Source organism: Perissodus microlepis, chromosome 1, assembly GCF_051167445.1.
Source record: "Perissodus microlepis isolate ML-2025 ecotype Zambia chromosome 1, ASM5116744v1, whole genome shotgun sequence".
Classification (NCBI taxonomy): Eukaryota; Metazoa; Chordata; class Actinopteri; order Cichliformes; family Cichlidae; genus Perissodus; species Perissodus microlepis.
Genome location: NC_140461.1, coordinates 40,297,369 through 40,407,768, shown reverse-complemented (window position 1 = coordinate 40,407,768; position 110,400 = coordinate 40,297,369). Strand labels below are relative to the sequence as shown.

Below are 110,400 nucleotides of genomic sequence, written 5' to 3'. Positions count from 1 at the left end.
GGCGGGATTTGCTTCTAAAAGGTCTGCAACGCAGTAAGTGCTGGGAGTAGTGGTGCTACAGTCACTGTAGCAGGAGACGCGTCCCTGGAGACGATTACACTTTGTCAGATTGAAATAAGCACGTTTCAGTGACAATGGCAACTACAGCCGCTTCAGGTGAGGCTGTGAAGTAAAAACAGTAAGAAGTGTCAGCTGTCTAGATGCTGTAAATACAGTTGGGTCCAGAAATATTTAGACGGACATTTTTCTAATTTGGGTTCTGTACATGATGAATTTTAAATTGAGCTAAAGCATTTCTTTGTAACCCAATCCCTTCGTTTTAGGTGCTCAAAAGTAATCGGACAAATTATATGACAGAAAATTGAAATTTCTAATACTTGGTAGAAAACCCTTGAAGTTTTTAATTCATGGACATCAGCAGATGCTGGGTGTCCTCTTTTGTCCTCTGCCAGGCCTTTACTGCAGTTCCAGTTGCTGTTCTTTTGTGGGTCTTTCTGTCTGAAGTTTCCTTTCAACAAGTGAAGATCAGGCAATCGACGCCTCAGAATTCTGTCACGTTATCAATAAACACCAGTGTCCCAGTGCCACTCACTACCATGCATGCCCAAGCCATCACACTGCCTGAACTGTGTTTGAAGGGGCTGTGGCATGCTCTGGATCATGAGGTTTTCCACGTTTTTCCAGAGCTGTGCTCGTTTTTTGTTTTTATTTAGATGATTTTCAATCTGGCTTTTCTATTCCTGAGGCTTATGAGTGGCTTGCACCTGCAGTCTTCTCTTTATGGTACACTTGGATATTGTTATTCCTCCTGGAGAGTTTTGTTCACTTGGTTGGTTGTTGTCAAGGGGTTTCTCTTGACCATGGAAATGATCATCTACCACTGCTGTCTTCTGTGGATGTCCAGGTATTTTTGCATTGCTGAGTTCACCAGTTCTTTCTTTCTGTTATGTTGGTTTCAAGGAACACCAATTATTAGACCCTGGGCATGTTTCCTCATTTAAAAGTGTCAGAAACACTGGCATTGATTATTTTACTATTTTCTTTTATAGTTTTGATTTTTTTTTTTTGTTTTCTGTAGTGATGCAGATGACATGTGACATCACTTCTGTTCTGGGTCAATCTGACCCGCAACATAACAGATGGCTTGTTTCACCTGCATGGAGATCTACTTTGACCTCTTGTTGCCTGTTCACAGCAAAATTTGTCACATGAAAGCACCACACCTCAAATCAGCTCCAGCTCTTATGACATTGATGACAGAACACACACTGAAAGAAAACACTGAAAGCTGAGACTCAAAACATTATGTCTGTTATATAACTATAATTATATAACTATATTTGGAGTGTTTCAGTAAAGAGGTTAACCCCCGTGTCTAAACATATATATGGACCTAACTACATAAACCATGGCATTTAAAAAGGAGTTGTACGTTAGGTTTTGTTCTTCATAATGGAATTGCACAGAACTGGTCAAGGACGGCCACACAAGTTTGCTAGCAAAGACCCGTCTGACATGTTGTGTTCCTTGTCCCAGGTGAGGTGCACATCCAGACAGAAGAGGGTGGAAATATGACTTTAAAATGTATTTTATTCATCCATTTCACAAAATGCATCATCAACCACACTTGGTTCTTTCTAAATATTAAACTGTAGAGTTAATTTTTATTCTGTTTTCAGAACATGGCAAACAAAACTTTTCTAAACTATTAACTTTATCATACACGTCTGAAAATCTGAACTCATCGTTCTAAAAAGCATCTGTGTGAACCTCAGCACTCTGCAAGCCACCACCTCAGAATAAAACAAAACGTGGATTTAAATTCTTTTTTAAAAGCAGCAGCTCAGAGGAATAAAACAGATAAAAGAATTTGTGCAAATTCCACAGGAAGGGTTCATCCACAGCCACTGGACTTCAACAACATCAGAGCTGATATTTAGACCTGCCTGTGGACAGCTCCACACATGTGAATCAGAACAACACATTCCTGCAACATTTATTTCATGGCAAAAAGATTAGTGTCATCATACACACTGGGCAGAAATGCCGAGGGGTGCGTGGCAATGTTAGGTCACAGTGTTAGTAGCAGAAGGTGCCAAAATCGCCCATGCCGTTGCGCTTGAACTGGTTTCCTTGAAAGGACACAAAGATTTGGTGGTCTTTCAGATCCTCAACAGCTTGGCTGGACATCTCCACGTTCCTGGTTAGCTGACGGCTAAACTGCCACTTCCTGCCTGTAGACGCAGCCGTATCACCGTCTGAGCTGTTCTTAGCAGACCCAGCCAAAAGAGGTAGCGAGGGGCTGCTGGTGGACGTGGTGTTGACAGGTGGTGTTGAAAATGAGGTGGAGATCAAATGATGGTCTAAAGATCCTCCCTGCTTTGCCTCTTGTGTGTGTGCATCAGGGTGCTCTGCGAGGAAAAGGGCAGCTGATTATCGATTGTGCACTGGGCTATCAAAGCTGCCTCACATTACCACCTTACCCACCTTCACTTCTGCTCACAGGGATGCTGGGCTCTTCCCCACTGTTGGGTTTCACCAGAATCACCCCATAGCCTTCATTGTTGTGGATCACATTGTTCTCCATGGTGATGGAAGGCATTGCATCCATCTGATCAGCAAAGTCCTACACGCACACGCATACGCTGGGCATCACACCTGCAGCCTGTTTGTTGCAATGCAGCAGTGCTAACCACTGCATCACTGCCACTCAAAGCACAAGCACTACTGTGTCCACAATGGAGGTAAAAGGCCTACTAACAATACAGCATCAGTGATAACAGCTTTACAAAGTCAGGACGATGGAGTTGGCAGAAATATGAATATTGGCAAGATGAATCTCATCTCACCTTGATGAGGATCCCATCCTTACAATGATGGATGCCGTTACCAACAAGACTGCAAACGCTGCCGGGGTAAATCTCCACACCTGCCCCCTGCACACAGACAAGGAGCAGCGTAACCAGTCAGCTGATCAGAGAACCGTCACACACACACACACACACAACAAGAACACTGGGACATAGGGTTGTTTTGTTTTACACAAAGCTTTACTGATCTTGTGTCAGGTCATTAGCTGGCAGGTCAGCATAATTTCCAGTGTAACACATACTTCACACTAGGGCTGCCACAAACGATTATTTTGATAGTCGACTAGTCACCGATTATTTTTGCGATTAGTCGACTAATCAGATCATCATCCACTGGACGTAAAACGTACAGTTTATTGCACCAGCGGCATCTGCTCTTATATAACTATCATTAGCTTACAGCTTTAAGTGTTTAAGGTGCTAACTAAAAATAAAGGCAAGATGATAGTTTATTAAATTTTAATGAAATTTGCAGATTGTTTCGGTGAAGTTTAATAAACTCCTTGCTATCTAAAATATAACAGGACACCGGAGTAAATTCTCGAGCATCTCACACTTCTGATAATCAGCTGTCTGCTCGATGTTTATTCAGCTGTGTAAAAACTATAACTTTAATCTCAGCCAAACCGATTTACTCAGGAACAAATAAAATACTGAAAAAAGCCAAACAATAACATTTTTAAGTTATCTAAGTGACTTATATATATTTAACCTGAGTAGTGAAAGACGGCGGTGGGTTTGAAAACGATTTGCCGGGAGTCCGGTGTTCTCACGGCTCTAGTGACCCTTGAACCCCGGCTAGCTATCGAGCTAGTGGGTAACAGACGTCTCCGAAAACGTCGGAGCGCTTTTGAAAATATGTGGTGTCTTGATAAACTGAGCAGATATTTGAGGTTTACACAGCTACATTCTCGCCTGAAAATATGTTAAACGTTTATTTTGTGACCCAGAAAGAATAATAAGAGTAATATTAAAACTAACTAGCTGCCGCCATTGTTGGAAACTGAGCTGGGCCGCGCTATGAATTCTGGGACACAGCTTCTTCTTCTTCGGGGTTTGACGGCAGCTGGCATCCTTGTACATGCAGTGCTGCCATCTTCTGTTTCAGCCCGTTATTACACTCTTAAATCCTACTACTTATTCCTGCGTCTTTTGGGATCTTACAAAGCTTCAAACGACGCGTCGACTATTAAATCAGTCGTCGACGATTTTGATAGTCGACTAATCGTGGCAGCCCTACTTCACAGCATGGAGGAAATGGCCATATTTTTTGTTTCCAGAAAACCATGTGATGGGTGGAGTTCAGGTCTCACCTTGGAGCCATACAGGTCGCACATGTTCATGGTGAGACGGGCAGATGTTCTCACGATGACTCCAGTGGTGTCACACTGTAGCACACAGTTCTCCATATTCAGAGTCCCCTGACGCACACCTGGCAGTCAAACCGGAACAAGAAGAAAGGCATCATTACTACACACCTCAACACAACACCATGCACCTAAGATAAACACAACCTCTGAGTGTTTTCTGCTGTTGTCCCTCCAGTCCAACTGACCACACGACCTAAAACAGACCTGGGCATTTTACACGGGCCACATACGGTGTGTTGTAAGCACAAATTAACAAGTGTTTATGCTGTGCATGCAATACAACTGTGTTGCTTTTATTTTGAAAACCCTCAACGTATTATCTGCTTCTGTCTGCACAGCGTCAGGTGATGCCAGCTACCCCTGGCCCCCTAAAAATGTCGGTCATGTTTGACTTTGACTACTTTTCCCAGGCTCCGGATGAGAGCTGCGGTGTACGTGACACTGCCCAGCTACTCGTCTTTTTACGTGGGATCACTGCAGACTTCAAAATCACGGAGGAGCTGGCAGCCATGCAGTCAATGAAAGGGACAGGGAGTGATTTCTTCACAAAGTTAAATGCATGCTTGGAGAAGCTGGGCGTGAAATGGGACAAAGCGATAGGTGTGAGAACAGATGGTTGACCAAGTCTGACAGCTAAAAATGTTGGACTTCATCAGAGCAGAGCACTGAATCACAGACAGTTTGTTGCACTTTTGGAGGAAAACGTAAGCTACCACACAGCTGTCAGGTGGCTCGGCGTGGGAAAACTGCAAAGCAAGGGCCTTTTTGTGCGTGCAACGTACAGTGCAGTGAGGGCTTTAGAGAAAGTTGCAGCTGTGGGACAATATTCTCACTCACGTGCCAACACTGAAGGAAGCCACACCATCAGCTGATCACCTCCAAAGGTACTCATCCATGTTGGAAGCATTGCATGGTGAGTTTTCAAGGCAATTTCAAGACTTCAACACAGCCAAGAGTGAAATGCACACAGTTTCTTCTCCCTAGTCTGACACACTACTGGCAGAGCAGTTTCGGTCAGTCCCACTGCTCGAGTTTCACTCTCCACTCAAAGACTTTCCACACAAGCCCAGAGGATTCTACTCCACTTAGGATCTACCTATGTATGTGAACACACATCCTCAGTGATGAAGTTCAACAAGCCCAGATACAGATCCTCTATCACTGATGATCACCTCTTAGCTGTACTTTGAATAGCCACCTTAGACATTCAGACAGATTTCAACACACTTGTTCAAGCCGAAGACAGACTGGATTTTTCCTCACTAAACTGAAGACATCAAAAGTTGCTTATTTTTAAACACCTTTACAGTATTTGTGAAAATTAACAAGCTAAAAGGAACATTAAACAGTAATGATAGTTTTTGTTTTAAGTTGTTACTTTTATAGGATTATTTTCTTCTTCGTCCTACACCACAATTCAAAAATATACATAAATATCTACAAAATATTCTTATACTTCTGATTACCAGTAGCAGCTTTTATACATATATACACACACACGTGTGTGTGTGTGTATATATATATACACACATATATATATATATACACATATACACTAGAGGTGGGAATCACCATACATCCCACGATACGATATTATCACAATACTTAACGCACGATACGATATTATTGCAATTTTTAAAAATATTTTGCGATATTCAGATTCTGTACATAAAGGTAAACTTTATCAATATTCATTTTATCTAATATCAAAGTCTCACACTCAGTCTTTCTCTCATTTCAGTTTTATTGTTGACAAACTGAACGGTTTGTATTACAGTCTAGTCCAACTTAACTGAATGCAACCATCTGGTACAATTATAGCTATTCTGAACTATGCAATTTATGAAAACTATGCAGCCCCTTCAGCAACTGAAGAATTTGAAAGTAAATTAAAACAAAATATAATTTTACATTAAATAAAAAAGTTTTAAACTTAATTAAAATAAAACATGTCTTAAATTAAAATAAGTAAACTGTCATGTTTATTGCTGCCAAAAAAAAGTTAAACACATTTGGACAGTGAAGGAATGTCAGGATTCTTGCTCAGAAAAAGGATCAACATGCTCTGAAGTCAGAGCACAAAAACCTTTTTTGTAACAAAATATCGATTTCTGCTGTCCCTGTATCGATACATTATTAGCAAACAAAATATCACGATACTACACAGTATCGATTTTTTCCCCCACCCCTAATATACACACACACACACACACACACACATAAATACGTGTGTGTGTGTGTATGTGTGTGTGTATATGTGTGTGTGTATATGTGTGTGTGTGTGTGTATGTGTGTGTGTGTGTGTGTGTGTGTGTGTATGTGTGTGTGTGTGTGTGTGTGTGTGTGTATATACACACACATATACGTATATATACACATACACACACACAGCAGTATGGAACGCTGCACTGAGGTCTAGCAGGACAAGCACAGAGATGAGTCCACTGTCAGAGGCCATAAGAAGATAATTTGTAACCTTCACTAAAGCTGTTTCTGTGCTGTGATGAGCTCTGAAACCTGACTGAAACTCTTCAAATAAACCATTCCTCTGCAGATGATCTGTTAGCTGTTTGACAACTACTCTTTCAAGGATGTTTGATATAAAGGAAGGTTGGAGATTGGCCTATAATTAGCTAAGACCGCCGGGTCAGGTGATGGCTTGAGTGAAGTAACGGTTTAACTACTGCCAGCCTGAAGGCCTGTGGTACAGACTTTTTGTCAGCCTGGCTACAGTGCTAGAGAGAAACCTAGGGCTGCTTATATTTTCTTCAATTGGTGATGAAAATCAGTAAGATGTTCTAGCTTTAAGGAGAGCTTTTTTTATAACGCAGCAAACTGGCTTTCCGGGCTAAATGATGATCTTCTAAATTAGCGAGATATCATTTCCTCACAATTATCTGTTTAAGGTGTGCGTTTGAAAGTTATACAGAATACTGTTCTTCTGATCTGACACTTTGTTCAGGAAAGCTACAACACCCAAAATGAAATAATCAGCCTACGTCTGCACTTGTCTTAGTGTTTGCAGCTGGGTTTTTAAAGAGTAAAGGTTAGCTCCACAGCGTCCCTGCCTGTTTGAATATGACGCAATGCGTTAGTGTGATGGCAGCTCAGAGCGCGTAATACTCACACAGAATGCCTTCAATGGCATCATGCTGGATGAACTTGATGTTGGAGAGTCTGACATCACCGCCTGTAGACTCCACAAATGAGTCACCTTTGCTTTTCTTCTCAATCACCACTTCATCAGGAAACCCAAAGCCTGACACACACACACGCACACACGCACACACACACAGTTAAAGAAGCCCCTGAAACCACACAAAGGGGCTCTGCATTTCACACACTTTCCATTAAATGGTGGCTGCATGTAACTGTAACCATGATCACAGGAGATCTCAGCTGAGTTAGCAAACAGACCGTCGCATTCAGGATGAAGAAAATGTGACAGATGGAAATGTGTGCGATCTAGCCTCAAACGTGTCAGCAGGTGCAGGCATTTACACCCGGCTCCACGTCAGCAGCTTCATAGCTGATTGTGTTTCACAGTGACATGTCCATCTCGTCTCCCTGAATGTGGACATATGGTGTTGCTATAGCAATAATAATGTTTGTATTAATGTACGAGTGCTATCACAGGTGATATGATATCACAGCACCAGTGTATGTGCTGTCTTTTTTTTTTATATATATATCAACCTGCAAACGTTTGGGCTCAGCTGCAGCTGAGGAGCTCTGCTGATGGTGTCAATGTTCGAGGGGTCCTGAAGTGTAGCTGCACGTGACCATCACAGATCAGTCTACCTGTACATACAACTATGAAGTGCACTGTGAAGCTCCCAGGTTATAACTTATAACCAACGTTTGCTTAAAACATAGTGGCCCCTTCATTTCAACCATGGCGAGCTTGCATGCATTTCTTAATTTGATGGACACACAAACAGGGCTCTTCAAGAGGAACGGAAGATCATGCATAAAACATCTGAATTAATTCAGCATCAGCTTGACATCTTTGGTTTCCATGTATTAGCATCACTTCTACGCAAGCATGGCGTGGGTGTCCTACCTTCTATGGTGATGGAGTCTGGTATGAAGATGGAGCTGCTGACACTGTACATTCCTGGGAGAACAATCACCAAGTCGCCCTGACAGCACGAATCCACAGCTGATACCGGCTCTCTGTGGAACTACGTACATGACACAGGCTTTAGACAGACAGTCACCATTAGCAGCTTACAGTCGCCTCACTATGGTTACAAGACAACAACATTAAAATTTGGTGTGTAATAGAGCATGAATGCTGTCAGTGCGAGGGGTTAAGGTGAAGGTTTGGGTGGCTGTAGCTCAGGGGTTTGAGCATGTCATCTGCTAACTGGAAGGTTGGTGGTTCAATCCCCGTCTGCTCCAGTCTGCATGCCAAATACCTTTAAGCAAGGTACTAACCCCAAGTTGTTCTCTGATGCATCAATCGGAGTGTGAACGTTAAAAACAAGGAAAAAAAGGATAGAAAGAAGCGCCTGTGGGTGTGAGGCATGTTGTAAAAAGCGCTTTGAGAGTTCAGGTAGAGTAGAAAAGAAGAAGAAACAATCCAGTCCAAACTCCAAATGTATGCGTCTCGATTAGCCGATTCGCTGACGTGATCTTTGGACACGCAGCTATGCTTCTGTGGAACTGACCTGAATTTCAGTGTCTTCAGATGAGCATAGAGGAATGAGTCTGGCACTAAGCAGGGACTGCAGCTGGACGGTGCTGCAGGACGCTGTAACCACATGAACCACCTTTGCGCCTGATGCTCGACGTCCTCTGCTCTGCACACACTGCTGCCTCGTATTTCCTTTATAGGCCAGCACGTATCTACATGAGAGGAGGGGTGTAGAAAACTGGGCGTGAGAAGGAACAATGAAGGACATGCACAGTAGGAGTGGGTTTTAATAATCGATTAAAATCGATCCTGGCTTGGATAACGTGAAATCGTTTCATTAAAATCCTGAATCGATTTTTTATATAAATGTATTTTGCCCAAAATGCCAGAATCTCAGGTTAAACCTCAAAATTTCAACAACCACCAAACAGCTAAAACAGTAAATGAGAGCAGGAACACGGATTCTGCACAGAGACGTAAACACAAAGCGCCGACCTGCCGACGGATCAGAATCAGTGAGATGTTGCCTTTCTCACGGTCGGGGCTGAAAGCCGACAGCTCGCTGATTCTGATGTTTCGGCGGCTCCGCGCTTTGTGTTTACGTCCTTTTTGCGCTGATTCTGAAGCTGTTAGTTTATCTCTCTCCAAACAATATTGACTGAACCAGCAGCAAAAGAAGATCCAAACTGCGCTTCACATAAACATCATCATGAACTCACTCTGACTTTTGCTGTTTTGCTTCCACCAGGATAAAATCACACTTCATGCACAGCTCTCTCTCTCTCTCTCTCTCTCTCTCTCTCTGTCTAAAAATCTGTTTTCTGCATTATTCGCTTGCTTGTTACGCACAGGTCTATGGTTGTTTACAGGCTGTCGGACGCTGTTTTTTTCCTTTTACTTACTTCTGAAAAGAAAACCTCATTTCTGCCGTTCAATACTGAACAAATGTAAACTATTTAAAATTATACAAAATGCAAAACGCTCAGCCGTGTCTCTAATAAAACCGCTGTAACGTCAGAGGTAACGTTCATATGTTGATTAATGGTTTTCTTTCGTTTTTGATGTACTGCAGAATATTTTTATAAAATCCAGAACAGGAAAATCTCCTTCATGTGTTTCTGTGTTTTATCTTCAGCTACTTTGACACAAAGGCCTCTGCTGTGACGCTCACACCTTTGATAAAGTCTTGCGAGTATCAGCTTCCTTTTTATAGATACAAAAATATGTAAATGTACTGATCTGAATTATAATATTTCTGAGGCAAAATTTCCCAGATTCAAATCGAACTGCATCGAATCGTGGATCGAATCGATTCTAGAAATCAGTGACGATGCCCAGCCCTGATGCACACTACCTCAGCAGGGGGTTCTCAATGATGCGCAGCTTGCGTTTGAAGGTCTCCAGCTGGTCACAGAGCTTCAGGCCCTCTACCATGGACACGTTGTCGAGCTCCGAGTCCGAGTCGGCACTGAGGCCACTGCGCAACGCGGAGAACTGCTGGAAGCACTTGGAACACTTCTCCAGTAAGGACTGGTACTCTGCCACCAGGCCTGCTGGGACTCTGTCCTCCAACATGTCGTAGTAGCTACGATAAGACATGTTTTAGTCAGGGCTACGGGCACAAACCAACACTTCTTAATATAGGATCATCCTAGCGTGCTCACAGTCGTATCCGGGGTTCCACACAGCGGACAAAGTAGTCAAAGTCATCATCCTCCTCTTCCTCATCCCACTCCCTCCAGATGTGCTTATAGAAAAACCTGCAGATGAAAGGAAAGGATGTCACATATACGTCAGGGCAAAACAACAACATGTAATCTCCCTGTGGCCTCCAAGTCCTACCTTACATGCTCAAGGGCAAGGGCAGTCTGATCAATGTCCCCAGACTCCTCGTAGACCACCTGCAGCTCCTGCAGGGGCACTTTGTGCTGAGTGGCCTCCAGAAGAGACGTCATGGCCTCTTCATGGAGCTCACAGCCTCTGGTATCACACTGCAGAGGCAGCACCAGCCTCACACGTGCCTTCAGGTCCTTCACTTCCACATCTCGCACCTGAAACCACCAACAGCCACAACCCAAGGATTACAAACCAACGTCCTCCAAGCTCTACATTAGCACGCACGTTTGTTTGTTGCACCTTTGATTATGTGCATTTTCACATTCTGTAAAGGCAGCAGACACTGTGCAGCCCCCTCAGGCTCTAGTTTCTTTGGTCCTTTTCCAGTGAGCTACAGTCACTGATGGCATCAACAGCGTTACAGTGCACTATAGTTGTGACATAGTGTAAATAACACTATAGCACTGTGGGTGGTGTTTCCATGGAAATCTGAGCACTTTAAGAAAAACTAAAGAAATTTTAAAAAGGTAGAGAAAGTAATGTTTTTAGTAAAAAAAGATTGCTGCACTCATAAATATACATTGATTAGTGTGCAATAACATTTCCTAACAAATTGATGTGTTCTTAAAAACATTTATGATTAAGAGTTCATAGGAGCAATGTGGATGGTGCTATGTTGGCCCGTCACCTTGAATACAGCGGTCAGGTTGGACGTCTGTATGTCACTGGAGACTAGCCAGATACGTACTACGCCATATACATCATTTTTAATTTAAAGATGACAAATGCCTAACTCTCAACCTACATGACTTCACCACTGGCCTCTGTCTTCTGCCCCTCCTCCTCCTCACCTCATGCCTTGTCTCCTGAACTGAAGTCAGGGCTCCAACACAGAAAACATGCATAAACATGTGTCTGTGAAGGTTCTCAGTCATCCAGGTCATCGTAGTCTAAGGAGCTTGGAAAGAAAAGCATCTGGACTTCTTTAAGTTGCTTGAAGACGTTTCACCTCTCATCCGAGAAGCTTCTTCAGTTCTAAGGTCAAATGGTGGGGAGTTCCAGATTTAAACCCTGTGGGAGTTTCCCCCCAAAAAGGGACAAAGGACCCACCCTGAGTGGGTGTGAGGGCCATCTCACCTCAGGAAATCATATGATAGGGTGGGGCCAGGTTTCACAATGAGCTCACCTGAAACCCTGGCTGGTTGTGACCCACACCTGTTTTCACACCTTGGCTCATGTGATTAGAGGATCATCAGGGGGTCCTTTGTCCCTCTGTGGGGGGAAACTCCCACTGGGTTTAAATCTGGGACTCTCCACCATTTGACCTTAGAACTAAAGAAGCTTCTCGGATGAGAGGTGAAACGTCTTCAAGCAACTTAAAGAAGTCCAGACGCTTTTCTTTACAAGCTCCTTAGACAATGTATGAACATGCTTGTTTATTCCTGAAATTGTCACAGCAGATTACACATCTGGCCCTTCTGTCTCAGGACAGCTGACTACAAGCCAGATAAAGACCAGCTGGTCATAAGCTAACATCATGCCAGCATGTCAGGCTCTAGTGCCCTACAAATCACACTTTCCCTCTGATAAACACGTAGATCACATTCTTAAACAGTATAAAAGTTTTTTCACTAAATGTCAGAGTCTGGCAACGTTGGATCCACTTTAAGCAAAGTTTCTCCTAACTAGGGCTGCCACGATTAGTCGACTAGTCACGATTACGTCGACTATCAAAATCGTCGATGACTAATTTAATAGTCGACGCGTCGTTTGAAGCTTTGTAAGATCCCAAAACACGCAGGAATAAGTAGTAGGATTTAAGAGTGTAATAACGGACTGAAACAGAAGATGGCAGCACTGCATGTACAAGGATGCCAGCTGCCGTTAAACCCCAAAGAAGAAGACTGTGTCCCAGAATTCATAGTGCAGCCCAGCTCAGTTTCCAACAATAGCAGCAGCTAGTTAGTTTTAATGTTACTCTTATTATTCTTTCTGGGTCACAAAATAAACGTTTAACATATTTTCAAAAGCGCTTCGACGTTTTCGGAGACGTCTGTTACCCACTAGCTCGATAGCTAGCCGGGGTTCAAGGCTCACTAGAGCCCGTGAGAACACCGGACTCCCGGCAAATCGTTTTCAAACCCACCGCCGTCTTTCGCTACTCAGGTTAAACATGATATATAAGTTACTTAGATAACTTAAAATGTTATTGTTTGGCTTTTTTTTTCTTCAGTATTTTATTTGTTCCTGAGTAAATCGGTTTGGCTGAGATTAAAGTTATAGTTTTTACACAGCTGAATAAACATCAAGCAGACAGCTGATTATCAGAAGTCTGAGATGCTCGAGAATTTACTCCGGTGTCCTGTTATATTTTAGATAGCAAGGAGCAGACGGCTGAGTTTATTAAACTCCATCGAAACAATCTGCAAACGTCATTCAAATTTAATAAACTATCATCTTGTCTTTATTTTTAGTTAGCACATACCGTAAACACTTAAAGCTGTAAGCTAATGATAGTTATATAAGAGCAGATGCTGCTGGTGCAATAAGCTGTACGTTTTACGTTCAATGGATGATGATCTGATTAGTCGACTAATCGCAAAAATAATCGGTGACTAGTCGACTATCAAAATAATCGTTTGTGGCAGCCCTACTCCTAACAGAGACTGCACAAAAATAAAACAGGTAGGGCTGGGCCATATTATACCGTTCACGGTAATACCGGTATAATGTTAGGCAACGATAGGAAAATGAAATATCGCGATAGAATATGAGTAAAACGCGCATGCGCAGTGCCTTTGTTTTCATACGCACATGGCCGATTGTTGAGTGAAACAGATGAACCAGAATTGGTTTGTAAAAATGGTGCAACTTCAGTGATGTGGAACTGGTTTGGTGTTTGTCCGTCAGATACACGACAAAGCACATTTTTTTGCAGAACATGCAAGCAGCCGTCGTTATTGTCGTATTTGTCGGACTAAGATGCTCTTAAATCTGGGAGTAATCTGGGTCCTAAACTCCGTATGATTCAGGTCAAACGAACACTGCAGCATCACTGAGAGTTAAAAACTGTCTCAATTCTTTCATCTTTAATAAAACGATCAGCATTGCTGCTTTACCAGGTGTAACTATGAAGTTTAACTTCCAGGCATCCATGAAAACAAAATTTATTACATTTAACGGAGTTAGAAGTTAGCAGGAAGCTAGCGGAAGTTAGCTCGCTAGTTTCGCTAGTTACCTAAGCATGATATAGCATGTTCTGACTGAGATTTCTGAAAAAATTCAAACGTCCAGCTCTGCTATCACGTCCAACATAAATGAAGACAGGAAACTAAACAGCAGTGACGTTTGTAGGGTTACTGAAGTTGGGCTAGCTGGTATATAATGATGTGCTACCTGATCGCTAGCGACACAGCTATGTTAGCATAACATAAACAGTGAAGCTGGAGGATGAACACTAACACTTTTCCACTTATAAAAGTTAACGTTAAGGTTCCTGATAGTTAGAGACAAATGCAATCGCATGGCAGGATGCTGTAAACGGACCAAACGTCAGTCAGGAGAACAACTGAGATAATCCATCCACAATACAAGGTTAGTCATTAATATACTGCAACAACATGGGAACAGAGCAGCTGCCAGAGAATTCAACATTAATGAATCAATGGTACAGAAGTGGAGGAAGCAAGAAGAATGAGTTTAATAAAGTTTGATTTATCTGACTGCTTTGTTTCGCTTAATGTGCCTTATAATCCCGTGAACCTTATGGTCCGAAAAATACGTACTGCACACTGCAGTTTAATGTTGCAAAGCACCTCTTTTTAACTTCAGTGGATATTATACATGGTTATGCTCAGGATATGTCAGCCCATTTCTACTGGAAATGCCTTTTGGTTAAACTTTAAGCAAGGAATTTGCATTTGCACTGTTACATTTTTATAAAGCTTTAATGTACATAAAAACCAGCTTCTTGTTTAAGTGAAAATAAATGGAAGGTTGTCTTTTTGCGCTAGTAATGTTGTGGAGTTGTATTTTGTCTCGCATCAATTATATCGTCAGTTATATCGTTATCGCAAATTTTCAAATATATATCGTGATAAATATTTTTGGCCATATCGCCCTGCTCTAAAAACAGGCAAGACTTAGTGACAGAAAAGTTCAGAATATCCTCAACATCTCTGTCATGAGCCAAAAGTGAGCTTCAATGACTGATCCACGCATCTCGACTCCTTCCACACTTACACTTCCCTCCAGAGTAAATGATGTGGACAACAGACATTTTGACAGCTGAGGTAAACAGCGCACTGACAGCCTAGAGCCACTACAGCTGAACGGCAGCCAGCATCGTTTGTAGGCATTTAAATTGCTGTAAAGGACTCGCTGGCCTACATTCTGTCATGAATGACATCAAGTCAGTGTGAGCCACAAACATCATTCCTGTCACAAGTTAAAGATGCAATCGGTGTTTGATAAAGCTGACAAAGCTGAGATGGTTTTTGTTTGCACTTTTGAACAAACTAATATTGCAAACTGCTGCACCCAGCTAAACATGATGCAGAGTGGAGTACATAGCTACAGCCATCACCCTGCAGACTCCGCTTTCACACGTGTCATCAGAGAGGGATGGGAAGCAGTCCTTACAACGTCGTTATGACTAGACTGTGTGATCACAGGTTAATGAAAGCATTACGTTACCTCCACCAGAACATCAAAGATATCAGTAGACCAAAGAGCCAACCAGTCACATGGCTCCACCGTCTTCTCCAGGTAGTCTGCTGTGAAGTCCTTCACCTCTGAAGGCTTACAGTCTCCTACACACACAAGGACTGAGATCAGCAGTCTAATTTCTCAGAGTTATGATTATTAATATTAGCAGACGTTGGTTACCGAGCATGTAGTCCTGGTAGGCCTTGAACCTCTCGTAGAACAACAGGTGGCTGGTCTGGAACGTGTCAGGAAGACTTGAACTTCCTCCTGAAGGTGGCTCACGTCTCTGCAGCCCAGTCCCCGACGCTTCAGTGTTATAGTAGTATGTTCCACTGTCGTCATCACTGCCATCTTCATCTTTCTTCTCCTCCTCGTTTTTAAATAAGGCTGTTAAAGACGGAAACACCATGGAGGAAAATCTTCGTTCACATGGACTATTTTACTGGTCAAAAGCAATAAGACTGACGGACTGTGTTTAAATTAACCTCATAAATGTCAAAAATGAAATATTCAGCGTTTATTTCCTGGTTTGTTGGGAGGGACTCCTGAAAAGCAAGTCTACCACACATCTGTTTGACCGTTACCACCAGTCACCTAACAGCTGGAGCGTATACTAGCATGTGGTACATTTGCACAGAGGGCTGAAAGAGCCATTCAAAATGTAAGCATAGCTCAAGTGCCACAGTAGTGTTGAAGGTTCAGCCTACAGCACGATGTGTGTACGTTTATCTGCATCACTGCTGCAGAACCGTCTGCGTAGACGCGTCGCGTGAGCGAAACATGAAAGCTAACAGTGTTAACGTGACAGGCCTGCTACAAACACATATGCGCTGTCATTAGCACACATGGGTCAGTTAAGCAGTACTAGAGCAGTCAAATGCACGGCAGGAAACCTAGAAGCTGGTTCCTGTTTTAAAAGATTACAACGCGGACGATCACTGCTGCTGACCTCACCTCGACTTATATCCGCCCCGCCGGAGCCTTTATCGGCCGGGCCGTTGTCCGTGTCTCCGTTACCAAAGTCCAGATTAACCACGACCACGTCTGACGCGTCGTTCCCCGGACACGCAGCATCCCGCGAATCCTGCTCCATGGAGAACTTGTAAAATCTTTTCTTCTACACGTTTAGGCTGAAAGCCACGAACGTCTCTTCGGAAAACAGTCACAAAACTAGCAGCAGCCACCCTGTTTTCAAAATATCCCGGTTTGGAGTGTCTCAACCAATCACAACAGGGCAGCTGCGGGATGGTCCGCCCCCGAGTGCAGACGTGTGGAGTAGCGTCCGCCCTGATGATTCTTATAATTATAATATTATTATTATTATGGCCCGAGCACCGAGAGTGCGAAGGCCCTATTGTATCTGCTCCGTTTCTTCTTCTTATTATTATTCAGGCAAAACAAGGGCCTTTTTGAGGGCCTAAACATGCTCAAAAACTCATGAAATTTTGCACACATGCCAGGTCTGGTGAAAAATTTTGTATTTTAATGGTTTTATATATGAGCACTGGGAAATGGCTCTAGAGCGCCACCTATGCCTTGTTAAGTGCAGCCCTACGACCACATCGTTTGAGCTACATGTATGAAATCTGGCACACATGTGTACCATGCCAAGACGAACAAAAAAGTCTTTGGGCCCATTGACACAAACCCAACAGGAAGTCCGCCATTTAGACGTGAAGGTGACATTTTGGCTCTAATTTTGCCATTTCCATGCCTCGAACTTTTGCGAACTCCTCCTTGGGATTTGGTATAAGCTTCATCTTTGGTCAGTGCCAACTACACACCTGGGCCATGTTAAATTGCGGAGCTTTTGAGTTTTCGCGATACAGTGAGGCCGTGGCGCCGCGGCGAATTTCGATGACTCGCCATGAAAATCGTATTGCCTCTCATTCTGTCATACATTGTCCGATCTGGACCAAAGAGCACACTGCCATATTTGACATCAAGGACAGCGCCACCTAGTGGGAACAGGAAATGTCATGTTTTACACTTTGGGGTACAGTATTGTGATGGGTGACATCTGCAGCCTCAAATTTCTCCAGGAAAGCCTTAAGGAGTTGGTCTTGGGTTACAGTGAAAACTGTGACTTTTCACGAAAGGGTGTGACCCCAGCAGCATGGCGAACTTTCATGTCTCGCCATGAAGAAACAAATTAGTATAACTCAATGAAATCTTATAGGAGGCTTATAGGAGATATCAAGATGTACAAAAAAGTCTCTTGGAGCAATATCCCAAATCCAACAGGAAGTCAGCCATTTTAAAATTAATGTGTAATTTTGGCGACATTTTCCCCTCTTTTCAAGCACCGTACTTTGACGAACTCCTCCAAGGGATTTCGTCAGATTGATGCGATCTCCAGTGCGTGGAATCTAAAGACCTTTGTGATGTTAAATTGCGAAGCTTTTTACATTCAGGGAAACGGGGTGGTCATGGCGGCACGTGGAGTTTCAATCACTCGCCAAAAAGCAGTAATCTGCTGTCACTCAAAAACACAATGTTCAATCTCTCCCAAAGGTCGCAGGCGTGATGAGACTCGAGCTCGGAAATGTTTGTTATGCCATTTGTCAGTAATGGTTAGAGCGCCACCTAGTGGGACGACTATAATCATGGTTGAATAAGATGAATTGTTAGCTGGTGGTTAAATGCATGAATTCCATCAATGTGACATCAGATCGGACGTGCTGGTTGTAGGTGTTGGGCGTAGCTCGATGTGCCAGGGTGCGAGGGCCCTCATAACGCTGCTTGCAGCTTTAATTATTATTATAATTATTATAATTATTATTATTTTTAAATTATTATTATTATTATTATTACTTCAATAACACTTAATTTTATTAACAGACATTAATACGTATACAGTCAAACCAAGAACTAATGAAAACTCGTGAACAGAGCGAGGAGCTCATGGTTACAATATCGCCCTCACACTCCGTTCCCTCATACATGTTAGTTCTCTGTCTTTTTTGTACTTTGTAGAAAACGAACAGTGTTTTGAGTATATTCTGAACGTTTCTGTAGATTGTAGTTGTTGTTGTATTTTTTCTAGAATTTGTTGTCTCTGGATCAGCCAAAACACACATCTTCCTTATGTAACAGTGTTTATGTGGTATTATTCCACTTGCCACAAATGTCAGTGTAATGGTGAAACAGCACAAAACCGGGGGGATTTTCGAGACTAATGAAAATGTCCGGATTTTCCCACAGAGGACTCATATGTGTGACTTCATCCCTGCGCAGCTGCTTTGTGGTTGTTCTGCGCTCACAGACGGGACAGACTGCGTGCATCAGCCTATTGGTGTTTAAAAAATGCCAAAGCACAACTGCAGCTTTTCAGACGAACTGCAAAAAAAATTCCCTCGTACCGTCGTATTTTTCTAATACAGACGAGGCCTTATTTCTGTACCATTATTTAATTCCATTTTGTAATTTCATATTTAAATTAACATATTTAAACTAAGGCATCATTTAAATATGTTAAACATTTCATTAAGCAAACAGTATCATTAAAGTTCTTCATGACTGGGTCACGTGTCCTCTTTTTTGGAAAATATGGTGATACAGACTGTATGTTGCAATTATTTGTTTTAATGAAGAGGACACTGATGTCATTATAGGGTCCAGACAGTGAGCGGGGGTTGGGTTGATCATTTGTCCATTTTTTAAGAGTGAAGAGGGAATGACATCTATAACTGATTCTGCGAATGCCACATTTTTAAAAAATAAATTCAGAGTAATTCAGCAATGCTCAACTATCTGTGTCAGAGTCCCTTGATTAAATTGATTAAAAAAGAACTGAACACTGCGTTTTTAATATACACTGGAGCGGACTTCTTCGGCTTCTTATTGGCGGTTAGCAAGAAACGTTTTGGTGCAGTACCTCCACCAACTGGAATGAAGTGTGAATGGTATACTAACTTTCTACATATATATCTAGGACTGACCTCACACCCTATTGTTTGCCAGTGGTGGTTTCAGTCATTGTGCAAATGTGCTGTTTATACGGTTATAGGGAAACCTGCAGTCAGCTGAGACTGAAGAAGTGAGTGATGAAACGTTTTTCCCACTGAAAATGCTCCATCCAGATACACAGAATCAACCCTTTGGGATTTCCTTTCCTGCATGATTGAGTATACATCAAGACATGTATTTATAATATATATAATAATAAAATTATAAACTATATTCTCTCTATTAACTTAAGTACCTCAACAAAAAAGAACATTCTGAACTAGAAACTTTGTCCAAAACGTCTTTATGTCCAGCTGCAATTTGTTGTTTTGTAAATTATGTAACAGTTCTCTCATATTTCGTAAAGAACAATAATGTTATACTGCCTCTTCTTGAAAACAAAAGTTCATTTTCCTGCAACATGGATTGCAGGCTTCTTTATATGGATTCTTTTGATGAATCCATCTAAACTTGAAGATACCCATAATAGCCATTATCTAAATATGCTTGTACTGTACATGGATCTGAGATGTTCTCTTTGTTTTTTCGTTTGTCAGACTGAATAATATCAGTATCAATTCCAGGTAATAGACATTGATGTATTGGTGATTGAAGAACTGTTTGACTGATTTGAGATAGAATAGAATGGAATAGAATAACGTTATTATCTGCATCAATGGAAAATTGTCAAGCCATAAACAAATCAATCAAATCACTTCATATGAACCCGCATTCACATTTAGAACAACAACAATAAAAACACATTACAGCGTCTCATTATTCAGTATACCGATTGCGCTTGTCACAAATGATTCCTCATGCACCTTTTTGCTGGCGTCCTGTAATGTCATCCCGAGGGCATCGAAGTCAAAACAAAGAGGGTCCTCACAGTCAGGAACAATAAACCCTCAAAGCAGCCTGGTGATACAGCTTATCCAACGAAGCTTGTTGTCGACCAGTAATGTTTCCAGTGGTTCTGACAGTCCTATTCAGTTTGTTCTTGATGGGTACAATCAGGTTCCCATTCCAGACTGAAACATTGAACGCAAGAATGTTTTCAATTAAGCTGACATAAAATGTTGTGGCTAACTCGAAAGCATTGTAACATTCTAATAAGAAACAATGTCTGATTAGCTTTCTTGCTAATTGAGTGAGCATTTCAGCATTAACCATAAAATTGAACTTGTCACAGACACACTTCCACAGACAGAACAGAAAGTTAAAGAACTATTATCAGGCCTGTGTATTTGGGACAAGCTCTTATCTTTTGCAAAGATAAATCAACAAATGAGGTTATTATCCCCCCCCCCACACACACACACACATACATGCACACGTTAAATACTTGCTGAAGTAAAATGTATTTCCTCATTGCATTGAAGGCTGAAGTCAAATCAACAACATTGCACCTCCTGTGCCCTTTGTGACTTTTCCCACTGATCCACTATTGAAGAGGTGAGCTATTTATTAACCACTTGCTCCATACATTAAGCACAGGGGTCAGGGCCACTGGACGAAACTCACTAAGGGCTTTGGAACCTGGCCTGTTGAGAAGTGGCTTAATTATTTCTTAATTACACTAGTCTTCCATATTCTAGGAACTATACAAGTATTTAATAAAAACCGTAACAGTTTGGTCAAGATCCTAAGTTCCCCTTCAACTGTGCTTAACAAGCTTTCAAAATGCTTTATATGGCTTAATCATAGACAAACATTTGCCAACCATTTCCTCAGACAGATGAATTGTAGTGCTCTGGGCTACATCAGCCATCACAGTCCATTGTCCTTTCTTTAAAATCTGCAGTATCAAAACGAGTATAAATTTATTGAAATTATTGGCAAAGGACAGACAGTCAACTGGACAGTGGTACATTTGTAATCTTGTCTACTGTGCAGCCAAAATGACTTGATTGCATCCTTTTTCCTTTCCCCAACGCAGTTTTAAAATCTCTTGACATGGATGATCCTCATTATGGGTATTTACATTAAACCAGTATGTAGAACATATTCTCAGCTGAAGTGGTTTTTCTTGGTGTTGGAGTTGTTCTTATGGCACCTATAAATAATCTTAATGCTTGATACTGAATATTTTATAGTTTTTTGAGTAATGAAACTTGTGCTGAACCAAATGCTATACTGCCATAATCAAATACTGACCTTATTAAACTACTCTCTCCCAACCAGACACCTCATAACATTTAAAACTCTTTTACATTTATAAATCATTTTTGGAATATGTACTTTCCAGGTAAATTTTCCATACAACCATATTCCCAAAAACGTAAATTGTTTTAACCTTTTCAAGTCATGAGTGTAAATTTGCAGGTTTAGATTTCCAGAAACGTTTTTCCTTGTTAAAACATGTGCTTTTGTTTTATCCAGATTCAAAGGACCAACCCTCTATCTTATTAAATTCTTCTTTTATCTTTTTAAAAGCAAACGTTACATTTTACCCCTCTTCCAGATTATGCCATCATCAGAAAAGCCCAATCCATTCTCCAAATGTTCAAACTTATCAGTAATAATGATAGATAAGAATGTGGACTCTCTATACTTTCCTGGGAGAAACCATTCTCAAAAAACAAAACAAATCCCTGAAACACTTTGTGCTGTTCTTACTTGTATTCACCGATCATGTAAAACAAAACAAAACATTGAACTATTAATTCCTATCTCCTTTAATTTTATTAAAAACATTCCACGATATATCATAAGCTTTCTCCGTGTGAAAAAGGGAGCCACCGCGCTCTCCTTCCAAACATAAAACGGTGCATAGTATTTGTTAGGATCCTTCCTGGGCGAAACGCGCTGTGATCCTTTTGCAGCCACAGTTTGTGGCCGCTGGGGGCAGCAGCTTCTGAGACGCAAGCGTAGAGGAAGTCAATGTTTACGCGTCGTTGTGAACTACCGGGTCGGTGTTAGCGCCAGCAGTCAGGTAAACCACTGACAGGGTGAAATGTTCTTTGAGAATGATCCCCGGCAGTTCTCTTACCGCTGCTCTGCAGCGCAACAGCACTTAGCATTAGCGTGCTAGCTGGCCGGAGAGGAGCCGGGACTGCGCAGAATCAGTAACCCGGGAGATCCGAACAGCGTTGTGCCAGAAAGTAATTTTCGATGTTTCTTTGTGTTTCCAACGTACAGTACATTTACTTCTATTGTTAGATAGGCTGTGGAGAACAGGGTTCGCAAAAAGGTTATATAAAGTAAATCAGAGCTATTCCGGTATATTCGTTACAGTTTCTGTTGTCCTCTTGGCCGCATCTCTCTTTAAAAAGATTTTTTATGTTAGTGCCACTCTTTACCCGAATAAGTGAAGGATGTATAGCAGTCACTTTGTCAGCCACTGATTGCAATGTTTAACTTGAGTATTGAAGGCGAGAAGGACATGTCCTGGTCAAACATGACTCCGTGATTACTGCAGGCCAAGGAAATGCCCTCCAGAGGGAGAATCTGGTTTGATATTTCCAAGATGTTTAGGGCCGAGGACAATAATCTCAGTTTGATCTGAACTTAGAAGCAGAAAGTTACAGGTCATCCAGTTCTTTGAGACATTCCTGTTTTTAAACTAATCGACGGGTGGTGTCTCTGTTCAGTGACAGATAGAGCTGGGAATGATGCTAATGATGGCAGTATGAAGCAAGCCTATATAATGTAAACAGAAGCACTTGCATGAAATGTGTGTTATTGGTTGAATGAGGCTTGCAGCAGAAAGCGCTTTGAGTGCTCACTTAAGTATAAAGGTCAGTGTATTATTTTGGCCTACGCTCACTTTACAGTATTAGTGGCACGACTTAAATATTGTTATTAATAATTATCGCCATGTCGAGGGTGTTGCATGCTGAATTTGACATCACATCCTGTGTCACGTGCTTCAGTCGGTCGTGCACCTCTCACCCCCTCTTTTGTAGTGCGCTGTGGCTGCCACAGCTGGATTTCAGGCACAAGTGTACAATCGTAGGTTTTTTACCACCGTTGTAATGATGTATTCCAGTACAGAAGCTCAGAGACATTGAAACAGTTTGAAAACCTGGAGAGTTTGTGGAAAACACAAAGTATTGGCATCCAGTTTTGACTTCTCGTCCAGAATCTGTATATCCTTATTGTCATTGTAACAGGAGTCCCTGCAGTGTCAAGAGAACAAGTTTCAATGTAATTACAAAACAATAGCATGAAATGTTTTTTTGATTTTGCAATGTTCTTCCAGGAACAACAGTTGAACCATGTTGGCCTTATGATGGTTATTTATAGCACAGCTCTGTTCCTTTCTCCCTCATCAGGTTCTCGTCAGAGTGTTGGTGTCAAGATGTGTGATCAGAAGCGTGTCAGACAGCACGGTGATATGATAAACAGTGACGATGGAGACCAGCTGTCAGCCAGTGATGAATCTGAGCCTGAACAACAACCCAGCAGAGCTCCATTTGACCCAGACCTAGACCACAGTGATGATGATGATGATGATGTGTGTGCACCAGCAACTATTCCCATATCTCAGAGTTCATTCAGTCTGAGTGGAGGGACCTCAGCCTTCTCTGACCGCAGCCACAGTATCTTTGACTGCCTAGACAGTATTGGCAGGCAGACTTTCTCCTCTCTAAATCAGAACACTGTTGCAGACGAATCCTCACTTCACAGTCAAAACACAAGCCATCCGTCATCCATCTGTCCCACACCACCAAAGAAGAGATTAGTCCCAGACTACCTAGTGCATCCTGAGCGCTGGACACATTACAGTCTGGAGGATGTGAATGAGAGCAGTGATCAGGAAAATAGCAGGGTGGCTTATCAGTTCCTGTCCAGCCTGGGGCAAGAGGCAAGAGGCAGTTCCCCCTGTGACCTCCAGCACAAGATGATCTTCAGACCCAAGCAACTGCCGAAGGAACAACCTAATGATCAGCTTTCTCTTGTGAGTGCAAAGGAGACAGGGATGCATCTCAGTCACCTACTGGAGGAGGAGGAGGACGAAGAGGCAGAAGGAAGGAAAACAGAAGAACATCTAGACAAAACTGAGAAAGGACAAAAAGATGAAGAGAAGGACACGAGTGGAGCTATGGGTCAAGGAGAGGAAAAGAAAGAGGTGCAAAAAGAAAAGAAGGTAGAAGAGTCCAGGTACCAGTTCAGCTCCTTCAGGAACATGATGACTAAAAACTACAGGAAGCGTCCCGGCTGTGAGGACAACTGATGACAGCAGTGACGTCCTCACCGTCAGCAGGGTGGATCTCAATGTTTCATCGTACGGTCATGTACTCCACATGCCTTATCACCTGTGTTTGTTCTGTTTCACCCAGCAGCGATGTTCCAGAGTGCTTCACTTCATACTTCAAGTTTCCTTATTGTAGAATTTTAGTTCCTGTTGTATTTGGTGTTGTGAGATAAAGTGTTGAATTCAAAGGTTTTTGAGAAAATAAGAAATGGAAAGTTTTCCCAATGATAGTAATTACTATCATTAAAAACAAATAAACACACCTTCATCACCAGTTTCACCAACACATTAATGAATGAGACAGGCAGTACACAAAACGTAAAGAGATGTTAAGTAAAATTAAGGGTTTGTTATTTGCTACATCTTCCAATTTGAATAACCTCTTTGGGTTTAACTGTCATTGTTTTAATTGAAGAAATGGATCCAAATGACTCCTTTTGGAAACAAATGTTTGGATAAGTCAATTTTAACCATTGATTTAACACTGTTGCCATCTTCTGGAATAAAACTGTTGTAAAGTTGTAAATTACTCGTCTAAAATTGTGTGGCTCCTCCGGCTGCTGAAACAGCTCTGACCCAGTGAGACCCGACTCCACCAGACTTCTGAGAGTCCCCTGTGTTACAGATCCTGTAAATCCTGATATTTTATAGGCAGGGCCCTCGTGGATCAGACTCATTCTTCCTGCAGACTAGACTGAACTGCGATCTGGGGATTTTGAAGGTCAAGTTAATACTTTGCACTTAGTCATATTCTGTTACCATCGGGCATTCTCCTGCCTCGATGGGGTGCATGTGGGCTGCAGGTAGTTCAACATCGAGCATGAATATCGTGACACGAGAACTTTATGGGTTGATTTTTTCTTATAGGCGCTGTTCTAGCATATCCTCTCCTAGTCAGCAATGTATAGTTCTCAGTGAAGAGGAAAAAACCACGACCAGGTGACCAAACCAGCTTTTTCCATTGGCCCATGGCCCAGTTCTGAGATTCACTGCAGGTAAATCCCTGCTTCCAACACATTCACATAAAGAATTGTTTACCTTTGCCCTTTGACAGGTGCCCTAGTAAAAGACAGTCCGTGTTTAATAGTACATTTATTTCATTTTTTAGTGCCTCCAGTTTTGTGACTGATGGTTGTATTTCTATTTCTAATACAAAACCAACAAATGTAGGGATCTGAGCCATGACCAGCTGTGATAAGAACAAGTCCATTACAATTCATAAAGAAAATGCATTTGTGGGTTGTGCCCATGAAACACAGCCAAACAGCTTATTCTGTTATTGAATCTTCTTTTGAGCTTCTGGTACTCCAGGTGATGAGAGTCACAGGCCTAATTGGAGCCTAATCAGCAGCACTTTTGGGTATGGACTACTGCAGCGGTGTCTTCTCCAAGCATGCTATGTTTGACTGATATGGACGGGCTTGCACCAAAAGAGCACGTCAGCAACATGTCCACTGGAACCTGAACATGTGGGGGACAGTTATTCTCAACGATGAGTCCAGATTCTGCCTACTTCACATGTTCTGCTTCATTAATGAATTCTCCAATAAGATAAGATAACCTTTATTAGTCCCACACGTTGGAAATTTGTTTCCCAAGCTATGCATTAGTAGAAAGAGATTGAAATCCTCCAACTAGCCTCCTCCACATCACAGCTCAGAGAGGTTAAAAGGTCTTAATATCCAGCCTTATGTGAGTAAAAATGCTTTTCTCTATTTCCTAATAATAAAGCATTTTTGGTCAAATATAAATCAGAATACGAGTTTGATTAATATATAAATAAGAAACGTAGTTTGAGTAGTAGAAATAACTGTTCTAATGTCTGAGTTTGGTGGTGTGTGTGTGTGTTGCAAACCCATACACATAATCCTGAATCTGATTAAGTTTTGTAATTTTTTTTAACACAGAACTATAATTATTGGGTTTTGCTGAAAGTTGATTCATTTTGAGTGCAAATAAAAAAATAAATATGTTTAAGTTAACTGTGGGACGACAGCTCTCTGTCCTGGTCGTTGTGTCCTTGGGCAAGACACTTCACCTCCCGCCTACAGGTGTGGCAGCTTCTGTCAGTCTGCCCCAGCTGTGGCTACAACTGCAGCTGCCTCCACCAGTGTGTGAATGTGAGAGTGAATGAATAGTGGAATTGTAAAGCACTTTGAGGGTCTTGAAAATCGCTATATAAATGCAATCCAGTATTATGAACCAGTATAATGTAGTATAATAGTGTAGTATAATTGTGATAATGATAGTGACAGGCCTCACTGAGAGCCTGACCTTGGTGTATCCAGGTGTGTGTGTGTGTAGAGCTGGACTGGAGCCACTAACCTCCAAATGTCTGACTTTTAAAATGACTTAATGCAAGAAGTTGCATAAAATAAATACAAATAAATGGTAATTGACAAACACATTCAGTAAAAGGACTAGATGTTACAGTCCCTGACAATGCATTGCTTTTAACTGAGAAAATCTTGGGGGATGGCTGTTATGAGGAAAAGCAGCCCAGAAACTTTACCAGCGGCACACATCGTTGTGTGCCTCAACCTTCGGTCTTTTACCCAGGCTAATCTGCCATTTTTCCTTGGTTAGGTTTAGGGATTAGAGATCTGATCTAAATTATTACAATTTGGGACACATCATCAGTTGTGGACCTTGGATTCATCAGGTGTTTCGGCCATTATCACTAGACACCCTCATCCAAGGAGGCCCTGCCAGGGTTGATCAGGCCCTGGAGTGTTTCAGTGGTTTATGTTAAAATTGTTATTTCTCTTCTTCTTTCTCCTGTTTAGTTTTCTACAGTTTATTCTGTCTATTCACTGCAACTGAGAAATACCTACCTCTTTAACATTTATGGAGCCTCATTTCTTCAAAGGGACAGAAAAGGTGACAGAGAGAAGTAAGACAAGTAAGTAAGATAAGATAAGAGAGAGCAGAGAGGAGAGTCGGAAGGGGGGCGCCCCATCTGGATTCCCACACCTCCCCGCCGGATCGGGCTGTGCGCTCTACCTCCCCACTGCCTCCCAGAAAAGAAGAGCGGAACATTTTTCCTTCTTCCTTTTAGTTTCAGTACCATGAGGTTAACTGCACAGCCCCCAGGAGGCCCTGAGACAGCTGTAGCAGTCAACCAGAAAACTTCTAATGTTATGTTTTACCCTTTGACGCCCCCTGCTGAGGCAGGCCCACCACGGGTCCATCAATCCTTGGTGTATCGCGGTTAGCTGACTGCCTTAGCTGCCCAAGTGATGTCAGCCCGTTTTAGCCATAGCCAGTGACTGGTCCTCTCAGCAGTGTTATTCTCTTATAGCCTGCCGTTGTGCCTGTCCTTTGATCCCAATCTCTCTGAGCAGTTTTGCTGTTGTACTGCCAACAAAGCCCCTGCACCCCACTTCCACTGGGCGCACCTTGATCTTCCAGCCTCTGTCCTCTGCCTCAGCTGCCAAGTTGGCGTACCGGAGCTTCTTACGCTCAAATGCCTCCTCAATTGCTTCCTCCCATGGTACCGTCAGCTCAATGACATATGCAAGTTTTGAGGAGTCAGACCAAAGGACGAGGTCTGGTCGCAGAGTAGTTGTTACGATCTCTGTGGGAAAAATTAGCCTCTGATCCAAGTCCGCTTGCATTTGCCAATCCCTGGCAACCTTCAGCGGGCCCAGGTCCAGAGTTGAGGGGCAAGTCATCGGCTTGTCTCCAGAGTTTTAAAAGGGAGAAGTAAGAATTCCTCTGTATTTGAATTAAATAGGATTATTTTACAATAAATGTTCATGTGAAAATGTGCCAAAGACAAATCTAATTGAAGTAGAATTAGAACATAAACTGAACGAAACATGAAGTGAATTATATCCATAAATGGGACGCGAAAGTGAATTCTGTTTTTAACAGAGAAAATGTAAAGAAGTGATTTTAAAGTTTCAATGTTTAAACTTTGTACTAAATCATGTAAGTCAGATAAACAGAGAGAGAGATGGATGGACACTGGTTAATGTGCTATCCAGTGACAGAAGGGGACAAAAGGTGAGCAAGTACAAAAGTGGGCTGTAAAAGAGATTTGGGGTTCTTCCTTTTTGTCTTCTGCAAGATGAAAATTTATTGCAATAATGGATGATTTGATGATTTGTGAGTAAGACTCACAGGGTAAAGGATATGGGCTTTTTTTCTCTTTAATCAGAGCTGAAATCAACTTCCTATATAGGGGATTTTGTGGTCCTACCGATGCTAGCTACCATTTTTAGTAAACAATGTGCTCTTCACAAGTTTACAGCCTTTAAACTCATAATTAAAATGCTGAGTACTGCCCCTGATCTCTGCGCAGCTTTGTAGAGGCACCCAGAGTCTCCAGAAACTCAAGGACCTCATCCAGGGGCCCTGCCACCAAGGAGTTGTTTAACTCTATCTACACACACACACACACACACACACACACACACACACACACACACACACGCACATATATATATGTATATATATACAAAGCTGTGTAAACCAACCATAAATAACCAAATCTTATATACATAAAATACAGAAATGAATGAGGTGGAATGAATACTACAGAATGTGCATAAGGTGCAGTTGCAGTCTGGCCGTGGGAGCAGTGTGACAGGTCAACTGTTTAGGAGGGAGATGGCGAGGGGAAAGAAACTGTTCCTGTGTCGGGTGGTCCTGGTCTGCAGGCTTCTGTACCGTCTGCCAGAGGGCAGCAGGTCAAAAAGTCTGTGTCCAGGGTGTGAGGGGTCTGTGATGATTTTCCCTGCCCGTTTCCTGGTTCTTGAGAGGTACAGGTCCTGGATGGAGAGCAGGGGGACATCGATGATCTTTTCTGCTGCCTGTGCAGTCTGCTCCTGGCTGCAGTCTGCTCCTGGCTGCAGTCTGCAGCTGCCTGTGCAGTCTGCTCCTGGCTGCAGTCTGCAGCTGCCTGTGCAGTCTGCTCCTGGCTGCAGTCTGCTCCTGGCTGCCGTCTGCAGCTGCCTGTGCAGTCTGCTCCTGGCTGCAGTCTGCTCCTGGCTGCAGTCTGCTCCTGGCTGCAGTCTGCAGCTGCCTGTGCAGTCTGCTCCTGGCTGCAGTCTGCTCCTGGCTGCAGTCTGCTCCTGGCTGCAGTCTGCAGCTGCCTGTGCAGTCTGCTCCTGGCTGCAGTCTGCTCCTGGCTGCAGTCTGCAGCTGCCTGTGCAGTCTGCTCCTGGCTGCAGTCTGCAGCTGCCTGTGCAGTCTGCAGCTGCCTGTGCAGTCTGCTCCTGGCTGCAGTCTGCTCCTGGCTGCAGTCTGCAGCTGCCTGTGCAGTCTGCTCCTGGCTGCAGTCTGCTCCTGGCTGCAGTCTGCAGCTGCCTGTGCAGTCTGCTCCTGGCTGCAGTCTGCAGCTGCCTGTGCAGTCTGCTCCTGGCTGCAGTCTGCTCCTGGCTGCAGTCTGCTCCTGGCTGCAGCCACTAAACAGGGCAGGACTGCAGGACACTGCAGTCATTGAGTCAGGACAGTCTCAATGACTGCAGTGTAGAACTGGATCAGCAGCTCCTGTGGAAGACTGTAGTCTTCCACAGTTTAAAGGCTGTAGGTTGCAGCCATTGCGCTAAAACTAACAATGTAACGGGTCTCGGTGCTGGTTCTTACACTTTGAGCTGCTTCAAGCTTTATTATTAAAAGCATTTTTGTTCACTAATCCATGAGCTAGCAGGAAAGGGAAACGTAGTGAGGAAATGGATTCACAAAGCAGGAACTCCAGCAACACTTGAGGGAAGATGAACGACTTTAATAATCGACCAACCCATTTCGGCTTGTGGCCTTCATCAGGGTCATAGTAAAACATTGTAGAAAATTGCTTAAATACAAGACAGGAAACAGAAAAAAATTCAAATTAACCAATCAAAACTTCATAGATAGATCAGCTGACATATTGGTTAACTGGTTAAGTCACGTCCAAGTAAATACTGGACTAGATCATTAATGATGAGGACTGGGGGGAGGAGACATAACCCCCACCTGTCTGAAAATAACACATGCATGAAATACATTAGAAGGATACTATAAATATATATAAAAAAAGAATGAAATCGCCATTTTAAATGTCAGAAATAAAAGTCAGATTTACTTATTTCTCTTTCAAATTGTGTTTGAAAATGATTTTGAAAATCTGTTTTTTTATTTGGAATTTAAAAACAATGTTGCGTGGAGATCAGGGGCAGTACCCCTGGATTGGCAGACCAGGGTGGTGGTCCCCATCTTTAAGAAGGGGGACCGGAGGGTGTGTGTTAACTACTACAGGGGAATCACACTCCTCAGCCTCCTGCTGGAGAGGAGGGTCCGTCCGTTAGTCGAACCTCAGATACAGGAGGAACAAAGCGGTTTTTGTCCTGGTGGTGGAACACTGGATCTGCTCTTCATCCTCTCAAGGATACTTGAGGGTGCATGGGAGTTTGCCCACCAGTCTACATGTGTTTTGTGGCCTTGGAGAAGGCATTTGACTTTGTCCCTCGGGGGGTCCTGTGGGGGGTGCTCCGGGAGTATGGGGTGTTTGGCCCATTGCTACGGGCCATTCAGTCCTTATACAACCGTTGCAAGAGCTTGGTCTGTATAGCCGGCAATAAGTCAGACTCGTTCCTGGTGGGTGATGGGCTCCGCCAGGGCTGCCCTTTGTCACCGATTCTGTTGATAGTTTTTATGGACAGGATTTCTAGGCGCAGCCAAGTGGTGGAGGCTTTCACTTGGGTGGTCTCAGGATCTCATCTCTGCTTTATGCAGGTGATGTGGTTCTGTTAGCCTCATCGGGTGATGGCCTCCAGCTCGCCTTCAAAAGGTTTGCAGCTGAGTGTGAAGCGGTGGGAATGAGAATCAGCACCTCCATAATCTGAGGCCATGGTCCTCCAAGGGTGGAGTGCCCATTCTGGGTCAGGGACGAGCTCCTGCCCCGAGTGGAGGAGTTTAAGTATCTTGGGGTCTTGTCCACGAGTGATGGGAGAAGGGAGCCGGAGATCGACAGCGGTGCAGTGATGCAGACGCTGTACCGGTCCGTCGTGGTGAAGAGAGAGCTGAGTGTAAAAGCAAAGCTCTCAATTTACCGTTTGATCTACGCATTTTTTGTGAAATCTATTTTCAGTTTAAAGTATTTATTAATGAATTAATGATTCATTTTGAAATATTGGTTTATAAATAGTGTGTTTATTTTGAATTAAATGTTAAATAATAAATTACTTTTCTAATGTTTAAATAAAATAATTCCAAAATGAATTCTTAATTGAATTTACTAATGCATATATTATCACAATTTATTATTCAAACACAAAATTCTTTATTTTCATGCATGTGGCTCTTCTGGTCCTCCATAGTTTCCATACCGATGGGCAACAGCTTTGGTAGAGGCAGTGCCACAGTGTGTGGGAGCATCTCGCTCACTGGAGACTTTAATCTAATAAACAACCCACAAGTGCACTTTCAAATGTGGGACTTAAGGAGAAATAAACTTGTTTCCAGTGGTATAGGATAGCAACGTTACAATAAGGAAATAAGAAGCCAAACGCAAATCTCTTTCTTTTTGTGCTAAGTTTGGTTTACTGAACTCGGGGATAAAGACGAGATGACATGGACACTTTTCTGCATGCCACAATATGTTGGTTAGAATTTGTGCCTGAGATGTTGCATTGTTCTGCATTAAGCTGCACAGGCGACAAACAGGTGCTTTTTGTATTGAATCAGTGTAACAGTGATAGGGATGGGTATTGATAAGATTTTCACGATTCCGATTCCAGTTTCGATTCTGTTTAACGATTCGATTCTCTTATCGATTCTCTTATCGATTCTTTTTTAAAAAGGAGAACATTAAGGTCGATTAGCTTAGAACTTTGTTTTATATCTTCTCTTTGAACAAGATAGAAATTTAGGAGTAACATGGCCTTACAAACCCAACAGTGAGATCTTAAGAGATCCAGCCTGCGGCTCTTCAATGGGGTGTCACAGGGTCCCCAGGAAAAAAAAATAGTAAATGTAAAATAATAAAATAAATATTCTTCTGTAGCAATAACAAAGTATAACATAAATTATTCTGTAGCAATTACACAAGAATATCCAGTAATGTCCCTGCCTACAATTAAACACATTCACTTACCGAAAATCGGGGCTCTGCTGTGGCAAATAGGTGCAAGCCTTTGACCACAAACTGAGTCACTGCTCGGTGACATTCGTCTATCCTGGCCTGAAAGGAGACGCTACCGGTAAACTGCAGCGAGAACTGCCAGCATCTGAGCCAGACTCTGTCTCTCTCATCATGGTCACCTAAGCGCACAGTAATGGCAGGTTTGTAATAAGGCAGATCGCGCTAACATAATATGCACTGTTAGCTGATTATTTACCTGCCGCATTAATGGGAGAGGACGTGCAAACGTTACCGCTGCTGCTGGGCTGAGATTCACGAGTCCGGAGCGAATTAAAAACACGACATTCATTTCAGGTCATCGCGTGTTTTGTGAGCAAATGCTTTTGCATGTTCGTAGTGTTTCCTCCCTTAAATGAAGTATCTACTTTGCAAGTATTGCAAGTTGCCCTGTTGTCATCCGTTCTCGTAAAGTATAACCAAACTTTTGAGCGTTTGAGCCGCTTAGGCGCCGTGTTTCCTGCCAGGTAAATGACACTCCGCAACGTGGTGACGTCATTCGGGGCGACTGGAATCGATAAGGGAATCGTTTGCAAAAATGGCAAACAATTCCAAGGAATTGAAACAGTGGGAACCGGTTCTCAATAAGAACCGGTTTTCGATACCCATCCCTAAACAGTGAGCTATTTCCCGCATGTTGTGTGTGTAAAAGTGTGAAAGTTCTGCATCAAAAATAGAGCTCACATTTCAGTGTGAATAAGAAGCTGTGACATTAAACTCAGCCTTCATTTTGAGAATAGCTAACACACCTTACATAACACACCTTTAAGTTTAACTACATCCTGCACAGCTGGATACCATGATTACAAAGTGTGCACACTCCCTGTTACAGTTCTTCCTACATATCTCAGTGTTTAACAGCCTGTGTTTGCATACAGACTGTATCAGTGATGCTGTAATGGTTCTGTACTTGACCTGCTGGCTTTATAGCTGGAGTTTTGCATGGCAACTTTAGGGATGACGACAGTTTTGTTATCTTCTGCAAATTAGAAATGTGTTGTTAAACATGAAAAAGACAGAGGCCTTTCACAGTGTGCTGCTGTGCAGGAACAGTGTTCCTGCTGTTTGTGTCATGGTTACAGGCTCATGGCAAAGTTTAAATGTGATTCTGTTTCTTAAAACAAGGAAGGCTGCTTTCTAGTAACTCTGACGATGTTTAAGGTGTGTTCAGGTTGTCTTTTCAAGAAGTAGCTTGGCTTGCTGAAGAAAACTCATGGACAGGAACATGGCATGTAAACAGACCAGCTCCAAGTTTCACTCTGCCGAGGCTTCATCAGACAGGCTGGAGTCACAGTTACAGATTCCCCAACTGAAACCATGAATCATTGCATTTTATTTTGATTCTGTGAAAATACACCCACGCAGTTTGGGCTGCATGTAGTCGAGAAGCAGACACCTTCACAAAGGACACAAGAGGAAGTCTTTTTGTTATTTTAAATGATCAGATATAAATAAGCTGTGCTGTGAATTTCAAAGTGAGGAAACAAAATAAAAGACTGAGGGTTTCTCTGAAGAATATTCTCAATGTCGCTCTAGCTGAGCCCTTCTGTTGCAGCTGCTATTGCTTACATGGTTGAGGAGGTGACCTACAGACCAGTCATTATGTTAGTTTGGGACTTTGGTGAATTTGTGTGGCCAGTTTAGAGCACAACAGAATTAATTACAGTGAGTATAAATTTGATAAGTTAACACGCAAATATATAGATGTATAGCACTGTGTCATATATCATTATTTATCGGAAAAACCGATAAATATGACATTTAAAACCAAAGTTAAAGCATTAACACGAGCAGAAGCCTGTTTACAGTTTAAATGAGTGTAGTGTGGCGTACACTGGTTAAGGTCTCTGAGTTTGCCAAACACAGATCAGAGAACAGGTACTGTTTTTCTCAGGATTTGAATGATCCAGTGAACTACACTTCCCGGGGAACCTGAACGCAACAGTCTTGTTTTGAAATGTGACGTCAGCACTACAGGTAAAAAGGCACACCTGTACCGCCACACGGACAAACACGGAGCTAAAATATGCGGAAGTGAAGCGCTACCAGCTGGTTTAGAAAGAGTTTCCATCAAAGTTTGTGCGGCAGTGATGGAGAGACACTGCTGAGCTGCTGGGTGGAGAAGTGTAGAGAGACGGAACCCACATCTGCTCTGAAGCACCTTTCAGCATGTTCTTCAAGAAGGTCGAGGTAAATGGAGCGCCTGTGTTTTCATCCTCTGACAGAGATGGGCGTCACAGCAACCACTCGGGCTTTTTACTGGAAACTGACCTGGATAGAAATGCAGCTGAATGAAATCATGTCCACGAAGAAAATACTGCTTTATTATTGATTTGTAGAAAAGTTTTTAGCTACTCTCAGATTATTTCAACAGTCTGAAATCCTGTCCTTTTGTCGTGAGGCTCGATTCTTAGTTTAGTGTGAAAAATGCCAGGCGAGTCTGTACTGACTTGACATGTAGTACCGGGCGTGACTAAAAACACGGTGTTTGTATTTAAGAAGCAGGATGTTCAAAGGTTGCACCTAAAGAAAGTAACCCAATAGCTGGTAAATCAGTTTCAGGTTAGGATGGGCACTGCGTCACACCCATGCCAAAGGTTGCCACTGACAGATAGTAACTGTGTGAATGCTGTGAGCCACTTAACACTGATACGAGCTTCACGAGCAGCAGAAACAAAGGAGCACCGGGCAGGTCTGGGCCTGCATGCAGCCACAGGCCGGACAGAGTCTGACACTGTGCTCATGTTACTAAACTTTACAAATGTACGAATGTTTATTAGAAATGTGTCACTGACATCCTGCTTCCGCTCATAACAAACGGTGACTATAATAAACGTGTGTTATTGCTGCTCTGCTTGGATGATTTGGTGAAACTAAATTTACATCAGTAATGATGTCAGCTGGACTCTGGACTCTCTGACTTGATTAATGAAAATGAAACTGGTTGTAATTGTCAGGTCAATGACAAGCAGGCTATCGGTCCAGACCAACCTGCTGTGATGCTCTCCCTCTACAATAAATACACACTGGTCTTAGTACTCTTCGTTTTTTAAGTAAGTACATGAAAGATATTAGAAGAGGAAAGGGCGTTAATAATAAACCTTTTCAACATTAAATGTGGAACTTCATTTGGAGCTCTTAAAGACTTTGTGAAGCACATTGTACCTTTAGGTATATATTTGGTAATGCCAGCTACAAACTGTAGAAGCTGAACAGAAACAGGTTGGTGTTGAATGTTGAATACAATTGTGATTAAAATGGTTTGTGTGTGTTAACATGAAGAAGGTGCAGTTAGCAGCAGATGATCCGTCTCAAACATGGACAGGTGCAGAGTTGCATGTTTTACAGATGAACAATGACGTATATTTCCAAAATTGTGGAAATGAAAAACATTCATATTTCAGAGTCACAGTGTTTTAGCTAAAGAAAGAAAATCCTCCAGGCAGAATAATAAGATTTAGTCATGAGTAAGTATGTTACAACTCATTAGATATGTGGTTACGGCCTCCCTGTTTCATAGTGTGAAGATGCATAACACATTACAAAGGTGTTCCAGGTACCGAGCCAGTTACTGCTTCATAGTAGCACTATTGTAACAGCTACCAGAAGAGCACCGCGTGACAAACGATGTTGTACTTTATGAGTTCAACTCTCACTTCAAAATGTATGAATTCTAGTTTCAAAAGTTTGAAAGAGGCCTTTTGCTTTAATTTGTCTCCAATATATTGGAAATGTGTGTAATATGATATCATGTGGTGGAGTATATTTCAGTACTGACTGTGTATGTGTGTTTGTGTGCAAGGAAAATATCGAGCTGTGGGGCAGCAAGAAGGATGACGCTGAGCCTTTACTTCCTTCGCTGGTAAGAATCTGCTGTCGCTCTCTAAAACTTTCCTACATTAACAAGATAACAGCAGACAAACGTCGTCTGTAACATGCAGACATAAAATATACAAAGCTGTGTGACATCAGACGTGGAAACATTCAGGTTTATCTCCTGCTTATGTTCAGGATAAAACTCTGAAACGGCTTGTGTCTCTTGTCTCATTTGCATGCTCTATCTCGGTGCAATGTTCCCATTTCTCTCCCTCTCTGTTTGTGTGTGTCTATATATGTGTGTATATATATCTACACATACACATATATATATTTTTGTCTTTGAACAGCCCACCCACAGAACATTTGACTATGTGCTGGTCGCCAATAAAGTGGACAATGAGCAAAAGACTTTGAGACAGGAAGCCTTTATAGCACAGCTGAAAAAGAAAAACATACATATCACTGTGAGTTTCTCCAAAAATCTCAGATGTAACAAAGCACGAACAGCTGAATGAATAAGTGATGATAATGTGTGCGCGCATGCATGTGTATATGTGTGTGTTTTAGAGGATTACCCATGACAACAAAGACTTTTTTGGCATACGTGCTCCCAGTGAGATGTTTGAAGTCTACCAGTACCTGCTGAAAGTTTCTGACTCCTGCAACTGTTGTGGAGATGAGAAAGGAGCCGTCACCCAGGCAACCAGGTGACAAACTTCTCCTGCAGGAGGAGATGTTGGTGCTTTCTACTCTCTCTCTCTCTCTCTCTCTCTCTCTCTCTCTCTCCCCCCCCCCCCCCCCCCCCCCATTATTGTTTTAAGCGCCTAAAATTAAAGCCGAGCCTTTTTCCATCAGAGTCCCATCAGGTTGGATGGGGAGCAACGATGCAAAGCCATTTTCAGATCTCTCCAAAGATGTTCAGTTTATAATTAATTATACAGTACCAAATCATGGTTCCTAATATTGTGAGAGAAACATACAATAACATAATGTTCAATCAGATTTACCTTACTGTACCTGACTGAACATTGTTCAGGGTCTATGGACTGGAGGCAGACAGACAACCATGGAGAGAAGACCGACACAAAGATGAGACTAAGAACACCGCAAGGAAATACAAAGATGTACTGTTAAACCATCAATAACTAACTAAGATGAAATGCACAAATGATAAAATAAGAAAGCAGTACCAGGGGTCAGAATAATAAGAAAACCCAAATGCAGAGAAATACAAAACACTGTTAACCAATAAATAACATAATCCTTCTCAAACCCAAAAGAACTCTGGATTAACAACCCAGCCACCTAGCAGGCGTTTGCATTTGATCATTATGGGGTGTTGTATGTAGGACTGTGAGGTGGAATAAGGCTGTAATGGCAAAATGTGAAACAAGTGGCATGCAAATACTTTCTGAATGCACGCTAGTGTGAGAGCTCTTTGTGGACTGTTACACAATGCAAGAATGAAACAGTTCAATAAAACTCCTCGTGGAAGGTCTTCTTTCATTTGTGCTAATCTGAGGGTCAGGTTTCACATCGAAATGCAGAAATGCCTGAGTGTGAGTCTGGCCTGCAGCCCGTGTGTTTTCCCCTGCTACCTCTTCCCCTCTGTCCGGGCTGTTCTTCACTACACAACCGTCAAATAAAGACAAAAAGGCCCAAAAATAAATCCTAAAAACGCCACGCATCCACACTGTGTTCATTTGAGCCTTTTATCTTTTCTCCAGGATCCGAATTGTTCATTTCATCCTTCATCACACGTACATCAACACAGGAGGTGAGAGAATCTGTAAATCTTTAGCTAACATGGAAGTACTGTATGTATGTTAATGTGCAACTCTTTTTTTCATGTAAACATGTTTTCTTGTGTCAGAAAACCTGGAAGAGCTGCTAATGAAGGATGTGTTTGAAACGATGTTCTGTCTTCATGAAGTGAGTAAGACTAACCTGCTGCTCTTTACTCGCCATGTTCTTGGACAACGTGCAAAGCAACTCAAACTACAGCCTCACTAGGAAATCAGATTCAGTTCTGAAGTACAGTAAAGAAACAAAGTATGAATACAAGGACTGAATACTGGCTAAGAATTTGAGCATTAATAGCACTGTAGATTTTATTAAATGACTAATTGTGTAATAGAAATACAAGTACTGTCTTCACGTTTACGGCTCTTCAAAGTGTGTTTCGTCTTGATAAATGCCAAACATACTTGATTCTGTGAGCACGAAACTCAATCAGTTCATAAAAATACAAAAAAGATGAAAGATCCTTATTAAATATTTACATATGTACAGAAACTCTTGTCTGAGAACAATTTAGCATTTGAAACTGTGAGAAAAGACATTAGCTTTCAATCTGTGTTTTGAATTGGCCATAAAACTTTCTTTGTATTACATATTACAGAAATCCTGATGTTTCCTTGTCCCCCTCCCCTCCCCGTGTCTTTCAGAGAAAGGAGCAGAAAGAGCTGAGGAAAAAATGGGCTCGATGGACAGCTCTGTTTAGGAGACAGCCGGTCAATGACATCAAGTCAGTCTATCCCTGCAACTGTTTTTGATGGTTTCTCTCTCTAACAGCTTCATGATCCCAAAAGTTGATTCTGTTCATCTGGACGTCGCGTTTCAGTGGGAGAAACATCTCGTCACTCGTCCAAGTGACGTCCATCATTAATGTGCAGATCGTCTTTGATCAGTGACAATCTGCACATTAATGATGAAGAGACTTAACAGATCATTGTTCATTCAGTGATGCTAGTTTCAGTCATTGTACAAATGTACTATTTATAAGGGACAGCCTACTCTAACCAGCAATTAAGAAAGTTAAATTCAAATTGTATTTGTCACATACACAGTACAACATGTAGTGAACATGTAGTGAGATGCTTGTGTCCGAGCTGCGGACAGGCTGCAGACGTGGTGCGCCATTCCAGGGCTCAGTTTTAGCACGGGGGGACCAGCCAGGACCCTCACTGGATACAGGGTGGGACTGGAACTCGCAACTCTCACTCCAAAGGAGTGCAGTCTTACCACTACACTATCCAGTTGCACTGAATGTGCACTCTAGTGTGAGACAGCCCAGTTGGTTTTGTAGTTAGTGAGCCGTGTGCATGGTGGCTGGTTGCTCCTGCTTTGCAGTGTACTGACCATGCCTGGGTTTTGTTGTTCTCCCTCTTTTAAAGGTAATGGCGGCTTGCTCGTCTCTTTTAGTTTAATTAGTAATAGAAACATTAATTTAAAATAAAAAAAACCCTTTTGAACATGGAGATTTGTTTCTTTGCCATTTACCAATTTTACTGCTTTGTCTCCTTTTTTCAACCCGACACTTGTTACTGTTGCACATCTGCTGGACCTTTTAGCAGAACGTAACAACTTCTCTTGGCTTTATAAAGCAATGACAGATTTTACGCTGGATTTCTTCAGAGAAGGAAAACTGTCAGGTTTTCAGAAAGGGAAACTTATGACCTGGTTCATTATTTTAAAGGGTAAAGTGCATGGTTATATCGTGTACCAACATGTGTTTGTTTGGTTTCTCCTTGCAGGTCGTACTTCGGGGAGAAGGTGGCTCTGTACTACCTCTGGCTTGCCTGGTACACTAAACTGCTGGTACCAGCTGCTATTCTGGGTGTTATAGTGTTTCTCTATGGCCTCGCCTTTTTCAACACCAACCCTCTTATGTAATAACATCACGTGCTATATTGTTTTTATACTAAACGATGAATCTCAGACAATCTTAAAGATAAAAATTTAAAATGCATGGCTGAGCCATACCAGTATTATAATGTCTAATACTGTATCATGTATAATACTTTTGGTCCCCAGTAAGGAAGTGTGTGAGTCCAACATCACTATGTGTCCTCGCTGTGAAAAGAGGTGTGACACATGGCAACTGTCAGACAGCTGCACCTATGCTAAGGTGACCTTAATTCTTCTGTTAATCTTGTTTTCATTTGTTGTCTCAGGTGTATGCATAAACAGTTCAAATAATTTAACATTCAAAAATACACCTGCCAGCTGTAAAGTGACCTCCCGACAGTATTTCTTCTTTTTGGCTGCAAAAACCCTTTAAAGTCCCCCCCCCCCCCTTTCCAATGATACAGAGCTAAGTGAAGAGCTAACAGTCCTGCTCTTGATGTGATTGTTATTATTTTGCTCTTCATCACACACGTGTTGTGTCTGCACAGGTCACACATTTGTTTGACAATGAAGGCACTGTGGCTTTTGCAATGTTCATGGCAATCTGGGGTGAGTGTTTGAGCATCTGTGATGTGTAATTAAATTGGATCTGATGTCTGATTCTTTTGTACTTCTGGGTGAATTAAAATGTGTCATTTTAGCCACTCTGTTCTTGGAGCTGTGGAAGAGACACAGAGCTAAACATGTTTCTAAATGGAAGGTCTATGACTGGTGTGAAGAGGAGGTAAGACCTTTAGCTGTGTCTACATACAATAAAATGTTATATAGTGTCGTTTGGGGTCTGCTCTCATATAATGACTGACTTGGCTTAACCATGAACATTCATTCACTGATCTCAAAATGCACACATGAATACACAGTTCAAGACTTTCATGTGTGCATAAAGAACTCTGATCAGCTGATAATCATCACCCGTCTGCAGTGATAAGACATTTAATTTGTCACATAAAGTTATTTCTGTCATCTTCAACCTTTAGTGCTCTTGTTAAAACCCTTATATTAACACAAATTTCTACTTTATATGTTTAATGTGTGAATATCAGTGTGTGCGTATCTCATCAGGAGGAACTGATCATGGAACTAGTGAATGATCCAAACTGCAAAGCTAAACAGTTCAGACACTCCTATCTACGGAGTACCCTGGTCCTCATCCTGGTCACACTCATGGTAAGAGACCTGGACCATGCATCACACATCTAAACCTCTAAATATGTAAAACTGAACACGTGCTGTGGATGGAGTTTGGGATGGGGCCTGTGTGGAGCATCCCTTGGTGTGATTTTCTCAGAAACTCTAGGACACATCGCTGACTAAAACCAGCTCACAACCACTTTAAAGTCCTGAAACAAGAACTGTAAGACTATATAACTCTCAGGTGCAGAATCTGGATTGATCTTGAAGAACAAGAACCTGATTTATGGAAAATAAAAATCAGACTTTTAAAATAAAAAAACCCAATGAAATTGTGGCCCACCGAATAAAAGTAATCTGTTGATGTGATTGTTTTGCAGTTGATGCTGATTATTGGCCTCGCTCATGCTCTGGTGGTATTTCGAGTTGTCGCTGCCCCCTTGATGTCTGAGAGTAAATGGGAGTTTTTGAAAGACAACGCCAACCTTGTATCTGTTTTTCTTGGAGCTGTGCTGCACTACATCACCATTCAGATCATGACCCGCGTATGTATACCTGGATCTTCATCACTCAGTGTTGGCAGAATGAACAGGAAGAGCATGTTCCATTTAAACAGCTTAAAATACTATCCAGGGTACCAGGGGACCCCTTTGATTGGTCATTGTTGCACACTGCAACATCTCCCAGCATGTTAAGTTTAAAAGCCAACCTGCGCACCCTGCTTAAACAGAGCCAAAAACATGCTGTGCAGTTTGAACAAGTTTCCTCTGTAAATCTTGCCGTGGGCTGCAGCCAGCTGAAGCTGGGGAGCACACAGTGGTCTCACTTTATGTTTGCTGTCTACTATAGCAGCACTCTAGTCTGGGCTGCTGTGGCTCAGGCTGCTGTGGCTCAGGAGTCCTCGTTTCCAAATGGCCTTTGGCAAGACACTGTCAGTGATATTTAGAAAGCACTTAATCTTTAATTTTAATTTTGTCATTGTCAGAGAACAATGAAATTGCGTTTGGAGCTTCCGTACAACCCATAAATACAATAATAAAGAAAATAATAAATACCCCTTAAAACCCAAGTGTAAATATTTAACCCAGTGTGACTCCAGTGCAACAAGACAATCCTTAGCAACAACATGAGAACATGACAAGTAATGTTCATAAGAAATTATAAATATTATAAATATGGTTATTGTCCGTGAGAGGGGGGCAGAGAGTTCAGAAGCCTCAGCCTGTGGATACAGGCTGTTGGCCAATCTGGATGTTCTGGCCTGTATAGACCTGTACCTTCTCCCTGAGGGCAGCAGGTGGAAAAGGTGGCGCGCAGGGTGATGTTGGTCCCGCAGGATACTATGCACCCTCCTCAGACAGCGAGTGGGGAAGATATTACTAATCTCTGGCAGACTTGTTCCAATAATTCTGCCAGCTTCTTTCACCACCCGCTGGAGTGCTTGCTGATCGGCCTTGGTGCAGCTGGGGAACCACACTAGAAATCCATACGTCAGAACACTGCTGATGGCACAGTTGTAGAAGTTCAACATCAGAGATCTGGGAATGTGTGCGCTCCGCAGTCTCCTCAGGTAGTAGAGGCGCTGTTGGGCCTTCCGTGCAACTGAGGTGATATGGTTGCCCCAGGACAGGTCCTCGGTCACAGTTACCCCCAAGAATTTAAAACTACTCGCCCTCTCCACCGCCTCACTGCCAATGAAGAGAGGCAGATGGTTGTTATGACCCTTCCTCCGGAAATCTACAATGATCTCCTTGGTCTTTTTGGTGTTTAAGACCAAGTTATTGTCGTGGCACCATGACTCTAGTTGTTGCACCTCTGTCCTGTAGTTTGTCTCATCGTTGTTGGATATAAGTCCGAGCACTGTAGTGTCATCGGCAAACTTAACAATGAGATTGGACGCGCAGGAGGAAATACAGTCATGGGTGAAGAGAGTGTATAGCAGAGGGCTCAGGACACACCCCTGAGGGGCACCGGTGTTGACCACAAGGGTGGAAGAGGTGTTCTTACCCACTCTGACACTCTGTCTACGGTTAGTGAGGAAGTCCACAATCCAGTTGCACAGAGAGGAGTTAAGTCCCAGTTGGTGGAGTTTGGGACGGAGTTTGTATGGCCGGATGGTATTAAAAGCCGAGCTGTAGTCTACAAAGAGGAGCCGTGCATAGGTGTTCCTGTTGCATACGTGTTCCTGTATATAGGCATAGGAAATGCATTGTATATATTTGTACGTACATTTTCACTTAGAGCACAAGTGAACAGTCGGCCTCAGCCTCTCTCTCTCATTTCTACTCTGACAGACTGCATCTTTTGCCCTGTAATGAGTCTGGGGACCAACTGATGGTGAACCTCTAAAACAGAGAGGCTGTCGTTCTCAAAAGCATGCAAAGAAAACCAAAGGATAGTGTATTTGAAACTTGTTTGGCCAAACTTGCTATCAAACCTGCTCCACATTGTCTGGCAACAGACATACAGGAGATTTGCTCTCCTTATTGTCTGTGTAGGTTTGGAAAGAAAGTTGCTTCTTTAAGTTGCGTTCTCTCCAAGCTCATTGGACTTCCCTCCTGATTTTTAACTTCACCATTACCCATGAAGTTGCATTTCAGTTGGATTTTGAAATCTCCCGACTATTACGTAGGCGTTTGGACTGGGCCAATGAGGTCTTACGGTCTCTGCTGTCTTGACACTTCATCCTTGACTTCTTTTGTTTTCCTGCAGTCCTGGCAGCCAGTAAAACTGAGTAAAATAATTTTGTTGTGCCAGAGCGTCTCACAGCTATGGGAGCATTCAACCTGCCCCTGAAACTGATCTAACAGGTCAATATACAAGATGTGATCAAAACATCTGATGTAATTTGTCTGGACCAAAAACCTCACCCTCTGGGTCAAGCTGATTCAGTTCAAGGGTCATCACTAGTCATCTGTTTGTCACTGTATAATCATACCTACATATTACTTTCTTTTCGACCAAACCAACATAATCCTCGTTTAGCATGCCAGTGCCAGCCTTTATAAGCACTGCTCTATCCATATTCAGTCGAGGATTCAACCAACGTGATGCCTATAATTAACTTCTGTGTCTTTAACTCCACCTGCAGGTCAACAGATGGGTCTCCCTGAAGTTGTGTGATATTGGTGAGAAGCAATTTATTTCACTGCAAACAATAACGATATTAATATATTCACAGTTGAGCCAGACTATTTGGACCAATCAGAAAAAGGGGAAACACAGATCTTGTGATTCTGCTCCTGACGGCCTTCTGGCAGGAAAAGCAAAACGTGTCAGTAAATGCTGATGTTTACTGACAGGAAAGGGAAGCTTTGGGTGCTCTTAAAGAGTGGTGCTGGTCTAAGTGGGGACTGATCATTGGGCTGGCTGATGGTGTAGGGGGAGGTTTTGGTGTGATCAGCTAAAGCTCCAAAGCATAAACTGAAAGCTTTAAAGCACCTGTTGTCTTGGTGCCAGCAACCACAGCACAGTCTGTGGCAATGATAAGCAGGCCATTATATTTTAGCTCATTCATGTGTACAAGAACGAATTTTGACATGTTTTCCTGAGAAAACGAAATATAAGACATTTTGTTTGTCTGTGCATGCCGTTGTATTCAGAGAAGCTGAACTCACTTGCTGCTACCGAGAGGAGCTTCACAGTCAAGATGTTCACCTTCCAGTTCTTCACCCTCTTCTCCTCTCTCTTTTATGTGGCCTTTTTTCTGGGCAGGTACTCTGTCTTATTATTATTATTATTATTATTATTTATTTATTTTAAACATTAAGAGTTGCAAGATGACAGACAAAGTAGAGCTTAAATGATTGGCTGACTAATGATCTTGGGTTTTGACAGCAAACCAAGTTAGATTTTTACTTTTTATTATTCATGTTTTAGTGTTTAATATATTTATTATTTTCCACAATGAAATACAAAAATACAAAGCATCAAATAAAAGTAAAAGAGGGGAAAAAATAAAAATAAAAACCCACCCTAACAAACAACACCCCTGTTCGCTGTCAAGTAATCAAAAGTTTAAAAGGAAACACTTACAATCAGTGCAAAATAACACCAGCCAAGGTATACAGAATAAGACGAAAGAAAAAATAAGCAAACAAATATAATTAAAAATAGATAAATAAATAAAGGTCATTCCTGAACCTGTGTAGATGGTTGGTCAAAAAATATCAAGAAGGGTTTCCAGACTTTGTTAAATTTATTTACAGAGCCTCTCAAAACGAACCTAATTTTCTCCAAATTAAGGTGAAATAATACATCCTTAACCCAATGCGAAACTGTGGGCGGGGCTGCGTCCTTCCACTTCAAAAGTATTAGACGTCTTGCCAATAGTGTAGAGACGGCAATAATTCTTTGACCACCTGCTGGTAGTGCCAGACCATCGGAATTGACCCCAAATAAAAATAAAAGGGGATTGAGTGACACTCTTGTCCCAAATATGCATGACAAAGCCCCACAGACATCCGTCCAGAACTTTTGGGACAGGACCAAAACATATGGATCAAGGTGGCCTCTGCCAATTTACATCTTTCGCACGTTGGGTCAATCTGGGGATACATCTTTGCCAATTTTGATTTGCTAAGATGAACCCTGTGCACTATTTTAAACTGCAGAAGGCAATGTCTTGCACACATGGAGGACGAGTGAATATTACTTAAAACATTGCCCCAGTCTGCTTCAGTAATACAGATTCCAAGATCCTCTTCCCAGGATTGCTTAATTGCAAACATAGAACAAGAACCCAGGTGCAAAATCAGAACAAGTATTTGTGATACGGCCTTTTTCTTAGCCGGGTTAAAACACATAATGTCATCCATTACATCATTAGGGGGTTTATTTGGGAACCCTGGGATAGAGCCTGAAAGAAAGTGTCGTATTTGTAGGTACCTAAAAAAGTGAGAAGGGGGTAAGTTGTATTTATTAGTCAGCTGTTCAAATGATTATTTATGTTTTAGTCATTGTTATGTATAGAAATATCCAACCTGTCATTGTTCAGACTCCTCAAATGCATTTGTAAAATATATAAAATATATATAAAGAAATATTAAATATATAAAAAATGAACATCTTGGAAACTCGGAAGGTAAAATAAAATTCTCTAATGCAAACGGTCAGCTAGAAAATGGTCAGCGGATGAACTCTTTTATTGTAAGATCTTCCTCACAGAGTGACACAGAACATAGTGTAGAGCACGTTACTGTACACTTACCATACTGTCATTACTCTGATATGATACTGAGAGCATTATAACCGTAGCAGATGTTCCCCCAGCTGACTGCTTATGTGACGTTATTTCGTCACAGGATAAACGGCCATCCAGGAAACTATGTGCGTCTCGCTGGGTATCGACTGGAAGAGGTATGGAGATAATCAAACATCCGTATATATTTTTTTAGTGCTAACACTCATCACTGTCGTGTGTTCTAGTGTCATCCCAGCGGCTGTCTGACAGACCTCTTTATCCAGATGGCTGTAATCATGCTGCTCAAACAGACTCTCAACAACATCGTTGAGTTCACAGTACCGTAAGTGTGATGTTTTCATTACAGTTCTCCTTTAAGGAAATGGCTCAGCAGCTACAGGACCTCATCGAAAATGGTGTTATCAATGTGTTGTACTTCTGCATGTGTATGGTTTCCAGCTGGTGCAAACGACTTGTGAATGAAAAAGCTGCAAAGAAGCTGGAGAGGAAATGCGGTCACTGTTACAGGAAGGCTTGTCGACAGGAAAATGGATGTATTGAACCATGTGACATTTGCAAACATCGTGACTGGCTGCGTAACTACCACCTGGCCAGCAGTGATGCCTTCAGCCTGTTCAATGAATTTTTGGAAATGGGTGGGTGCTCTTAGTCTCCTGACCACATCTTCAAAAAACAACTCACTGATTACAGGGTCAATTGTTTCTCACACAAATAGCACCCGAGTGAGACGTGCCTGACATGTTTGTGCAAAGGTTAAATGTTGGAGGACAGTCATGAGCAGATGCAGTTTAGAGACAAACTGAATCAGTTGCAGCTTTTGCTCCAGTGGACATCACTGGGCACCAGCATGTCCTTCATATCTTTCCTAAACAGAGGGGATCATCTGATCGCCAGGGTTCTGGCACCAGGGAGCTTTTTCAGATCTCTACCTTAACCTCCTGAGACCCAAACTCTTCCACAGCAGCATTTTTAATTTCTCTTTGATATTTGGGCATATTGGGGCCCGATGAATGTAAAAACAAAGAATTACCAGATTTTTTTTTTTCCACCTTATTTTTGTTTTTATGAAAAATCAGAGCCACATCTGAGGATATTCGTTTAAAATTTTGATAGAACAGTAGCAGCATAATGTCCTCGTAGGTGGATATCAGGCCCCTGTAGAGCAAAATTGAGTATTTTGGTCTAAATAACCCAAAAAGTGATGTCCACATATGTGGACGCAGGTCCTAGGAGGTTAAATCATAAAGTGCCCTGAGTTGACTGTTGAACTGGTGAAAATAATTTTTCTACACAAGGTTTTCATCTTTCATCATGAAACAAATATGAATGCTTTCTGACTTCAAATCTATGAAATTCTTATCTCTGTGTTGTCCAGTGATCCAGTTTAGTTTCACCACCATATTCGTGGCAGCATTTCCCCTCGCACCCCTTCTAGCACTCATCAACAACATCTTTGAGATCCGTCTGGATGCTATCAAAATGGTCCGCCTGGAGCAACGGCTGGTACCCAAGAAGACTAATGACATCGGTGAGCTGTGTGGCATTTTGTATGGAGTTAGGTGCTTAAGGGTTTATACCATGACACGGTACAGCACTACAGTGAAGTGCAGACTTTAATGTTTCAAGGATTCAACAGAACTACTGCATTAACTATTAGAGACTTACAGCCAGTTTTATATACAGTCCCCAATTTTCAGATTTTCGTTTTTGCTTGTTATAAGTGCAGCTGTGCCTGTAACAAGCTTGTCTGGTTAGAATCCAATAAAGCCACACTCTGTCATTTTAAGAGACTTACCAGCAAAATGGCCTCAGTTTCCAAATACTCATAAACTGATCTATAATTCAAAGTTTCAGTATTCATGTTTTTTTTATAGCAATAAGATATCAAGAGCTGGATTAAACTCACTGATGTCCATTATAAGTCAGCACAAAACATTCACTGTGGTGTGAAAATGTTATATAATGTGTGTTTAATATGTCTGCAGGTGTGTGGACAAAGCTGTTGGAGGCCATCGGTGTGCTGGCAGTGATCGCTAATGGCCTGGTTATTGGAATCACATCGGACTTTATTCCTCGACTTGTCTATCGTTACCATTATGGCCCGTGCGCTAAGGGAAAGCTCGGTTACACAGAGTCAGTCAGATTTCAGCTGGTAGAGAAACGTGTGAAGATGTGAGATGACTGGTTTCTGTGTCGTCTCATGTGTTTCGTGCTCTTGTTGCAGCTGCATGGAGGGCTACATTAATGACACTCTGTCAACAGCGTATATGAATAATTCAAACTTCGATGCATTCATAAATCCCTGGGAAAGGCATAACTTCAGCGTCACAGAGTGCAGGTGAGAATACAACTTTATTTATATAGCACATTTAAAACCAAAGCGCTTCACACAAGGTTAAAACATAACAGATATATTATGTTTTAACATAAGCAGAATTACTCTGCTTGGTGTAAATATACGAGTCATTCACAGATGTGATTAACAGGACTGTGTCACATGTGCAGCTACAGAGACTACAGGAATGAAAACGACTACTCGCTGAAGTCTCAGTTCTGGATGGTCTTGGCTGTGCGCTTTGCCTTTATCATCCTCTTTGAGGTTTGTTCATCACACGTGGCTCAGACTGGGTTGTTTTTAACATTGAAATATCCACCTGAATATTTTCTTGTGTTTCTCCAGCATGTTTTAGTGATGTGTAAGTTTATAGCAGCCTGGTTCGTCCCAGATAATCCCACGCAAGTGAAAAATGAACGTCTGCAAGACAAACTGACTCGTCTGAAACACGAGCTACGGTAAGAGTAAAGTTATGTTTTACAACTATACTATCAGAATGCCTCTTAAATATTTCCACATGTTATAGGGATATACAAACACTTGAGATGAAGTTTTCCTGCTAACAATATAAAATGTTCCTTAAAAACACCTTTACTATGGTGTAACTAGTTGAAGGGGAATGTCTCAGTGTACAACCTGAAAAAAGAGACAGTTTATTATGAAGTTTATTAAACCTAAGTAAAACATGCCACAATAAATATTTTTAAATGTACACCATTTACATACGATCTAGGTTTGAGAGGTAGAATCACAGCTAAATGTGCAAAGTCAAGTCAATTCAATTTTATTTATACAGCACCAAATCACAACAAGAGTCACCTCCTTTATATTGTAAAGTAGACCATACAATGATGCATACGAAGAAAAACAACAATCACATGACCCCCTATGAGCAAGCACTTTGGCGACAGTGGGAAGGAAAAACTCCCTTTTAACAGGAAGAAACCTCCAGCAGAACCAGGCTCAGGGAGGGGCGGGGCCATCTGCTGTGATTGGTTGGGGTGAGAGAAGGAAGACAGGATAAAGACATGCTGTGGAAGAGAGACAGAGGTTAATAACAGATATGATGCAGTGCAGAGAGGTCTGTTAACACATAGTGAGTGAGAAAGGTGACTGAAGAAGAAGCACTCAGTGCGTCATGGGAATCCCCAGCAGCCTACACCTATTCCAGCATAACTAAAGGAGGATTCAGGGTCACTTGATGCAGCCCTAACTATATGCTTTAAACTTGAAACTTTATTTTTTGCTAATCTTAAATGTAGCGTAGTAGTAGTAGTAGTCAAGAGGAGAGAGCAAACATTTTGAACTGAGATGGAATCAGGAACTGGAAGTGCTGGTTTGAGTATTCCCTGACTTCCAACAGTCAGTGTGAATCCATAGAAGTGTCTTGTACTTTGGCTATTCTGACATATTTCAGCATGTGAGCATGTTACATTCTGTGGACTTTCTTCTGATCTTATTCTATAAATCGTGTTTGTGTGCTTTGTTTTCCAGTGAAAAGAAACTGAGCAAATCAACAGATGTCTGACTTCCCCACTCTGACCTCAGGTCTGTGCCCACTGGCACATGTTGCCTTGGTGAAATATGAAATGGAAAGATGGATATGGCTGCTGCACTACATTTCAGCTGCAGCATTCTTAGATTCATGCATCAGGGTGTTAACAGACTACACATGAGGTCTTGTGATGTTCTGATATTAAAGCATATATTTTTGCCATTTAGAGTTATTAATACCTTGGTGTTGCAGGTCGTGGTTGGACACAGTTTAACTGTTCATCTAGCAAGAGTTCAAAGTTTGTCTTAATTAGCCTTTGAACATTTTAGTCAGATAACTGGCTGTTCCTGCAAACAGGGCTAACTGTGTGTTCATGCATAGATAACAAGTGTCCCACTTCCAGCTTCTATACACTCTAATCTGCATATCAGACACTGTGTGCGCTAACATCAAGATTAAATGTGTATATTTATTAAAGCATTAGACAAATACTAGATACATTTTCCATTAAGCAGTCGTGAGAAAAGAACTCATTTTAAATAATGTTTCTTTACAGCCTTTAGATAAGGTCATCCCCGGTGACTGTATGATTGGCTTGCTGAATGCCGATGCGTCATGTGATCCTTAAGTGTTTTATCAGGTTTGATTCGAGGTTAAACTCTGAGTAAAGAAGCTGTTGGAGATGAATCCTACAAATGTGAGTGGTTAGAAACAGGAATTCATTTTGGTTCTTAAAAATTTGCTTTTTACTGGCAGCGTTGCAATGTTTGAATGTTTTACTTTGAAATGTTTTAAAATGTAACTGTTGTTCATAATTCCAGTGTCACAGTATAACATGTATAGTTATTTGGATTGAGCCAGAATCATAAGGGAGCTTAGCTTAAGCGCCAGCACTGTGTAAGTAAGTAGTTCTCTCCTTTAGCAGCAATAAACTATTAACACATGCGCACTGGCTCATGAATGTCAATGCTTCAGGGTGCACAGAATCTGTACTCATCCTCAGTATGCACATTCATGTTTTCTTTTGGATAAGTCAGCAGCGTCTCTTCAAAGTTCCAATTCCAGCATTTTATTATTGCTACATTATTTTGAATATACACTTGTATCTATATAGGATTATTTCAGATAATTGTTTTCTTAGTAATGTGTGTAGAAACACATAAACATTATTTTGTCTGCACGTCATTCATATCCTGAATGTTTGTTTCCAAACCTTCTGTAATGCTGTGCACAGGCAAAATGACAAAACTGTGTCACTGGCCACATACTTACGGACCTGAGACTTTATTCCATCTCATCTGTGGAACAGGATGACACATAACCAGTTTCAATGGAAGTTGACATGCAGTAGAAGAAGGACGTAGTTGGAAGAAGCCATCATGACATCTTGTAGATTTCACAGGTTTTCTGTAGTCTCTGCATGATAGTTTACTCTAGTACATAATACTGGTACTACTTGCTTACGAAAAGTGAAAAAGCAAAGATTCCGTATAGGCAATCTAATCCTACAATTCTCAATCATAACATGCAAACATGTTATTGTTAGAGCTTTGAAGTGCATTGTTTCTCCATCTTTTAAGGCAGCGGTCTCCAACCTTTTTTACGCCACGGACCGGTTTATGCCCGACAATATTTTCACGGACCGGCCTTTAAGGTGTCGCAGATAAATACAAGAAATAAAACTAGTACCGGTACCGAAAAAAAGAAGATTTATTCATAACACGTGTGAAAAGACCCAGGAAAACCGAGCTAACGATAACAAAATAACGCTGAAAACCGATAAAAACCCTGAAAACCATACATTTCTCACCTGAGCCTCAACTCTCGCGGCCCGGTACCAAAGGACTCACGGACCGGTACCGGTCCGAGGCCCGGGGGTTGGGGACCGCTGTTTTAAGGGACATAATGAAACAAAAGTAATGTTGTTTTAAATGTAACCGGATACAAATCCTTGGCATTGTATGAAAATGCTTGAAGTCAGGAAGTTCCCTAAATGCTGGGTTTTCATTTGTTTTTCTGCTGTTTGTTAATCTCAGTCCTCTGTTTTGTTTTCGTGAAAATTCAGTTTTATCTATATAGCGCCAAATCACAACAACAGTAACCTTAAGGCGCTTTATATTGTAAGGTAGACGCTACAATAATAATACATACAGAGAAAAACCCAACAATCACATGACCCCCTATGAGCACTTTGACAGTGGGAAGGAAAAACTCCCTTTTAACAGGAAGAAACCTCCTGCAGAACCAGGCTCAGGGAGGGGCGGGGCCATCTGCCGCGACCAGTTAGGGTGAGAAAAGGAGGACAGGATAAAAGACAGCTGTGGAAGAGAGACAGAGGTTAATAAAAGCATCATTAACTGGGTTATGGTCACCTGATTAACTCTGACTGGCTGAAGAAACCCTATGGACGCTGTTGTGGTGTGATTAATAGCTCTGCACTGTGCTGTCCACTTGATTTTGGTGTTTGAATCAATCTCCTCAATTTGTTACAAAATCTTTTTGTTTCTATATTTTTATTTAATCCTTGAATAAAAGCTGCCTGTTTCATTTCAAATCTACTCTCCTACTGTACACACAACACTCCTAAAATGAAACATTTGGACCTTAAGAGCTCTCCCTTAGCCAATTCAGTTCAATCTAACTGCTTTGTTTCAGTATTTTCTCAAAGTAACCCACGTATACAGCAACTGTTTGTAATCCATATTAAGAAATGCCTTTGGACACTTATTAGGCCACTTAGGTTTAGGTGTTATCTAAAGTCACTCGACCTAGTGCCAAAATAAGATTTAAAGAACATTTTCCCACTGGAAGTTCTACTTCTACAACCATCTTTGCTATTCTACCAAATACAGATATAAGCAACTGCGCTGCAAGCAAAGGTTTGACATATGAAATGGGATCAGCAGTTATAACCAAAAGTTAGAAAAGATAAACAAGCACATTTGAGTCCCAACTACATGTCAAATGTTTGGGTTGACTGTCTTTAATACATTTTTATAAAGTAATCAAACAGATTCATGCTTCACTGTGGACATCAAAAGCCATTCCACCAATAGCAATCAAAAACAACAGAAGGAATCAAAGTTGGACAGATTTGAAAAGCAACATTAGTGCTACGTCTCTGCCTCAGAAACATCCACCTTCCTCCAGGAGAGCTGAACACTGGGGTGAGCTGACTGCAGTTTTTAGTCCATCCACATTGTAGGCATTGTGAAACTCATGTGAAGCATGGCTACAGAAGATTCCTAACATTATATAAAATATGGTGAGCACTGTGCAAAGCACTAATTACTGACAGTTTGCTTTAAATCTCGTGTATGCAAATGTAGTCTTTTCATGGTCATTCCAGTAAAGATCATTTCATAACAGTCCATTTATTTTGAATACGATAACATATACGCTCTTCCTCTCTTTGATTTCATGGAAAAGTCTTCTGATCCATGGTTGTTACAACTGATATTCCAACACAAATCCTTCTCGCCATGACGAGATAAGACTTTGCAGTTTCATGAACTGTGTCTCGTAATCCAAGTGAAATACAGCCAGGTTCAGCTCCAGAGAGGTCTCTGGTCTCTTTGGTCATCCGTTTTCTTAGTTACTCTGGAGTTGATTCACAAGATAAGTCTCTGTGCCAGGATCTTGCGGTTGATCTCAGCCAATGCCACAGAAAACACAAAGGCCTTCTCATCAGAGAGACTCGCGTATATGTCCACCTCCTTCTCCTGTTTGTCTGTGAACACACACACACACACACACACACACACACACGGCAATAAGTACTTAACAACACTGGCTATAGTTTCAGGTATCTGCAGTCTCAGACTCATAGTACCGTAACAGTATCTGCAAATTCTAGAGCAATCTGTACTGTAAGGCCATATTCAGTATACACCTGTTACTTCAGAAATTGTTCGTAAATAAATACATTGCTTGTGTTTGAAAACCAAATTGTCTTTTGCAAATGGAGCATGTGCACATAATAAAAGGCCCACATACAGATTCAAAAGCATTTTGCTCTAAAGACAACTGTGCTGGCAGATTTCTTTTTCCATTAATCACATATTTAATCACATCACATTAGTTATAGTAATATCACTTTACTATAATAAGAGCTCTCCTGTCACTAGTTTACATGCATGTGGAACGTTAACACAGTGAGGCCGTTGTAATGAGAGACGTTAAACAGATAGTGAGACTCCTTCTGCTTATCAGGGATGTACATCTTTAGGTGACGGCCAAGCAGAAAACGAGGTCAGAGGCCCTTGTTCGTACAAAGGAAGCTGAGCTCAGCAACACGGCCACTGGAGCCGTGGGAGGCTTTCCTCTACGTGGTCTGGTTGAAAACTCCAAGTGTGTGGAAGATGGTCGTGTGATAGAAAGAGATGCTGACAGGGATAAGAGTTTTTTTATTTGTAGTTTATTTTTTGTTTTGGATGGACCACTGGGAGGGAAACCTCAGGAATACGACGCCTGATTTCAGGACTGTTGTGGGAAGGACTCTGTCCTTAGTTTATGGTGTTTAACACTGTTGGACCAGAAAGAAAAGGCCGGACGGTGAACGCGCTTGTCCACAAAGCTGAGCCCAGCAGTGAGGCCGTAGGAGGATCCCCTCGGGTGGTCCGGGGAAATCCAGGTTTTGATTGTATGATTTTTTTTCTTTCAGAAATATGGGAAAGAACACATGCAGTATGAAGTGTGTTGAAGCTGTAGAAGAGGAATGCAGTGAAGAGAAGTGTGTGTGCAACAGAGAGTGATGGATAGAAGAATAAGAGGCAAAGTGTTATTGAGCAGTGATGAAAACGATATTAAATATATGTGTGTTGGTACAGGTGGCTGCAGAACTGGATCAGCGTCCTCCACAAGCTCAGCGGCCGGAGCAAAATGATAGATTAACATAACTGGAACCACACCAGCCGTGTTTTGGCTGAATATTTCACAGCTTCACCTTCAGGTAGATCTTACACTGAAGAACAAGCTTCGAGGACGATCAATCTCTCCCTGAAGACAAAATGCAGTTCGAGAGCAACGGCGTCGACTTCAAGAGTCAACAAGGTGAACAGACAGCAGCACTGCCCTAAACCCTGAAGGGTTCAGCAGCATGTAGCAGTATGTACGAATGCCATCATGGATGCAAGCAGGCGCTCCTGATCACAAGCTGAGAGGTTCACCAGCGACATCACTGTGTGTGAACGGACTTGAGAAGACTGAGTTTCACATTTGCCATACTGGGAGCTGAAATGGCAAAGACGGAGACTGAAAAGAGTGAAAGACAAAAGGCAAAGCTGAAGAGGAACGGCCCACTGGGCCTCTGACACGCCACAACCGTGGACTGCTGCAGAGGTGGGAGAGACACAGCAGCTGTGAGAAGTGGAGAGAAGAGAGCAGGGAGGAAAAATGAAGGCTGTTGTTGACAATGTGAGAGCACATGAAGATTGGGTTGGGAAACTGTGGCCGGCTGCTTGTGGGGGCAGAGAAACAGTCCGTAGGATCGCAACAACGGTAAAAATAAAACGCACACAAACGCACATAAAGAGAGAAATGTGAAGGAAAGGCAGCTTTGAGGACATGCCCTGCTGAATCTGCAGCTCCACTGCACACAGCCTGCCTGCTAACGCACACATGCAATGAAGATCAGCTTGTTATCTCTCATCAGTGTTAAAATAGTGTAAATTTAACAGACACTTGTTATCATTGCTGAGTGTATCCACATATATATAGTAAATTGTGAGATGCTTTCTGCTTGATTGGCGCAGCACAAGTAATTTACTGTATGAGGCAAATTCTCTTTTGTTGAACATGCATCTCTGCTGTCCTGTCAGCTTAGTGGGTTATGAGCTGATATGCAAATTAGTTGATTGTTACGAGATCAGGGAAAGACGCTGGATTATAAAACAAGTGAATAAGATGTAGAAGGGTTGAGTTTCCTGTTTCTGATGTGTGGGTGAAGCTTGCACCCAGATACACACCTCTGAATACATAAGAACAAACTTGTTTTGTGAAATACATGACGACATGTTACACGTTTACTTTTGGAGGAAACAAAAGGAGAAAAGCTAAATGAAATGATTGGGTCTGTGAAAATGAAAAATGAGTGACAAAGCACAGACCTGGGGAAGAAATACACGTTCCAGTGATAAAACATTGATATGAAGTGTTTAGGAAGCGTTTAATGGTGAACATTAGTGTTGTGTGAACTGTGCAGCTGCTAATAAAAAAGGGGGGAAGTTTCTCTGTATTTAGCAGGTGGATCTATGCTGGTTGGCCCCAGACTTTCCAGCATTGTGTGATATTCTGGAGCACTTGTGGGCAACCAGTAAATATGATGTGGGGAACATGAACAGAGGTAGTGACTCTTAAGTCTGATTTCAGACCATGTAAGCATCAGTTATTAATTAAAGCCAGAAGCAGTGACTGCAGCTCTGCATGGCAGGTTCTCACCCCTACAGCCTGTTGTTTCGCCTGAAAGCAAAACTGTTCCTGTGATTCTTCTGGCAGATTTTGGGGTTTTGTTTTAGTACCAGGCTGATTCTGCCAGTTAGGTTTGGGTTGTTTTGTCTGTGAAGGTTCTCAGTCATCCAGGTCATCGTAGTCTAAGGAGCTTGGAAAGAAAAGCGTCTGGACTTCTTTAAGTTGCTTGAAGACGTTTCACCTCTCATCCGAGAAGCTTCTTCAGTTCTAAGGTCAAATGGTGGAGAGTCCCAGATATAAACCTAGTGGGAGTATCCCCCCACAGAGGGACAAAGGACCCCTGATGATCCTCTAATCGCCTGAGCCAAGGTGTGAAAGTGGGTGTGGGTCCCAATCAGCCAGGGTTTCAGGTGAGCTCATTGTGAAACCTGGCCCCACCTTATCATGTGATTTCCTGAGGTCGGATGGCCCAGGATGTGAGTGGGCGTTAAGACGTCTGGGAAGGATCTCAGAACTGGATTATAGATGGCAGACAGTTGGTGTCGTAAGCCCCGCCTCTGTTCAAAGATGGTCGCTCACAGTGGACGTAAATGGACTTAGAAAAAAACCTGCCAGGTATCATCCACCTGGGATATTTTGTGTGTTGATGATTTAATAATCAGCTTTCTTTAAGCAGGCTGCAAGATTGGAAGTAAAAGCGCTATAAAATATTTACGGAGAGCAAATACAAGGTGAGCTTCTCCAGATTGGTTTAGGAGAAGTACATCTACCTAGGACGCTGAATGCATGTGATTGGTATGAATGCATGTGAATGGACTGTGGCTGGACTGGTGATGTGGACTAAGTGTGACTGACTTGAAATTGAGAACTGTAGCTGTTTTAGGATTAGTCACTTCTAATGCCTAATCCACCCCAAACAGTGAAAAAGGGTGGATGCATGTGTTTTTGTTTGCTTGTTTTTGCAGGAGCAGGAGGATGACAGACACCAGAGGAGGGGGGACTGTAGGTTCACATGAGTGTGTGTGAGGCCTTGCAGTCTTAACCCTTTACCTGCTTTTCTGTGTTACTGATTTTGTGTGAAGGAAACTGTGTTTTACTGGCTGCTTGTTGGTTACAGTAACACACTGTATTGTTGGAAAATGTTAAATGTTACAGAGGGAAATTGTGTATTTAATGTGAAACACATACTGTGTTAAGATCAGTATCCCTCCTTTCACAGAAAAGGAGGGTTGACCGCATGATTTACAGCAGCACCTCTGGAATCTGTTGATCCAGGCCCGACCTGCGAGGACACTGGCTAATGTTTTTCCTCTCAGGGTTTTGGCTTCACACAGGAGGACATGAGTGAAATGAAGCAGGTTTTCCAGTGATTGCAGAACATCTTAGTGTGGGGCTCATTATTCCTTTTAAGGTGTTGAGCCCATAGTCTTTAAAACAAGTGAGTGACATTACTTAAGACAAGTCACTGGTTACAGTAGTTTTGATTAAACACATGGGATGATCCATGGTAACAGTAGTGTTTTTAATGATCTGGGGAAATAAACTGCGCATGGCACACGCGCATGTGTCTGTGGTGTGGGATGCCTTATTACTCTTATAACCTACAGCTGTTTGCAAGTGTGAAGTTTGTATTTACTCACTGATTTTGGTTTCTAGGTAATCGTGGTGTGGATGCAGGCTCCAGGCAGAGCCAAGAGTTAGACCCACTAAACATGACATTAATGCTGATTTTATTCTCTAACACAGGGTTACAGGGCTGGAGCGAAATTACTCCAGAGGAGAAGCCCTGATGTTGCCTGAGAAATGACCTAACTACCCTTTTCTTTTGTGATTCTCCTAGTTCTGATGAGTTGACTCATGGGAGAGACCATGTGTCAAAAAGGGGGATTCCAGAATTAACATGAAATGATGTTTTCTATGTTTTCCATGATTTTTACTGTGATTTGTGGGGCTAACAGGTTATGTACAGGTATTAAACCTAAACAGGTGGTACACCCATGTTCAGATGAGGTTTTGATAACCTATAAGTGAAGTTCACTAAACTGAAAGGAAAATGTGGATTGATGTTGGTTGATATGTTTTCTAAATGGTTAGAAGTTTTTCCTTCTAGTGAGGAGATAGAGGTGCAGCAGCCAGAGTACTGCTGGAAGAAATCATCCCAAGGGTGGAATCTCCTGAGAAGTCTTCAGAGACCCAGCGAGAAGTAGGGACCAATCCTGGCATGGCTGACAGCCCAGGCAGTGGTTGAGGTCAAAGGTCGTGCGGTTTGGGGCCCTACTAGTCATCATGAGAAGCTCCCAGAACCACAACAATAGCCATAAAGCTGCGTTGGAACGAGAGAGTGAGGGGTGAAAAGAGCGCCCTCCTCCAACAAGAGCATGCCAAGCTCCAACTCAGCGACTGCAGAGCAGACTCGGTGCCACCCAACAGGGATCAGCGAATGAATGCAGATGACACCTGATTAAACAGTCAGGCAGTTTTACCTGAAAAAATTCCGTGTTTTTGGGTTAAGGTGGTCGTTGGTGTGACGTTTCTAATCATTTTACAAATGATATGCATTTACATGACTCTCTGAACATCACAAACTCTGTTAGAGTCCTGAGCATGAGTGAAAGTGACTGGAGTAGTTGTAGCATGCAGGTTTTACAGCAACTTGTGCTCATTTTGTAGGGAAGCTAGACTGATTTTCTCTCATGTCAGTTCCTGATGCGTAAGTGCATTAGGTCCTCATTGTCTGAGGAAACATAAAAATAACAGCAGTTGTGGTTTCTTTTGACATGTGTACAGAACTTCGAAAGATTGTGTGACACCGTAAAGATAGGATTTGGGTTCATCACATTTCATTGAGGGATTTTGATCGGCCTCAAACATGCTGGAAGCACCTAAAGAAGGAGGTTGTTCTTCCAGAGTTAAATGTGATTGTTTTAGTTTCCCCAATCACTGATGTGGGGTCAGTAAAGATGTTTTACACCTTTTAAATGGGCTGATGGCCCTACACCAGTGAAGAGTGCAGTACACTGCATAGATAGAGTGGCAAGATCTACTGTGGCTTGCAAAAGTATTCAGCCCCCTTGAACTTTCCCACATTTTGTCACATTATAGCCACAAACATGGATCAATGTTATTGGAATTCCACGTGAAAGACCAACACAAATCAGACATGATCCCAAACATTTTTACAAATAAATAATGTGGAATGTTCTTTGTCTGTGTCTCTGTATGTCAGATGTAAGGCCACAACTCACAGATGGCCCTGGGGTTTCACTGGGATGCTCTCTCCACATTGCAATGTGTTTATTAAACCCACTTCAAATCAAGCTCACTGGGTGTGTTGCAGGTTATTGTTAAATTTTCCACAACACAACTCAAAGGCAATTTATTTCATTCTGCTTTTGCAGATTTGCATAGTCAACCCAGAATCAGTGCAAGATGTGCAAACAAGTCCTTGCTAATACACAGTAACATCCACCCCTCCTTACTTTATATTTTCTTTCTGATCATGATATTTCTTTGTCTGTTAAGCTGCTTAACATGGACATAAATCATTTGAATATAAAAAGTGGTGTGCAGTGCTGTGTCTGCATATCAGACAACTTAACAAAGGACCAGTTTGAAACTGTATCTTTACTTACTTATAAGAAGCCTGGAGAGCTTCCACTTCCTGAAGACTACTTAAAGAAATGACAGAAAACTGCCTCAGAGTGTTCAGGATGTGCTGAACAATAAAGGTGCTCACACCAAATATTCAGTTGTAAATACCATCGTAAGTATGTATTTCCATGTATGTTTATTTCAGGAAAGTGTTGCAAATTATAAAAAGATGAGGGTTTTTTAATTATTGTGTAATTTAAGTTTGTGGCAATGCTGGTTTTCCTGTCACGGGCAGACTGAGCTCTAGAAGGCAATATCAAAGCGCCAGGTAGTCTAGATCTAACCTCGCCGTTTCCCCCATTTTCATTGGATGCATTTGTAATTTAATAGATATTATTCCATAGTTTGTATAGCCACTTTATTTAGTGAGTTCCTGCTCATTTCTTTTGTCCTCCTGTCTATTTGTACTGTGACAACACAACAAAGGCAAAACTAAAAAAAAGGTCCCTAAAATGAGCAAACAAAAAAAACATCAGTGCCACAAAATGCATCTGTGAATATGACTTATTTTACCTTTCTCCTCTTCCTGTTTCTTCAGCCCCACTGTTTTTGGTCTGCCTCGTCCTCTTCGTATGGGATCTGATTGGCTGTTAGCCCGGGGTCTCCTCCTGTTCTCCATGTCATTGGTTAGAGGGCACTCAATTCTCTCTCTGCGAATGCGCTCAGTCCTCCTCCGCCTAAAGTCCAGCTTGTCTAAAGCAAGGATTACAAATACCACATGCTGTTTAGCCATCTGTTCAGGGGGGTGTTGTTCAGACTTCCACCCAAATCCTTGTTACCAAAAGCAGCTTTGTTTTTTTGTTGTTTTCTCTCTTTTGTTTTTTGAGCAAGGCAGGGCTCGCAAAATCGCTAGCCCGACGTCCCGGGGCTAGCGATTTTTCCAGTCGGGCTACCAAAATCTATCTCTGCCCTGCCCGTCGGGCTATCGTAGGAAGGGAAAATATATGTCAATGCTTTTGCATTCTTTCGGAAATTTCGTTTGAATTTGCTTGTTTTTTTTGCTTTCACTTTGCAATCGCACGAACTGTGTATAGAGAGCGACAGCACTGATTGGTGAGTGACGATAATTTGCGCACCAATTCCTCTGACATCGTCTTATCAATCGTTAGCTTACTATGCAAACATGACAAGTGGAATCTCCCGCAGCTTAAACATGTGAGAGGTTGATCGCGCAGAGAATCGCTGAGCGTTATGTGAGTGCCTGTGTAAAAGCAGCAGGATATATATTTTAGTTCTGCTGAGTCAAATAAAACAGGTCAGCGTGAAGAAGTGACAGCCAAAGAAAAGCTTACCACAAAACGGAAAGGTTATGACAAATCAGACTATAAGGCAAAAAAGAAAGTGCAGCTTTATGGTTTCATGGACAAAAGAATTTCTGTGGCTGCAATATGACGAGCTAAATAATAACCAGGGCTGCACATAAGTGGTCCGCAGGTGCGCATTCGCTGTCAAAATAAAAAACGCGCACAAGATAAGAAGTTGCAACGCGTGTTTGCGTACATAAGATTTTCTGGAGGAGGACAGACATTTGTTTAGAACTCTTAAAGATGTCGAAGAAGCTCCTTTAAGCAATTACTTTGGTTTTCCTCCACCTCCAAAGAAATGTCAGAAGGAGTCCGAACCACAAAAGAAGCGCGTATTCTCGGAAAAGTGGTTGCAGGAGGTGAGCTGGCTTCAAACAAATGATGAACGCACAGAGATGTGGTGCAGAATGTGCCGTGAAAATCCCACTCTAGCGGACAAAAACACTGCCGTTTATATGGACGCAAACGCGCGTTGCAACTTCTTATCTTGTGCGCGTCTTTTATTTTGACAGCAAATGCGCACATGCGGACCACTTATGTGCACCCGTGTAAATAACATGATGTTCTGCCGGGTGTGTTGTTGGTTTTCCCTCGATTTCTGAGTCGACAAGCGCCTTTGTTACTGGGACCAGTCATTTTAAGAAAGACCCCATTAGAACCCATGAGAAATGCAAGAAATGCATTATTGCTCAGTCTGCAATATCTTTCCCAGAACAAACACCAATTGCAAATAACATACTAAAAATAAACCTGAAAAATCTGTTTAGAACAGCTACTATGTTGCAAAGAGTGAACTACCACTGGCACAATTTAGCAGTCTTTGCAAACTTCAAACAGCAAATGGCCTCGATCTTGGTTTCACTTGCCTCTTTCCTGTGACTTCAGTGGAAATTTCAAATTCAGGATCTGACACAGACTGATTCATGTCCTACACAGTTCTTACAATTTTTTGATTAATGTTTTGTTTCCTTTACAATATTATACTTTAATATATAATATTGTAAAGGAAACAAAACAGGAAACAAAACATCAATCAAAAAATTGCTCTCTTTTTTATTCGGGCTACTTAAATTTATTTTGGGCTACCAAAAACTGAAGAGTCCCTGCCCGAAGGGCTACCAGGGATTTTGAAATTTTGCGAGCCCTGCAAGGTCTCCAATTTTTAACATTTCATTCATGTTTTCACAATCACACGGTTTCTGTGTATGGGCAGTATAAGGGGCTAAAATATTTTGTATTTCTGGGCTTCCAAGGTCTTTCCCACAAACCAGGAGGCCAATCAGATAGTAGACAGAAAGTTAAAAATGTATGCAATGCCTTCTGATGATGCTGCCTAAGAGAAGCATGTATAATGTAAACAGAATTGGTCCTAGCACTGAACCCTGTGGAACTCCATAATTAACCTCAGTGTGTGAAGAGGACTCTCCATTTACATTTAATGTAATTTGCATACTCTGATTGCTATAATAAAATATTATGGTCGACAGTATCGAACGCTGCACTGAGGTCTAGCAGGACAAGCACAGAGATGAGTCCACTGTCAGAGGCCATAAGAAGATCATTTGTAACCTTCACTAAAGCTGTTTCTGTGCTGTGATGAGCTCTGAAACCTGACTGAAACTCTTCAAATAAACCATTCCTCTGCAGATGAACAGAGCAGTCATCTGCATCTACTGTTTAACAACTACTCTTTCAAGAATTTTTAGCTAAGACCACTGGGTCAAGAGATGACTTTTTAAGTAACAGTTTAACTCCCTTAAACTGTTACATATATATATATACATATATACATACACATATACATATATATACATATATATACACATATATGTACATATACATATATATACATATACATACATATATATGTGTGTGTGTGTGTGTGTGTGTGTGTGTGTATATATATATATGTGTGTGTGTGTGTGTGTGTGTGTGTGTGTGTATATATATATATGTGTGTGTGTGTGTGTGTGTGTGTGTGTGTGTGTGTGTGTGTATATATATATATGTGTGTGTGTGTGTGTGTGTGTGTGTGTGTGTGTGTGTGTGTGTGTGTATATATATATATATATACACATACATACACACACACACACACACACACACACACACACACACACACACTCGGACTTTCTGACCACGTCATGATCCACCTGATCCCCGCTTACAGACAGAGGCTGAAGCTCTCCAAACCTGTCGTGAGGACTAAAAAACTGTGGAGCAACGAGGCTGTGGAGGAGCTTCGCACGTGTTTGGAGTCTACAGACTGGGACGCAATGAAGGCTGCTTCTAACAGCTTGGACGAGTTTACGGACACTGTCACCTCCTATATCCACTTCTGTGAGGACAGCATTGTGCCATCACGCACCAGGGTGAGTTATAACAATGACAAACCCTGATTTACTCCTAAACTCAAAAAGCTGTGGCTGGAAAAGAGAAAGGCGTTCAGAAGCGGAGACAGGGACTGCTACAGAGAGGCCAAGTACAGGTTCACTAAAGAAGTTTTAGGAATATCACCAACTACAAGCCTAAAACCCCCCACTCCACTGATGACTTGCTCTTGGCCAACACCCTTAACGACTTTTACTGCCGTTTTGACGAGCCATCAGGCAGCCTTCACACCTCCAACGGCCCCAACAATAGAGACACTTTGGACACTCATTCCCCCACCTCTCCCCCCTCCATAGAGCCATCACCACCATCAAACACTTCACCTACAACACCCCCCTCCTCACCCCACACCAAGGAGGATTTCACACCACCTCCTCCCACCACAACTCTTCATATTCATGAAGCAGGTGTGAGGAAGCAGTTTAAGAGTCTGAATGCTCGGAAAGCTCCCGGCCCAGACGGTGTGTCTCCTGCCACCCTCAGACACTGTGCACACGAGCTGGCCCCAGTGTTTTCTGGCATTTTCAACTCCTCACTGCAGGCTTGTCATGTGCCTGCCTGCTTCAAGTCCTCCACCATAATCCCTGTCCCCAAGAAACCAAGGATCACTGGACTAAATGACTACAGACCTGTGGCTCTGACATCTGTGGTCATGAAGTCATTTGAGCGCCTGGTTCTCTCCTACCTCAAGACCCTCACGGCCCCCCTCCTGGACCCCCTGCAGTTTGCATACAGAGCCAACAGGTCTGTAGATGATGCTATCAACATGGCTCTGCACTTCATCCTGCAGCATCTGGACTCCCCAGGAACCTACACCAGGATCCTGTTTGTGGACTTCAGCTCTGCCTTCAACACCATCCTTCCAGACCATCTCCAAGGCAAGCTTTCCCAGATGAATGTGCCTGATCCCATCTGCCGGTGGATCACCGACTTCCTGACGTGAGGCTGGGAAAGAACGTCTCGGACTCCCGGACCATCAGCACCGGCTCCCCTCAGGGCTGTGTTCTTTCTCCTCTGCTCTTCTCCCTGTACACCAACTGCTGCACCTCCACCCACCAGCCTGTCAAGCTAATCAAGTTTGCAGATGACTCCACCGTTATTGGACTCATCTCGGACGGGGACGAGTCTGCCTACAGGAGGGAGGTTGAACGTCTGGTGTCCTGGTGCAGCCACAACAACCTGGTGCTGAATGCCCAGAAGACAGTGGAGATTATTGTGGACTTCAGGAAGCACACAGCCCCACTCCCCCCATCTGACTGACACCCTCATCACCTCTGTGGACTCATTCCGCTTCCTGGGTACCACCATCACCCAGGACCTGAAGTGGGAGCCCACCATCACCTCCGTCATTAAGAAAGCCCAGCAGAGGATGTACTTCCTGAGGCAGCTGAAGAAATTCAACCTGCCAACACGGACGATGATGCAATTCTACACCGCAATCATCGAGTCCATCCTCACCTCCTCCATCACCGTGTGGTACGCTGGAGCCACTATCAGGGACAAACAGAGACTGCAGCGTGTTGTGCGCTCTGCTGAGAAGGTGATTGGCTGCAGACTCCCATCTCTGCAGGACCTGGACACCTCCAGGACACTGGGGCGTGCAGCTCGGATCTCAGCTGACCCTTCTCACCCTGGACACAGTCTGTTTGACCTGCTCCCCTCAGGCAGGAGGCTCCGGTCCATTCGCACCAGAACCTCTCGCCATAAGAACAGTTTCTTCCCCTCTGCTGTTGGACTCATGAACAATAACCATATGACTGTTCCCACCACTAACACATGACCCTACGCTGTGTTCACTGCATCATTCCATGTTTGCACTGATCACCACCTGCACTCATGTATATATCTGTCTACTTAGCACTTTTAATTCTTATTCTTATGTCTATTTAAGCGTTATATGACAGTACGTTTGCACTAAGTACCGCAGCAATTTCCTAATGTTGTAAACCTGCTCAACATTTGGCAATAAAACCCTTTCTGATTCTGATATATATATGTACAAATGCAGTTTGGGTCAGACTGGTCTTTAAATCAAAGAGCAGCGAAAATCCAGCACCATGCAAATCATGTCACTTTATTTTTTCACATTTTTCTTTAACCTACAGCACTACTTGTTCTTTAGCTTCTTTGTGCAATCCAAAAACATGCATGTTGGAATAACTGGTGGTTCCAAATTGGCTGTAGGTTTTTATCTTTGGTTTACACACATTCTCAAAACTTTTGGAAACAGGCGGTAATAACACTCGAAATTAAACAATAGTGTTCTAACAGCAGAGGCACTTCAACTCACCAACTCCCAACTTACCTGCTATGGCTGGGGAAGAGCGCTCATTTAACTTTGCATTAAGGAGTTTCCTGCTAATAAACACATAACCACATGGGCAGGACTTGCACGCCACTGGAATCTAGAAAGAGTGAGAAATAAGAAACATTACTGTTAAAACATCACCACATCATTTCCACAAGGTGGATTCCTGTTTTAGCTGCACAAAGCCTGCAGCAGACAATCTGACACACTCTCAGAATTCTCCATGTCTGACACATATCTCAAGGATCAACGCTAACACAGGGCAGATTCATTCCAAATAAATGACATGATAAACTTCAATGGAGTGAATTAAGATATCCACTAAATCATGCCATTTTTAGCACTAAATGGATCATAACCATTGCGCACTATGACTCATTACTTGCAGAAGACTTTAGCCAAAGGTTTGATTGTATTTTCTACATCTGCAAGCCCACTAGGGTCCACTTAAGTTTCACTGATGTCAATGTTTTTCACTGGACAGTGTAGATCTCACTTAGCATGTTAAAGGTTCATGAGTTAGAAACAGACTGAACAAGTATGACTTGTTTGGAAGGGTTACCAAAAGATAAGACTCTTCTCTCTCAAAGGAATACGGCACGACAGCTTAGGCGCATGAATAGATGTGAATGATGCAAGTTGTATGTTTGAGTGCTCAGTGGATAAAGGCTATATTTTATTGTGTAAGAACCAGTCCAGTATAAACATTTTATACAGCAGCAGCTATACTGATTTATCAATATTTTTAGCCATGAACTGGTTTGTGCTCTACAAACAAGTGTAGACGTCCCCCTGACCAATGTGTACGAACAAAGCACTGATTTTTAAGGAATTTAAACAAGTCTTTAAAATGAATACTAATAATAATAATAATGATAATCATCAAATGACAAACTACTACTACAACAATAATAAAAATAAATTATTATATTACTATTATATAAATGGATGGATGGATTATTGTTATTATTGCCTTTTAACCAACAAACTGTTCACAATTACAATTTAAAGAAAAAAAACTGCATGCAATTTGTCAAAATTTCAATTATTTTCCGGCTGAGTTTCTTTGTTTATTTAATATCATTTAGATGAACAGCACGGTGCCGCACTGATTACTATTGCTTCACAGTGAGAAGCAACAGTAACATCGAGAAGGACTTTGACTTCTCCATCTGATCGGGGCCTTTCTGTGTGGCGTTTGCATGTTCGCTCCATGTTTGTGTGGGTTCTCTCAGCTTCCCCCCACAGTCCAAAGACATGCAGTTAGTGGGGTTAGGTCAGCGGTTCCCAAACTTTTTTTGCTAGGCCCCCCTTTGTTTTACAAGAAAAATGTTCATGCTCCATATTAATATGAGTAGAAAAAGTACAGTTTGAATGAGTATGTGGAAACATTGTTTTGAATTTTCTTAGTTTGGACTACAGTGACCAAATTTTGATATAATAGACTTTAGGGCTGGGCGATATGGCCTAAAATCCATATTGTGATATAATTTGAAGCACGTGCGGTAACGATATATATTGCGATATATTATTTTCTTCTGTATAACGTATTTTCCGCACTATAAAGCGGAATTTTCTCAAAAATCGAGTATGCCTTATGTATGAATTCTGGTTGTGCTTACTGACCTCAAACCGATTTTGGCTGCAGAAATCTGTTAAAAATGTTTTGATGGATTGTCAGCATTACGGCTGCCATAGTGAGGAGCTTCGCGGAGTAATCTGGGTCCAAAACTCCGTCCACTTCAGGTCCCAAAGTCAAACGAACACGGTCTAAATTCTTTCATCTTTAATAAAATCATCAGCGTTGCTGCTTTATCGGGTCTAACAATTAAGTTTTACATCCATGAAAACAGAATTTATTAAATTTAATGGAGTTAGAAGTTAGCAGGAAGTTAGCTCGCTAGTTTCCACCTAAACATTTCATACCATGTTCTGATTGAGAGATTTTTGAAACTAAGTAAAACGTACAGCTCTGCTACCACTTCCAACATAAATGAAGACAGAAAACTAAACAGCAGTGACGTTTGTAGGGTTACTGAAGTTGGACTACCTGGTATATAATGTTGTGCTACGTGATTGCTAGCGACACAGCTATGTTAGCATAACATTAGCACAGTGAAGCTGGAGGATGAACGCTAACTTTTTTCCACTCGATAAAAGTTAACGTGAGGGATTCTGGTGGTCAGGGACAAATGCAATCACATAGCAGGATGCTATACACGGGCCAAACTTCAGTCAGGAGAACAACTGAGATCATTCATCCACAATACGAGGTTAGTCATTAATATACTGCAACAACATGGGAACAGAGCAGCTGTGAGAGAATTCAACATTAATGAATCAATGTTACGGAAGTGGAGGAAGCGCAGTTTTTGGCTTTCCCCATATTTCAAAAGTGCTTCATCTCTTTGCTGTGACTGTCGCCGGGCATAATTTGCAGATGATAATGGTTTTAGCCGCTGCGATACTTTCGACCAAAACAGGCGCAGCTTGATGACATCATCAACATGCGCTATCACGATAGAGCGATATAGTCAAAATCTCTATCGTTGGCCAAATTTATATCGTTTCTATCGTATATCGTTTATATCGCCCACCCCTAATAGACTTACATCTCTAAATGTCTGCTGACTACCCAAATTATTTAAAAAGGTCAAACAGCCTTCAGTGTTTATTTGAAAGGAAGTAGTCGTGTGCCGCAAACAACCCCATCCCGATTGAAAGGTGCAACAGGTCAAATAGCTGATTTTTCAATTTCACTTCTTAGCTTTCGCTTTTAGTCTCAGTAAACACAGTATTCTGAAATAAACTTTTATTCAGTATCACCCAAAACCTGTGACTGAGTCCATGAACTTAGCAGTGTTTACATAGTAAAGTCAAAAAGTAATTTCCCATACAATCTGATGGGACCGAAAGTCCTTTTGCAACCATCTGATGGCGTTAGAGGAGAAGGCAGGTTTAAGACTCACATGTTTTGACACTGTCTGCAGAGAACGTCTGTTGTTAAATTGAGGCCGACAGACTACCTTTATGTTATCTACCATAGCAACAGCCCTATGACATGCAACTGCAACATGTGAATGCGTTATAATTATAACCTCCCAGTAAGATGATGCTGTGATCACACCAACATATTTACCAAAATGTTGTTGAAGGCGATGTTTTTCCTTCCTCTAGCAGACACCAAAAGCCTGCGAGCTCAGCCCCTTTGTGCTGCTTCCATCCCAGTCACATGGGCCGTTGCGTCTTTTACAATACAGCAGCTCACCAACATGAGTTTTTAATGTCGACAACTTTGCTTTTGGTTTTGGCCATCTCTTCATATTCCATCACCAGCTGGCATTTGCATGAACGACAGTCCCTTAATGCACTGTGCTGGTGAAGCTCTATTTGCACATTAAATGTACAGTCTGGCAAGAGTTTTCATGAGAAAGTTGTAGTTTCTTTCAGCACAACTGCAGAGCAACATTGTAATTCACACACCAACAGTAGAGATGTTGGCTCTCTTTGGATCTGCCTTCATATTCTACTAGTCAAAGTTTTTGGACATACCTTTTAATTTAATGTTTTTTCTCCAGTTTCATGACTATTTACATTTTATAATCTCACTGAAGGCATGAAAACTATGAATGAACACATATGGAATTATGTAGTAAACAAATGTGTGTGAAATGACACAAAACATGTTTTACATTTTAGATTCTTAATAGCCTCCCTTTGCTTTGATTATTGCTTTGTACACTCTTGGCCTTCTCTCAATGAGCTTCATGATGTAGTCACCTGAAATGATTTTCACATTACACGTGTGTCTTGTCAGTGTTCATGTAATGGCAAAAAAAACAATCAGCTAAGTAAAGAGAAAAAACAGTCAATCGTTACTTTATGAACTGAAAGTCAGTCAGTCTGGAAAATTGCTAAAACTTTGAATGTGTCAACGAGTGCAGTCGCAAAAACCATCAAGTGCTATGATGAAACTGGCTCACATGAGGACCGCCCCAGGAAAGGAAGAACATAAGTCACCTCTGCTGCTGAGTAGGGCTGCCACGATTAGTCGACTATCAAAATCGTCGACGACTGATTTAATAGTCGACGCGTCGTTTGAAGCTTTGTAAGATCACAAAAGACGCAGGAATAAGTAGTAGGATTTAAGAGTGTAATAACGGGCTGAAACAGAAGATGGCAGCACTGCATGTACAAGGATGCCAGCTGCCGTTAAACCCCGAAGAAGAAGAAGCAGCGTCCCAGAATTCATAGCGCTTCCCTGCTCAGTTTCCAACAATGGCGGCAGCTAGTTAGTTTTAATATTACTCTTATTATTATTTCTGGGTCACAAAATAAATGTTTAACATAAGTTCAGGCGAGAATGTAGCTGTGTAAACCTCAAATGTCTGCTCAGTTTATCAGGACACCACATATTTTTAAAAGCGCTCCGACGTTTTCGGAGACGTCTGTTACCCACTAGCTCGATAGCGAGCCGGGGGCAAGGCTCACTAGAGCCGTGAGAACACCGGACTCCCGGCAAATCGTTTTCAAACCCACCGCCGTCTTTCACTACTCAGGTTAAACATAAAAGTCACTTAGATAACTTAAAAATGTTGTTTGGCTTTTTTCAGTGTTTTATTTGTTCCTGAGTAAATCGGTTTGGCTGAGATTAAAGTTATAGTTTTTACACAGCTGAATAAACATCAAGCAGACAGCTGATTATCAGAAGTGTGAGATGCTCGAGAATTTACTCCGGTGTCCTGTAATATTTTAGATAGCAAGGAGTTTATTAAACTTCACCGAAACAATCTGCAAATTTCATTAAAATTTAATAAACTATCATCTTGTCTTTATTTTTAGTTAGCACAAACCTTAAACACTTAAAGCTGTAAGCTAATGATAGTTATATAAGAGCAGATGCTGCTGGTGCAATAAGCTGTACGTTTTACGTCCAATGGATGATGATCTGATTAGTCGACTAATCGCAAAAATAATCGGTGACTAGTTGACTATCAAAATAATCGTTTGTGGCAGCCCTACTGCTGAGGATAAATTCATCCGAGTCACCAGTATCAGAAATCACAAGTTAACAGCACCTCAGATTAGAGCCCAGATAAATGCTACACCGAATTCCAGTAGCAGACACATCTCTATATAAACTGTTCAGCAGATGCTGTGCAAATCAGGCCTTTGTGGTCAAATAGCTGCTAAGAAACCACTACTAAGGAAAAGCAACAAGCAAAATAGATTGAGCCAATAAACATTAGACCAGTGGAAATCTGTGCTTTGGTCTGATGAGTCCAAATTTGAGATCTTTGATTCCACTCGCCATGTCTTTGTGGGAAGCAGAAAAGGTGAATGGATGGTATCTACAGGTATGGTTCCTATGAACCATTGAGGAGGAGCTTCAGACACTGAAGCTGACTATAATGCACTTTTTCAAGCACAAAACGGACAGATTTCTTTCAGTGAACAAGAAAGAAAAACTAATGACTCATCTACAGTTTTTCAAACTACAAATAGCAACAGCATTTGGTATAAAGTTAAAATTTTGCAAAACCATGCACATGTTGTTTACAACTGCTTTTCGGAATATTTAATTAAACAGTGATAAAATGCTGGCATTTGTACTACACCCACTTCATATTTTTATAGCCTAAGTGTAACATCTACATCTTACCAGCAGCAGTTTTACTGCTGAGCAGAACTATTTTCAACGGATTTATTCACAGGGTCAGAAGAGTAAGCCAGACGCACAGCTAATGAAAAGAAAGAAACGCAGTAACTAGTGGTGTGCGGATCGATACTGAAATATCGATTCTTCCGATACCAGCAATTTATGTTCTAGAATCGATTCTCATATTATAATATCGATATTTTAGTACTCTGGGGTAAATTTGTAGTTTTTCCATTAAAAGGAACGCAGTGGAAAGAAACCATACCATTCGGATTGTCTAATTTGGAAGGAACTACTTCCTCTTACGCCTTTCATAGTCATATGCGAAATACGGCTGTATAAATGTGTCGCAGCCCCTGGCGTGCACACTCACAACAATGGCTGAGCGCAAACGGAGTCATGTGTGGAGGTGTTTTACCTCTACAAACAGCCAAGACGCGGTTTGTGATATATGTGGCAAGACAGTGAGGTGTTGTGGCAACACCACTGACCTCGTCAAACACCTCGGAGTAAATCACATCACAGAATATGACGAGCTTATGTTGAGGCGAACTGAAGAGGAGGACAGGGACAGGTGCTGCTAGGGCGAGACAGACGTCTCTCGCGGAGTCCTTTAGTGCTGCAGGCAGGCAACATGCTCAAATAGTGCACAACTTCAGGTTTTTTATTTATTTCTATATGATTATTCTGCATTATTAAGCAATAAAAACAAGTTGTTTGATGTCCTCTAATCATTATGAAGCAATATGGTTATGTTATTATTACAATTACATAATACAATTATATATTGTATTATGAAATGCAATGAAACATTAAGTTTTTGTACAGAGTATCGGTATCGGATCAGTATCGTCGATACCACCCTGAATTTTACTTGGTATCGGATCGGAAAGGAAATCAGTGGTATCGCACATCACTAGCAGTAACACGTGCTTGTGTGTGGTGGTAGTGTGAGGACAGGGTCGAACTGTGTAACTAACCATGCGCATTACTGATGTAGACTTGTTGCAGTCGACCCACTGTTGGCTTTAATTTGAAGAGTCCATTGTGATCCAGCACCATTACCGTAGTTCCAGGAAGAGATGCTCACAAAGCCAAAGGGCTGATTTTTTTATTTTTATCTTTAACCAATCGAAATACTCAGTGAAGATCACACGTAACTGAGGTACGGTAATGAAAATGCGCTACTGTAGCCCAACTCATTTACTGAACTTTTGAACCAGTCCCTTACATTACTAACGCAAATATGTGATCATATGTCCGTCTGTTTTATACACACAAAGTCACAAAGCCACAACCGTGAAGACGGACATAGATACCGACGCTCTCTCTGCCGAACGGAAAATCAACGTCTACCAGCTGAGCCGTTTGAGAAACATCATGATCACCGGGGCTTCCACTGAACCCCGTTTCCGTCTCTAGAGCTGGAAACCACCGTAGGCTGCCATGATTGGCATCAATAAAACGAAACGCAATCAGTAACACACCCCTAAATATTAAAGATGTATTTTCTTACCTGTTGGTCGCATTCAGGACAAGATTTAGTAGCCATTTTGACCTTCTTTGTTTTATTTGCCGACATCGTCCCTTCTTCCAGCGACACGCAAACAGCTTTACGGTAACTTAAATATCTGTCAGTACATGAATGCCGCCGGTCTTTATCCAGTAAACACTGACACGGACGTGCCACAAAACCACTTCGATATCTACCTAACTAGATGACGACTCCCCATTAACGAATAGGTACACGCTTCTGTATAGCTTCTAATAACGTAAAACCTGCGAGCATGCGCACAACTCGCCCTTCTGTTGTAGCGTTGCGTTCAAGTTCCTTGGGGAAAAGGATAGTTGGAACATGAGCCTGAAGTTAGGTTTGCGAATGGGAGCAGAATGGAAAAGTCACGCTGAAACACCGTCTGTGTCAAGGGCTATATTCATAGTCTGGTATGTGAATGAATAAAGCTACAGTTTATCAAATTCATAACCGTTATTTATATACGACAGTTTTTTCGACAGGAAAGAGGATGAACCGTGGCACACTTCCTCAGACACACTTCAGTAGAATTTAGTCCCCGGAACTGTCGGCAATTTGACTTTAAGACACTCAGATTGATAACACACAGTACACCAGCTTAGCTTCATGGGTACGAAAACTGCCTAGTAATAATAATCATAATCGAGTACTAAAACATGTTACAGTGTAGAGTAAGTCATGCACAGAATACATGACTACACTGTTTTTCAGGAAGTTAGTTGCTTTTCTTTCATTGTAACATGCACCACTGGGTTTTTACCTTGGTGTGGTACAAACCAGAGTAGCTGGCCAGAGAGTCAATGAGGTCATTTAGGAAAGTGTTTCTCTCCAGCCACTCTTCTAATGAAGTTACCTCAACTTTATGAAGCCCGGGGTGGGGGGAGCTTGCTACTGACCGACAGAGAAAACTTGTAGCTTGTCATACACAAAAGTAAATAATAAAACGCAACGTAAAAGAACCCTTTTCAGTGTTATACATAAAATTACATATTATTATAACCCAGTGATGGTTAGCGAAGAGTATCATTTCTTTATAATGTGAAAGAAAACATACTGATGAAATTGCACTTCTTTATATTAACATATGCCAAAAGGATTAGATGTTACTTAAGATGATATGAGTGCAAAAAGTGAAAGAGTAACAGTCTCTTAATAGAAGAGCATGTTGACAAAATGCTGCTGATGTTGGAATCAAAAGACAAAATGAAGACCCCCTTGTTTAAACACACAAGGACTTCTTTAATCTCTTTTAGCATACTGGTGTTAATCAAGTCTATTTGGCCTTGGAGGAAAAGGTGTAGTGACTCCCCAGCCAGGCGAGCGGCTGACCAGCAAATTCCAGGAACAACATCAGAGATCTCTGTCCAGAAGAGCACAGTCCTCCTCAAGTTCCCAGGGGCCAAGCTTGAAGGATAAAGAAAGCTCGCATGGTGAGAGGGAGTTAAATATAGATAGACTTATATGTCTATCTTAATGCAACTGTTACTGATATTATTCCATTTCAAACGTTGAATCAAAGTTTGAGCCACAACCAAATAATCCTTCAGCAGCATACAACAGCACAGCATAGTCTAATCACACTCATGAAATACTGTGTGTAAAATAAGTAAAGTTCAAGTACTGTTAATGTCAATTTTATTTCAGAGACAATGATCATTTCTACTTAATCTGTATTTTTATTTATCTGATTTACAAGTGCATTTAAACACATATTTAAAAGCAAAAAAGTAACAGTTCAATGCCGACTCCAACAAATCAACATTAATAAGCAAGAAAGAGAAATCAATAAATGTTGTGGAAAACGACACAAAGCTTCTGCACCATTGTACACTGACAAGTCGGCCAACATACAATCCTGAGGAACTGCTGCACCTCCTTAACATGTTCGTCCAAAAGGACATGGTTGTTATCAAAAAATATCATGGGGAAGAACAAAAAACAGAGTGTAATTAGTGAGATCCATAGAGAGTGAACTAAACACTGGCCCTTTGATGCCAAGCACACTAAAGCATGCAAACACACCACAGTTTTGACCAGGTCAATCCAGTGGTGAGAAGTCCTGACTTCAAATGAGACACTATAAGGAGCCTAAAGAGAGAGAATGACGAGCACGATGTGGCAAAAAGAAGAACGCTGAAGTGTGACGGCCAAAGATTGCACGGTCATCTGGTCTTCAGTTTGGTTTGGCACAATCTGTTTAAAGTTGCCACAAAGCCAACCTAAAGAACAGCAGAGTTATTGATTATTCATGTTCAGGAAACCAGGCCGTATGCAAACCCGCTGCAAGACAACTACAACTTTGAGATTTTCTGTAGTTTTTATACACTTGGCTATTACATTCGCTTCTCAATATGGACAGATATCAACAACTGAAGGCATGATGACACAGTTAGCAAGTCCTCCATCAACATTAACATAGTGCAGGATACAGACAAACTGGTTAATTGTGGCCTTATAAAGGAATAAAAGACTTGCCACGACTGCACACTAAAGTTACGTGCAGCATTGCTTTACACATGCAAGGATGGATCGCAAGGAGGAATGATGAAGAGACATCAACAACTAAATGAAGGACCGAAAGGAGTTCTTTCAGCTCTTAATGTTTATTTCTATTCCTGGCCTTTAACACAACTTCTTTATTCGTGTGATAGTGTGCGGTTGTCTACTCTTAATATAGTGGAACATCTAAAAGGGACTTTATATTTTCCAACCTACATTAGCTTTAAAGGACCAGGCCCTCGTAGGCAGGGCCCTCAGATTCAGGGGATTCCCTCTGCAGACGAAGATGCTCCAGTGTATTGTGGAAGTGTTTGTTGATCTGCTCCGTCTCTTCACTAGCTTCCAGGTTGGGAAGGTCTTCCCTGATCTTTTGGATCAGCTGGTTTAACACCTGGACTGTCACCTGGATGGGAGGAAGAGGAGGAACAGCACAAGGGTTCCTGTTTACATTCTAATATTATTGGGTGGACAACATTCACTCGTACCAAAGTATTCATGTACACGCTCTGTGGGTCAGTTGGAATAGATAAGAGCAACTGTTCAAATCAAAACAACAATCTGAGTTTTACACAAAGGCGACTGTAAAAAAGTGACACATTTTCAATTTGATGGCTAAGCCTCACTCCAGCTCCGACATGGATGCCAGGGTTGGTCACGGAAACAATCCCACCAAACACTCTAATAAAAACACGGGCCTGGTCCGAGGAGGGAAGAGACTTTACACAGGGAGGGGGGCTCAAGGAGTCCTGACAACCAATCAACAGCCACAATATATATGCCATTTTTTAAGTGTCCATCCATCCATCTTGTTCCGCTTATCTGGGGTCGGGTCGCGGGGGCAGCAGCCTAAGTAGAGGAGCCCAGACCTCCCTCTCCCCAACCACCTCCTCCAGCTTGTCCAGGGGAACACCAAGGCGTTCCCAGGCCAGCTGAGAGATATAATCTCTCCAGCGTGTCCTGGGTCTGCCCCGGGGCCTCCTCCTGGTGGGACATGCCCAGAACACCTCACCCAGGAAGCATCCTTGTCAGATGCCCGAGTTACCTTAACTGGCTCTTTACATTTTTTAAAATTTTTTTTGTGACCACTGAAATTAAAGTTGGGGCTTGCTTCACATTTAAGTAAATAACTTTAAAAATAACTGCCCTGATTCAAGATGCTGTTAAGAATGTGGCAGAAGTTCATTTTCAAAATCATATACAAACCTGTGCGAACCAACTTGAGTCTAAAAAGCACACCTCTGGTATCTACACATCCTGGCTTCACAAGAAGCTCTTCCTCAGCAGACTAGCCAAAGCGCTTCAAGGTCACCTCACAAAGCACCTTTTTGAGTGTAGCACAAGGATTCAATACACTCATTAAGACAACAGGTCATTCTTCAGCACAGTGAAACATGACCATAAAGGGAAAGGGGGAAAAAAACGAAGGAGAGAAGTGCTCGATCACCCACAGTGCCACAAATAAGGTGGCGCGACAGGTGATGTTAGGGCTGTGCGATATGACCACAATCTCATATCCCGATATAAGCTATCCATCGTCCGATAACGATATAAATCACAAAAATGTAACATTTTCTGTAAATTCTGTGAGTCTCGGGCAGCTCGACCTGCGTGAAGTGTTTCCAGCTGCGCGTCGTGTAGCTGGAGTCGAGTGTTTTAACCGATGCACGAAACGATACAATTTTTAGACATAAGTTGTAACGGCGCCGTTTTCTTTGTGAGTATTTATTACACAGCGTGCTGCGGGGAAAAGCCTGTTCTAACGTTTGAGTCTAAGCTTTATTTTTTAGCACCTGGCGGCTCTTTTTTGCTTCTCATCTGTAAATAATCTGCTCTTTCACGTGATTCAGTTTATTTTGAAAAGTCTCAACAGGATCTTGAGCTTTATTGTGAAAGGTTTACGTGGAACAAGCGGACACGCGATGCTGTTACCGTCGTTGTTGCTAACGACAACGCATAAAAACAGGCGCTTGTCCGTCCGTAGTGTGGTTATATTAAATATAAGAGAAAGAGAGAACTTTAAGAAATTAATAATAACTACAGTGACCATCAGAACGGTGAAAAAATATTGCTGTAAACAGTTTATTTTGCGACACCACGAAACAAACGACAGCGTAAAATGAAACTATAGACGTTTTTATATCGTTATATCGAACAGCCCTAGTTGATGTGACATCAAACTCCATGACAGGGGGTGTGTGGCCAGCATGAAAACAACTGTAGTCGGGATCTAATATTAAGTGACACAATGCCACCTAGTGGCAACAGATAATCAGCAGTAGATGATAATCATCATCCCATGCAAATAACATTTCAGTTGGTGGATCCGTGCATGATATGCATTAGGGTGACTTGTAGTAAGTAGGTAATTTCCATCACCACCTAGTCGGCAAAGGTAGTATATTCAGTGGGTAAATAACAACACCAATCAACATCCCAGACCGGATAACGGCTCACCCACACCACGCCCAAGCCGTAGTTCAACTTGACAACGGCATGCTTGGACATGCAACAGGGCGCACAAGCCCTCCTACTGCTGTTTGCAGCTTTGTAAGAGAATAGAGAATTAGGTCTATAAGTTTCTGGATAATTACACTGTTTTAGTAATTTTGAATATTAAAATCTACTGTTGTTGTGCACAGAGCGAACATTATTAAACCGTATCATTGTCCAAACATTTATAGACCTAACCAATGTTCCCTCTAATGTTTCACGTGTCTGAGCAAACACACAAACTCCCTGAGCGGACACTTGGACCACTGTGAGCAACAGCAGACGTGTGCGCTGTGGTCACGCCAGCATCCAATCCATCCAAGTTACATGTTTATTAAAATAATCAAATTACAGCGTTTACATTTATGTTAGACTACTTTAAATTAACTGCTTTAGCCCACTTACAATGAAAATGTTAAAAAATCTTGTTCATGACCTGTAGCATGTTAACACTATTGGAAGGAAAAATAACTTGAACTCCAATTTTGAAAACACAACTTTCTTTTTTCTATTTTTATAAAGCTCTGACTTGTATAATGAGTCTGTGGTCTGGGAGAGAGTCTGTAACTCTGTCTGCAAAATACAGTAAATAATGACCAATGTTGGGCAATTAATTATATAGTTACTTCTTCAAAAAAGTAACTGAGTTTTGCAAACAACAAAGTTTTTTGCAGCTGTTTACCTAAAAATGCAGCCAAGGCGTTTTTTAAATAAACATTTCAAACTATTTACAGAACAATCAGCTGTTCTGCATCAAATCTGATGCCACACAAATTATTTGTGCCGCTCCAAAAAGTAATTTCTGTCCACTATGAGATGAAGGAGAACAACAGCCTGATACCTGCAGGCCTGACAGCAGCAGATGCATCACTGCTGTAACACCTGTAACATTCAGCAGTCGCCTCATTGTTCTGACACACACAACAAAACTACTGACTACACTACACACTAACTACACACTAACTACACACTAACTACACAAGATTTGTGCTAAACGTTGCAAATCTCTCACATCTCAAACACGCCGTCACTCCTAAAACTTCCTCCTTCCTAAACAACTAAATGCCATGTTGCCATATCACTTTTTGATTGGTCCACATGGTACATTTTTTGACCAATAGGAAAGGGTGGAGTTTTTTTGGGTTTTGTCTTTGCTCACAGGCGGAGCTTTGTAGTGTTTTCCTTATAAAACGCAGTTTTTACCGTTTCTTCCCGCAGTAAATATAAACAACGACAGTATTCAGGAAGAAAAACAAACATTGCAGATATTTTATCATAACTCTGGTTTTACGTGGCCGATCAACACAATTTAAAAACTGGTATAAAGTCCACACTTTTCCCGTCAGTTGCTCCGTCTGTCCTGCTCACATCTCCAATGGTTGTACACGTTGTCATTAACGTGGCTTCACTCACACTTCTTCTTGAGGACTCTGAGGAAGAACCACCTGTCCTCAGACATCCTGGTGAACTTCTATCGTTGCACCATCGAGAGCATCCTGACCAACTGTATAACAGTCTGGTACGGGAACTGCTCTGCCTCGGACCGGAAGGCGTTGCAGAGGGTCGTGAAAACTGCCCAGCGCATCGCCGGAGCACCACTTCCTGCCATAAAGGACATCTACAGGAAGCGGTGTCTGAAAAGGGCTGGGAAAATCATCAGAGACCCCAGTCACCCATCACATGGACTCTTCACCCTCCTGCCCTCTGGGAGGCGCTACAGGAGCCGCCGGACTAAGACCACCAGGTACCGGAACAGCTTCTTCCCCACAGCTGTCAGACTCCTGAACTCTGCCTCCTGACATCTGACCCACGTTAACACATGGACTGGACATACACACACCACAACCACCTACACACACACACACAATGGACAACTGTACCCTCAAACACACAATAATAACATGGACTGAACCACCACTCACAACCACTAGCACTTTATATAGCCTCTGTAGGAATTATATCTCACTTATCTTAACTGCACTACTGTATAGCTCTGTGTAAATAATCATTCTGTACATTCGATAATTTTTAATCCTACAACTGTTTATAACCTGCATAGTTCCCATTTCTGTATAGCTGTATATCTCAGATTTCTGTAAAGTTATTTATTTCATATTCTGTACAGTTTTTCATATTTATATCCTGTTCATAGCCTGTACATAGCTTGTACTCACTACAGCCTGTACATACTTATAGTTATAGAATATTCACAACATACCTCATACCGTGTACATTATAACATACCATAATAGACCCATTTCTGTAATATACTTACATATCTATATTATTGCTAATATATATTGTAATATATCTATATCACTAAAGCACTTCTGGATGGATGCAAACTGCATTTCGTTGCCCTGTACCTGTGCATGTGCAATGACAATAAAGTTGAATTCTATTCTATTCTATTCTATTCTACTCCACATCAGCCGCTTTGCTCGCTAAACACCGGTGTCGCTGTCATAGCCTGTCAACGACGTTGATCAGCTGCGTATATACGAATGTGAATCGCATCATTGGCTGGACTATGGGATAAGGTGGCATCGTTCTGATCCCATACGGGAGCAGCCAGTCACTCACTGACTAAACTGTTAAAGTATTAATTTTAATTTCAATTCAGGTTAGATTTTTTTTTGTGCGCAACGCAGATTTTCTGTGCGCAGAGACCTGCCAGCAGTGCTTGGCGGGAACATTGGACCTAACTGTTAATCAACACTTTAACTTGAGTGGTTGCTTTGAGGCAAATGAAGAAATTATTCTCTCTGGCAAAATTACCAGTTACTGGTTAGCGCAAACAATTTTTTTTAAAGTAGTGTCTTACCGCATCGTTTTCCCTCTCATAGAAGCAGACGTATCTGTTGAGGATTTCAATGAAAAGCTGAACTTGCAGTGATGGATCCATGCACTGGTTGGCAATCTTCAAGGCTTTCTTTAGACACTCCATCACCCGCTTACCATCACGGATCTAAATGTGTAAAACGAGCAGGGAGCATTTAGAGATGTGCAAAAAGACTAAAGTGCACAATAGCATTAACAGCATTATATAGTGTGTTAAAGCGCATTGTGTCCCGTAAAACTGAACTTGCTGATCCTTCCATACCACATCCATTTGATTCCATAACTAATCTTTTGGGGTTTAATACAGTGACTGTTTAGCCTTCTGGAGACTTCCTCCTCACGACACACTGATGGTTCCATTTAAATGTCAGTTTTTAGAACGTCACTCATCTGCATGCACATGATTTTACTATAACCATCTTCAACAACTTTATGTTAGTGTATGGGAAAAAAAGCCTAATTCCAACACACCTCTTCACCATTTTTGTCAGTGCTGCGACCTGACCAGAAGAGATGGGCACAGATGCTGACAGCTCTGCACTGGTCAGGCTTCTTCAGCAGCTTGGACGCAGCCAGTGCACACTGAGTCCTCAGGGGCTCGTGGTTTTCCTCGCTGAAGCATCGCATTCGCTCAAAAGTGCCAATAATCAAGGTGATGGCTGCCAGCTGAGCTTTGGAGTCACTGATCTCATCCTCATAGAGAGAGAACGCCTAATATGGACAATGTATGGAGAACCAAGAGAAGAGATGAAAAGGTTGAGGGGATGGAACAACACCACCCAATGACAGAGAAAGAGGACTATAGCGGTCTAATGGTTTTAAAATACAACAAAATAAAGTTATGTTTTTGGTTATACACTCAAAAGTTTTAGAGCACCCCAATTTTTCCAATTATTTATTGAAGTTCATGTCATTCAAGTTCAGTGAATAGCTTCAAATGGTACAAGGGTAAGTGGTGAACTGCCAGAGGTTAAAAAAAGGTAAGGTTAGCCAAAACTGAAAAATTCTGCACATTTGAGAATTATCCAAAAAGGCCTTTTCCAGGGAACAGAACATGGGTTCAACGTTTAAAACTATTCTGCAGCAATTTCAAAGAAAGTCAAGGTGTCAGTGAGTACAGTTTCCTTCACCATCAAAGGGCACTCAGGACAGAACAGCATTCTGCAGTGCCATGCAATAGCCTCTGGTATATGCCTAGTTGGTCAGGGGTTCATCCTACAGCATGATAATGACCCAAAACACAAGTCACAGTCTCCAGACTTAAACCGCATCAAGCTGGTTTGGGATGAACTGGACAGAAGAGTGAAAGCAAAGCAACTACCAGTGCCTCATTTATGGAGACTTCTGCAACAGATATGGGAAGAACTTCTGAAGAATATTTGATTTCTATTGTAGAAAGAGTGCCACGGGTGTTTGCAGACACCAAAGGTGGCTACTTTGGGTCAAAGGGTTAGAATACATTTTGGTCTCTAAATTGATTCAATGATTTCTTTTTTCAGTCCAACTGCTTTCATTTCAGAGTGCAATGAGACATTAAACTGCAGAATTTTCAATAAAAAACTGGAAAAACTCAGGTCTTCTAAAATGTTTGACCACACATGTATGTATGTATATAACCTATTTAAAGGCATGACAGTATTATTAAACATTCTACCTGTGACATGAACTCATACGCTACAGTCTCGTGGTTTTCAAAGCCAATCTCCCCTGCAGCCAGCGCCCCCTGCAGGAAGAGTCGAAGAGGCAGCTCGGCGAGCTCAGCCTTAATGAGCGCACTGATTGTCTGGTGGGCAAAAGAAAAAATCTTCTGGCACTTCTTTTCCCATTTGTCATCCTAAGAGGAAAAGAAATTGGTATGATTTCATAACAGGACATAAAATAAAATGCATTATGTGCTTTGTGATGAAAAATAACATTTGCTCACGGTTGAGGAGTTTTCCTTGTATCGAAAGGCTAGCTGGTAGGCAGCAAACACAAGGGGAGGCAATGTGTAACGAATCCTTTGGTTTCCACCAGCTCCAAAGTGTTTGCGTGCTGTATTAAGAATCTGAAGCAAACAAGAACAAAGTTAAGTGAAAACCACTGGTCTCAGCAAAAACATTCACAGAAGTACAAACTTAGTCAGAAATGTAATCCGCTGAAATTTTCCCAAGAACTAGAGAAGGTGGGGACAAAGGAAACACTGCAGCGTTATTCTCAGAATCTCTAGCAGCAACTTAAAGGACACCACCTGCAGGACTCCATGCAGTATTTCTAATGCATAATGTGCACAATTAAGACTCTTCGGGTTCGTCTCAAATGCTTGAAAAGAAGACAACTGGACTTCTACAACGTCACAGATACATTTCCACGAGGCTTCTTTAATTCTGAAAACAAAAGGTGGAGTGAAGAAGAATAAGAATCCTTTATTGTCATTATGTCTTCACACACATAACAACATTACATTCACATATACACACAATCAAGAATAGAAACAACAGGTAAGATATTATGTGGAGATCCAGGAAGATGACGTCCACGCTGCCTGGACCTCCACCAACGCACAATGACCTCCTTGGTCGTGCTGGTGTTCAGGACGAGGTTGTTGTCTAAAAACACTGTCGGTGTTGGATCTCCTCTCTACAGTGAGTCTCATCATTGTTCCAATATCAGACCCAAACAATATCAAACAAAACTTAAATACTTTAACATAAAACTAGTAAAACAAAAATAAATACAGCTCCACGACTGTGTTAGTGAAGTGAAGGGTTTTGAGCAAATACAGTGAATAACGTCGGGCTGAGCACACAGCTCTGTGGCAACCAGTGCATCCAGCTCCTCATTCTCACCACTGGAGTAAGGGCGATGTAGCCGCTGAGGCAAGTGCACCCGGTTAATTTAAACCTTGGATTGGTTCCTGAGGGTTATTGATCCACTATTAATCATGCGAGTCATCACATGATCCAAGAAACATTCTTAGGTCTTCACTGGGTGTTAAGGGTGAAACCGGTGTAGGACACTGTCCCACCCCACCATCAGTGGAGCTATTGAGGTCACCTGAAGTGGCTGGAAGGATGTCAGACTGCACAGTAAGTGGCTGATACTTCGTGTCATAGGCTACGCCTCTATTCAAAGATGGTTCACAGTGGACATAGATGATCTAATTTTAGCAAACCGTCTGTCTTCTTGGTCCAAAATGTGAACATTGGTATCCTGAGTGACCTTTAGATGTAGAGATACACGTGAGTGTGCAGCTGATTTCATTTAGGTCCAGTTGGGATAACCACTAATCTAAGACGGTTTTTTGTTTGTTTTTTTAAACACACATGACTCTTCCTCTTCTTTCCTTTCTGCTTTAGAAGATACATTTCTGCCTGACGTTGCAGGATCCTGATGACTCCACGCTCGTCTTCCAGAGCAGGGCTCGCAAAATCGCTTGCCCGACGTCCCGGAGCTAGCGATATCTCCGGTTGGGTGAACAAAATCTATCTCAGCCCCGTTCGTCGGGCTATATGATAACCTGACGGGCGGGGCTGAGATAGATTTTGTTCACCCAACCGGAGATATCGCTAGCTCCGGGACGTCGGGCTAGCGATTTTGCGAGCCCTGCAGAGGGTCTGGTAAGTCAAAGCGTAGGCTTCTGGGAGTCTGTGTCGGCTTCCGGTAAACTTCAATGTTGAGGCTTACAGCCTCCTTAACGAGCAAAGCACAGTCCAGGAATGGTAACCCTGATATCCTCCCTGGAAAATCAGTGAATGTCACCCGCATACCTGAACCTGTGGCTCAGTGCCGTCCCTCTCAGCCCCTTCCTCCATGATAAGGTTAGCTACAGTGGGGGACACAGAGGAGCCCATGGCACGTTGTTGGCCTTGCCTGTACAAATGTCCAGTTGCCTTGTTTTCAAGCACTCACGACTACCACAACCTTGATGACTGAGAACGTAGAAAGACACAATGTTAACGCAAACACCTACAAGATACTGCTGATCAGGATCTTCAGAATGGAGCAGATGGATGAAACGGCCCACAAGGCTCTGCTCCTCAGCAAAGTCCTCTGGGTCTGGATCATCAGTTGGTTGGTCTGGCTGGTCCTGTATCAGTGTGGACACCAAGTTCAAGATGGCGTCCACCTAGAGGAACAAAGGGTACAACATTAAACCGACACTATTTACAAACTGTGTAACCAGGTTAGATGTCTGCACAATAATGCACAAAAACCTTAAAGAATACTTTAACATGAAACTACTAAAACAAAAATGAAAAAACAGCTATTTTTATACAGATTTCTCACTAATCTAAGCAAATATGACAAGTTGTATCACAAAGTACAGATGATACTGCAGCCATACATAACCAGTGTGCATTCAGCAAGAGACTGTGGCTGTGGTAAAACAGCCTACATAAGTTTTCTGTTAACATCACTTTTTCATCCGTCGGTGAGGGCTTCTCTACGTCGACTGTAGTTTGGGGTTTTTGTCAACTTTTACAAGCCTATTTGCAAGGTTGTTGGGAAACTATATCAATGTGTCTGCAAAAAGTTGGTTCTGTTCATCTGGACGTAGCGTTTTGTGGGAGAAACGTTTCGTCATCATCCAGGTGACGTCTTCAGTCTCAGCTGACTGCAGGTTTCAATCTTATAAACAGGACATTTGCATAATGACTGAAACAGGCCCACTGAAGGAACAACGGGCTGGGAGGTCAGTTCCTTAATCTTAATTATGCAAATTGATCAACAACCACTGATCAAAGGCCATGAGTCCCATTCACAGAGAGTTGGGGAATGGCTGCAATCACAGCATTGTAAGATGGTGACAGATGCACCCTTAGGCCCCTCCTCCATTCAGAGATGGTCTTTCCCTTTTCACGTAAATGGCCTCCTTGACTCCGCCCTCAAACCAGCGTTCCTCCCTGTCCAGGATGTTACATCCTCATCATTGAAAGAGTGTCCACTGGCCTGTAGGTGTGAATAGACTGCAGAGTCCTGGCCTGACGAGGTGGCTCTTCTGTGTTGGTCCATCCTCTTCGCCAGAGGTTGTTTGGTTTCCCTGATGTATAAATCCTGCCAATCCTCCTGCACTTAACAGCGTACACTATGTAACTCTGTTTGTGACGGGGGACCTGATCCTTGGGGTGGACCAGTTTTTGGCGCAGCGTGTTTTGGGGTTTAAAAGCCACAGAGACCTGGTGTGTTCTTTCACCATCTTACATGCTGTGATTGCAGCCATTCCCCAACTCTCTGTGAATGGGACTCATGGCCATTGATCAGTGGTCTTTGATCAGTGGTTGTTGATCAATGGTCATGAGAATTTGCATAATTAAGATTAAGGAACTGCCCTCCCAGCCCATTGTTCCTTCACTGGGCTGGTTTCAGTCATTATGCAAATGTCCTGTTTATAAGATTGAAACCTGCAGTCAGCTGAGACTGAAGACGTCACCTGGATGATGATGAAACGTTTCTCCCACAAAACGCTACGTCCAGATGAACAGAACCAACTTTTGGAGATTTACTTTCCTGGATGATTGAGATGCATCAAGACGATATATAAATGTGTAAAAAAATTAATTACAAAAACTGTATCTATGAAAACCACACATCCTTTATGTAAAATGTTGCTAGGGGGGTGTTTTGTCTGATGCTCTGTCGGTTTAAATACAAATCTACAGCTGTTAGATTAATAACCTGCTCTTGTGCCACAATGGTGGTGTTGTAGTCCAAAGTGTTGCTCAGCACATAGCAACTCATGTTCTTGCGGGACTCATAGTCGAAGTATTCAAAGAGTGGTGGGAAGTGTTTGAGCTGCAGGACCATCAGCACATTGTTGTAGGTATCCACCGGGATCTTCAACAGCCTGGTAAGTTCCTTTGACACCGCACTGCTGGTTGCTATGCTAGAGGAGGGAGAAGAAAGGAGACTGAAAATGTTTTTCCCCTGCAGGATTAAAAGAAGCCGACTCAGGTTTACAGTTCCAAGGGACAAAACCCCTCATACCTTCAGGGGGGATCAGTATGGGCTCAAAGATCAAGTTTGTGGAAATGATCAAAGTTGAGAAACTGAGTGAGGACACACATGTAAGCATATTCATGCTTAGAGATGTTTCTGCTGACATGCTGTGTTTGTTCTTCTCCAAACATCTTAACTTTGCTCTCATCTGTCTGAAGGACTTTGTTCAGTTTCAACTTTGCAAAATGAAGTCACACCGTCAAACTCTTTTTAGAGAGAAGACGTTTTGTTTGGAAAATGGCAACATTTCCAAATCAGGCTTACTTGTAACCTCTGTTTTGCACTTTGACCTTTAACATGCTTACTGAGGCCTCCAGAGTCAGAGAGGCTCTTGGGTCGATTTTGTGGGACAACACACTCTTGGACGGGGGCTGTCTTGAATGTTTTCCATTTGTGAATAATCTTTCTCACTGCACAGAGTTCAGATTGATTGGAAATGGTCTTCTAGCCTGTCCCAGATTAATGGGCTGCTTCCCTCAGATCACTGCTGATGTTGTTCCTGCTTTGCAACACCAGTGTTGCAGTTGTTTCTCAACAAAGCAATGTATTACTCATTACTTGTTATTCTTCAAAGTAATCCAGTACTTTGCCTAATTAATTACAGTAACTGTTACATTGCTTTTGACTCTGCAGTCCCACATGTCAACACAAATCTATACTAGGACACACATTTGATCTTTCTCTTAGATTTCAGCTTTTTAACACAAAGCAAAGTTGAAAACCGACCAAAGGGCCAAACAAATCGGTGATTCTAGATTAGAAACACGAACAGGTAGAAACACCTGCAGCCTGACTGCTACCTGCTGAAGCGTCTGCTGGTCTGCGGTCGGCACAACATTAAAAAAATCACGTCGACTTCTTTGCTAGCTTAGTGTTAGCATGCCACATATGTAATGTGATTATTGTAACATGGTACTTCAGAGTGTGTTAACACACAGCTGACTCACTACTGACACATTTAACTGATGATCAGTCAACCAAGCACCATTTTTAATTCAGTTTTATTTAAAAATGACAAATCACAGCAAAAGTTGCCTCAGGGTGCTTTCTATTGTAAGGTAAAACTCTTAAAATAATACAGTGCATGTGATAATCAGGAGCTGGCGGCTACTTAGTGCCCATGGAAGCAGGAAGCCTGGACTGTACTGCTTCACTGACTTACCATCTTGTTAAATAAATAATGACACTGGATAATATGTCAAGTGCTTTTGTGCATCTGACGGTGTATTTGCTATGTTAAGATGATTATTATGTCCTGATATGTAAAACCTTTCATCTGCACAACTCATGAAAGCAACCAAGTTTCTAGTTTCCTCAATAATACTAATAACACATCTCAATATGCAAATTTATGTTATAAGAATGAATGCATTCTGCAGCTTTTATTAAGCACAGCTCTATGATTTCATGACATTACACGGCTCACTCAGGAGTTCATCAAGGGACCAGAGACTTACTGTTCCAGGTTGAGCTTGTTGAAGATCTCCACAGTACTCTCCAGGACTTTGTCTACATAATCTACACGTTCAGGGTAGCATTTCATGGCCAAATTGATGAGAGAGACCTGAAGCGATACAATATCCTCTGATGGCATGTCCTGGCGAGACTGAAAGAGTAGACAACAGAAGGGAGCAGTAGTCCCATTGTTAGTTACACTTACTCTAGTACTCTACCTAGTTTGAGAGGACCCGCCTTTGACTCTACTGTTGTCCTGTAACAAATAAATTATGATTGCTAGTTTCCTAAGATCCTAATATGATATACCATCTCTGTTAGACTTTACATGTGGCTCCATAATAATATTATGTGCTTTTAATGTGCTCTGACTCTTCTTAATAACACGCGTATGGTTAAGGATAGCTCTCTCCCAAAAACCTTTTGCATTCAATAAAGTGACTCTGTCATCTACTTTGGTCAAACTAGGGCTGGGTGATATGAGAAACATCTAATATCACACAATTTTTTGGCTATATTGTGATACTCTCTATATATCATGACAGGTCTTGCGCCCCAGCTCCCCCGGTACCGCGGGTGAGTTGCAGCTTAAGCCTCTGTGAAGTCAGGTTTTTTATGTCAACATCAGCATGTGTGGTATCCGCTGAACCTCCAAGTCTCAGCTAAAAGCTCATATAGACCATTTCTACGACCAGCAAACACAGCGAAAACAACAAACAATTAAAACATCTGTTACATAATTTTGCAAAATGTGCCTAAACACAAACATGGAAGCCACGAACTCACTTGACTTCACATAACCAAGCCAATGGCACATTGTCTGAGATCTTACAGATTCCAAAACTGCAAGTGTCGAACACCACAAATATACTGCATGTTAAACAGTAACATGCAATCAGACTCACATGTGCTGTTTTCCCCGTTTCTCTGGCGGACAGCTGTTGTAGTTCGTATCACAGCTGCTGGCTTATTTGAACTTTTCTTTGGTGTGTGGGGAGATGTTCACATGCGCAGTTCAAAACATTCGTAATTTTGCAGGGGATGACTTTTCAGCTGGCGGAATACATTTGTGGTACTGCTACCTTTTGCAGCAACAGTTTTATGTCATATTTTGCAAATTACTGCATTTTGTTCGACATCATCCTTGGAAATCCAAATGACAGCAAGTCTGCAACTCCCACTATCGCCATATTTTTCCCTATCTGGTAGTATATAAACACTCTCGCTCAGTGCAATGTGCCAAAAATGTGCCGCAGAAAATTTTCCGATTGGGGTGGGGGGGGTGGGGTGGGGGGGTAAATGATGATGCATTCTCTGCGTGTGGGAGAAAACCAAAAACTTACAGTGAATTACGTGCAGACAGCTTAATATTTCCGCGGCAACCTATACTCGATGGTTATGATAAAGGCATTTTAATCATCATACGTGGAAAAACTCGCGATACATCAAGTATATTCGATATAATGTCAAACCTTCTTGAATTTAAGGAAACGTACCTGAATCACAGTGGCCACCTGCTGAGAGAAGATGTCAAACAGTTTGATTTCAGCAGGGATCCCTGGGCCATCTTCTCGATGAGCAAACAGAGCAAGTCTGAAACACAAATCAGAAGCTGGCTTAAAAGAAATCTCCATAAACAGGAAGTCCTTGAGCTCAGCTGTGCATCAGGGTTTTAAAACATTTGTACTGTTCACTGCTGAACAAGCATTATTATGAGCAAATCATCATTAGTTTAAACAGGAAGAACAAAATGCTGGAAACCTCATGTTGCAGTTAAAGGTTTAAGCTTGGGGACCAGAGTAAATAAACATGCTTATGGAGCAGCACAGTGGTGAAGGTTAGCCCTGGCTAGAAGTTTCTGGTTAGCTCCCTGTGCCAATTTCCTCCGACAACCTAACAAGACATAAGTGTTGGGTTGAATGAGAACTCTAGATTGACTATGATTAAGATACAAATATTTAAATACAAATCTAATGTTTTTAAAATGTATAGAATAAAGTAATATATGGCTAACTGTAACTGGTACTGTCAGTGAGTGGTCAACCAGTCTCAAAAAGCACTAAATTGCAGTTTGCTCACTGGGTAGCTCTGCTACACTCCAGCAAATAAAACCATACCTGTCAATGAGGGCGATGATGATGTTCTTGACATTTACGTGTTGATGTAGCTCAGCACAGGAACGCAGGAAAGGATTCAGCGTTTGAAGGTGGAACTCGTCTGGGAAAACCTTCGGAGACGAGATTATTTTAGTTAAGGCCTGAACGACTGTGACTGCACGTCATATAGGGCTGCTCAATTAATCGAATTTTAATCTCGATTACGATCTGGGCTTTCAACCATCATTAAAAATGACTGAGCCGATTATTAGCCCCTCCCTCGTGCTTTACTCTCGCGCTGCTCCGTGTGGCAAATCGAGTGCACCTCTCTGCATTTCGAACACGCGTCACAACAATTAAGAGCAGCGGTCCCCAACCTTTTTTGCGCCACGGACCGGTTTATACCCGACAATATTTTCACGGACCGGCCTTTAAGGTGTCGCGGATAAATACAACAAAATAAAACTAGTACCGGTACCGAAAAAAAGAAGATTTACTCATAACACACGTGAAAAGACCCAGGAAAACCGAGTAAACGATAAAAACGATAACAAAATAACGCTGGAAACAGATAAAAACCCTGAAAACCATACATTTCACACCTGAGCCTCAACTCTCGCGGCCCGGTACCAAACGACTCACGGACCGGTACCGGTCCGAGGCCCGGGGGTTGGGGACCGCTGATTAAGAGGACCCGAGGGAAGCTCGGAAAGCTAAGCAGAAGTTATTTGGAGAGGAGAGCGACTGCTGTTGGTTGAAAAGAGAGGTAAAAAAAACTTGAGTGGTGTGGAAACATTATGGGTTGGATCAGACGTGGATCAAGTAGACACAGTGTGTAAACGTTGCTACGGTGCCGTAGCTGCACCACAGAGCAACACTGCAAAGTTCACTAAACACAGATGTTTACATTTTTCATCTATTTTTATATTGCAAACATTTGCACTGTTATCAGTATTTGCACTATTTTATATTATTTTTGACAATCTTTAAAGTCATTATTCAACACATTGTTATTGTTAAATAAATATCGTCAAATAATCGAGATCTCAATGTCAGTGAAAATAATGGTGATTATCATTTTTGCCACAATCGAGCAGCCCTAACCTCATATATGTGAAACAACCAGGATGCTCCAAGACTGAAATAAAGGCCATTTGAATTTGAATTTTTCAAATAATGTTGGGTTATTGGGGAACACGGTGGGTGGAACAAATCTGCTTACATTTGACCAATCCCCCATTTGTTTTCCTTTAACATGGTACAGTGTTTGGTTTTTTTACTGACAGTGCATGATTTCTGGTCATCCCTACTATTCCCTAAACCCAGTGTTATAAACTAAGGTACAAACAGCAAGTAAAGTCTAGTCTACTGGATTAGTTGCAAATGAGACTCGAGAATTTTCACATAAGGTACCTGAATGATGCATTCCATAAGATATTCCTGAGCCAGTGAATCCCTGCAGTTCACAACCTGCTCCAGGACTCCAGGAAGAACAATCTGTGGAGAGAAAAAGCCACACAAGAAAAATGGTTTGACTGAACAAATTATCATAAATACAACAACAGTATGTACGGTATAAATATATGTCAAATGTAGCAAACACGACGCTGAAACATTACAATTCAATGTCAAAAGAATCATCAATGCTCAAGAAATAGTGAAAGTCTGTAGACAAGGATACGACAGTGTGCTGTACTTGTTTCTGGAGTGTCATTACTTCCAAAGTGCTATCCTGCTTTGTGAAAACTGAAAGTGAGGAGTGGGGTTTGCAGCTGTGAATGACCAAAAACATACACGTTACATCCAAAAGCATCCTGGAATGGATAAAATGATAATACGGGATGACCACTTTGACACTAAACACAGAGTAGCACTGGACACAGTTACAAACGTCCAGCATAGTTTAATCAGATGTGCATAATAACACTCAATCTTTGTATTGCTTTTGGGCCACACATGTGTTAGCCTCCTCCACCCCCCCCCCCACAGTGGTGATGCTATCGCTCACAGGAGGCCGATAGGATGATCACTCACTGGAGCACATAACTCAGCCCTAATGTGTGTGTCAAACCATTACCACACAATAAAGCCATACAGTGGCCATAGTTTATTTTGGTGAAAATAAAGCAATGTGCGCCTTATGTCGTCATATATTATATCACATCTCTGGGACTTCCAGTACATGCAGAAAAGACACAGGAAGTCAGGTAATGTCAACATAACGTTACTTGAGTTGATAACAACCCTATCACTATAACATAAGTAAACACAGACAATCAAACATCACTCCCACATTTCTGAAAGTCGTGATCAGTGTTGAACACACCAGAGAACCAGCAGCTCTCCTCTTTCTGAGATGACAGTAACAAGTCGATTTCTGTGCTGAGACCAGTCCCCACTGCACAGATCAGCAAAAACACAAAGACACACCTGTTTGTATTTCTCCACATTGACACCCTCCAGTTGGCTGAGCCGAACTAGATTGGTGCCCACCAGAATCCTCAGTTCTTGTCGCTCCTTTTCTCTCTTCTCTCGGTCTCGGCTGTGACCCTGATGCTGCATTCGAACCCACAACTTGTTCATCTCCGCAAAGTTTAGAAGGACAAAGTCGATGGAGTCATTGATGTCACCGGTCATCTCCTCTGTTCCCCTGTGGAGTAAAAGCTGCAGTTTAACAGGAGGGATGCAGAAGATTACAGGACTGGAGTTCTCCTTCCCCTCTGGTGATTTCTAAATTTCCAGTATCAACTATTAAAACACCAATATAACACCATGAACAGTGACGCGTTTTTTAATCCAAACAGTAGACTTAATAATTTATTATATGAAAAATCCTGCTTAATATCCCTGAATAGAAAAGTCCAGTGCAGAGGGAGTGTCCCTGGTTTTCACAGATCACACATTACATCACCTAAGTGTTAATAAATTCTATTAAGTGTCTTTCATCTTTGTACTCAACCCAAATATTAAGAAAAGATCACGTGTGTTCTTTGGGGATTTGTGTTGGCATGTGGGGCTGCAGCCTTAGTCCCACACGCCTCGTAATGATTGGTCTTTACTAGAGATGGCACGATACCACTTTTTTACGTCCGATACCGATATCATAAATTTGGATATCTGCCGATACCGATATGAATCCGATAGTTTTTTAATCAATAAAACTGATTTTCTAATATCTTGCTGCATTTTGTATAAGTTTACACTCAAGTTTAAATAAACAAAAACACTAAAGCTATTCTGTTATACCTGTATGTAAAAAACACACTGCACCCAAAACATTTCATAGTTCAGCAACACTGATCAATCTAATAAACTTAAACCTGCTCCATCCTCCCTATTCTGGTATTTTAAAGAGTACTTAGCAGAAATATTAAGCAACCTAACTAACAGGGTTGCAAACTCCCAGCAAAAAAAAAAAAAAAAATAGGGAACCACCCCCCACCCTCCACCTCATGATGCTTAATCGACGTAATCAACTTTAATTTGATGCAGTGTGAAAAAAACGCACAGAAATAAATTATTTTTCAAGAATAATTAAATAGATTCAACATCTTTCTTCAACAGAACTGCAGAGATGGTACCTTCCCAAAGGAGAAAGTACTACAGCTTACTAGGGTGTATTAGACTTAACAGTTACTATATACAGTAATGGACTTCTATACATTTTACATCAGATTAAAACTTTGGTTGTAAGATTCAGATAATTATTTATTAAAAGCTCGACATTTTAAATGAGAATAAGAAAGAAAAGTATGTCTTTGTGCCCCCTTTTCCCTGTTCATGCCCTATCGGCCCCCCTGGCTAAACTTTGCTAGATCCGCCCCTGCACAGTTACCAGCCGTCAGCTGCGTAGAAAAAGATCCTGGTGTAGAAAGTAATATTAAATAAATTCTAACAGCTTATCAAGCTTAAATGTGCTGCTGTTGTTCAGCTGCTGGTTTCCTCTTTCTGGTGCAAAGTGGGCCAAAAACAAACAAGAGAAAAGCCGATCAGCTGATTATTAAGCAGTTTCATGATTGAAGTAGCAGCAGGAGAGAGAGAGAGAGAGAGGCAGTCGCTCCATATATCGGTTGTTAAGCTTAACGTGGGAATGCTTTACAAACACTCAGAGATGAACTTACACACTTGCTTTACTTCTCTCTGGGAAAACTTCCTCGGAGATGAAATGCTGGTTTGGTAGCGAAGCTACAAATACACACAGCCGCTCTACCACGTGATGCATACTGCTGCGACGTGCTACGGTTATGAGCCGAGTTACGCCGTGTCACAAGTTTTGTGAGGTGCTTTTTTGATATTTAATGGATCGGATTACATTTTTTATTTCTCTCCAATATCCCATCCAGTAATTTACGCCAGTATCGGACCGATACCGATACGTAATGTCGGATCGGTCCATCTCTAGTCATTACGAGGTAATTCTACAGAGTAACCTGAAAGCAATGTAAAAAGCAGCATAACGAATGTCTTTCTCCTAGGAGAAATTAAGTAACGTAATGCATTACTTTTAAGAAAGGTGTTCTGTGTAATAATGTTTTTTACTTTACTTTTTTGGAGTAATGACCTGATCACAACAAGAGGGGAAACACCTCCAACATCCATAAACATCTGGCCACTCAGCATGTAAATAATTTGCATGAAAGTCTTTCATATGCTGCTTAGGATGGTGGTGACTCTCAAAGTGATATCGATAATAGAATCGGAATCACCAAATTCTCATCAATTCCCATCCCTACTTACAATAATGACCACAGTGTAAGCATGTATACGTGTCTCTATGTACCCTATGGGGCAATCTGAATGAAGGAACATCATCACACATACAGTGATAATTAACATCTATATGTTTTAAAAAGCCATTATTATAAAGTACCTTTGATCTTCATAGTCATCTTCCTCCTGTGAATCTGACGTTACCTTCTCTGTTTGGTTCACTTGTCATGATCATTATGTCACTATACATAACCCCAACTACTAGAAATTTCTTCACCACTAAATAGTAGGGGCGCAACGATACACAAAATTCACGGTTCGGTTCGATACTTTGGTGTCACGGTTCGATATTTTTTCGATACAAAAAAAGTGTTCATGCTTTTTTAATTTGTCATTTATTAAAATTATAAATATATATTTTAACTCAAAAGTACAGTTTTTAAATTGAATGTTGCTGAAACAACAAAGTAATAAAAAATAAATCTATCTGATTGAGGAATCACTCATCTTTGGAAAAGAGAGTTTATTACAGAGAAACGTCTCTTTCCAAAATAAAAGCTATACTATACGCTTCTTCTGGGCTATATTCTCAGCAGCATATTAAACATATCAGGTCCCCATAAGGAGAATCCTGTGCTAACGGCTGTCTAAATGACTCGGGTAAAGTTTGTAGCATGCGTGCTTGTTGTTTTTGTCTGCTTCCACTTGTCTTTGCACGAGGATGATGTCGGCGTAAATGTGCAGTCATATTCGTTGTGTTCCCACTAGTGCTGTCAGCGTTAATCTGAAATGACGTTAACGCCACAACACGGCAAATCTCCGTTAACGAGCTACCGCGGATCGCCCCGTGCCTGGGGCTGGACGGCGTCAACACGTTAACGAGCTAACTGCGCTAACACACTAGTTCCCACCCATGTAATTGAGCATTGCGTGGCACATCCAACATACTGTTTTACTTTAGTCCATGACGCGCTTACCTTCAGGGTCATACTTCACATGAAAACCAAAACAGTTCCAAAGGCCAGATCTGAATGAGGGTGGGGGAGGTTCAGTTTGCCATGTTGCAACGAGCTTAGCTTCTGTCTTGCTAGCTTGTGCTGAGCTCAGTGGATCTGCGCTCGACAGTCTAGGCGGAGTAGTCGAACGCAGATCCACTGAGCGCTGAACACAGACAGCATCGTCAGAAGAAAAGTTGATAAAATAAATTTAAAATGTTGTATTGTTCGATACATATGCGTACCGAACCGAAAGCACTGTATCGAACGGTTCAATATCGATACGAGTATCGTTGCACCCCTACTAAATATGGAATAAAGAGTCTGAAAAAGCGTTGCAGGCCTGGTTAAAATAACTTCACAGATCTATCATGACTTCTAATAAGAAGTGCCTTATAACATTACCAATGTATTAAACAGCTGGGGCAAGAGTACCCAACAAAATACTAGCATTAAAAAAAATACAGCAGACATACAAAGGTGTGGCCTCTTCCTGATTTCCTACTTGTTTTTATATGTTTGTCATTCTTAAATGTTTCAAATCATCAAACAAATGTTAATATTAGAGAAAGATAACACAAGTAAACACAAACTACAGTTTCTAGGTGTTTATAATTAGGGGGAAAAAATCCAAACCTACAAGGCTCTGTGTGAAGGTTGCAAACTTTCTGCAGACTCAATCGCTATAGACCTCCAAAATTCAAGTGGCCTTCAGACTGGCTCAAGAACAGTGCGTCAAGAGCTTCATGTAATGGGTTTAGTTCTAGTGAATGGTTCTTACTTAGTTCTTACTCCTTCAGTATACCAAGACATTTTGGACAATTTTATACTCCCAACTTGTGGGGCGATTGTGGCTCAAGAGTTGGGAGTTCGCCTTGTAATCGGAAGGTTTCCGGTTCGAGCTTGGACAGTCTCGGTCGTTGTGTCCTTGGGCGAGACACTTCACCCGTTGCCTACTGGTGGTGGTCAGAGGGCCCGGTGGCGCCAGTGTCCGGCAGCCTCGCCTCTGTCAGTGCGCCCCAGGGTGGCTGTGGCTACAATGTAGCTGCCATCACCAGTGTGTGAATGGGTGGATGACAGGTTGTGTAACGTGCTTTGGGATCTTTAGGGACTAGTAAAGCGCTATACAAATACAGGCCATTTACCATTTACTTTGTGGGAACAGTTGTGGGAACAGTTGTGGGAACAGTTGTGGGAACAGTTGTGGGAACAGTTGGCCCCTTCCTGTTCCAACATGACTGCACACCAGTGCAAAAAGCAAGGTCCATAAAGACATGGAGGAGCAAATATGGTGCATAAGAATTTGACTGCCCTGCACAGATGGGATGTCATTGAAGTTCATATGAATGTAAAGGCAGACAAGCAAATAGTATAGTGTAGCAAAGATATTGCAACATCGGTTGCAAACACTCCTTTGTAATTGAAATGTTGGAAAGGAAAAAAAAACTCACAAGTACTGTGATAGTTGTGGGTGCACACAGAGGGAAAAAGCTCAGCTTACTTACTCTGACTGCTCTCCATCATCTGGTAGTATGTTGCGAGTACACTGCAACAAGTAATTTCTGAGGAAGAGGCCCCTGAGTGGGTGCTGGACACCACGGCACATCTCAACAAGGTCCTTCAGAATGTCCTTGCGAGACTGCGGGAAGGACCGAACATATACCACACCCACTGTAATTAGCAGATAACTGGGGAGACGGGAGGAAACAAAAGACTTCATTAGACAGACATCTCCACAACTTCAGAGCATAAAGTTATTATAAACAGACAACAGTCTCACAAGGTCACAAATGTGGATTCATCACATTTCACCTACACCAACGCGACTACTCACAAATGTGTAAAAGTAACTTTTGCACATTTACTGGCGACCACCACTGCTAACCCTCACTCTCCTAGTAGAGACACTTATGTTATCAATTTGCAATTTCTATGTCGCCTTGTTCAAGTTATCACATTCACAAGATTTTGAGGATTTTCATGAAACTTAATTCTGACCACGAGGTCAAAATCACCAGGAATTAAACTCGTCCGAGACTCATAGCAGAGTCAACTATGGTATCAATTCGAAGCTCCTACGTGACCTCATTCTCCAGTTATCGCATTCACAAACTTAGATGTTCGCGCTGTCCGCCCACCCACCTACTCACCTGCCATGCTGACAACAATAGTCCCATCAGCCTCTTACGGCTGAGGGGTAAAAAGCCACACATCACAACAAGAATCCATATTAACATTACATCAACAGATCGAAATATTTAATTCTGAAACGTTGCCTCTGCATCCAAATGTCTAAATATTTGGACACAGATACACAAGGACCAGCCCACATTTGCTTGTGTATGGTCTGAGCTAAATCCACAAATGCAGGTAGAAAACTGGGACAGGGGCCTAGAGTTGAAATAATATCACCATAGTAAAATAGCCCTAGGAGGAAAATATCAGTTCAAACAAAAAGCAGATAACATGGAGACATTGGCCTTACCAATACAAATGTGCAACCTTTTCAGACCAAACACGTGTCGGTTAGTTTGCTATGTTTCTTAGCACTTAATTTGTATGGCTGAAATGTTAATGTCGCCTCTCTACTGGGTAAAAGGAAGACAGCGCTGAACAGACGCCACTAATGCTCCACATTTGACAGAAGTTCAGGTTGGTTGATACTCACAGTCTGGGGATGATGTTGCCCGCATACTGGACCAGCTCATACAGATCTGCCACCTTACGTCCCTTGGCAAACTCGTCAGTCAGATAAACCTCTAAGTAGTGGAGTTCATCAGAGATGGCCATATCTGAAGACAGTGTTAGGGACCAATGCACACACGCCACAAATCATATACATCAACAATACAGTTCCTCGCAGCATGTTTATAATGTAGTGGCTTCACTTTCAATCTGCACACAGTGTGTTCAGGCGCAATACTGTCAGGCCACCTAAGCATTAAGTGTTCTTTCAATTTTACATTACGGCTCTATAAGCCTACAGTTTACACCAAGTCCTACTCCAAAAAATCCTCAAAGGGAGCATCAGTAGAACTAAAAACGGGGATGAATTAAATGAGTGCAGTAGTTCTGCCTTTTTTCCAACAGTTGTTCAACTAAGACTATTTTGGATGGGGTTTCCAATGGCAACCTGGTCAGGGTGTTTGACTTTAGAAGGCAGCCAGCTCTGGACTTTAAAACATCAGTTTGCGCTGCCTTCATTCAGCTCTCATTTATTAAACAAGATATTGTTGTAATGCAAGCATACTGTCCATGCTGTTTCAACTTCTGGCCCAGTGTCTGAAGTTTTCTCCCCAAATCAATGTGACCATGCAGTAAAATACTAGGCAGCGCTTATTCTCCTTGTCCTTTTCAAGTGCATATCTCCCGCCTGCTTGCTGCTTCATTTGCCTTCAAATATGTTAATCATATTTGAAGGCAAATGAATGACGATATGACAACCCCACCTCAAACATCATAAAGTTATAAACTGTGACATGTAACGACTGGCTAGTAGCATCTGTTATACAGTCAGCCTGTTTAGATGAGACCTAAATGTCTAATCAGCACATGTAAAGAATACAGAGCTCGTAGTAGCTCTTTGGAGAAAGCATGGAGGTCCTTAGTTCACCCAACATGTTGGAGGCATGCTTCAAGGCGTCCATCAACTTGTTTTTGTCCTGCAGGCCACAAATATATTACATATCACATCCAAAACACATTCGTGATTCAAGAAACACTTCATGTATAACACACTGAACAGCCTGAATGGACCTTGAATTCATCTTTGAAAACGAAAAGGGGATTAACTGATGGAAAATGCCCCTCATTTACTTACATCAATAAAATTTGGTTCATTCTTTTTCCCCATAGTGTAAGAAATATGATTACTGCACAGTCTCTTTAAATATCATAACAGAATTTTGAGGTTATATTAGCCATCTCTATTGATTATTCATATTTTTGTAGTATTCCTTTTAATCAAAAAGGCAATAAAAGTCCAGGAGTATCCTCAGGAAGAACCAGTGGTTTAAAAAGCACATCACAATCAAGATGATAGTCCTATAAACTGAAATGCTCCTACCAGGCATCGCTTCATCTGGAACGACTGAACCTTGACAGCTTGCACAGCTTCATCCAGAAGCTTCTCCTGTTCATCCTGGGGTGACTGCTGTGTTGCTGGCTGCAACAGAGGATGGAAATACAAGTTATAGCACTCCTTGATTGATCTAGCAGGATTTTCTTCATGCAACACAGCATAAAAAGCAAGAACTCAAGTTTGACTTGTCTGATGATCTATAACGCCAGAAAAGAGAAAGGAAAAAACGGAGCAGTCTGAGGAGTTCAGCAGACTCCCGAGTTGTTGTTTCCACGTCTAAATCCAAAACACATCGACTCAGATTTGTTTGCATGTTTGAAGTCACGACCGACCGGTGGATGGCTGTATCTACTAATGAGGTTTAATGGCAGGATCGTCCTAGCCTCGCAGAGACAGTGACCGTCCGTGAATTGAAGAAAAAAGTTTTACAGAAACGACTGAATGTCCATCAGACCAAACGAAGCTGCTACAAGTGTTTGAGCTCGCCTGCACAATCTCGCACGACATGCTTCCGTGTGTATGTTCCGTGTTCGGTTACTCTAAGTCGGAGTCAACATTTAGATGCTTACATTAAAATATGACACAGCAAAGCGAAAGACGACGCTAACAAAAACCTAACTGTACAGTCTTATTTAATTTGCGTCAGAAATGTTGACGTTTACCGCAGCCTTTGTTTGCAAATATCATACTGTATATAGGAGCACGATGAGGGTTTCAAAGACAAACACAAATGTTGCATCTAGTTGCTCGATAGCTTCAGTCGGCTGCTAGTTAGCTTAGCTAGCTGCTGTCAAACGCCGAGCTAGGCCAAAGGACCATCACGTAGCTGACTTTAGATCAAATCACGTTACACAGTCAAAATGAGTTTTCCAGCGGTCAAAACTTCACACAGGCAAATTTCGGAATGCACAACGTTGCACTAAAGTCGGTATTCGGTAAAGTGCTTACCATGGTTATGGGACGTGTTTCAGCTCAGTCGGGAAGGCTGGCCTGTCATGTGACCCACAAGAACGGGGCTGACGGTCTGCACTCAGTTAGCGTCACGTCAGATCACAGGCGTGGCCGTTTCTCCACCACTCTCACTACGTCTCACTTCCCTACGGAAGGGCTTGGGGCTACATTAAGAAAAATATATTATTGATCATTTGAGAAAAGAGGCTGAAATGTGGAGATTACAGTTGTTGTTTCAAGAAAAATACCACGCCTCCTATGCCCTCTGCAAAATGCCTTGTGTAAACGAGTTAGTTAAACAAATTGATCAGTCTTCTTACCACCGTGTCTTGTGATATAACATACATCCTCTTTCGTTATTATTGCAACACTATGAAAACACCTCAGTATACATAAAACTGTATTCAAGATTCAAGATGGCGCCGGTGAGGTCGGCTGCCGTCACGACTGCTCCGACCACCTTTTCTTTGTCTTTGTTTTTTAAGTTAGTTTTCAGCGTCTCTAAATCGGCAAAATCATCACCATTGGGTGCATTAGGTATGACAGTGACACTCTTGTTTCTATTGGTATACAATGTACTCACAATTCGAAGTTTTTAACTCCGGATCCGAGCTGGCCGAGTGAGATCTTGAGGGAGAACAAAGGGAAGCGGCGGCCTAGAGGGAAGCGAGCCGGCATCAGGAACAGGCTGAGAGCTCGTGCACACCGCACACCTCTGCCTAGCATCCTGCTCACCAACGTCCAGTCACTGGAGAACAAGCTTGATGACCTCAGGGCCAGGATAAAGTTCCAGAGAGACATTCGGGACTGCAATCTCCTCTGCTTCACCGAGACATGGCTGAACCCAGCGGTGCCGGACCACGCCATCCAGCCGGCCGAGTTCTTCTCGGTTCACCGCAAGGACAGGACACGGGACTCGGGGAAGTCAAGGGGAGGCGGTGTGTGTTTAATGGTGAACAACAATTGGTGAAACAGTGCGAACGTTGTTCCTCTCACACGCTCCTGCACACCAAATCTGGAACTACTGTCCATCATGTGTCGTCCTTTTTATCTACCTCGAGAGTTTACATCGGTCATTATAAGTGCCGTTTATAATCCACCACAAGCGGACACGGTCACCGCCTTATGCGAGCTGCATGAGGCACTCACACAGCACCAGACACAACACCGGGACGCTGCGCTTATTGTGACGGGGGACTTTAATAGTGCCAACCAACGCAGCACCGAACTTTTATCAACACATCACCTGCCCCACCAGAGGTGAAAGGACACTGGACCACTGCTACACTACGGTCAAGGACGGCTACAAGGCACAATCTCGCCCTCCGTTTGGCAAATCCGATCACGCCGCCATCTTCCTCATGCCAAAATACAAACAAAGGCTGAAACAGGAAGTTCCGGTTCTGAGGAAGGTCGCGCGCTGGACGGATCAATCGGTGGCCGCGTTACAGGACGCACTCGACGACGCAGACTGGGACATGTTCAGAAACAGCTCCGATGATGATGTCAACGTGTTTACGGAAGCGGTTGTGGGATTCATCGGGAAACTAGCGGATGATACCGTGGAGACAAAGACTATCACAACGTTTCCCAACCAGAAGCCGTGGGTGGATAAAACCATCCGCGACGCTCTGAGATCCCGCACCGCTGCCTACAACACGGGACTCACGACGGGGGACATGGACCCGTACAAAGCCGCGTCATATAACGTGCGGAAGGCGGTGAAAGAGGCGAAGCAGCGCTACGGGAGGAAACTAGAGTCACAACTCCAACAGAGTGACTCTAGGAGCCTGTGGCGGGGACTAAGGACAATAACGGATTATAAAGCACCAACAACCGGTATGACGAACGCGGCCGTGACTCTGGCAGACGAGCTGAACACTTTCTATGCTCGCTTCGAGGCTGCAGCTAAGGACTCCAACGATGCTAGTGCTAGCGGCGCTAACGGCTGCAGACAGGAAGATACTGCCAGCACCGGAAACGTGCTCATCATCTCCGAGCATGACGTGAGGAGAGCCTTCAAGAGAGTGAACACCAGGAAAGCAGCAGGACCAGACGGCATCCCAGGTCGTATCCTCAGAGACTGCGCATACCAGCTAGCTCCTGTGTTCACTGAGATATTCAACATCTCTTTATCTCAGTCGGTGATCCCCACATGCTTCAAGGAGTCCATCATTGTTCCTGTCCCGAAGAAACCCCACCCTGCTTCTCTCAATGACTATCGCCCTGTAGCCCTCACCTCAGTAGTGATGAAGTGCTTTGAACGCCTGGTCAGAGACTTCATCATTTCTTCACTACCAGACACACTGGACCCGCTACAGTTCGCTCACCGTCCAAATCGTTCCACAGACGATGCCATCTCTCATCTCCTCCACACATCACTCACTCACTTGGACACTAGAAGGGGGAATTATGTTAAAATGCTCTTCATAGACTACAGCTCTGCATTTAATACCATAATTCCCTCCACACTCACCACCAAGCTGGAGCATCTGGGACTCAGCTCATCTATGTGTCAGTGGATCTCCAACTTCCTAACTGGCAGACCACAGGCAGTAAGGATGGGCGGACATGTCTCAGCCTCCACCACTCTCAGCACTGGAGCCCCCCAGGGGTGTGTTCTGAGCCCCCTGCTGTACTCTCTGTACACATATGACTGTGTGGCCACTACCAGCTCCACCACCATCATCAAGTTTGCTGACGACACCGTCGTGGTGGGCCTGATCTCTGATAACAACGAGACGGCCTACCTGAAGGAGATTAGGAATCTGGAGAACTGGTGCCAGAGGAACAACCTCCTTCTAAACGTCAGTAAGACAAAGGAGCTGATAGTGGAGTTCAGCACTAAGCAGGAGAGGAACTACCAGACCCTCGTCATCAACGAGTGCCCAGTGGAGAGAGTGGACAGCTTCAAATACCTCGGAGTTCACATCGCGCAGGACCTGTCATGGTCCTGTCACATCAACACCGTGGTGAAAAAGGCCCGTCAGCGTCTCTACCACCTCAGACGCTTGAGAGACTTCCAACTGCCCTCCAAGGTGCTCAGGAACTTTTACTCGTGCACCATAGAGAGCATCCTGACGGGAAACATCTCAACCTGGTTCGGGAACAGCACCATGCAGGACAGACGAGCTCTACAGAGGGTTGTGCGGTCAGCTGAGCGCACCGTCCGCTCCGAGCTCCCTGACCTGCACTCAATCTACAGCAGGCGGTGCTGGACCAAGGCCAGGAAGATCGTGAAGGACCTCAGCCATCCCAACAACGGACTGTTCTCTCTGTTGAGGTCAGGAAAGCGATTCCGCTCCCTGAAGACCAACACAGAGAGACTGAGGAGGAGCTTCTTCCCGCAGGCGATACGGTCTCTCAATCACACCACCACACAGTACTGACCCACACATATAGTTCTTACACACACACTGGACATTCTGGACATTGTTTTTCACTTCATCACTTAATCACTTTAAGCATATTTGCACTGCACAAGACACTAAATAATGTGGATTGCACAACACTGGTCATTATATTCTTCATTTCCAGTTAATACTTGTACAGCTGCTGTTATTGTGTATATATATATATATTTATATTTCTTCATACATTCTTATATAGTTCCATACTGTGTATTGTGTATTTTGTTGTACAGTTATTTCATTTTTAACTTTAATTTTTATATTTTATTTTATTCCTTCCTAGTTAAATTTACCCTTTTTAATTTTCATATTTATTTCCTATCTTATTCATAGCCTTTTCTTTTTTTCTTTAGGTCACGAGCAGTTGTCTAAGCATTTCACTGCATATCGTACTGTGTATGACTGTGTACGTGACAAATAAAATTTGAATTTGAAATTTGTATTATGGAGAGTTGGGACAGTTGCTAGTGGCAACACTGAAGACCAAGTTGAGATTCTTCTGCGACTCTTCAGGAAGACCACATCACAAGTTCAACATACAGTTTTTGAAAGACAGCAAGCAAGCAAAAGAGTTCAACTGTGAAGTCAGGAACAGATTTGAGGTGCTGGGGGATCTGGTCGAAGAGACAATAGAGAAGCCCTGGACAGAAATACAGAAGACCTGGAAGGCCGTTTACACCAAAGTCCTGGGGAAGAAGAAGAGGGAGCAGAAAGATGGGATGACAAAAGAGACATGGGAGAAGATAGAGAAGAGAAAGAGAAAGGAGGTGAAGCAAAAAATTAACAGATGTCAAGTGAACCGAGAAGTGAAGAAGAGCGCCAGACGGGACAAAAGACAATTTGTGCACAGTATGACAAAAGAGGCAGAAACAGCAGCCAAGCAGAACAACATGAGGTGAGTGTATGAGATCACCCAGACCTTGTCAGGAAAAAGTTTCAACTCAAGTAAGCCAGTCAAGGACAAGAATGGGAAAACAATCACAAGTGACAAGAAACAAAGAAGAAGATGGGTTCAATGTTCAACGTTTAATGGTAACTTTATTGTCCCCAATGGGAAATTTGCAGTATGTCCATACATCTCTGTATAAAAACAAACAAACACAACACATACCCACAAAAATAAGCCCTGAGGAAACAACCTAAATTTATCATCAAAAAAGTGCAGTGTGTAATGGCAACAACCCTTATGGTTTAGCGTTATTAACCATGATAATAGCGCTAGGTACAAAAGACAATCTATGTCTCTTTGTCTTCACTGCAGGCACTTTATACCGACAACCTGATGGAAGCAGTTGAAAATCATTAAAGAGAGGGTGATCTGAACACAACAGGGCAGAGGTCGCCTTCCTCAGCACCTGCCTGTTATAGAAGTCCACAAGCTGGACCTGAGACCTCCCTGAAATCTTACCAGCCACTTTAACCAGGTTCCTAAGTCTGGTCTTATTATTCAAAGAAATATTACCATACCAAGCAATGATACAGAAGGTTAAAACAGATCCAATAAAACTTTTTATAAAAAAAAGAGTCATCATTTCAGATGAAACATTAAAACCTCTCAACCTCCTTAAAAGGTCTTTGTTGAACCTTTTTCACTGTAGCAGCAAGTTGTGACTCAAAGGACAGAGTCTTATCAAGAACAACCCCCAAATACTTATAACTGTCCACCAGTTCAATGGCTGCACCGTTTACCACTGTTAGTGCAGGATGGGGGGATGACTTCCTGAAGTCAATAACCATGTCCTTGGTTTTCAGTGTGTTGATCTTTAAGAAGGACTGGTCACACCACGAAACAAACTCATCCACAACAGGCCCATGGGAATCCTCTTCACCATGAAGGAGGCTTACAATGACTGTGTCATCTGCACATTTAATGAAATGCCTATTAGCCTGTGTACTGCGACAGTCATTAGTGTACAAAATATACAGTAGAGGAGAGAGACAGCAACCCTGTGGTGAACAAGTAGAAGAGTTCAGCTGTTTGGAAAAACAGCCGTTTCCTTCATTTACTCTCAAAGAGATCCTGAATCGACTACCACCACAAACAGTCCCCGACATACCACCAGCAGAAGAGCACCTCTGCATCAACACCAGTCCACCAACCAAGGCAGAGATCACCAAAGCCATCAAGTCCTTGAAAAATGGAAAGGCACCAGAGCAATGGTGGCGCAGATGAAGACATTAGGAGCCAGATCAACAAAGCAAGGCTTGCATTCAACATCCTGCGACCCATCTGGAACTCCAAAGCCTTATCTCAGCGCAGCAAGATCCGCATCTTCAACACCAATTTGAAAGCAGTCCTCCTGTATGGGTCCGAGATGTGGCAGGGAGTGTTGGTCAAAATAAAATAAAAGACTCAGCAGTCCTGTTGCTCTATTTTCACCTGTATAGCAGGAGTGGGGCAGGCGGAGGTTTGCCCTGGTGCAGGTGTGCCGCCGCGGTCACACCTGCACATAAGGTCAGTACTTCCACGCTTTAAATGCTGCACGGTCACACTCTTTCCCGCACTCGTTATATTATCCGTTTTTGATCTGCACACAGCTGTTGCCACGAAAGTCGCACTCGCTTACGTCATTGTCATGAGACATTCTCGCAAAAAAATCATGGTTTTAGTAACGCAGTAACGCAGCGTGCTTACGGGAAAGTAACAGTAATCTAATTACCTTTTTTGCAATAGTAATCCCTTACTTTACTTTTACTTGAAAAAAGTAATCGGATTACGCGTTACTGCCCATCTCTGGTGGCAGGTGACCAACACCATTACCAGCAAGATACAGAGCTTCATCAACAAGTGCTTGGGACACATCCTCAACATCAGATGGCCTGAGAAGATCTCGAACACAGACCTGTGGAAGAGAACCAGACAGAACCCGGTCGGTCAAGACATCAAGAAGAGAAAATGAGGCTGGATAGGCCACACACTTCAAAAACCATTCGACAATGGCAAGCACTGGACTGGAACCCACAAGGAAAAAGGAAAGTGGGGAGACCCAAACAGACGTGGAGAAGATCTCTCAAGAGTGAAGTGAAGGCCGCCAGAATGACATGGACCCAGCTGAAGAAAACGGCTCAGAACGGAGTCCGTTGGCGTGGTGTTGTTGCAGCTCTATGTCCACCAGGAGTCTACAGGCTTGATAATGATGATGATACATAAAACTGTATTATTGGAACCTTATAGATGGCAAATGGACTGATTCTTGAATAGCCCCTTTCTAGTCTCCCGGAGTACTCAGAGCGCTGTATACAACACCGCATTCCCTTTCTTCTATGCTTTTCAGTGCTTTCTAGTTAACAATAACACACTAATGGATGCACTGGAGAGCAACCTGGGGTTAGTATCTTGCCCAAGGATTAATTGGCATGCAGACTGGAAGAGACACGGATGGAACCCACAGCTGGACTGGCCGTCAGGCATACCGGCCATTTGCCCGGTGCCCAATGGCAATTTTCCATTTTTATGGGCCAATGTTTTTTTGTTTTTTTCTGTTGTAATGGTATAAACCAGGGGTGTCGAACTCCAGGCCTCGAGGGCCGGTGTCCTGCAGGTTTTAGATATCACCGTGGGTCAACACACCTGAATGAAATGATTAGTTCATTGCCAGGCTTCTGGAGAACTTCAAGACATGTTGAGGAGGTCATTTAGCCATTTAAATCAGCTGTGTTGGATCAAGGACACATCTAAAACCTGCAGGACACCGGCCCTCGAGGCCTGGAGTTCGACACCTGTGGTATAAACAATGAAAGTTGGTGGATTGGCCAATTGGTCATGATCAACTCTGGGCTGGACCAATTACAGCCGAGGAGGTTGAACTTCAATATTGAGGTGAAAAGAAACACGATTTGTCCTGTACTTCAGCTAGAATGAAAAACAATCACAAAGCTGGAGTTATTCTGTGTCTTTACGCTGCGCAGCTGCCTCTTCTCCTCTCATTCTCTCCCCCTCCCTCTCTCCTGTTGCTACTTCAATCATGAAACTGATCAATGATCAGCTGATCGGCTTTTCTGTCGCAAGTCCCGTCTCTCGTGTTTGTTTAGTGCCCTCTTTGCGCTGGAAAGAGGAAACCAGTGGTAGTCACAGGTAGTGCACTTTCTTATTCTCATTTAAAAATGTCTGATGATGTAAGTGATGGTGTAGGTTTAAGTTTATTAGATTGATACATATATACCAACAAGACAGTGTACATCACTGTCACAACAGTGTTCGTTTTCATTCACAGGTTTTACGGCTTTTCCTATAATACCTGGTGGGCCGGTCTGCAGTCAAAATGCCCAGGCCGCTTTTTTGTCCCAGTCCAGCCCTGATGGAACCACTAACCTTCCGAGCAGTAAATTACCTGCTTTACCTCCTGAGCTACAGTCACCCACTTATAATAGAATGATTATTCTGCAGAAAAATGTTCCCCACCATTATTAAAATATTTGTTGGCCTTTTTTGGGGGGCTGTATTGGACAGAGCAGTGAAGAGTGACAGGAAGATGGAGGGAGAGAGAGAGAGAGTGTAAGACATGTGGCAGAGGGCCCGAAAGGGCCAGTCCCCCCACCGATCAGTATTAATTAAAATTACTGTTGCATGTGTTTAAGACTGAGCTCATTTACAATGTTTAATGTCCATCATCATATTTTATAAATCACATTTGCGTTGACTGACCATATACATCTGGAAATAGAAGTTGTTCATGACCTCAGAAACACAGGTCTACATCTTGAGTTTTCAAAAATTATATTAAAATAATCAATTATATCAAATTGATCAAATAATCAATCTTCTATACATCACACATGTTGGCCAAAGTGGTAGGCAAGAGGAAGCTCATTTGTTAGGATGCTAAATCACTGGAGCTCATTTATTTGCTAATGCTAGCTGTGTTTCCATAGGAAGTGCAAATTGTAACTGATCTCAGAGCAGTAACAAACAACGACCAGCTCCTTTTGCCTCACACTGGTTTCCCCTTAGTTTACTGTCAAAGACAGCGTGCATGTGCAAGAACCCTAACTTTACCAGAAAAAAGTTGCTGGCCAGCTCCAGTCATTGTTACATGATGGACACGCCCTCAAAGGCAGAGACATAACACCATTGCAATGACACTGAAATAGCTTTCAAAAGAAAAATAACACACATATATCAGATGTTGCTCCCAAAGAAAAACAAAAAAACCAAAAAGCTTTTGGCGGCAATAGCCGACTGCGGCAACAAGATGGCAGTAATGTAGCGGCTGGATGCACATATTAAGTGGCAGAAGAGAAGCTTTATGGCAGTGATGTCTGAGATGAAA

At 42.2% G+C, this 110,400-nt stretch overlaps 5 protein-coding genes across 8 annotated transcripts; 2 read left to right on the top strand and 3 right to left on the bottom strand.

Moving 5' to 3' along the window:
• Window positions 1–1,572: 1,572 nt before the first annotated feature.
• On the bottom strand, window positions 1,573–16,675 carry shcbp1 (SHC SH2-domain binding protein 1). The gene is made up of 13 exons (XM_084923789.1): window positions 16,377–16,675; window positions 15,603–15,809; window positions 15,411–15,526; window positions 10,722–10,930; window positions 10,544–10,639; window positions 10,234–10,464; window positions 8,914–9,091; window positions 8,304–8,424; window positions 7,368–7,499; window positions 4,184–4,302; window positions 2,850–2,936; window positions 2,488–2,626; window positions 1,573–2,411 (listed from the first exon to the last, which is right to left on the bottom strand). Exons 1-13 carry the CDS (start codon window positions 16,513–16,515, stop codon window positions 2,080–2,082), a joined length of 2,106 nt encoding a protein of 701 aa, XP_084779915.1. The 5' UTR covers window positions 16,516–16,675; the 3' UTR covers window positions 1,573–2,079.
• A 5,522-nt stretch (window positions 16,676–22,197) lies between these two features.
• Window positions 22,198–25,096, top strand: tssc4 (tumor suppressing subtransferable candidate 4). 3 transcript variants are annotated; one of them, XM_084923765.1, is made up of 2 exons: window positions 22,198–22,305; window positions 23,648–25,096. In XM_084923765.1, the coding sequence occupies exon 2, from the start codon at window positions 23,674–23,676 to the stop codon at window positions 24,547–24,549; it is 876 nt and encodes a 291-aa protein (XP_084779891.1). In that variant the 5' UTR covers window positions 22,198–22,305; window positions 23,648–23,673; the 3' UTR covers window positions 24,550–25,096. The 3 variants fall into 3 exon arrangements, with proteins under 3 accessions (XP_084779891.1, XP_084779885.1, XP_084779901.1); XM_084923759.1 differs by having other exon boundaries at window positions 22,262–22,474; XM_084923775.1 differs by lacking the exon at window positions 22,198–22,305 and adding an exon at window positions 22,522–23,519.
• Window positions 25,097–34,709: 9,613 nt separating this feature from the next.
• Window positions 34,710–53,238, top strand: LOC146394290 (anoctamin-9-like). Its single transcript, XM_084923735.1, has 24 exons — window positions 34,710–34,885; window positions 36,498–36,557; window positions 36,862–36,978; window positions 37,082–37,221; window positions 38,242–38,291; window positions 38,388–38,446; window positions 38,962–39,041; window positions 40,051–40,185; window positions 40,331–40,424; window positions 40,693–40,753; window positions 40,846–40,928; window positions 41,267–41,371; window positions 41,716–41,880; window positions 44,427–44,463; window positions 44,938–45,049; window positions 46,639–46,693; window positions 46,763–46,860; window positions 46,977–47,173; window positions 47,914–48,066; window positions 48,524–48,671; window positions 48,763–48,876; window positions 49,044–49,137; window positions 49,219–49,331; window positions 50,368–53,238. The coding sequence occupies exons 1-24, from the start codon at window positions 34,865–34,867 to the stop codon at window positions 50,399–50,401; spliced, it is 2,325 nt and encodes a 774-aa protein (XP_084779861.1). The 5' UTR covers window positions 34,710–34,864; the 3' UTR covers window positions 50,402–53,238.
• A 71-nt stretch (window positions 53,239–53,309) lies between these two features.
• c1h16orf87 (chromosome 1 C16orf87 homolog) lies at window positions 53,310–73,900 on the bottom strand. Its single transcript, XM_084923746.1, has 4 exons — window positions 73,606–73,900; window positions 66,428–66,527; window positions 60,941–61,120; window positions 53,310–54,098 (listed from the first exon to the last, which is right to left on the bottom strand). The coding sequence occupies exons 1-4, from the start codon at window positions 73,669–73,671 to the stop codon at window positions 53,980–53,982; spliced, it is 465 nt and encodes a 154-aa protein (XP_084779872.1). The 5' UTR covers window positions 73,672–73,900; the 3' UTR covers window positions 53,310–53,979.
• Window positions 73,901–75,241: 1,341 nt separating this feature from the next.
• On the bottom strand, window positions 75,242–101,852 carry vps35 (VPS35 retromer complex component). Of its 2 annotated transcripts, XM_084923723.1 has the most exons (18): window positions 101,718–101,852; window positions 100,755–100,853; window positions 100,254–100,350; window positions 99,357–99,480; window positions 98,194–98,376; window positions 93,414–93,633; window positions 92,397–92,480; window positions 91,005–91,114; window positions 90,384–90,480; window positions 88,890–89,038; window positions 87,112–87,319; window positions 85,406–85,561; window positions 83,378–83,500; window positions 83,108–83,287; window positions 81,925–82,164; window positions 81,437–81,580; window positions 76,339–76,525; window positions 75,242–75,842 (listed from the first exon to the last, which is right to left on the bottom strand). In XM_084923723.1, exons 1-17 carry the CDS (start codon window positions 101,718–101,720, stop codon window positions 76,346–76,348), a joined length of 2,397 nt encoding a protein of 798 aa, XP_084779849.1. In that variant the 5' UTR covers window positions 101,721–101,852; the 3' UTR covers window positions 75,242–75,842; window positions 76,339–76,345. The 2 variants fall into 2 exon arrangements, with proteins under 2 accessions (XP_084779849.1, XP_084779841.1); XM_084923715.1 differs by having other exon boundaries at window positions 75,242–76,525.
• Window positions 101,853–110,400: the final 8,548 nt, after the last annotated feature.

What these genes read in the sequence shown, in the direction of transcription:
- shcbp1 (XM_084923789.1), bottom strand. Translation starts at nt 16,515, where the DNA reads ATGGAGCAGGATTCGCGGGATGCTGCGTGTCCGGGGAACGACGCGTCA. An exon ending in TCTTTGATGTTCTGGTGGAG is followed by an intron (nt 10,931 to 15,410) that starts GTAACGTAATGC and finishes TGGTGGTTTCAG; the next exon opens with GTGCGAGATGTGGAAGTGAA. An exon ending in TGCCATTGAAGGCATTCTGT is followed by an intron (nt 4,303 to 7,367) that starts GTGAGTATTACG and finishes TTTGACTGCCAG; the next exon opens with GTGTGCGTCAGGGGACTCTG.
- tssc4 (XM_084923765.1), top strand. Translation starts at nt 23,674, where the DNA reads ATGTGTGATCAGAAGCGTGTCAGACAGCACGGTGATATGATAAACAGT.
- LOC146394290 (XM_084923735.1), top strand. Translation starts at nt 34,865, where the DNA reads ATGTTCTTCAAGAAGGTCGAG. An exon ending in ACAGCTGCACCTATGCTAAG is followed by an intron (nt 40,425 to 40,692) that starts GTGACCTTAATT and finishes GTGTCTGCACAG; the next exon opens with GTCACACATTTGTTTGACAA. An exon ending in GTGGCCTTTTTTCTGGGCAG is followed by an intron (nt 45,050 to 46,638) that starts GTACTCTGTCTT and finishes ATTTCGTCACAG; the next exon opens with GATAAACGGCCATCCAGGAA.
- c1h16orf87 (XM_084923746.1), bottom strand. Translation starts at nt 73,671, where the DNA reads ATGTCGGCAAATAAAACAAAGAAGGTCAAAATGGCTACTAAATCTTGT. An exon ending in CTCTTCCCCAGCCATAGCAG is followed by an intron (nt 61,121 to 66,427) that starts GTAAGTTGGGAG and finishes TCCTTGCTTTAG; the next exon opens with ACAAGCTGGACTTTAGGCGG. An exon ending in GAAACAGGAAGAGGAGAAAG is followed by an intron (nt 54,099 to 60,940) that starts GTAAAATAAGTC and finishes GTGTGTTCACAG; the next exon opens with ACAAACAGGAGAAGGAGGTG.
- vps35 (XM_084923715.1), bottom strand. An exon ending in GGCAACATCATCCCCAGACT is followed by an intron (nt 98,377 to 99,356) that starts GTGAGTATCAAC and finishes CCGTCTCCCCAG; the next exon opens with TTATCTGCTAATTACAGTGG. An exon ending in ATGTGGAGAAATACAAACAG is followed by an intron (nt 92,481 to 93,413) that starts GTGTGTCTTTGT and finishes TTCTCTCCACAG; the next exon opens with ATTGTTCTTCCTGGAGTCCT.